This window comes from Notolepis coatsorum (assembly GCF_963971535.1).
Source record: "Notolepis coatsorum genome assembly, chromosome: 4".
Lineage (NCBI taxonomy): Eukaryota > Metazoa > Chordata > Actinopteri > Aulopiformes > Paralepididae > Notolepis > Notolepis coatsorum.
The window spans coordinates 123,274,208-123,406,622 of NC_140168.1; the positions used below are offsets into that span (position 1 = coordinate 123,274,208).

Below are 132,415 nucleotides of genomic sequence, written 5' to 3' on the forward strand. Positions count from 1 at the left end.
CCGACCACGCGGACCTCATTCTCCCAATTGAGGCGGCCCACGTCGGACCCAAAGGATGCCCAGTCGCGGTTCAGACCCGACTGGGATGGACGCTCCAGGGCCCCCTCTACGGACTTGACAGTCAACCCACGTCTACACGCTGCCTACACACAGAGGCGAGCGACACCGGCCTCTCCCCCGTACAGCAGAGGCTATTGACATTAAGCGAGAGGCCCGTGAGAGAACCGTGGGTACCAGAGGGAGGTCGGAACTCCACCCCCCTCAGCTGCGCTCCAGACGTAGCTGACCTCGAACCCAGCACCCCAGGCGACTCCTTGACGGGGCGGCCGGGACCGGCCCCTCCTCAGATGGGGTACAGAGCAAACAAGAGAAACAGACGGAGGAGGAGAAAGCACAGCCAAGCACAGATCAAAGCAGTCTCAGGCCCGCTTCCTCCTAAGCCCCCCTTCATCCCGTCCAGTCGTCATGACCATAGACCAGTCACTACCCCGAGCTGCGTGGCCGGCCGGCCGCGTAAGCAAAGTGACCACTGGTGCCGACGGAAAGGTCAGAGTGGCAGAAGTGCTCGGCCAAGGGCGGACCTACAACCGACCCGTGGCGAGGCTGATAGAGTCGCCAAGGCTCCCCGACTCGCTTAATGACGACCATGACCCATGACTTTGTGAACTGCCTACCCTCACAACGGACATTGAGTAGTGGACAGTGCAGTTAATCTGTCTCTGCTTAGCTAATTAGGTGGGACTAATTAGGGGGCGGCTGTTACAAAGGGTCAGATTAAACCGAATATATGTATTTATTGATTGATATATATTGCATAATATTTGTATATCGTTTGATATCCCTTGTATATTCCTTGTACATATACACGGAATGTCCCTTTAGTCCAGCCCATGATATTTCGTTCTCCTATTGGATGGCGTGCCACCAGCGCCAGTGACTTACCCCTAGAGCCGACTTGAAAGCTACAGACACGACTTGTCTCAACATGCCCGCTTCTGCCCAGGGCTACGAGACAGTGAGCAGGCTGGCACTTGATTATTCCCCGTACATATAAATATGGCGCGGCGAATACAGAACTTCCTTTTCAGTTTGCCCCTTTTCAGTTCGAGTTGAAGTTCAGTCTTGTTCAGTTACCCAAGTGACGTCTCACCCACTATGCAACGTGCGGTAGAGTAGGGCTCGTATTGCCTCAAATAGAGTCGTGTTATCCTACTACGTTTGTTCAACGTATCGTTCGCTATTTACTAGTAAGCCTTCATTACGAGTCAAAGACCACGTGAAGTGGGTAATTGTGTGTCTACATAGAGCACTTATTGCCGCGTGCTAATAGGATAGTAACGTCAAGTTCAACCGTGGACCACCGCGCACCGGAGGATCTCCCCGGCGCCAGTAGAGCCACTTTCCGGCAGGATTACTATTATTATTCTTCATTGCTTTGACTGTGGCTGCTGGAGCAGAGAACCGTCTACCCCGCTGCTGTGTGGGATCTACCGCGAGGACATCATTCGAGCCCGTCTCAAGGAGAGACTCCACGGCTTCACCTGTGCGGCGCGCACACTGGGAGTACAGCTGCCTTTCCCCGCTGAGCCAGGGAGCAATATACCGTCTCCAGGTGCCTATTGAAGCTCCCTGTGGAACCATTGACTTTGTATAGAGCATTGCCTCCCCCTGCTGGCTTACAACCGGTAGTAACTCCCCTACCATTATTCCCTAGATAATTCCTAATATTCAGTATTGACTTGCCTACGCACATTCTTTGCCTTATAAGCGCATCTAATTAATGTAATATAGTATTCTTTGCTGTAATAAATATTCTAAACGAGTATTTGTGTGGAAACCGTTTCATTGTGGAAGTGTTCTCATCTGATATACTTGTGTACGGTATGGCCAGTAATGTACATAAGACGGTAGTGGTTTAATGATACCAATACTTGATTAATACAGTCAGGGAATTGTACCCCTCAGTTACACTATCGTTATATACTCGTACTGGCATCGCGTCCCGCTCTTAAGCCATACCGAGATATGGGGTAGAGCGGACGTGAGGCCCGACAAATGCACCCCCTGAGGACCCGTAAGCCCACATCAGGGGGGAGGGGAGTCCCGTCACCCCACTCTTCCTAATGAAGAGGGGGCGGCAGTCAACTACACCCGAGTGCGAACAAGAGGGAACTAGAACCTCTTGAACGCACAGCACAGGCGGAACCACGTGTGACACAACACATTGTGGCCCACACCCACACACTCCTGCTACCCCACCAAAGGACAGGAAGCAGGAGAGGCCACAGACCTCAGAACCGCCTGGGAGACAGAACCCCCGGTCATGTCCATGAGGTAAAACCTTACGAAGGGACCCGGTGCGGACCATGAAGCCGCAGCACAGATGTCCTCCACCGAGGCCCCACCCAGTAGAGCGGCAGAGGCCGCCACCCCACGAGTGGAGTGCGCCCTGACGCCCCCAGGGGGAGCCAGCCTGGCCAACGTGTAGCAAAGGGCAATGCCCTCGCACAACCAATGGGACAGGCGCTGTTTCGACAGTGCCTTACCAGCACGAGAGCCACCGTAACAGACAAAGAGCTGATCGGTAGCCCTGAGGCCCTGAGTATGGCTGAGGTAAACCCCCAAAGCCCGGACCGGACATGACAGGTGAAGGCCCGCCTCCAACTCACTAGCGTGAGGAGGCGGATGAAACGCCTGAACCATAATATCCCTGGAGCGGAAAGAACTCCGGATATTTTTAGGCACGAAGGCAGGATTAGGCCGCAGAGTGGCACCGCAATCGGAACGAAAAGACAGGCACTCTGGCCGTACCGAGAGAGCACAAAGCTCACCCACGCGTTTAGCGGAGGTGACGGCCAGCAAGAACGCGGTTTTGAACGACAGCTGTTCCAACGGCGCTTGCTCAAGAGGCTCAAACGGGGCCAAGGACAACCGACCGAGGACCAATTGAAGATCCCAGCTCGGAGCCAAAGAGCGTTTTACCGGCTTAACACGTCGAGCGCCAAGCAGGACAAAACAACACCCTCAAATCCCTCATGATAAGAGGATATAGTCGGTGCATATACCCTCACCGTCGAGGCCGACAGTCTATCAAGGAGAGACTGAAGGTAAATAAGGACAGCATCCAGGGGGCAGGACACCGGGTCCCTGCCCCCCACCTTACACCACTCTTGGAACATACGCCACCTACCCGCGTAAAGCGTGACAGTGGAGGGAGCATGCGCATTCCGGATGGTGTCAACCACAGAAGGGTCCATGCTCTCCAGACTTACCCTCTCACCAGCCAAACCATCAGGGGTTGGCATATCACCGGGGGCTGAACAGCGACCCGTGTGCTTGAGAGAGGGCCCCCGCCGACCAAGGAATAGGCCACGGCAGGGCTACCAGTAGCTGGATCAGGACCGGGAACCACACCGCTGTGCCCCGGTCCGGCGCGACCAGGATCACAGTCCTGCGCTCCCTCCGTATCCGCTCCAACAACTGACTCAACAGATGTATAGGGGGAAAGGCGTACAGAAGGCCGGGCGGCCATGGAAACATTGAGAAGGCATCCACCCCCAAGGGGGGATGATCTTCCCGACTGACCGAGAACCACAAGGGGCACTTGTGAGATTGTCTGCTCGCAAACAGATCCACTGAAGCTTCCCCGAAGCGATCCCAGATCTGCCTGACTAGATCGTGGCGCAGTTCCCACTCGCCGGCACGAGGACCGCCCCGAGACATCATATCCGCGCCCACATTCTCCTTGCCATGGATGTGGAGCGCCCTCAGACTGCGCAGCCTGTTTAGAGATGCCCATAGCCAGAGTTCGACCGCCGCCCGATGCAGGCGGATGGATCCTGCACCCTGCCTGTTGATATACGCCGCTGCCGTCATACTGTCCGTTCTGACCAGAACGTGCTCGCCTACCACCAGGTGGGCGAACCGTCTGAGGACCAGGAGGACCGCCCTCAATTCCAACACATTGATGTGCAGGGTAGACCGGGCAGCATGGATCGTCCAGCTGCCCCCCACTGCGTTGGTCCGACACGTCCCTCCCCAACCCGTGAGGGAAGCGTCGGTGAAGACCGTGACGTGTGAGCGCCTGCTGCCCATGGGGACCCCATTGGTGAGGATACCAGGCCTCCTCCAATGGGCGAGATCCCCCCATATCGACAAAGGAACCGTCAACCGTTTCCGTTTGTCCCTCACCAAGTCTATTCTCATACTGGAGAACCACCTCTGTATCCTCCTCATGAAGAGGAGGCCAAGAGGGACCACCGCGTGAGCAGATGCCATCATACCGAGCAGGCGCATCACTTGCAGCGCCGCAACCGTCTTCCCAGGACGGAAACCCCAGAGCGCGTGGAGGATAGACACCCTCCGTTGCTCCGAGAGGGTTACAATCATGGGCCTCGACCTCAATGTCAAGCCCAAGTACTCCACCTGTTGACTGGGAAGAGGCGTACTCTTCTTCCAGTTCACAGCAAAACCCAGCTTGGTGAGGAATTCCACCACCAGCCTGGTATGAGACCTGGCGACCTCCTCCGACCGGCTGAGGAGCAGAATGTCGTCGAGATAGAATAGAATTCGTATTCCCTGACGACGTAGAGGCTCCAGCGCAGTCTCTACGCACTTGGTGAATGTGCGGGGAGCCAGAGAATAGCCGAACGGCAACCTCTGGTATTCGTACGCTACGCCCTGAAACAGGAACCGTAGGAACTTCCTGTGAGGAGGGAAAATCGGGATGTGAAAATACGCATCCTTCAGGTCTATGGAGGTGAACCAGTCGCCCAGTAGCAGATGTTTGACGGTCAACATTCTGAATGGTCTCGCCACAATCAGACGATTGAACGCGGACAGATCCAGTATAGGTCTGACCCCCCCCCCCCGTTTTTTTGGGCACCAGAAAATAACAGGAGTAGATGCCTGACATCGCGTCCTCTCTCGGGACCACGACTACGGCCTGCTTCGCCAACAGAGATTGGATCTCTTCGGCCAGAGCTGTCACTGCTGCTCACCCTGATAATAGGGTCTGCACCAAACCTGAGAACGGAGGGTGGGGTTGTGCGAACTGCAAAACAAGCCCCAGCCTCAACGTTCTCTCCATCCACCCCACCAAACGGCATTCTTGTCGCCATATGTGATAATAATCCCAGAGCGCACCCGCCGTCAACTGACGCTGGGCCGCAAGGAACAGTAGATAGGTAGCCCGGTCCCTCCCGCTGTGCGTAGCCTCTGAACCCGCCAAAGCGGACAGGGCGGTCGCACCCAAGGGGGGACCCCGACAGAAAGGGCCGGTTTGATACGGGAGAAGCTGCCATCAAACTGGTTGACACACGCTCCCCCCCTGAACACCCCTCTAGCGCATGTTGAGGAGTTGTTCTACAGCTAGACATGCAAGGTGTGAGGACCCCATGGGTTCCTACACACTGTAGCCCTGCAGTGATATTGCTACCACCCAAATCACGCGCGCCTCTTCTTTGCAGACCACTGCCGATCTCGCGGGAGTGGGAGGCATCAACGTGATACCCCGCCTGGCGAAGGCGAGGTCGGGGTAACCCGTGCTGAGCATTCAAACGAAGAGGCCTCGAGTCCCCCTGCTGACCACTGTAAATAGTGGCAGCCGTAACACCAGGCTCACCAATCACACAACGTGTGGCGCGGGAGCCACATGACAGCACAACATTCTCACGGACAGACCCAGGCTCAGCCATCTACTGGGTGTCAGCCCCTGTGCCCATGAGAAGCGAAACGTGGGGCCGCATGCGCTTCAAAGAAGGTTCGCGGCCCGCAGCCAAAGGAAAACGATCAGAGCCCCTCTTCCGTTGGTGACGGGGAGATGAGTGATCGGGGAGTGGGCTGTTCGCGGCAGAATGACGACGGCGTGTATCTTCCAAGCCGAGTACATCCAACATGGCCGATCCCTCGGCTGCCAAGGCTGTCGGCCTTGTGGATCCCTGTTGACTCTCCGCCCAGGGTACCACTGGCGGGGGAAATATGGCCGCCTGTCGAGGGCCTCGCCACAGTCGCTGACGAGGCCATGCTCCAACCTCTGGCTGCATAGCGTGAGGCGGTGTGGGACCCAGATCAACAACCGCCTGTGTCTCCGCAGACCGACCAAAGAGTCCCTCTGTGGAAAAAGAAGCTGTGAGGAAAGAAAACCCCAAGAGGAGATTGCTCCAACCAGAAATGCCTATTAACAAGCGTTGATAGCATCCTAATCCTCCCCGCAGTTATAGCTTGCGACTGAGTCAAGATCTCTATAACACCAAAAACATGCAAAATGTTTTCAGCGTCGGCTGGTCCTGTAGCCCCACTACCCGACGCTAATGTGGACAGAAAAACAGTCAGCTGAGCCACAACACTGGCCGCCGCTAAATTCCATCCTGCAGCAGTATAGCTCTCATCAGTCCATACTGCCACCCGCCGGGCCGACTCGCTCTCAAGCATCGGCTTCCGGGTGGGACACCGTCCAACCCCGCCGGGGCACAGGATCGATGCTACCTGGCTACTTAGCCATGGCACACCCGCCCTGCACCCTGTTGTCAACCCATTTACCCGTAAAAAGGGTAAATAGGACTCAGCAAAACCCCCCACATTAGCTACCGACTGACCTTCATCAATGAACCGGTTAAGAGGAGGGAAAAGCGGCAACATCCCACGGCTGGGAACATTAGAACAGTGATCCAGCATTTCAGCATTAGCATTAGCGTTAGCATTAGTGTTAGCAGCGCACTCCAGGATCGCTTGGAAACCGTCCACTTCAGGGGAACGTTCACCAAAACATCCCGCCCCTGGCGCCGACACACAACTCGGTTGTGTAACAAAACAACCAGCATTACTAACACTAGCATCAATGCCTGATGACACAGGGCCTACCTGTGTACGAGCCGGCTCGATAGCCAAACCTCGCACGCTGTCCCTCGATCTGCTGCCACAAGATGAGGAAACATCAGAATAGACCAGACGTGTCGTTGGAACATGCCCCGAAGATTCCAGGGGTAAGCAAATCTCCGGTAAGCACTCAATATTACGCAATTTCTCTAAACTTTTCATGTCAACTAGTTGCATAGGGTGCACGCATCCGCTATGATGGAAACGAAAATAGAGGAAGGGTGAGTGGTGACCACGCCTAGTACTATATAGTATGTCACTAGGGCGGGGCCTGGCAGGTGCTGGGTGTATTTGTTTTTTATTCGTTGATGGAGTACACTAGGTACATGAGATGAGGTATATCTCGATATGGCTTAAGAGCGGGACGCAATGCCAGTACGAGTATATAACCATTGTTTGTAAAGTCACATGTTATGAAATTATGTTAATGTTAATGTTAATTGTTGTGAAGGATCAGATTAAACCGAATATATATATTTATTTATGGATATATATTTAATAGTATTTGTATATCGTTTGATATCCCTTGTATATTATTTGTACATATACACTGAATATCCCTTTAGTCTACTACAGCCCATAATAGTTCATTCTCTCATTGGACAAGAACCTGGCGCCAGCAGACAAGCCCCTTGAGTCAAGTTCAATAGTGCCGACGAACATGTCCCAACTAGCCCCGGTTCCGCGTAGGAATACGGCTACCGAAATACGAATGGTACTATTTGTTCACCGTGCATATAAATATGGCGCAAGTAAAGTAGAACTTTCTTTTAGTCCATTAGTCCTTTACCCTCCAACCTAGTAACAGACGTGAAGCCTCACCCACGACCCACGTGTGGTGCAGTATGGCCTATTTGGCCCCAGAATAGGCATTGAGACCTCGTGTAAATTCATAGCTGAATTGTCATAGTTTGGCACTGTACCGTCGAGTGGGACGTATTTCTATTAAGTTAATAATAGTCTATTATGTATGGTGCATCGTTCGGTTAGAGTTCTAAAGTGAGCAGCACCCCCCTCGTTTCCTCGCGTTATCTAGAGTCTTAACCAGGCTGGGCAGACCACGCGTGGTGCTTTCATCCGAGGAGTTCTGGGCGAGGACGAGTGGACCTGCACATTGGATTACCTACCCGGACGACTGCTGAGCCTATACGGCATGGAATATCTATTTGCTTTGGGTGCTTTGATTTGTGGAGCGGATAACAGCCAACGCCGGTGAGTGTTGGAATTACCCCCGAGAGGAGCCCAGGTGAGACGGCGCTCAACCCAGACCGAGGCCGCCTCGCTTCTCCTTCGTTGTGGACCTACAGCCTACAGCTACCGTCTACAAGAGGGCCCAAGTGTATTCATCTGTGGATCAAGATCCTGCGGGCACTGTGTTCTGTACCTGAATTCTCCCCAGGAATCGTTGGCCAGATGGGATGCAGCTGACGGCTCTCCAAACCCCCCTCCCCCTACTGACTTACAACCAGCAGGACCCCTTTAGTATCCCGCTATAATCCTTAAGTACCATCGCTATAGTTCCCTAAAGAACCAGGTTGTATACTTGCTTCCTGCGTAACCAGAGATTGGACATTCAGTGTTGATTTGCCTACGAATACTCATTTGCCTTACAAGTGCATTCAAATCATAAATGTAATTAAGTGAATGTTGTATATACCTTTTGCTATATTAAACCTTCGACTGTTATATTTGTGTGGACCTGATTTCATATGTGGGAAAGTGTTCATCATACTTAGATATCGTGTACTGTATGGCCAGAAGTTAAAGTACATCAAGCGGTAGTGGTTTAATGATACCATACTTATCAATACAGTCAGGGAATTGTACCCCTCAGTTACATTAATAGTGATTTGGTTTATTATAAAATTATGCAAATAATGTACAGAGCTAAAGCAAAGTTACTCCAGGACGGTGTGCAAAGTTTTTTTTTTCAATACATGGAAGAAAATATGATTTGAGAGACATTTGTAAATGTACTGTTCAAAATGCTAAGAAAGGGATTAAAAGGAGGTGTATTTCTATTATTGGGGTTAACTTGTGGAACAATGCTGATATACATTTAAGAATGAGTAATTCGCTTTTGGTTTTTAAGAAAATGGTTTGTATAGCTATTTTTGAAGATTACAAATGTGAATACTTTTTTTGTTATTTTCTTTTAGAATACTGTTGTTGGGGAAAATGTGTATATGAGGTGAACTAGTTTAATATGGGTCAACTAAGCAGTACTGAAAGACGGTCTGGCTGATGTTCTTAAAACAACTTGGAGATAGGCAGATGGACATTTCAGTACATCATATCGTGTGCTCTAATCTTGTGTACATCATATCTTGTTCTTTTCTCTCTTTCATACATACACACACACACACACACACAGTCACACACACACACACACAGTCAGCACAGACACACACAGACGGACACACACACACACACACACACACACAGACACACACACACACACACACACACACCGACACACACACATACACAGCACACACACACAGTCACACACACACACACACACACACACACACAGTCACAAACAGACGCACACACACACACACACACACAGACACACACACACACACACCGACATACACACATACACACACACACACACACACACACAGACACACACACACACACACCGACATACACACATACACACACACACACACACACACACACACAGACACACACACACACACACCGACATACACACATACACACACACACACACACACACACACACACACACAGTCACACACACATACACACACAGTCACACACAGACACAAACAGACGCACACACACACAGTCACACACAGACACACACACCGCATTGTAGAACCAGGTTAACTGTGTCCTGGCTGTAGTAGTAGAACCAGGTTAACTGTGTCCTGGCTGTAGTAGTAGAACCAGGTTAACTGTGTCCTGGCTGTAGAACCAGGTTAACCGTGTCCTGGCTGTAGTACAACCACACACACACACACACAACACAATAAACACACACACACACTAAACAACGATGCATACAGCAGAAGACATACTGTTAGATCGGAACCCGCTCCTAAAAAATATAATTCTCAAGGTAGGTGTCCGTTGGCAGAGGCGTACAAAGGCCGGGGACACAAAATGGCCTTCCGGAGGTACTTTTGATCTCGACGTATGCGAAGAGATGAATGTAATGATTCGTAACCACAAGCCAGGCGACAACAGCAAAAAGAGGTTGAAAAAGAGGACAGAAGAGTTGGGGGTAATGAAGCTCTACGCCCAGAAGGGGAGAGCATACAGGCAGGAAGCTTTAGCGCTAAATCAGAGAGAGACGGATATAGGGAAACCAACATCCCCACCTTATGTCACGCAATTGCCGGTGGGCACTGTGACAATAAGAGGAGAATATGAGGAGACGGAATTAGGGACCCCCGCTAGGTCAGAAACCTCCGCTAGATCAGAGACCTCCCTTAGGCGAGATACCCCCCCCAAACTGACCCCGCAGGATCTCTATCCGAAAGCCCTGGCGGCATATGGCGAGACAGTACGTCGGAAGTTGTATACTGCAGAGGAAGAGGAGGTAGAGAACCTGGGCAGGCAGAGGGTGGGAGTCGGGAGGAAGATAGAGGAAGAGCCCCGTCAGAGTGTGGCACAGCAGACATCAGAGAAACACGGAGCGTGTGGCCACACTAAACTGTTGACTGAGGAGGAAGATGAGAATGACACGAAACCAGGACAGGAGAAAGGAAACATTACAGGAACCCTGACTTTCGCCCCTACATTCGTGGGAAGTGTGACAAGCACAGGCCAGTTTCCCCTGCTAATAAAGGGGAACGATATCTTTCACATGCCATGGTCACCTCTAGACATCGATGGTTTAATAGTAAGACTACCGGACCTTTCAGAAGGAGCCTCCAGGTGGATCACGCAGTTTGAGGAAAATACGTCATCTTTTCTGCTAGCAGTGGGTGACGTCAAATCCCTGTTGACGCGTTTGCTAGGAGTTGGTGCCTGCCGGGACATCATGGGTGATACATCGATGCGAGTGGCATGCGACACGCAGGCCCATGATGGAGACATATTCAACGCGCATAGAGCGGCGTTGTGGTACAAACTCAGGAATCAATATCCATCACGTATTAATCCGGCAAAACTGGCAGGCAACCCCATAATGGAGACGGAAGGGCCTGGCGCCTATGTGAACAAAGTACTGAAGGAGTGGAGAGGTGAGCTAGGACACAACCCAGAAATTGACCCGTTGCAGAGAGCGATGTTTAGAGAAAGTGTGATGAGAGGGCTTCCAGAGGTGGTTAAGAATAGACTGGAAGACGTGGTGGGGTTAATGGACATGACTTATCCTTTGTTCTGTGCACATGTAACACATAGTGTGGAGAAGCAAAGGGCTCAGGAGCAGAAAGTCAGGGATCAGGATAGAAATGACGCAAGGAAGTTAACTCAGCAACAACTGCAGCCCCAAAGGAGGCTGCAGGCAGTAATGGTGTCATCTGCTACCTCTCCACCCATGCAGGACCAGGGACCCCCGCCTGCACCTCAGGTAGTGAGAAGCTATGGCTATAGTTCACAGAACCAGGCGTCCAGGCGGCAGGCAGGGAATGGGCAATCAGGCCCACGGTTTACACAGGGACCGGGGAACGAACAACAGTTTCCCCGTTTCCACTGTTGGAACTGCGGCATGCAGGGACACAGGGAAATGAGATGTAGGCAACCATACCGTCCCGGCTCGGAGTATGGAAGACCCGTGCGCCAGGGGGAGTCACAAGGGCCCCACAACCAGGGGGAGACAGGAGGGCCCCGAAACCAGGGGGGTAATCACTAGGGGTGCCCAGAGAATGCGACGGGGGGAAATCAAATGATTGTGGTTTCCAAGGGAGCTGAGCAAGAACCTATTCTGCAGGTCCTAGTGGAGGGCAAATTAACAGAGATGATGGCAGACACTGGAGCAGGTTTTTCCTGCATAAAGCAAAAATACGCCGCTCACTTACCCCAGTCTGGACAGTATGTTCGGACGGTCGGATTCTCGGGAAAAACACAATTAATACCCACATCAGATCCAATCTCTATGACGTATAACAACAAGACCATAACAATACCTGTATTAATTTCGGACAGCACCCCGCGCAATCTCTTGGGACGAGATGCAATGTGTAAACTAGGCTGTAAAATCCTATGTACGCCTGAGGGGATTCAAATTGAACAAGACGTGTACCAAATGATGCTACAAGGGACGGGGGAGAAAGAGGCCACTGTGTTCTGGCTGGGCAACATAGATGCAGAGCTGCAAAGGGTCTGTGACCCCTGGGAGCCATTTCTGAAAACCCAACTGCCTCAGTCTAGACAAACAAACATGGAGGCACATTGCACACTACAGTATTTGACGAATAGTGACCTAGTTAGGAACAAGGCATGGTTGCAGGGACAGCCCGAGCAGGTGCAGATTAACTCATCTACGATAATTGTAGGGAGACAGGGCGCGGCGTTGAGGGTTAACACGAGTAAGTATCTACGGGAACAACATAGACTAAGAGACGCCGCCCCACACATCACTCTGAGAATAAATCCTGGTTACGAATCCGAACATCTAGGTTCAATGATACAGGAATCCGAGACTCAAAGGTGGGTCTCCACGGAATCTCCGCTAATTTGGAACAGCGCAGATGGGAGTTTCATAAAAATAATGATTTCCTTTTCAGTTTTGGCAAAACCGCAAGTAATCAGATTACCAGGAGACCCTTGCGTTATTCCAGAGGCGGATGCTTTGCTGGAACAGGACATGTTGGCGCGCACCCCAGAACGGTTGTGGTCAAAACACGACACAGATGTGGGTCTAATATTGTCGGCACAGCCAGTGAAGGTCAGGTTAAAGAAGGGTTGTAGACCACCCTTTATCAGACAGTATACAATGAAGCCAGAGTCGGAGGAAGCTATATCACATCAGATTGAGGGACTGTTAAAGGGGGGAGTGCTCGTCCCTTTCAAATCCAGATGTAATACACCTATCCACCCAGTGCTAAAGGCGGACAGGGCTAGGTACAGACTGGTACACGATTTGAGGGCGGTGAACGACGTGGTGTCTGGACCAGAGGCGGAAGTCGCTAATCCACACACCCTCCTGACAAACATCCCGAGTAGCTCGCAGTACTATACGGTCATTGATCTCACGCAGGCATTCTTCAGTGTTCCATTGGAAAAAGAGTCTCAGTATCTGTTTGCTTTTACCCACAGGGGGAAACAATACTCTTACACCCGGTTGCCACAAGGGTTCGCGCACTCGCCGCATTACTTCTCGAAGGCGCTCAAGGAAGACTTGCAAGGAGTGTGCGACACACTACTCAGCACGGTTTTACTGTATGCAGATGACATTCTAATCTGCTCGGATACACGTCAGCAGTGCCATGAGGACTCCATCAAAGTTTTGAGTGGATTGGCCGTGGGAGGCCACAAGGCATCCCGTTCAAAACTGCAGTACTGCCAGCCAAAAGTTGAGTACTTGTCTCGCGTCATTCAAAAGGGCATAAAAAACATCTCACCCACGCAACTCGAAGCTGTATCCAAGGCACCTAGGTCATTGACGGTCCGACAGATGATGACGTTTTTAGGGATGACTGGGTACAGCTCTGAGTGGGTGGAGGACTATACGATAGCGACAGCGCCGTTGAGGATGATGATAAAAGAGGCGGGTACAGACAAGCTTCGCGCTCCCTTGACATGGACCGAGGAGGGGGAGGACGCGTTCATAAACATTAAGCGTCTGTTGTTACAGGCCCCTGCCCTGGCGCTGCCGGATTATGAGAAGTGTTTCCACCTATTCGTCTCAGATAGAGCGCAGCATGCGACAGCTGTCCTGACTCAAACACAGGGGGGGAGTGGGAAAAAACAACCGATAGCATATTACTCTAGAGCTCTTTCGCCGGTAGAGCAGGGTCTGCCACCTTGTTATCAGGCCCTGGCCGCAGCACATTTGATGTATGAGAAAGCAACGGCCGTGACAATGGGATATGACATTTGCATTTGGACACATCACAAATTGGCAAACTTGATTGAAAGAGGCAAATTTGTTCTGACCAGCCAACGGCAACAGGCTTACATGAGGCTCCTGCAGTACTCGGACGTTACGATAAAAACATGCCACGGCAGTAACCCGGCGGATCTGGTACCACTCCCGAGCGAGGGTCAACCGCATGAGTGCGAGGTGGAGGTACAGGCTTTCGTGAAACTCCGTCCTGATTTGGGAGTCGACCCGCTCGCGATAGCAGAACTCTCACTTTTTGTGGATGGGTCCTGCTATCGGGAGGGGGAAAATTTAAGGTCAGGATACGCCGTCGTACAGTGCAAACCTAACGGAGAAACACTAACAAGAAAGGCCGGACAATGCATGCAACCATGTTCGGCCCAGCTTGCAGAACTAATAGCACTAACAGAAGCATGCATAATAGCTAAAGATCGCACGGTTAACATCTTTACAGACTCTGCTTATGCGCATGGCGTATGCCACCTATTCGCGGCCATTTGGAAGGCAAGAGGCTTTAAGAAATCGGACGGCTCACCGATCCTTCACCACAAGCAGGTTGTGGCGCTTATTCAGGCTGTAAAGTTGCCCAAAAGCATTGCTATCGTAAAGTGCCAGGCACACAGAAAAGACCTGTCTTTTGTGACGACGGGAAACAACGCGGCGGACGAGGCCGCGAAGGCGGCGGCTGCGGTGCCGTCCACGGCTGTTCTGATGTTTGCGGCCGAACTGACGACTGAGGTAACTGAGGATAATTTGAGTGATCTTCAGGACTCAGCCACGCAGGCCGAGAAACAGTCGTGGACGGAGAGGGGGGCTGTATGGGGGGCAGATGGTCTGTGGAGGAGTCATAACGGTTTGATAGTCGCCTCCATCGATCTTCTGTCCTTGGTGATACCTGAGGCTCATGGTGTTGATCACTGTGGAAGAGCAGAGACCCTGAAACGAATCACGAAAATGGGATTTTGGTCCCCAAAGCTTCAGGCACAAATTGACGTTACACTAGCCAGGTGTTTAACATGCTTACAGGGCAATGTGCGCAAAGGAGTACCGACAGTGGCGGCTTACACACCCCTCCCTGAGGGACCATTCAGACATCTGATTATAGACTACACGGATATGATAACGCCAGTGCAGGGCAAACGATACCTCCTGGTAGTAGAGGACTGCTTTAGTCGCTGGATTGAGGCCATTCCATCTAAACACAAGAACGCGGACACAGTGATCAAGTTCCTGTGTCGCGAGGTCATTCCGAGATTTGGAATTCCCACGATATTACAAAGCGATAATGGCCGCGAGTTCATCGACAAGGTGGTTAAAGGGCTGATGCAGAAATTAGGTATAAGACAGCGCCTTTCCTGTGTCTATAGTCCCGGGTCGCAGGGAAAGGTGGAAAGGGCCAATCTGGTCATTAAAAACAAACTGTTGAAAATCTGTATGCAAACTAAGCTTAACTGGATTGATGCTTTGCCACTTGCTCTGATGGCTATTAGAAGCAGCGTAAACCGCCAAACACAGCTAACACCGCATGAAATGCTTACAGGCCGCAGCATGCCAGCACCGCCATTTAGACACCTGGCTAGGGGCCCGGCATTAGATATTTTTGAGCAAGATCTGGAAAAATATCTTCAGCAAGTGACTAAAATACATGAAGCTGTGTTTCGACAGGAGCAGAGAAAGGAGAAAAAGGGGGTGAAGGAGGCGGAGAAGGAAGCCACCAAACCGAGGCTGATCCCTGGGGACCTGGTCTTCGTAAAGGTCCACAAGAGAAAGTGGTCATCACCCCGGAGAGAGGGCCCGTACGAGGTGATCCGATCGACTGGAACGGCAGTCCAAGTCAAAGGATCAACGACCTGGTTCCACTTCAATCACTGCATAAAGGCCAGCGGCGATCTCTTGGGGGATACAATCGATCGCGGTTATGCAGAACCCGACATGGAGGGCCCGAGACGGCAACTGGAAGGTGCAGTGCCTGCTGATGCTCCCGCAGATGTTGGCAGCAGTGTGCGGACGGTCGGCCGGGCGCAACGACGTCATTGAGAACCGTCACGGTCGACCCGTCCTTGAGGATGACGGGTTTGAGTGGGTAGGAGTCCCACGGGGTCCCGCTCAGGCTCAAGTACCGGCAGGCTTTCATGACCAGGCTCAGAATCAGGCGCCCCCTCTGCCCTCCATCGAGGAAGGGGGGGAGAAGATAAGACTACAACCAAAAGGGGTGTTTCCCGGAGGACCGCAAGGGCATGTTTTTGATTTTGACCATTCCCCCGTTACAGGCGGGGATACTTACCATTATACTAACGAGGATCGGGTTGCGGGGGTAGATAGGAGGGTTGAGCCTGTCCCGAACCAAGCACAGGGGACAGGGGTGAGGGGAAAAAGGGAGGTCAAGGACGCTGAGTCGGAAGAGGTGGGGGGACAGGATATGTTCCAGAGGACAGCCGGAACGTTGAGGGACTCAGTGGGCTCACTCTGGGCCAGGTTGAGGGGTTTGCTTCCTTCCGGGGAACAAGATGGGGGCGACTATGACTATGACGAGGAAGACCCGGAGGCTGACCCGATGTATAGGGCGGCTTTAGGGAATGAGTGGTTTAAGTGGGTCCAGTACACGAGCGCGCAGAATCAGATAGAGGATTGTTATGTCTGCTCCAAGGCACGTCCGGATAGGCTGCTGGTGAAGGGCACGAAGTTCAGTTGGGCTCAGTGTGACAGGGACGCAGAGGCATGGGAGGGGCCCCATAATAGTCGCCCTTGGTGCGAGGCAGAGTGTTTGGGGTTTCTCGGCTCTAGTCGTTTTAAGGCGGCAGGAAACGTCACGGATTTCAAGGATGTCACTATGCGGGAACGTTGTAGGAAATTGGATGTACGTGTGCAGGGGGTAGCGACGGGGTTGCCAATACCCAGAGGTGTCAAACTATGGCTGACCAAGGATTTCGAGTGCTTGCAAAAGGAGGGGACCCGGGACGTAGGGGAGGTGGCAGAGGGGCGGTGCACTACTATTTGGAGCATCACGACTAACTGCACGAAAGAAGGAAAGTGTGGACACGGGGTCGTGTTAAAGGGAGTGGATACCAACCCACGGCCTGTAGCTTGCCCTTTTCATGTCCAGGATATAGCACTGGCGGACCAATACTGGCTCTGCGGCGGTAGGAGGTTGAGGAATACACTTCCTTTAGATTGGTCAGGTAGATGTGCCCGGGTTCAGGCGATCATGCCAATGGTGGTCCTACCATTATCAGTGACGGAAGGACCTTCTGAGTCTCCTATCTCTCGAACAAAGCGTAGCTACAAGGCAGACCCAAGGGTGTATCTGGACAGCATAGGACAGCCAAGGGGCATTCCAGCCGAGTTCATGGCTAAGAATGAGATTGCGGCAGGGTTTGAGTCTATTCTGCCATGGATATCGGTCAATAAGAACACCGGGTGGATCAACTATTTGTTTTACAATCAGCAGCGGTATCTCAACTACACCGAGGAGGCGTTGGATGCAATGGGGGACCAGATGCACGCGACCAGTACGGTGGCGTGGCAGAATAGACAGGCTCTGAACTGGTTAATGGCGGAGAAGGGTGGAGTCTGTTCCATGTTTGGACAGTACTGCTGCACATTCATTCCGACGAATGTGGGGCCAGGGGGAAAGTTCTCCGAGGCCATGGCTAAGCTGAAGGATTTGAGGGAGGAGTTGAGGGGGAATTCTGGCCGGAATGAAGAATGGTGGGGGAGTGGGGTGTTGGAAAGATTGGGACAGTGGGGAAGCATAGTGATGCAGACGGGGATATCCATTGGTGTGGCAGGGTTGATATTGGTTCTCCTTTTCTGTTGTGGTATGCCTCTCTTGGGTAGGCTGGTAACTTCACACGTAACGAGCCGAATGCTGATGGTGGGACAGAAAGAGATTGAGCCACAAATCGGGCCATGCCCTCAGCTTTATGCTGCCTTAGAGGGAGACGAGGGGATAGAGGATTAGGGGTATGGTGAGGTAGGGACATTTTCTTTCTGTTTGGTTCAGTTTTGTTTGTTTTATTCCTTTAACTAGGCGTATGGTGAGGAAGGGACATTTTCTTTCTGTTTGGTTCAGTTTTGTTTGTTTTATTCCTTTAACTAGGCGTATGGTGAGGAAGGGACATTTTCTTTCTGTTTGGTTCAGTTTTGTTTGTTTTATTCCTTTTAGAGTGACGGGGGATGGTCTGAGTGATGGTTTATTTTTTATTATTTTTGTTTATTTTACTCATGGTCCTGGTCAAACCGGAATGGAAGAGGCATCGGTATGGAATGGTACGGAGTGTCGGTTCTGAGCCTGAGGAAGCATTGAGAAGAAGTGTTCTGGGGATCGGTTCTGGGGACTGAAGGGACAAAGGGGGGGGCTAACGCAGTGGGCAAGATGGGCACCTCCCGTCGAAGATGGGGGGACACGTGGTGAGGTCGGGACCAGCGCCTCCCGTCCAGGCATGGGGACATGCTTCTATGGGGACTGGAGGTGTGGCGTGGTGGTTGCTGTATTGGCAAAATGTGACTTTTGGCAATACGGTGAGGAGACTATGGCGTGGGCATGGAAGGGGGGCTGAGCGATGGACACTAGGATTCAATGTTATGGAAGATACAATGTCATTTTTTTTTGGGGGAGGGATGTTCTATGTTTAGTTCTGACGGTCAACTTCTCCTTTCCCTGATGAGAGTCGCGGTTTCCGGCCGGAACTGTGGCTCATTTGGTAAGCGGTGGAGGTTGGGGGGATTTGTCTGTCAGGTTAGGATTATAAATTGGGGTATTTTTTTTTTTATGTTTTGTTATTACTCTTGTTTTGAGCGGTTTTGTGTTTATTGTGAGAACGGTAGTCAGCCTTTGTTGGTCCGTTAGGGGTCCAGTGAATGAAGTGAGCGTTCTTGTTTATTTAGACATTTAAAATGTATTAGGTTTCTTGTTTAGATTAGGCATTTAAACTTTATTATGTAAATATGGTTTCTCGTTTAGTTAGACGTTCACATTTTCTTGGTTATATGATTTGGGTGGGACTAGGGATAGCCCCAAATGGGGGAATGTTGGGGAAAATGTGTATATGAGGTGAACTAGTTTAATATGGGTCAACTAAGCAGTACTGAAAGACGGTCTGGCTGATGTTCTTAAAACAACTTGGAGATAGGCAGATGGACATTTCAGTACATCATATCGTGTGCTCTAATCTTGTGTACATCATATCTTGTTCTTTTCTCTCTTTCATACATACACATATACACACACACATTTAATCTTTTCTCTCTTTAATCTTTTCTCTCTTTTACACACATACATATACACACACACATTTAATCTTTTCTCTCTTTAATCTTTTCTCTCTTTTACACACATACATATACACACACACATCTAATCTTTTCTCTCTTTAATCTTTTCTCTCTTTCATACATACACATATACACACACACATCTCACTAATCTTGCATCTCTCTTCGATGTTAAATCTATGTTCTTCTTAATGTCTTTATCTCTCTTCGATGTTCTTAATGTTTTTATCTCTCTTCGATGTTAAATCTATGTTCTTCTTAATGTCTTTATCTCTCTTCGATGTTCTTAATGTTTTTATCTCTCTTCGATGTTAAATCTACGTGTCATCTTAATGTACGTCATGTCATATCTGATATGATATGACACGTCATCATATCTGTCATGTGGGGGCAGGACTGAGAGGGGATTTATGGGACAAGCAGAGGGATTGAGAAGTTAGAGTGTTTTTCTTCAACTGTGGCGACCGTCTGATGATCCATAGCTTCTGCTGTTAAAACTTTCTTTCATTAAACAAATTGCCTGTTGAAATTGGAAATATCGTCTCCTGCTGTGTTAAACAACCATCAGCCACAACACTGTCTTAATTTTGTTAAGAATATAGGACAGGCATATATAAGCATTATTGTTAGGGAACGTGTTGAGATAGGACCCAATTGCAGAACAGGACAAGGAGAGAGCAGGCAGGACACAAAGGGTGGAGGTCAAAAATAGAGCTTTACTTAACAAGGCAAAAAAAGGGCACAGCAAAGCTGGCAGAGAGCAAGTACAAAAATATGAACGAAAACCTCAGCAGAGCTGACAGGGAAAAAGGAACAAAACTAACTACAAACAAACACTATCCAAAAACGAACTGTAAACACAAAAACAAAGATGGTAACAAACAAAAACACTAAACACTAGAAAACACTTACTGACAAGAGGCACAGGATCACGGGAGAGTGTCATGACAGTTGGAACAATGTGAACAGTGGCCTTCTGCTGCCCTCTGGTGGGCACCGTCAGATAGTGCAGCTCTTGTCCCTATTCATCAATTTGTTCTATGTGATTCTTACCAATTTGTTGTCTGTGCATTTGATGTCTGTCTTGTCTGTGATGTTCCACTCCCTGGCCTAATGCCTCCCCTGTCTGTGTTGGTTTTGTGATCTGGTTTAGTGTTGTTATCTTGTGTGTATTATATTTCAACCATGTAATGTTTCTTTGTCACTCTGTTCTTCCCAGCTGTGTTTAATGACCAATTACCCTCCTGTGTTAATCAGTGTCTGTATATATGCCTGTGTGTTCCCTGACTTCCTTGTGGCGTCATTGTCTCCGTTCTACCCCGGTATCCTGTCGTGTCTCTGTTATCATTGTGAAGCTCCCTGTCTGCCGTTTACCCTGTATTTACCCGTGAGTTCGTTCCTGTCTATTCCAGTCCTGTTTTCCAGCTCTGCTGAGGTTTGTTTTTCCGTGTTTTACAGTTCGCTTTTGTTTGTTCTTTTGTACATGCTTTTGTGTTCAGTAAACACCCTTCACTATATCCAACTCCTTCGTCTCTGCCTCCTCTCTCTCGTTATCATTGTTCCGCATATTGGGTTCTCCTCACCTTCCCTCGCCAGCCCTCGTAACAGAATGACGCCACCAACCAAGAACTCAGCGGACAGAGTGCATGAGACATTGGGCATCGCGGTTGGCATGGTGCATGGGGATCTTGCAACCTACACCCCTGCTAAATGGGTCTTCCTGCTGAAGCTGATCCAGTCTGTCGCGGATGAGAGTCCGGACGAGGAGCCGTGGATGAGGGTTTTGGCCAGCCAGGTCGCAGTCCTCATGGAGAGGTTTTTTCCTGCTCCACCCTCAACTACTAGTAAGGCTCTTATTGCTAGTACTGTTCCTATGGCTAGCATAGCAGGTACAGCTAGCAAGCCTCAGAAGGCTAGCAAGTCTAAAAAAGCTATTATAACCGGAGCTGCTAGCTTATCCCTGACAGCTAGCTTAGCCTCTGCAGCTAACCAGGACCCTACCACCAGCGTAGCTCCAGCAGTTATCTCCCTAGCTTCCCCTACTGCTGGTTCAGGTCCTATAGCCAGCGTAGCACTTGCGGCTAGCAGGTCACACAAGGCTAGCAAGTCTAGGAAGACTGGCACAACTCAGACAGCTAGCGTAGCTCCTACTGCTAGTGTGGCTCCTGCCACTAGTGAAGCCCCGGTAGCTACTCCCTTAGCTCCGGCTAGCATAGCCTCTGCAGCTAGCAGAGATTCAATTAGCATGGGCCCCGCAGCTAGCACAACCCAGACAGCTAGCGTCGCCTTTACAGCTGAGCTAGTTTGGCCCCTGCCACTAGTGTAGCCCCGGTAGCTACTCCCTTAGCTCTGGCTAGCATAGCCTCTGCAGCTAGCAGAGATTCAATTAACATGGGCCCCGCAGCTAGCACAACCCAGACAGCTAGCGTCGCCCCTACAGCTAGTTTGGCCCCTGCCACTAGTGTAGCCCCGGTAGCTACTCCCTTAGCCCCGGCTAGCGTAGCTCTTGCAGTTAGCACAGTTCCGGCACCTAGCACTGCACAGGCAGCTAACCTAGCCTTCACTGCCAGCCTGGTTCCTGCTAGTGTAGCCCCGGCTGTCACTGTTCCTTCTCCGGCTCTTACGCCACGTCTCGCCGCTAAGTCCGGTCCGGTCTCCACGTCCAGCCCAGCCTCTACGCCTGGTCCGGCTGCAACGCCCAGTCCTGGCTTCTCGACTGGTCCTGGCTCCTCGACTGGTCCTGGCTCCCCGTCTGGTCCTGGCTCCTCGACTGGTCCTGGCTCCTCGACTGGTCCTGGCTCCTCGACTGGTCCTGGCTCCCCGTCTGGTCCTGGCTCCTCGACTGGTCCTGCCTCCCTGTCTGGTCCTGGCTCCTCGACTGGTCCTGGCTCCCCGTCTGGTCCAGCCCTACGCCGTGGCCTGCGCCGTGGTATACGCCGTGGTCTGCGCCGCGGTATACGTCGGGGTCCGCATCGAGGTCTACGCCGGAAGAAACCCCCGTCCGGGGTCCTGCGCCTGGTTCCGAGGTCTGCACCTGGAGTGATCCCCATTCGGGGTTCTACTCCGGGGTCGTCGCCTTCGCACCTCCGTTCCGGCTCCCCGTGTCCAGCCCCCCTCACCGGGCCTCTGCCTCCGTCTTCGGGCCCCCTGGCTCTGTGCCTCGTTCACCTTTCTCCGGGCCACCCTTGTGTGGTCCAGTTCCCCGGTCTCCCTGCTGCTATGCCCCTCCTGGGTTCTTTTCTCGGGCTCCCGGCCCCAGTCCTCCGGGTCCTCGCCCTCAGTTCGTTCCGGGGTCTCGGCCTCCCGCCTCGCCCGTTCCCGGATGATATTATCGGGCGTCTGGAAGCCGCCCATTCGGGGGAGGATACTGTCATGATCCCAGACAGAGTCCTGTCTGGGACAGTTGGAACAATGTGAACAGTGGCCTTCTGCTGCCCTCTGGCAGGCACCGTCAGATAGTGCAGCTCTTGTTCCTATTCATCAATTTGTTCTATGTGATTCTTACCAATTTGTTGTCTGTGCATTTGATGTCTGTCTTGTCTGTGATGTTCCACTCCCTGGCCTAATGCCTCCCCTGTCTGTGTTGGTTTTGTGATCTGGTTTAGTGTTGTTATCTTGTGTGTATTATATTTCAACCATGTAATGTTTATTTGTCACTCACAATTAGACAGTTTATCACTGGACACCTCACTGTTAACCAATAGCTCCACCTCGCAGGTAGAGTAAGCCCTCTCCTTACAGCTCTCCAAAAGACCAATATCTATTTTCTATAGTACGCTAAATCTCAATTCATCTTTATCCTCCCTTGTCACCAAACAGTCTTGGGAGAAAGATTTAGACACACAGATTACGGACGAGGACTGGCAGGAAACGTGGACTTATGCAAAGAAAATTTCGGTTTGCAACGGCACCAAGTCTATTCAATTCAGAATCTTACACCGCATACATATAACCCCTGCCCTCAAAAGTAAAATGGATGCTAATGCGTCCCCACTCTGCTTTAAATGCAAGATAGAGATTGGAAACCATATCCACTGCTTTTGGTCCTGTGTAAAGCTTCAGAGCTATTGGTTTGACATTGTTGATGAACTTTCTGACATATTCCATATCCCCATCGAACTGGATCCCCTATGCCTTTTACTCGGTCTCCCAGATATCCATATTGCTAACTTCAAGCACAGGAGATTGTTCAACTTGCTGACATTTGCTGCTAGAAAAAACATTATTTTATTCTGTATCAAGGACGAGGTCCCATCAATGAGATAATGGCACAATATTATTATGGACTGTATTCCTTGTGAATACATCATGTGTATGCTGCACTCCAAGTTGGACACTTTTTATGAAATATGGGACCCATATCTATCTCATATTGGACCTGCGCTATCCGCCACTGTACTCGGTGGGTTTCCCCATTACTCTTAGCCTCCCTAGAGATCACTAATGTCTTGTATGAAGGTGCTTTGTGTCGTTGCAGAAGGTATCATGTATGTAAAAGTACATGCCTGTTCATACACACACATCCACACACACACACACACAACACACACAACACACACATACGAAACACACAAGCACCCACACATATAAAACATGCACACATAGGCGGCCGGGTGGCGCAGTGGGCAAGGCGCTCACCACCAATGCAGGAGATACTGGTATCGAGCCCAGCTCTTGGCGTTGCTTCCGGCTTGGCCGGCCGTCGTACTAACACAATTGGCAGTGTTAGAGGGTGGGAAAGCCGGTGGGTGGGTCCTGGTCGTTGTAAACAGCGACTCCTACAGTTCGGTCCGGGCGCCTGCTCAGCGAAGAAAGGATCTAAGGGGGGTAGTGTGATCCTTCCACACGTTACACCCTCTCAGTGAGAGTCCGCGCTGCCAGGTGAAAAGAAGGGGTTGATTGGCTACACATGTGTCGGAGGAAGCATGTGATAGCCTCCACTCTCCCAGACCGACTGTAGGGGGTAGGTGCGCAGCGACCAGGAAGGGGATTGGGAATTGGCATAACGACTAACATTGGGATGGGAGAAAAACTGAGGAAAAAGGAGGGAGGAAAAGATAAAAAAAAAAACACGCACACATAAAACACACATTCATACTAAACGCACACACATAAAACACACACACACACATATAAAACACATATACAAAACAAACGTACACACTCCACACACACACACACACACACACACACACACACACACACACACTCACACACACACACACACACACACACACACACACACACACACACACACACACACACACACACACACACACACACACACACACACACACACACACACACACACACACACACACACACACAGTCTGTATAAGTCCACTGGGTGCTATCATTGGCCTAATCGCCACTATTGCTATATATACATTGTATAGCATGTGAAGCCATTTGAGCCATGTTTTTGTTGTTTGTCTTTTGTCATGTCTGTTAATGTTGACAGAATCTGGGGCGACAATAATGTGGTCACATGTTAAACAGCAGTTCTAGAGTTCTCCTCTCACTGATAGGCTGGTGGAAAAGAGGTAGATGGGGAGGAGACTCTTTATATACTCGCCACCTGGTGGTATCATGAGTGGCTCTGCCTAGAGCGCCCTCTAATGGAAACAGTTATATATGCAGTTAGACAGTTACTAGCAATCCTACATAGAACCTCTAACTTTAACAGTTAATATACTGTTATAGTTTATATTATGTCTTTATTATGCTTACTGTCATTATTGTTGTTATTTTTGTTAGTGCTATTGTTGTTAGTGTCTCTGTTATTAAGTCTACTGTATTGTGATGTCTTGTTCTATGTATGTTCTGAAAAAAGAAAATAAAAACATTTATAAAAGAATATATATATATATTAACACATGGGACACAGGAGGGCTAATAAAAAACGAGGCACACATGGGGAGAAAAACACACTGACAGGATACTGACACAAGAAAAGGCCAAACACACTGGCAGTGGGAACAACACTAAAAGACCAGAATAACACTAGGACATACAAAACACAAGGAATAGGAACATGACACTAGCAGGAGGGCATGGAGGGCCAGAGACACACAGGGAGACAAAGTAACAGGGGAAGAACAGAGATGTATACAGATAGGAAACCCAGACAGAAGTGCAGGAGGAGTAATGGTAGTAACTGTCCAGAGAGGGAGGTAGAAGTTTGTGCAAAGGTGGGGGTGAGTGAGGAGCAGGGAGAGGAATCAGGGCAGGGAACGGTGGACCGTAACAATTATGCTTCAGTCTGTACCCTTTCAGTCACTGCCTGAATCAAAGATTGTTAAATGATTGTGTATATTGTATTGTGTGATGACTGAATAAACTACTACTACTACTACTATTACACAATAGCCAAAAAAATTCACTAGCCATCAATATCTTATGCCAAATGATTAGGGCCTATTACACCCAATTTCATAAGTCACACATGTTACTCCTATAGTTTAAGAGAGTAAAGACAAGTAATTGGGAGAGATGGTGAAGGTGACATTGAGTACACCCAGGGGAACGTTCTGAGTATATGGGTACATCTTCTGTCTCAGAACTGAGAAGACTACTATAGAATAGTACTGATAGATGCCAACTTATTTTCGTTGTACTGTACTTGTGTTGTATAATGACAATACATTTGAATCTAATCTAATCTAATCTAATCTAATCTAATCTAATAATATATATAATATAATATAATATAATATAATATAATATAATAGATCATTTGGGTTCTGTGGGTCCACATTTCCCCATTCACTGTCAATGGAGTAGCTCCAGAATGAATACCTGATGACATCACAAGTTAGAGTCTTACTTCTTTGGTTTCTGGCTTTATGAGAGAGTACCTCATGTTCCAAAATATTGATTGAATTTCCGTGGGCCTATGGAAATAACATAATGGAATTCTTCATTTGTGACAATGTGTTTTCCTTTCTCTCTCTTCACTGATGATCAGAAGATCAGATGTTGGCACTTGGCCTGCTGGGTGCAAATGCTGATCAAACAGAAGTGGGCATGTGGTGGTGTGCTTGTGACATCACGTCACGGGCCAGGGACCGCTCTACTGTATGGAGGGAGGGAGGGAGGGAGGGGTCGAGGGGGTGGGGAGGCTTGTGTTGGTGGGTGGGAGGGTTGTTTTTGTGAATGAGTGGATTTCCCGGACTTGAGGATGTTCTTTCTTTTTTTTTCTTTTTCCCAGCATCTGCGTATATGTGTTTGGTGCAGCAATACTTGTAAGTGTGTGTGTGTGTGTGTGTGTGTGTGTGTGTGTGTGTGTGTGTGTGTGTGTGTGTGTGTGTGTGTGTGTGTGTGTGTGTGTGTGTGTGTGTGTGTGTGTGTGTGTGTGTGTGTGTGTGTGTGTGTGTGTGTGTGTGTGTGTGTGTGTGTGTGTGTGTGTGTGTGTGTGTGTGTGTGTGTGTGTGTGTGTGTGTGTGTGTGTGTGTGTGTGTGTGTGTGTCAAATGAGCACACACATACTGTATATTTATGTAAGCGAAAGGTCTCTGAATATCTGAGTGAATGCATTGATTATGTCCCCTGTATGTTTGATAATACATGCATATAAATACTATAGATCATGCAAATGTGTGTGTGAGTGTGTTTGTGTATAATGTACACATATATAGCTATACCTGTGAGGACCAATTATTGATGGCTTACCTGAGAACTTGTTGGGTTGTGAAGATTCGTTTAGGCTTAGGCATAGTTCTGTTCCATTAGGGGCTCTGCTTGGCATCACTCTGCACTATCTCGCGTACGTGCACGCGCACTGAATAAATTCCACAAATGTACCTTTAATACCAGTATTAGTCTGACCACACCCCTCATCAGCTTACCTTCATAAGCAGGTGTGTGGTCACCTGCTCTCCTCCTTCTCGCTTTCACCACAAGGAAGTGCCTGGTAGTACCCCACTTGACGTGTTGTTAGTTGAAAAGAGTTGTGACGAGTTTACATTGTGCTTAATTTTTTCTTCTCTCACATCTGTCTCACCGAAGAGCCGAGGAGTCGGTGCCGTCGCTCCGGCGATGGCCTGATCTCGACTCTGGTTCCTCTGGTTCCGGGGAATCGCCCGTTGGTGAACGGGGGGTTGTCTTGGAGCCAGAGGATTTGCGACGCAAACTTTTCGCGTCTGCCCGTTCACGTCGCAAGATGGTAGCGTGCAGGCGCGAACGGTCTGGGTTTGGGGAACTGCTGGAGACCAGCGAAGATGCGTCCGGCTCTGGATTTCCAATGGAGACTGAGGACTTCATGGACGAGGCGGACGGGTTTTTGTATGATGGCCCCGTGGAGGAGAGTATCCCTCCTCAGGAGACCCCGGAGGGGGGGGAAATGGCTCCATGGGGCGCCCAGTTCGAGGATGTCGAGGAACCACCTTGGCCTCATCAGCAGGATGCCCTACTGTCGGCCACATCAGACTGTGGCTCCTTGACCAGTCGCAGCCTGCTGCATGTGAGGGATGCGGGGTCGGTGGAGGAAGGTTCGCAGGGGGAACTGCGGGCCTTGTTTCCCGAGCTCATGGCGGTAGCCGCCGCCGCAAACGGCGTGCCGCTGCCATTGCCTGCACCTGTCCCTGATGACCTCATAGGCCATCCCTGGCAGCGTCCCCCAGTGAGAGGGGTGGATGTTGTCTACCCATTTTTCCCATCGATGGGGGCCTATGTTCGTCGGGGTCAGGCGGTGTCCAACATCATGGGACTAACTCCCGCCTACGTACCAGTTACGCGGGTGTCGGGGTTAGTCAAAGGTATGGGGGAGGGCGTGCCTCGGCTTGACAGTCCGATGGCCGCGCTCCTCTGTCCGGATATGGTGTGGGAACCCCTATGCAAGCCGGTCCTCCAGGGGAAATCGGCTAGGCGATTGGCTTATTGGGGTGACCAGTCATTCATCGCTGGTACACAATCGCTGGCTGCGGCGTCTAACATCGCCCACCTGGCTAGATTTGTATCGGGGATAATGACGGGCGGCACGGATCTGAACGAGGTGAAATGCGATCAGATCACCCAGGCTGCGGGAGCTGTCCTGCACCTTTCCCAGGTGCTGGCCATAGCCATGGGGAAAGTGCGCGCCCTGGCCACCCTGGGCCAGCGTCACCTTTGGCTGGAGCAGGCCCGTGTGCCAGAGAAGAAGAGAGCTCCTCTTCTGACGGCCGCCCTCTCCGACGCTGGCCTATTCGGGAAGGCCCTGCGGTTGATGACCTCAACATGCAGAGAGATGGCAGAGGAGAGGTCCATTCTCCAACCCCATTTTCCGCCTCCCGTCCTTGCCGGTGGAGTCAGAAGGCTTCCGCGACGTCGAGCTGTCTCCGTCGCCGCTACCACTGCCTCCGCCGCCGCTGCTGGCCCTGCCAAGAGGGCCAGGGGACGAAACGGCGCTTCTGCCACCGCCGGCCCATCCACGACCGGAGGAGACGGTAGGGAACGTCGTGTCCAGCAGACAGTAACCTACCGTCCCTCCGGGGCTCCTCGGGGTGGCAAGACTCGAGCGGCGCGAGGTGGCAGACGCCGTTGAGTGACTTTTCCCCTCTGTGTCCCCTCTCCTCTACACCCTCCCCGGCCCCTCTATGATTTTGTGCCTTAGAACACTTTATATAGTTTAATAAAAAAGTTCCCCGATGTGAGGGGGACTGTGTTTTGGCCGAACAAACTGTGTGTTTCTTCAAACAATTCATATGGTGGGGTTGTGTATATATGAATCTGCCCTTTTACGTTGTGTGATGAGTCGTGTTGTGTTACGAGGTTAAGCAAGGTCTGCAACGTACACTCAGTAATAGGTTCTATTAGCTTGATGCTCCACATGCAGGTAGAAACTGGTGTTATTCCATTGCTTGAACTAAGTATATGTGTCTCACAATGCTGTGTTGTTTAGTTGCAGTAATACTCGTACACACACATTTCACGGCCTAGCCGTTTACTCTCGATCAGCGTTTTTTTCCTATGTACGACATAGTCAACGGGTGTAGGATTCACACACAGGCGACTTGTGTTTTGTTGTAAAACCTGTTCACATTTTTGTGGGTAGCGGGCATTGTATTAGCTTATGCTATGCATTGCTTTCTACCGGAGGTTTTCAAGATGGCTACGGTTGTTTTTCTGTGTGTAGGGATGAAGGGTGTTTTTTCGGGAGGGGGTGTCGAATAAACCCCTCCTTTTCCCACTTGATTGGTTTAGGGGATTTTTGATCTCTTCTGCTGAGCCAGTCAGGGCCAAGCCGGTGGGACGTCTTGGCGGGGGGGGGGGGGGGGGGGGGGGGGGAGGGTTATTCTACCGACTCCTATTACATGACAGGAGCCGGCAGGTTTCCCCGCCCGTTGTAGCGGTGTTGCTATGGCGACGCCTTCCATGAGTTGAGGTGTCTTAAAGGTGTCGAGTTAGGGCGTAGGGCTCACAGTTCTGCTGCGCCCGATTTATGTGTAAACTTGAGTCGGTTGGTCACGTGACTCACAGTTGGCATATCTTTTTCATGGCTATGAACTCATGTGGGAAGGTGTTTCTGGGAGGGTCTGGTCTTACACTCTGATTAAAAAGAGTGACTGGATTAAAATCATGTGAAAACAGGTTTTTTACTCCCAGCTGTGCAGTTGGGTCATACGGGTGATGCTTTTTCTTTATTATTATAAAGAGTTGGATGTGTCTATGTGGATTGGAAATGAGGGTCCCTGATGGAAACAAGACTAACGTCTTTCTCAGGTCTGCCTCCCCTTAACCAATTGTGTGTATTGCCGTACTGGGTTGTACCCTTTCTGCAGTCTGTTGGGTAAAGTTTTTCATTCATTCATTCATGGAGTTGATTGCATCTCGCCCCTCTTGTCGTTCCCCTGGGCGTCTTGGGGATTCAATAAGGTGGTCTAAACAGCCTATTGTTGATGTGGGTATGTCAAACCGCACACATAGTGCTAGCTCAGGATGTTCTTTTGGGCATTGGCTGACTGGCGCGCCTTGATTGCTTGGGGTTGAAACAGCGTTTTTATGAAGCAATTGGGATGGGGGTTTTTCCTCTTCCGACACCCTGTGTGGTTGTCGATGGGTTCCCGTTCATGTCAGGGGATGATAACAGAATGGGTCTGGACATATGGGGAAGGGTCTCACGCCCTAGGGGTGGGCCACCGGGCGCGGTTCGTACCGAAACGTCTGGGTGGCGCCTTCTTTTTATGTTTTAGGATCAACACGCATATCTGCCCCTTCTCCTGGGGTTGGCAGGTCGGCGTGGTTAGGGCACAGGACTGGTTCTGGTCGCGCTGGTCCAGATCAGTTACACCCGTTGTCCGCCGGGGATGCAGATCTGCTGTTCTGGTACCCTGAGGGACTTGGGTTTTTTTCAGGGGGAAAAAATGCTAGGTCGGTCCGGGTGTCACAGGGTTGAGCGTTATGGAACCCTTGTTGGGTGCGTTGTATTCTGCACTGTCGTAATGGCTTACGGCCGTGCCAACCTGTACGCGCCCGATCTCGTCGGATCTCGGCCGCTGTGCAGGTTGGTCTTGGTTGGTACTTGGTTGGGTGACCTCCTGGGAATACCGAGTGCGGGGTGCTGGGGCTGGTCTTCCATTTTTTACGCTCTTCTCTTGTGCTTGGCGCAGAGGGGCCTGTTGGGGTGGTTTTAGCCTCCTCGGGGGACCCTGTGCTCCCCGTATCACCGGGCCCGGTCCGGGGTAATGTTTTGTTGACCCGTAGGCCCGGGATAGCCCTGTTGGAAACCAGAACGCGGGCTGCGGCAGTGCCGCAGGTGTGTTTTTGGGGTTTCTTTCCTGAGGGGTTATGGGACCAACCATTGCATAGGGTAATGCCTGGGTGGTTGGTTCTCTGGTGTGTTGCTGCAGTGTCAACTCCCGGTTTCACCGGTTGAGGGTGCCCCTGCACGTTCATGACGTCTGCCGGTCGTGTCAGCCTTCTCTGTGGAGGCTTGGTTGTGCGACAACGCCAGCATACGCCCCTTCCGCCGGGGCGGCTGTGTTCAGCTGTCCTTTCTGGCGCCTGTCTCGTCCGCAGTCTCCAGGCTCGGGTTGACAGCCTGTTGCCTGGTCTTTTTTCCCGGTGCGCTGCCTGCTTCCGTTGGTTAACTCTTGTGTGTTACGACCATGCTGTCTGCCTGTTGCGGGGCCAGTGTGCCAGGCGGTGTACTGTTGGGGAGGACAGGGCCCGCTCGGCTGAGGGGCCTTTGTCCGAATACGCTGGCGATGTGGGGGGCGGGGTCACTAAGTGCCCACCTGGTGGGGTCTTGATGCTGGCATCATGGACTTCTCCGGGCCCCCATTCCAGGGAGTCCAGTCCTTTTGGTGGGTCTGGGTCTTCCTTCGCGCTCCGCTGCTACGGCCTTGCCACGGGGTTGGGTTTGCCCTTGATCCCGTGATTCTGGGGGCAGTAACGAGGTTGTTCCCTACGTTCGTTCCCGGGTGGCATGCGGGTTGTGCGTGGGTGTAGTCGTGGGGTCAAGCCACGGTCTGCTCACCCTGTGCGTTGAGTTGCTTGAGTGCCTCTTCGCGCGGTCGGGTCCGTCGCCCTCTCGGTTAACCTCTAATAGGGAGGGTGCCCTCCATTAGGGGGGGTCGGGGGGGCTCGGCCCTCCCTGTTCTGTTGGTTGTGGGGGGCCTTCAGCGGGGTATATTTGTCGGCCAGTGGCTCCGCTTGGCCTCCCTTTGTGCAGAGTGATGCCAAGCAGAGCCCCTAATGGAACAGAACGTTAGGTTATAGCTATAACCAAGTTCTGTTAATTAGGGGTGACGCTTGGCATCCGACGGCCGCTGCAGCCCTTGACCTCACCTTGTGGTGAAAGCTTGGGAAGGAGGAGAGCAGGTGACCACACACCTGCTTATGAAGGTAAGCTGATGAGGGGTGTGGTCAGACTAATACTGGTATTAAAGGTACATTTGTGGAATTTATTCAGTGCGCGTGCACGTACGCGAGATAGTGCAGAGTGATGCCAAGCGTCACCCCTAATTAACAGAACTTGGTTATAGCTATAACCTAACGTTAAAGGGGCACTTCACCCAAAAAAAAACAATGCTGATTTATTTCGCACGTAATCTCACACACATCCAAAACCATAAGGACAGTTATTGAGAGTAAATTAGTTTGAATGTGGTCACCACTGATGTCATCTGGGACATTGAATCCTTGTGTTGTGTTAATTACCAAAGGACCTAACATGTCCTATATGCTCTGTAAATAACTATGTACAGATACCGAGATGTCCCACTATATTACCTGTATATTACCTGTCTATTGCACAATGTTGTTTTTATTGGATTCTATTATATGTTGTACTACTGTATTGCACATCGTTGCGGGCAAGACCACCCGCATTTCATTGTATACTTGTATGCCGTGACAAATAAAACTCTTGACTTGACTCTTGACTTGACTTGATTACAGATAATAAATAAATAAATAAGGTAGCAGTGCAGTCCCTATAAGACAAGGTATTGCTATTTTTTCATCTACATAATTTCATGGAGCTGTAATTAACGATTCAATGTCCCCAATGACATAACTGGTAAGATGAGTGTATGCGAGAGTTTATGTGTGCATGTGTGTACTTAGTGTGTGTTACTAAGAAGTACATTAGCCACTGCCGTTGACCTTTAGGCTGTGTTCAGATGAGTGGGGAGATTATTAACATTATTGCTAATCCGCTTTGTTTAAAAAAGTGTGACCCCTCACTCACACACGCACTATGATGTATACACATATTTTGTCTGTCACTCACACACACACACACACACACACACACACACACACACACACACACACACACACACACACACACACACACACACACACACACACACACATACATACATACGCACGCACGCACGCACGCACACACACACACACACACACACACACACACACACACACACACACACACACACACACACACACACACACACATACATACATACATACATACGCATGCACACACACACACTTTCTCTCTCTCTCTCTGAGAAAAGCCAAAGAACCGTATGCGTACATTAAACTGCTTTAATCCCATAATCTTTTTACTCAACATGGTTCAAAATGGCAGCAGTCAGAAGATAAACAAGAAACATTAAACAAATCACTATTCACATTTTTATTAAATTGATTCAGTGACTTAGTTGGGATCAATTGATCTTGCCTAGCACAGTTGAAGGTTTACATTGTTTTTATGTGGGGGGGGGGGGGGGGGGGTGTACCTGAGATTCATCAGTCAATATTTAAATAATTCAAATTATTTATTGATTATTATTATTTATTTAACTTTCTTATTATTGTATTATTTTTTTTTAATTTAATTTACATTAAGCAAATGACAATAACCTTAAACAGTATTCAAATGTTTTTTTTGTTTTAAGATGCAAAGCACCTCTGACAGGCAAGGTCACATAAACTCACTCATTCATTCATCGTTTGGCCACTCTGCCCCTAGTGGCAGTTTACAGTTAATGCACTTTGTGTAAAGACCCGTTTTGATTGATTAATTGAAAAGTTTATTAACAGATTGCAGAATGGGTACAGTACAGTACAGCTCAATACATACAATTGTTAAGGGGATGCAGACCAGAGAAAGACTTTCGTCTTGTTTACAATGGGGAACCCTGATGTAAACAAGACAAACGTCTTTCTCAGGTCTGCATCCCCTTAACAATTGTGTGTATTGAGCCGTACTGTATTGTACCCATTCTGCAATCTGTTAAATAAAGTTTTCATTCATTCATTCATTCACATCAGGGTCCCCCATTTTCAATTCATCATAACATATATGACATACATGACATACAGATAGACAGTACTGCTACATCTATACATTTATGACATATCAGATTTGCAAATACAGTACTGTTTGTGATACAAAAAGTGTCCAGAAAAAGAGTGTATATACATTTGACGTAGAAACTGTACATTGGAGGAGGTTGGGTGGGTGGGGTGGGGTTGGGTGGGTCGGTGGGGGCTGTACATTGGAGGTGGGGGGGGGGGGGGGGGGTAGGGGGGGGACACTGTACATTGGAATACTGACAAAGCCATACATGGTCATTTACTGTACAACTGGGTTAGGACATTTGTAGGGGCCAGTTTCGAATTGCAGTCTCCCGTAGGTGTTCTTTGAGAGTGTTTTTGAAAGTGGGTAGTGATTCACATTCCTTTACAGCTTTGGGTAGGGCGTTCCACATTGATGTGGCATAATTGCGAAACGTGTTTAGTCCCTTGTTTGAGCCGAATCTGGGTTTAACATGATTTGTGGAGCTCCCTCTGGTGTTGTGATTGTGATATTCACTGACCTTTGGGAAGTATTTTGACATGTACATGGGTACCTTGGTCGCGTAGTGTATCTTGTAGACCAGGCCCATTGCAAGTTGCTGTACTCTGTCGTCTACTCTAAGCCATCCTAGGTTGTCAAAGTGGGCAGGGGTGAGGTGGGTTCTAGGAGTCAGGTCAAGCAGTAGTCTGACTAGCTTGTTTTGAGATGTTTGTAATTTGTTTTTTAGCGCCTTTGAGGTGCTTTGGTACCATGAGGTGCAAGCATAGTCGTAGTACCCTTGAATGAGTGCTCCTGCCAGAGTCTTCAGGGTATTCTTGTTTACCAGAGAGGAGATCCGGTACAAGAATCAAGTTCGTTGGTTGACTTTTTTTTATTACATTGGATGCAATTTTGTCACAGGAAAGATTAGCCTCTAGGATGGAACCCAGGTAGGTAATTTCATCTTTCCTTGTGACAATATTGTCACCCACTGTAACCGAGAAGCCGTCGGTCTTGCTGAGTTTGTTATTTGAACCGAAGAGAATGGACTCTGTTTTGCCCATGTGTAATGATAGTTTGTTGTCGGCGAGCCATATGCAGATTTTGCCTAGTTCCGAGCTGAGGGCTTTCAGCTTCACATCTCGTTCAGCTTCACATCTCGGCTACGACACTGTGTTATCCTTGTTGTTTTGTCCAAATGGTGAATATCTTCAATTTAGAATGGAGCTCTTCAACAGAACTGACACAAAAGTTCTAACTTATGACCAGTGCACAGAGGGACCAGAATTACATTTAAAAAAAAAATATTTTCTTTTTAAGTCATTGCTATCCAAACATCACAGAAACAGGACAGAAAGGAAACGCACAAATGACGCTGTGCATTAAACTTGTAAGCAAGAAACAACCAGGGGAGGGGTGTTGGAAAGGCTGATCTCAAGTCAGCTCACTAAGGATATTTTACCCCCACACAACCTTTTTAGCATGGAAAGACCTTGACCCCGATCCGTCTTGCAAACCCAAACAGAAACGTTGTATAGCAAAACAGTCAAAGTGATTGAAAAAAGGATTTCAATGAATAATTTACAACCTACCTGGTAAAGAAATTAGTTATGGATTATACTAATAAATTAATAGGAATGTAAATGTGTAACTGTGTGTGTGTGTGACCAGCACATATGTGTATTACACAAGCGTCCAATCGTGATACTTTTGAGCAGAGCTCAGCAGCCACCAGCCAAACGTTGGGATATTTTGGTTGCCACCAGTAACTCTTTCAATTCTACTCGGTACGTTTGAAGATATAGCCGACATGTGTGTGTCATCAGTCTATTCGCTTCCAAAAATCCACATTGGCTGCAAAATCATTTAAATTGTTGGGTGAAATATTGAATCCACTCATCTCTCTGTGGCTAAAGGGGCACTTTACCAGAAAACATTTCAGTGTTGCACACGTTCATTTAGTTTGACAGTTATTGAGAGCAAATTATTTTTAATATGGCCAGTGATGGCATGAATCCATGTGTTGTGTTAATTACCATGATATTATGTAGAAAAACTATTTCATTGAGCTGTAATTAACACAACACAAGGATTCAATGTCCCCGATGACATCACTGGTGGCCATATTAAAAAAAAATTATTCGTTGTTTTATTTTTCAACTGTCAAACTTTCTTTCAACTGTCAAACTAAATGAATGTGTGCAAAACTCTCAAAGAGTTTTTGGATGTGTGTGACATGTGCAAAATAAAGCAGCATTTATTTTTATTTTTGCTGAAGTACCCCTAATGAAAAATGTTTATTACAGTATACACTAGTTATAGGCCATGGCACATAAATCCCAATTGACCTATCTCAAACCCTGCCCCCTTTTCTTGATCATCAAGGAAGCAACATTTAACGGAATAAGGGGCTTAAAGGTTATGGTGCTGACCATAAAATGCAACAACACCACTCATAACATCACCACGGTGAGATGCCCAAATGGCTGCCAATGCAAACTGCAATGGCAAAACTCTTTTTTCTTTTGATGGTTCTTGGTGTAGTAGCATTTGAGCCATCTTGTTATTGAAGACCTAAGTGAGTACATTTAGTCTCACCCTGGAAGTCAGTCTTTGTTCAATTATACCGCTGTCATGCGTGTGGAGCCAGCAGAAACAGGCCTGTGATCCATTTTGGGCTCTTGACACATAATGTAAGAAATAAATCTAGTCAGGATGTGCTTTCTTGGCTTCCACATTCAGACTTCTACAGCCATTGCAACGTTGTGACCAAATGTTTACAGGCTTCACTCAACAAGGTACATGAATTAAGAAACATCGCTTTCCACATATATTTTATTTTTGCAGTCCATCATTCCACAGCAGCCACAATCTCTCCTCTTAATCACGTCAGTATTCATTATTCTACATAAATAGTTCGACCTGTGGGTTGGGATACTAAATAATAGAGTCATAAAAATAATCTTGTAGTAGGGGCGGTCATGGGCTAATCTATAGAATGTGAAATAAAAGGTTACACATGTTATGCTTATATTTTGCGATACATATTTTTCATTTTCTTTTACAATAACAATTATTACCAGCATATAGGCTTTCTCCAATTATTAATCAGTTAGCATACAAAGGCAAAACTAAAGTCATCCTTTGGGGTCAAAGTTCACATGCCCGAAACGGGAGGGATAGGGTTACAAATCAAAAGGTTTTTAGGGGTCGCTGCTCTACATCACGATTTATTAAAGGAACATGCCAACATTATGGGTAATGCGCTTACTGTCGTCTCCAGAGTCAGACAAGAAGATAGATACCAGTTTCCTCTCTGTGCGTTCAAGTAGAAAGCCATCCATTTACTAGTCATTCAACTGACGCTTTTATCCAAAGCGACTTACAAATTGTGTACAACAAGTCAGCAGGAGCGGCATTGCTCAGTTCCCAGGACCTCTGGTGGCTAAGGGTATAGTGGTATTGTTTGTCAAATAGTGTCGAACTTGAGTGCTACACTCTGAGTGCATAGTAGTATAGACATATTTGCACATTATGTAGTAGTATAGGCATGGTAGCATAGTACATGTAGTAGTATAGATATAGTAGCAAAGTACATAATAGTAAAAGACAGTAAGAAGGTTCATTTTTTCTATCCAGCTGCAAGATAGCCTAGCTTAGCGGAGCGGATACGGACCACTAACCTAGCTTAGCGGAGCGGATACGGACCACTAGCCTAGCTTAAAACTCCGGGAGAGGTGTTTATGGCCAACAGCTTGGCTGGCAGGTCCGTATCCGCTTCCAGTCATTTGTGCTAAGCTAGGCTAGCTTGCAGCCGGATAGCTTTCTACTGAGAGGAAATTGGTATCTATCTTCTTGTCTGACTTAAGAGAAGATGGTAAGTGCATGTTCCCATAATGTTGGTGTGTTCCTTTAACATGTGTGATAGGAAAATGTTATCTATGTTCATCTGTGTTAAATCGCCTACAGCTTTGACTAGTTAATATGATCAACTAGTATACAGCTCAGACACTAGGACGACAGTCTTAACAGTGTTCTTAACAACGACCAAGGTTAGGAGATATGACATTTGGCATATTCTCCAGTTTCTCCAGTTCTAGTGTGAAGACATAACAAAGTCCCTAGACCCGTCTTTTGTTTTCATTCTTCTCATCTTTATTATTAAGTTGGTATCTTATGTACGTCATGTCGATTATGTATTTAATGTATGTCTGACCAAGAGCTCTTTGTCACTTTCTGGTCAGACACTCGTGTGTCTCTGATGATAAACTGATCACTTTTTCTATGGCCATGGAAACAGATTAATAAACTATATTCTATATTTTTATACAAATGGACTCATTCTGAATTCCTACAGCTTCACTGTTTGGCTCATTTGAATATTCCACAACACATGTTGGGGGACCCTGATGGAAACAAGACAAACGTCTTTCTCAGGTCTGCATCCCCTTAACAATTGTATGTATTGAGCCGTACTGTATTGTACCCATTCTGCAATCTGTTAAATAAAGTTTTCATTCATTCATTCATTCATTCATGTTTTCAGGTGGCTATTCTTCAGGGGTCTGAGCCCATGCTGGGCATCAATTTAGCCCTTCAGACCAGTCAGCGACTCCAGGCTCAGGAACCTCTACACACTGCGACGCTTGTGATAAATACAGCCCAAAGGGTTAGTGAAGCAGACCAGACTGGTCACCAGTTTAAATCCACCCGACAGGCCAGGAAAAAATGCCATCAAAGTTCCCTTGAAAGTCCCACTGGGGTGCCCTTGAGCAAGTCCCCAACTGCTTCGCTGGTCCGTGGCCAACGGTAGAACTGACCGCAGCTGCTCCCAGGTGTGAATGAGTGTTGAAGCAGGGTGTTGCTGAGAAAGAGGATGCACGCTCAGCATATTGTACATTCCGCAGGGTTGAAAAAAGAAAATGGACCTTGCTCAACAAGGCATATTAAAATAAATTACTTTAGCCACAGTTCAGTCTGGGTATCCAAGTTGCACCTGTTATTTGCGGTTCCTCGATAATTGTACAAAATATGGTCCCTGGCAGGGCCAAAAGTTCATTAATAATCTATCAATTCCCTCAAAGCCACTGCAGGAATTCTGGCACAATATGGAACTGAGCATATAAGACAAAAGAAAGCCCTTTTTTGGGCCCTTCTCCAACTTGGGGGCCACTTGAACCATTACCACCACTTTCCACAGAGTGTTTGCCATGTCCCTGCACATGGCTAGCCAACCTTTTAATTCATTTAATGAATAGAAACATTCCCTCCTCAGTGTATCTGCCTTCATTAATTCATCATGAAACCAGAATTCATTCCACTGTATATGTGACTTTAGGCAGTGCCCTCTGTATGTACACCGGAGTCCTTGCCATTTCTTTATTCCCCTTATCATTCATCCCTCCGTCCACCCCTCCTTCCTCCTCTTCCCCCGCTTTCCCCATCATCCTTAGCGGCAAGAGCAGCCCGCCCTGTTGCGGGCCGTTGTTCTCCGCTGCCTGGCAACAGTGTGCTCCGCCCTTCTCTTTAGTCAGGAAGTAGAGGAGCGCGTTGAGCCAAGCGTTGAATGACGCCAAGGGCCTGGTGATCTTGTAGCACATGGAGAACATGGTCATGGTGTGGCAGGGTACTCCCTTGGTCACCTTGAGGACGAGGAAGATGGTTCTGGTGACGTGGAAGGGGAAGAAGCAGAGGGCGAAGAGGAGGGTTATGGTGATGATGGTCTTGATGGATTTCCGCCGGCGGTTGGCGTATGGGGAGTGGGCACCGAGGAATATTGACATCCCCTCCTGGCCCCGTCTCCCGGCCACCCCTCCTCTCCCTTCTTTTAGTCTAGGACTTCCTCCTCTTCCTCCTCCAACGATCTCAGCTCCGCCGCCTCTCCCTCGTCCTCGCTCGTCTCGTCCGTGCCCCGCCTCCCTCCGTCCCACCTGCGACGGCGGCCGGGAGTGCAGCGTCCTGAAGATGGTGAGCACCACGTGCGAGTAGCACCAGGCGATGACGGTGAACGGCACGAAGAACCCCAGCAGGTGGAGTATGATCCCGTAGGGGACGTAGTCGGAGAACTCCTTGTCTATGGCATCGTCCCAACAGTTCTGGTACTCCTCCACCACCACCGCCCCCGAGTTACTGTAGCTGCCGTTGCCATCGCCCAGCCTGTGGCCGGTCTGGGCGAAGCGGAAGATGGGGCACGTCAGGGCGAACACCACAACCCAGACGAGCACACACGTGCCCTTCACCGCCCGCTTGGTCTCCAGTGTGATGGTCCTCATCGGGTGGCAGATACCCAGGTAGCGGTGCACGGAGATGCAGGTGAGGAAGAAGATGGAGCAGTAGAGGTTGAAGTAGAAGAGGAAGCGGACGAGGCGGCACATGAAGTCCCCGAACACCCAGCGGTCGCGCATGACGTAGCTGGCGACGAGGAAGGGCAGCGAGAGGCCGTACATGAAGTCGGTGGAGGCCAGGTTGACCATGTAGATGAGGGAGGCGTTCCAGCGTTTCGTCCGCCTGAAGGAGCGGTAGAGGACGATGGCGTTGAGGGAGATGCTGAAGACGAAGGTGAACGAGTAGCAGATGGGCAGGAAGATGTACTTGTAGGATTCGTCGATGCTGCAGGACGGCGATGTGGGGACGGAGGAAGGAGGGACGGAGGGAGGAGAGGAGGAGTTGAGGAGAGAGCGGAGGAGGTCGTTGAGGTTGTCGAGGTCGGGATTTGCCTCGCTGCCCATCATTAGGGATTCTGCGTTTTTCATGGTTGACGGTTCCGGGGTTCAGCGGGTAGAGTAATGAGAGATTCTCTCTCTCATGTTCCCATCGCTCAGTTCCCGGGAACTATGAGCATAGTTCCCGAATCTAGGTCCTTACTTCCGCGTTTGCTAAGCGGTTGATGTTGGGTGGCCAGATACCGCGATGTGTGTTGTTGATCTGGAGAGAGATAGAGAGAAGGGGAGAGGGAAAGGGAAAGAGAAAGATAGAGTTAGTCATTCATTCACAATCGCTCATTAATTCAGTAGATTTCATCATATTCATTAGAAATACATGTACTTCACATTCTTTGCCAAATCCTTCAGTTCAGTTCTCAAAATCCTATCTTACATGTAAGATTGTACACCTGAAAGGGTTTAATCAAATATATTTACCAAATTAACACAATTTTTTTTTATATTATTTTATATTAATATTAGCAAAAGACAGTAAGAAGGTTAGTTTTTTCTATCCAGCTGCAAGCTAGCCTAGCTTAGCACAAATTAATCGAAGTGGATACGGACTGCTAGCCTAGCAGCTTAACAGCTAGGCTAGCAGGTCCGTATCCGCTTCCAGTCATTTGTTCTAAGCTATAGGCTAGCTTGCAGCCGGATAGTTTTCTATTTAGTTATATTAGTGTATAGACCCTACTTTCAGTTCAGTTCAGTTCAGTTATTTTTTATTTCGGGCTTTGGACACATAACAACGGTCATTCCATAAATCGCCAAAGTTTTACCAGCTGCTATTGCAGCATTGTCCAATTGTCCGAAAAGGGCTAGGGAGAAGCACTAGGCTTGTCGGGCCCTACCGCTGAAGACTTATGTTTTATTTTTATTTATTTTTAATTGTATTTACATACATACATAGTACATACATATAGTACACATTACAGTACACACATATAGTACACATTACAGTACACATTACAGTTTAGTATACCTGCAGTAATAGCATATATAATGGTATATAGTACATAACAGTGTATACAGCATATATAATGTGATATGAGATATATAGTACATGATATATACTATAATATAGTACCATAATATAATAGTATACTGCAAATATAGTTCAATATAATATACAAATTAATTATAATATGATTATATAATGTATGATATAACGTACAATACAGATCATATGTATTTTTTTTTTATATATGCAATTAACGCTCTTCTTCCCTTCTGTACAGTACCTATCAAAAATTGATTTTTTTAGTCTAGATTTGAATTGATTTATGTTTTCACAATATTTCTGTTCATCCTCTAGTCTAGCCCAATCCACAGGGTGGCTCCGTAAGAGGAGATACACATTATTTTCAGGTTGGTTTTCATCACAGGTTTTTTGAAGTTCAATGGTCCTCTGAGGTTGTATCCCCCTCTTTATCCAGAAATTTGCTTCTTACATTTACCAGTAATTGATTATTTCTTGCTTTGTACATAACTTGCAGAGTTGTAAAGTTTACCATATCAATTAACTTCAAAATGTGTGATTGTAGAAACAGTGTGTGTGTGTGGTCCCGATATCCTGCATTGTTTATTACTCTTATTGCTCTTTTTTGTAGGATAGTCAATTTATGGTTGTTTTGTATGTGTTACCCCGTACCTCTGTGCAGTAATGCAGGTAAGGCAAGATCACTGCACAGTACAGAGTGTGCAATGGGTTGGGATTGAGTACATGTCTCACCTTACTAATAATTGAGATGCTTTTTGCCATCTTAGCCCTCACATATTCTATATGGGGTTTCCAGCAGAGTTTATGGTCTAAAATCACTCCCAGGAATTTATTTTCATATACTCTTTCTATTCTATTATTATCAACTGAATGTCTGTTTTTATCTGGCGTTTTCCAAACACCATACATTTTGTTTTATTTAGATTTAAAGATAATTTATTTATATCAAACCAGAGTTTGTATTTATTCATTTCTATTGTTAAGACCGTCATAAGCTGCTGGATGTCCTCCCCTGTACAGAACATGTTAGTATCATCAGCAAATAGTACACACTTCAATACATTTGACACCGAGCACAAATCATTAATATATAGATTAAACTGTTTGGGTCCCAGAACCGAGCCTTGAGGGACTCCACACATTATTTTCATACATCTAGATTTGCAATCTCCAAGTTGTACAAGTTGTTCTCTGTTTTTTATGTAGCTTTCAAGCCAATCTGACACAACCCCTCTGAAGCCATATTTGACCATTTTCCTTATAAGGATTTTGTGATCTATTGTGTCAAAGGCCTTCTTTAAGTCTACAAAGACTCCAACTGTGTACAACTTTGTATCTATGTTTGTTATTATTTCTTCAGTTAATTCAATTAATGCCATTGAGGGCAATCTGTTGGCTCTAAAACCGTATTGGTTCTCAGTTAGTAAGTTATTATTTTCTACAAAGTGATCCAACCTGTCCACAAATAATTTCTCCAGTACTTTTGAGAACTGTGAGAGGCTGAGCAAGGAAATTGGTCTGTAGTTTGTGAAGTGTTGTTTATTGCATGCTTTGTAGACTGGGATGACCTTTGCCTTTTTCATTTTATTTGGGAATACACCATTTCTGAATGACAAGTTGCATTATGAAGGTAAACGGTTTTACTATGGTATCCAAGTGACATGCTTAGGTCATTACAGTCAGTAGATGTCTTGTTTTTGCATTTGCTAACAGTTTCCATAACTTCCTGTTCCTCCACAGCTCTCAAGAACATAGAGTTTGGGTTACAGAAACCCCACTCATCGGCTGGCACATTTTCCTCTGTATCTGCTGTTATAATTTCATTTGCCAGTGTGGGTCCTATATTAACAAAGAAGTAATAGAAATTACATTTAGATTGGTTATTGTTTTGCCGTTGTCAATGAAGCATTGCGGGTAATCTGTGGACAATGATAATTCTTTTTATAATTCTGTTCAAAATGCTCCATAATCCCTTTATATTCTTTTTATGGTTTTCTAATAAGTTATTATAATAATCTTTTTTACTAGCTCTAATCATGTGAATTAATTTGTTTTTATATCTTTAATATTTACTTTCAGTTCTATGTCTTAGGTATTCCTTATAGTGTGTTCTTTTTGTTACAGGAATTTTTTTTAATTTATGCGTAATCCACGGTTTCTTTGTCTCAGTTTTCTTTTCTTTACATCTCTGAATACATAGGGCAGTTTTTGTCATATAGTTCCCCAAATATACTAATAAATCTATTATATGCTATATTAGTATCTTCTTCATTGTATATGTTCCAGTTTTGAGCCAACAGATCCTGCCTTAGGGATACAGTGGTCTCCTCTGTTATTAGTCGTTTGTATCTAGGTATAGCTGCTATCTTTTTATTCACACGTATATATTGCAAATATTGGCAGATGATCTGCAATATCTGTCACTAATACCCCCCTCTCTATGTTATTTCCAAATTCATTTGTATATATGTTATCAATTAGAGTTGCTGAGTTTGTAGTGATTCTAGTAGGTCTGGTTATTAGAGGATATCGATTAAAGCTATACATATAATCAATAAATGTATCTATAGATTTATGCTTGTATGGGTTGAATAAATTTAAATTATAGTCGCCACAAACAAAAATTACTTTCTGTTGGGATTTGGAGAACAAATGTGTCAATATCAGTCCCAGGAGCTCTGTAGATGCATCTGACAATTATAATTTTATGGTTTTCTCTACATATCTCAACAGTAATACATTCTAGCACATTATCAATAACAATAGACTATTTTCTACCACCTTATATTTGAGGTTGTTGTCCACGTACAGGGCAACTCCTCCCCCTGTTTTCTTTCCCCTGCTCCTATAATTTAGCTCATATCCTTGACAAGGAAAGTTGATGCCCCTGTCAGGGTCAAACCATGTCTCAGAAACAGCAACAATGTTGGAGGGTTTTTTATGTTTCTTTAGATAATCCCTGATTTTCCCGTAATTAGTATAGTATACAGTATACTTCTACTGTTGAAGTGTATTATTGATATATCATTTCCAGGTGGTTTTATGTTTAGTTGTTCCTCAGTATAATAGTTGCAACCCTAGACCCTATTCATATAACATAATCATTTTTACTGCTATACCAGTGGTGGTGAAGGAGGCAATTTCCACCCTACATTGTGGGGAGCACTTTGAGTGTCTAGAAAAGCGCTATATAAATATAATTAATTATTATAATAATAAAAAGTATTATTATTATTATTATTATTATTATTATTATTATTATTATTATTATTATTATTATTATTATTATTATTATTATTATTATTATTATTATTATTATTATTATTATTATTATTATTATTATTATTATTATTATTATTATTATTATTATTATTATTATTATTATTATTATTATTATAATAATAATAATAATAATAATAATTATTATTATTATTATTATTATTATTATTATTATTATTATTATTATTATTATTATTATTATTATTATTATTATTATTATTATTATTATTATTATTATTATAATGTAGGTAGACGATTTACATAATACATATTTCTGTCGGCTGAAAAAGGCGGCGCAAACCAGATTTTACAAACAAAATAAGCGGATGACCTGACCTCAGGTGGGTTTTGCGTATCATTCCCCTTTTCTTTCTTTCTCTCTATCTCTCTCCCTCTCTCCCTCCCTCCTTCCCTCCATCCATCCGTCCGTCCGTCCATCCGTCCTCCCCCTCCCCCCTCCCCCCTCCTGGCCGGTGGCGGGGGCCTCCCTTGCACAACCTCCCCGTGGTTGTTTGCCCTCCCGTGTACGCTGCTGATTCAGAGTCTCTTCTCACCCCATTAACTCAGCAATAAGTAACCACACTTCCCCCAGATCTCCCAATCTATCTCTCCCATTCCGCCTCACCGTATCTCTCACATCCTCCGCCCCCTCCCCCTCCAGCGATAGACCATCTCAGCATTGACCTCCACGACTCCTCGCTGCCCCGTTTACATTCTGTATGACTGCCCCCCCCTCCCCCCTCCCCCCGTTTTGTCTTTAAAGACTTTCAGATGTGGAAACAGCCTCATTATTGTCTAATTCAATCTAATTATAGTGAATCTGAAGTGTAGTGTTCTGATCAACGGTCATCACGGTGGCCTGTGATGTTTCGTGCAGGTCAGTTATTCGGTTACACCAAACTGTCTACAATCGTGCAGCTTTTTGAAGCAACGGAAATTTGTGATATTGCTCTAGTTTTGTTTCATGGGATGTTCAGATGGTTCATTGGTTCTCTAGTACAGGGGTTCTCAAACCTTTTCATGTCAAGGACTCCCGAATCTACACATAATAGGCCATTGACCCCCATTTTAAGGACCCTCATCTGGGAAGATATCTGTTGTGGACATATGCAATCCAGAATGACATAACTGTCTATACTGTGTAGGTAGAGAAAATAAGATAGGAGAATGAAACCTATGACCAGAATAGTCTCTCATGTACAGAATAGTCTTTCACTAACCTCTTGGTGAAGAAAATATTATTGAAATTAAACTTCCCTCAAGGACCATTGGGGGTCCCCGGAACCCACTTTGAGAACCACTGCTCTAGTAATCGCTACACAAATATTAGCAAAATAACCACCTCTAATGTTAAAGGAACACGCCAACATTTGGGGAAGTTAGCTTACCGTGTTCTCCAGAGAGAGACAAGAAGATAGATACTAGTTTCCTCTCTGTGTGTTCAGTAGAAAGATATCTGGGTTAGCACAATGAATGGAAGCGGACAGTGCCGGTTAGCGTAGGCATTGTCCAACTAACACCTCTCCCGAAGGCTAACCGGCACTGTCCGCTTCCATTCATTGTGCTAAGCTAGGCTAACGTGCAGCCAGATATCTTTCTACTGAACACACACAGACACATCAAGATCAACAACAACAACAACAACAACAACAACAACAACAACAACAACAACAACAACAACAACAACAACAACAACAACAACAACAACAACAACAACAACAAGTCTTCCACCTAGCAGCTACACTCTCATGATGGAAAAACTTTGACAAAGAAACATTTCTCCCCCAATGCTATTTTTGGAAGTTGCATTTTGGGCTTAGCACAACCCCAGACAATTGGTACAAATGTACTGCATTTATAATAGCGTTTCTATCCAAAGCGCTTTACAACTTATGCCCTCACATTCACCTATTAATTCACACACTCACACACCGACGGCGGAGGCAACCATGCAAAGCGCCGACCTTGCTCAAGGACACGCTGCTGGGAGGAGCCGTAATCAAACCGGGAACCTTCAGATTACCAGACAACCGCTCTACCTCCTGATCCACTATTACCCCCCATGGCAGTTTGTGATTGGTCTCTCCTGCGCTGGCACAGCGCTAACATAGTGTGGAGAGAGGTCTGGCTAAATGAAACTAGGGTAGTCATGACAATGTACACAATGCTTACCTATACTTGCATAAAATCAAATCAGCAACACTGATTTAGGCTAAATCAAGATGATTCTACAGAAAGTTTGAAGCATGTCCTGATTGTCCCTTTGACTAGGATTACCATTTACATTCTTAAAATGTGTGGCGTTCCCCTTTAAGGAACAATTCTCAATTTCAGGAATTCACATATGTTAGTCTTACAATCTAAAAACAAACAAGCAAAAACTGTTCAAACATGTGAGCATTAGCAATTCACCCCAAAGCTGTAAATTAGACAGCCGTCCGGAAGTCTAATCTGTGATGTCACACATCAGTATGACATCACAGAACTGGTCTGAGTTTGTGAACACAGAGAATGTTTGTCTTAACTTTAAAGGAGCAGGATATGCTGCACCCTTGTTTCTAGTTGTTATGGGTGAGTGACAGTGGTGAGTGTTCACTGATGCAGACCACACTGTCCCAAAAATTCAAAATAAAAACATATTCCTAAAATTACATTCAGTCGTCTCGTGATTAATCTATCCATTTGGAACGAGTCCAAGTCAACATTCCTATTCAGTTCTAGGATCCTAAAATTAACATTTCATTAGTTGGTGTCATCCCTTTAATGACATGCTTTGCGGAGTATAATAATAATAATAACTTTATTTGTATAGCACTTTTCATACAGAGGTTGCAGTTCAAAGTGCTTCACAACAGTAAAAATACAGGCATAAGCGAGCATAAAAAGATAGACAGGTAGTATGTACTATGTTGAGTATGTACTATGTTGTTTCACTTACTACCCGTTATTTACTTTAACGCTCTATATAGGATGTGTGAAGTGATGGAGACCCCCACTGATAGCTCACTGAACTTAGACATACACACACACACACACACACACACACACACACACACACACACACACACACACACACACACACACACACACACACACACACACACACACACACACACACACACGCCATTGCACCTGCCAGTGTTCTGTATGGAAGGCATGAGGGGAGGAGCAGGGAGCAGGTGACTCAACACGTGCGAGGCACTGGACCAAAGGATGATGCACGGCCTGAATTATTAGTTTATTAGAAGAGGATTTGAGTTTAGTTTTCCTTAAAGGGATAGTTCACCTTATCTTAATTTTTTTTTAAGAAGCTTGTCTGAGGGAGTTATTTCGGTACATCTTATAAATACTTGTACTGCACAGTGTTTTAGTTTTTGAGATATCAGAAGCAGAAATTGTCAGCATTTAGTGTTTATACTGAACGATGTTGTCGAACAGTGTGGAGGGGGCGATTTTTTTCTTCCAGTGACACGCTATGGGACCCCATTGCTAAGAAATGCAATGCACGAGAAACAGTTCTACTGCTCTACACCAACAGTGGCTGCACGACAGGCACCAGGACAGTGCCGTTAGTGTTTGTACACACATGTATGTAAAGTTTTATTGTAAAATCCGGGGCTGCTCTATAGAATGACTTTATGGAGCCATAAATGTTTACGTGAGCTCTTACTCCCGAATGACGTTTTAGTTCTGGTTCAGACCTGTTGGCAATATTAGAATTACAAGCCATGCGTGTGAAAACTCAAAATAATAATCTCAAATCTTTTTCATATACAAATAAATGTCACTTTTGGTATTGTCTATCGCCCATTGATATAACACGATAGTGATTACACCTATACCCGGTTCATGAATGCTTTCGCGTTTGCTGCTCTAAACACCTGGTAGGATGTTATCGGGGGGAAACCAGCTGAAGTAGCAGGAAGTGATGCGCTTTACATCACCAGTGGCAACGGTGGTTTGTCAGGAATAAATAGTAGATTAACTCAGTACTAAAAAAAGAATTGAACAGAATACCACAAAGTCAGTGTCTTATTCATTATCTACAGAGCATCCCTGGGGACACGTGTATAACATATCTGCATTCTTAAAATGGGTGGCTGTGCAGTGCCCTTTAAGTATATTTACTCCAGATACAGCAGCAGATGGGGGAACAAACGGGGCGGTTGGAGAACAGGAAAGTATGAAACTGGGGTAGATTTCTTGTTGGATAAAAGGTTCTCTCTCTGGACAAAGATCAAGTGGAGGATCTCAAGAGGGATGCTTTCCAAGAGCCACTAACTACTTCTGAGAAAGCAGCTTGGTACACTGCTACAATCTTGTTATGAGAGTGCATTTATCACCATCACCATATCTCGGTGTGTATCTGTGTCTACAAGCTTCAGATATACTCAGAGAGCAAATGTCCACTGAGATTCTTGTAGTTATTATTATAATTTTTTTCCCCCACTGTCCTCATATTCAACCCAATGACAATTAATTAAGGATACATTTCCCCATTCTATAAATTCCACTTTATTTTCAGAGTTGAACCCCAATAACTTTCACTTTCAATCTCAGGAATAACAATGAGCCTGGTGAATGCCTTGGTTAACAGCCCCATTCTCTTTGACTTACTTATAAACCACAATAGCAATGGCATTTATTTTACTTTATAAAAAATAATAATAAAAAAAAAAATTGAACCAAAATGGTTTCCTCTGGGCTCGTCGAGATGTCGAAATGCTGTGGTTTATTGCGTCAATAAACGTGCCTCCATCTACTGTATAAACAAAACACATAAATGCCTGCATCGCTGAGCTCTGGTGGTGCTTACCTGTTGAAACGACAAGCTTCTTCTGCAGATGGCCTCTCCTCCTCTCTTAACCGTCCCCCAATCCGAGAGAAAAAGTACAACCGAATACAAAGAAAAAAAGGCTACAGTTCTACAAAAAAAGATTGGATGAAAATAAACAAAAAAAATTATCAAGAAATAAAAAAATAATCATTCATGTTTAATCAGTGAAGATCCTGTCCCTGGAAAAGTATCTCTCTCAGTCAAGGTTCCCCCCTGATCCGTGACCTTGACAGTTTTACCTTTTCAGCGACTACCTTTCCCTGCTCTCTTCACGAAGCATCCAACCAAAGGCCTATAGTTTCTATGGTAATTCAGCTATCCTTCCCTCCGCCCCTCTATCTGTGTGTGTGTCATCCAGTTCTACCCCCTCGCCGCGCCTCTCCGGGGTGTGTGTGTGTGTGAGAGCGTGTACTGTGTGTGTGAGAGAGTGTACTGTGTGTGTGTGAGAGAGTGTACTGTGTGTGTGAGAGAGTGTACTGTGTGTGTGTGAGAGAGTGTACTGTGTGTGTGAGAGTGTACTGTGTGTGTGAGAGAGTGTACTGTGTGTGTGTGAGAGAGTGTACTGTGTGTGTGAGAGAGTGTACTGTGTGTGTGTGAGAGAGTGTACTGTGTGTGTGTGAGAGCGTGTACTGTGTGTGTGAGAGAGTGTACTGTGTGTGTGTGAGAGAGTGTACTGTGTGTGTGAGAGAGTGTACTGTGTGTGTGTGTGAGAGAGTGTACTGTGTGTGTGTGTGTGTGAGAGTGTACTGTGTGTGTGTGTGAGAGAGTGTACTGTCTGTGTGCATCCACATTCCCTCCCTCCAACCCTCTTTTAGTGCTGAGCTGGAGGTTTGGTGACAGAGACACTGACCAACCTGAGTCACACACACACACACACACACACACACACACACACACACACACACACACACATAGATAACATAAATACATACACACACATAGATGATAACATAAATATACATACACACACACATAGATAACATAAATGCATACACACACACATGATAACATAAATACACACACATAGATGATAACATAAATACATACATACTGTAGATGGTAACATAAATACACACATAGATGATAACATAAATACATACACACACACACAGATGATAACATAAATACATACACACACAAAAGTATGTAATGAGCATGGTCACCCTCATACAGAAATACATAAACACACACAAACAAGCAAGCAAGCGTGCATGCATAACATATACACACACAAACACAATGACATAAGAACCAGCTAAGGGGTACTGTATATAAAAGCTCCAAACAACATCTAAAGTATCACTGACACGGGTCCCCTGTTTATTCATTGACCCATTCCGATCAATGACGTCAGGCTGTGGCAGCTCCATGAAATGACTGTGAAGCATCCAGTCGCTCACACGCCGTAAATATGTTTTCTCTTCTTCTTCCTCTCCAAGAGTTTTACTTGTACACGGAAGCCAGAGTCTGTCTAAAGAGAAGCGGGTTCACTTTGCCACCATCTTGATAGCGAGGACTAACGAGACCTGACCCCTATTGTTGTGAAGGGCCAGATTAAAGCTGAGAATCTACATTTATTGTTTTATATACCTTGTATATTATTTATATATACACGTTATATCCCTTTAAGCCTGCGTTTGAATCCTAGTAATATTCGTTTCCTTATTGGATAACGCTATCGGCGCCAGACCGCAAGCCCCCAAAGTCAGGTTCAAAGGCGAGTCCGGGCGCAACATGCCCGGAGACAGCGCATTGATTCGAGGCGAGAACTGAGGTTCGGCACTAGATAGCCACTTAAGTATATATACGGCGGCAGGTGCGAACAGTAGCTGTTCAACGTTCATCAAGTTCGTTCATCCAGTAATGTAGTGAGAAGCAGTTCGTCTAACAGAGCGTTGAGAACCACGTGCGAAGTGAATAGTAAAAGTGTCAGATTTAATGCAGTAACGTCAAGTTCGACTTAGCTTAATGTGAAGTAAAGAGTCGTTAATTATTGTGTATCGTGCCAACAGCAGTTCGTTCGTGTGCAGTATTACCCAGCAGTTCGTTCGTGTTAGCTAGTGGACCTTAGCCAGTGCGCGTGGACTAAATACATTGGTGCCAGCACACGAGGAGGCCTAGTCGGAGAACCTACTGGACATGTGCACATGAGAACCGACGGCGGCGATTGCAGAACCAGTATTGGTTGGATTATATTGATTGTGGAACGTACTACCTGGAGAAGAGCATCGTTAATCTCCACTGTCGTTTGGATTTAACCACCTTGAGGATCTACATTCGGGCTGGCCTCATGGACCGAGGCTAGCTGGCTATCATCATTGCTATCGTGCAATTGGATTACAGTTATTGCTTTTGATGCTGAGCTTTGGATTACAAGGACTGGCTTCTGTACGTGAATCCTCTTCTTCTTCAATTGATCAGACTGAGTATCCGAACATTCCTCTCTCCTCCAGAGCTTACAACTCTGGGAGGAACCCATTGTCTCCAGCGGTACCAGCGTTGCCCCCTATAATTGCCATCCTACGCCAGGCGGCGTGTAGCTTTATGCCAAGCAAGCAGTGCAAAAATTTACCGTAGTGGCATGCAGTAATGCGCCTTTCATTTTCGCGGAAATAGGCTGTCTATTGCCATTCTCTTTGACAAACTCTAACCTTAACCAGCTCCTTAACAACGCCTAAACTTAACCGTTCTAACCTTAACCAACTCCGAAACAATGCCTAACCTTAACCTTAACCTTAACCATGCCTAACCTTAACCATAGAAATTATATTGCCATTCTCTTTGACAAACTCTAACCTTAACCAGCTCCTTAACAGCGCCTAAACTTAACCGTTCTAACCTTAACCAACTCCGAAACAATGCCTAACCTTAATCGGCGAAAGAATACACGTTAAAAAAAAATCACGTTAAAAAATATTTTCGATGGGATTCGAACTCGCCAGCAAACAAGCCATAGGATCCACAGCCATGTGTCCTTGCCAATTGAGCTATTTGTTGGATACTGAATAAGGGGCGGTGACTTATATATATTGAGCTCCGCTCGTGTCGCATGCGCGGGCACCTCGCGCGAGCACGCCGGCGCACGCACGCACCTGAGCGAGCACGCCGCCGCCGGTGCACGCACGGTAGCATTTGTCTGAAAAGAAGGGCGCTTTACCGCACTAGCGTGCGGTGACGAATGCGGAAGCATTTTTGCACTGCTTGCTTGGCATTAACGTACAGGCCGCCAGGCGGCGTCTAGTCTAGTACCCCATCGTAGGAATTATTCTATTCCCACTGACTTCTGCTACTGACTGACTTATGCATATTCTTCGCCATACAAGCGCGACCCTAATTCTCATATCTGTACATTTACTGCATAATAATAAATACCCTCAAATGATATTTCTTTGTCAGTGCCGTGTTATTATGAGTGTCTGCCATATTTAGATGTACTGTCTGGCCAGTAATACTAAGTACATAACTAGCAGTGGTTTAATCTATCACAATCTTTAATACAGTCAGGGTTTTGTAACCCCTCAGTTACACCTATAATCTTTTTATGGGGAGTCCGTATCCAAGAACCGTACAAATCGTACATTTCATTGTTTTTCTATCATATTTGACATTACTGGTAAATTGCCTACAACATAGAATGGTTAATTTGGTCAAAAAGGACCATTTTGTGATAGAAAAATACCTTTTTCCCCCTACTTTGACCTGCTTCTATGTATGCGCCACCTGCCATGGAGCCCTTAGTTACCATGGCAACCGCTCACTATGTGATTCCCAGCCTTTTAGCAGAGACCGTGATTAATTTGCAACATCTTTAATTAAGTCACATTCAACCTCAAGATTAAGTCGATTATAGTTTTACTCAACATAAAATCACAACACGTTAAATTATTAATTAATAGTTTGTTTTGTAGCAAGTAGTTTCTTTGTTAAATGGTGCATTTATAGTGCTTTTATTCAATTTTGTTCCTCACATTCACCCATTCACGCACACACCCACAGCGGAGGCAACCATGCAAGGTGCCAACCTGCTCATCGGAAGCAATTAGGGGCTAAGTGCTCAAGGACAATTCGACACGCTACCTGGGAGGTACGGCAATCTAACCGGGAACCTCTGGATTACCAGACGACTGCTCTACCTCCCGAGCCACTGTCGCCCCATCTGTTGCCACAATCTTTATTATTATGGATTTCATCATTAAGAACTGCCACAGTGCTCTTATCTGGCTGCTCAACATGACCGGGTCCTTCTTCAGTTGGGTCACTCATGCTGTACGTCATCACACTGTACACGGCTTTGTGGCAAATAGGTACATATTCTTCACAGAGATAGCGCCAGTCTTATGTACAATGTGTACGTATTACAAATAGGTCAATATATTACATATTCAAACAATGTAAACTATTTATGCTTTCAGCTCCAACATAAGGCTGTCGTTTGATATTTCATTTTCTAAAAACACTGAAAATGTAAATAGTTCACATTGTCTGAATATGTAATATATGTATTCTTAATTTTGTTAAGAATATAGGACAGGCATGTATAAGCATTATGCTTCAGCCTGTACCGTTTCAGTCACTGCCAAATCAAAGATTGTTGAATGCTTGTGCATATTGTATTGTGTGTGATGACTGAATAAACTACTACTACTATTTGTTTGTAATACATACATACGTACATAAGACTTGGGCTGTCATGAGATATACAATTTTCTGTGTGAGCTGAAAACGTAAATAGTTTTAATATATGTACCTATTTGTAATACATACACATTGCACATAATTGACGCTATTGCCGTATATGTAATATATGTACCTATTTGTAATATGTACCTACACATTGTACATAATTTACACTATTGCCTTGAAGACATGTAGTGTCATGACATACAGCGTGAGCGATCCAACTGAAAAAAGGACAGACTTTCCCCCAAGCCTGAAAAGAGAGAAATAAGATTCAAATGTGTGACGTAATCAGGTATAAAATCTGGCGCTGCTCCCTGCATGAATGGAAGACAAATGTACCCATATACACAGAACACCGCTGGGTGCTCTCAGCGCCCGTCTTTCTCAATACATTGAGCAGCTCCAGACTTATAAAACTGATGACATCACGAGTTGTAGCACCGTTTTTTGGGTTTGACATAGAGGTGTTCGTGGTCACTAATATTTGAGGCCGTCTTAGACCATAGTAATAACATGTATGAATTATTACTTAGAATTCTCCCCTTTAATCGTTTTGACAAGATCTGTTTGTTTACATAATGGATTACAGATAAACAACAGATTGTGGTCCAAAAGAGGTTATGAGCTTATTTCTGCTGCGTCCATCACATGAAAAGACAGAGTAGAGTGAATTAGGGCAGTCCCGAATAGCATATTTTGGCTTTCGAAGCTTCAACAGTATTCATCAGCGAATAATCAAAGCTTCATTCTTCCCATGCGCCCTGACCGACCTGTAGGAGTCGCTGTTTACAACGACCAGAATACCACCCCACCGGCTTCCCTCCCGCTGACTCTGCCAGTATGACGGCCGGCCAAGCCGGAGGCAACGCTGACAGACGGATTCAATACCAGTGTCTCTCGCGTTGGTGACGAGCGCTTAGTCCAATTTCGTATGCTGATGTAAGCAAACAAATATAAATAAAATAACAAAAGAACGAAGCATTTGAATCTTGATTTTGAGCGATTGAAGCTTCGAAGCATTCAGGTCGGCCCTAGTGTGAATTATGATTTCATCGGCCAGGGTACCATGACAACCGTTAAAATCACTAATTTGGCTACTGGGACGGACAGCTTGATAATGTGAAACTTTCCTGACTCCAACAGACTTCTGTTTGTAATCACTGGACACTACATTTTCATAACTTTCAACAGTTTCATACCGTGTCATAGCTTGGATATAAAGTAAGTCAAGATGGTTTAATTTGATCATTCTAAAGCAAATGTTTTGAGTAGGGATGTCCGATATTATCGGCCGACCGATATTATCGGCCGATATCGGCAGTAAAATGTGATATCGGAAAATATCGGTATCGGTTTAAAAAAAGAAAAAAACAATAACAATATTTGTTATATATATATCCAGTGAAATGATTAGTTACCTGAAATTATTCCGTTTTTTGGGGTGGGAAACCCTGCATATATCGGTATCGGTTGATATCGGTATCGGAAATTAAGAGTTGGACAATATCGGAATATCGGTATCGGTAAAAAAGCCAATATCGAGCATCCCTAGTTTTGAGCGTATTATGCCTTACTTGGGGCAAAACAGAGTCCATTCTCTTCGGTTCAAATAACAAACTCAGCAAGACCGACGGCTTCTCGGTTACAGTGGGTGACAATATTGTCACAAGGAAAGATGAAATTACCTACCTGGGCTCCATCCTAGAGGCTAATCTTTCCTGTGACAAAATGGCATCCAATGTAATAAAAAAAGTCAACCAACGAACTCGATTCTTGTACCGGATCTCCTCTCTGGTAAACAAGAATACCCTGAAGACTCTAGCAGGAGCACTCATTCAAGGGTACTACGACTATGCTTGCACCTCATGGTACCAAAGCATCTCAAAGGCACTAAAAAACAAATTACAAACATCTCAAAACAAGCTAGTCAGACTACTGCTTGACCTGACTCCTAGAACCCACCTCACCCCTGCCCACTTTGACAACCTAGGATGGCTTAGAGTAGACGACAGAGTACAGCAACTTGCAATGGGCCTGGTCTACAACAAGGGACTAAATACGTTTCGCAATTATGCCACATCAATGTGGAACACCCTACCCAAAGCTGTAAAGGAATGTGAATCACTACCCACTAAAAACACCTACGTGAGACTGCAATTCGAAACTGGCCCCTACAAATGTCCTAACCTAGTTGTACAGTAAATGACCAAGTAAGGCTTTGTCAGTATTCCAATGTACAGTGTAAAATGTGTGTGTCCCCCCCCCCCCTCCAATGTACAGCCCCCACCCACCCAACCCCACCTCCTCCAATGTACAGTTTCTACGTCAAATGTATATACACTCTTTTTCTGGACACTTTTGTATCACAAACAGTACTGTATTTGCAAATCTGATATGTCATAAATGTATAGATGTAGCAGTACTGTCTATCTGTATGTCATGTATGTCTTATATGTTATGATGAATTGAAAATGGGGGACCCTGATGTAAACAAGACGAAAGTCTTTCTCTGGTCTGCTCTGCATCCCCTTAACAAATGTATTGAGCTGTACTGTACCCATTCTGCAATCTGTTAATAAACCTTTCAATCAATCAATCAATCACGCTCAGCCAGCGATTAGGACAAAACTAATACGGGAAATAATTTGGAAAATAGGAATCAATTGAATAGTGTTGTGTGTCCCAAAATAAAATGCTTCAAATGCCACATTATCACACAAGACAAGCTAAATCACTATTTATTCCCCCTCTCAAGTATTTGAAACATATTCAACACCAGTTTTGTTCAGGTCCGATGAGTACCTTCTCGCCACTAGCCTGTCTTTAGAACCTGGTCAAACCCCTCTTGAGACGGACACCGTACACAGCCTGGCTGGGACTGTTGGTATCATCATGGTTTAGCTTGTATAACACAGTTGGTGGTGTGAATTTTGAAAGGTTGCCTAACAACCAGAGTTGTCAAGAAACACAATGGAGACACAAACCCAAACATACCATGCTATATAGACCATGGCTAGCCCCAGCCAGGCTGAACATAGCTAATGGAGACAAGGCGTTTAAGGAACACACCAACATTTTGGGAAATTAGCTTACCGTCTTCTCCAGAGAGAGACGATAAGATAGATACCAGTTTGCTCTCTGTGCGTTCAGTGGAAAGCTATCTGGCTGCATGTTAGCCTAGCTTAGCACAATGAATGGAAGCGGACATGACGGGTTAGCCTAGGCATTGTCCAACTAACACCTCTCCCGAAGGCTAACCGGTCATGTCCGCTTCCATTCATTGTGCTAAGCTAGGCTAACATGCAGCCAGATAGCTTTCTACTGAACAAGCAAACTGGTATCTATCTTGTCTCTCTCTGGAGAAGACGGTAAGCTAATTTCCCAATATGTCGGCGTGTTCCTTTAAGAGCTCTGTGTGTATAATGCCCAGGCATGTACAACGTCCCACTGGTCCCATCAAATCACTGTTTAATGACAACAAGACCCGCTCAAGCGAGCCAGCGAGTGTAAACTAGAACCTCTACAGTGTGGGTCCAGGCGCTGTTTTCACTATAACACTGTACTATGCGGGTTGACCCCCCATTCTTGGAAATATAAATTATGTAAGTGTTACAGTGTTACAACCCACAAGTCCGGTGGCTTTCAGCATGACAAAATGTCCGTCAGGGCTGTATATGTTATGTTAAAAACATCCAATTGTGATTATTCTGACAGCTGTTATGCAAAGTTCTTCCAAGTCTAGTTTGACCTTTTAAGTCTAGACTTCCTTTTGATGTGGTACAAAAAAATAATAACAATAAAAGCTAAACCCAATGGGATCCTCACTGCGCTGTCCTACATGCAATATACTTTTATCTATTTCAATCACTGATTGTTATTGTGTCCAATTTTGCCGCCATCGCAAATGTAGATGTTGTGTCGTTTCATACAGTCTGTGATCAACGTGATTTCGATAAATGGTTCATCGTGAGGTATTTCTACTAGTGTGTGAGCTACAGTAACAACTCTACGTGAATAACTTGGCATGGTAAAAAAAAAAAAAAAAAACTGCTCGGAGTGGAAGAAAAGCCCACTCACTCCTTAAGTATAAATAACCACAATTGGCTCAAAATAATTGGTACCTTTCATATAATAACACGAGGTGAAAGGATTAATATGATGGTCGACAATGACAAGTGGTCAAAGGTAAAGGGGCTTATCGGTAGTTTCTGGATACGGCTGATGTATTTGCTGACTTACAATAAGGTCCCAAACATTATGCCAAGTCCACACGGCGCACGACAAAGACGACTGAACCCTTGTTCCCTTATATATACATTCTGTATGAAATGCACCCGGCGAAGAAATGACATGGTCGTCGATCGTCCATAAACAAAGACAAGGTCTTCAGTTCTTCTCTCTCCCGATCCCCCTCCGACAACGATTGGCTGGACGATCACAGGCTACATGAAATTCGCAGGAATTGAAGATATTTCCCGACGAGATATTACACTTGAAAGGCAGTGGATGACGAGAGAGAGAGTGAGATTGTTCAGTTGGCAGCTTTTAGCAGCTTGTTAATCATAATAATCCCTTTGTAGGCCAGTTTTACCCCTGGAAGAAAAACAGCTACATTAATCAGTACATACATAAACAAAGTCCCTCACAAAAATACAAAACAGGTAATAATAACATTAAAAAGCGCTGTGCAATTGAATCAGTTAGTATTTTTTTCTTTTTCTCTTTTTTTCTCGTTAGAGGGAGTGATGCAGTATCTTCACAGTGATTTGCAGTGTCCGGCGTCTCATTGTGACATCACTGATTACTGATTGCGATATCACGCAAATCGATTGTGACGGCATCCATTTGGGATTGATTGTGATAAAAAAAAATTATAATAATCGGGATTCATCTGTGACACCGTTGACACCGACGACGCTGGCGTTTTATTCCCCTCCCCTCCCCCGCAGCTGCTTGGCTTGGCTCGAGGAAACAGCGAGTTCCGATTCCCCTCGACGACTGTGACGTCACACATCAAAGCGATGTCAGATCCTGCACCTCGAGCAGCATGGCGTCCTGTTCCGTCCTCAGTTGGTCCCGGGCCTGGAGACGACCCACCAGCTCCGAACTAAGATCTGTGGTGTGGGAAGAGAGGGAGATCGATAAAAAATAAATAAAAAAAATAAATAAAAAAAAAACTTTCCTACTCTCTCAGTGTTTGACACAACGTGATGTTTGAAGGAACATGCCAACATTATGGTAAACCAGTCGTTTGTGCTAAGCTAGGCTAGTGGTCTGTATCCGCTTCCATTCATATTCATTTGTGCTAAGTAGTGCTGTCAATCGATAAAAATATTGGATCTGATTACCGGTAATCGCATGATTGTTCATAGTTAACTCGCGATTAATCGCAAATTAATTGCATTTTTTTTTGCATAAATTTTCTACCTTAAAACAGATCTTTTTCAAGTTCCAAGTTTTAATACTCTTATCAACATGAGAGTCAACAAATGCTTGCTTTATGCAGCCATTTAACACAAAAGGATGACCCTCATGCATTGCAAATTTGCATCAAATTCAAAACAGAGTGATGCACAAAATAACTTAAAAGAAAATAATAATTTAAAACAATGAAATAAGTGTGCATGAAATAATAGGGGAAAGAAAACGTTAGGAACTTGTTACATTCACCCACACAAGGGCTGAGTACTCACACCCCCCCTCTCTCACACACTCTCCCAGCTCTCTTTCTCTCTTGCCCCTTCCTCATCTCTCACCCCCCCCCCCTCAATCTCACTCACACACACACACACACACACACACACACACACACACACACACACACACACTTTGAGTCAGAAACAAACAATGAGAGTATCAATAATACACCTGAGTGATTTTTTTTTATTAAAGTAAACAAATTTATATAATAACTTTGACAGCCTTAGTGCTAAGCTAGGCTAGCTTGCAGCCAGATAGCTTTCTACTGAACGCAGAGAAAAAATTGGTATCTATCTTCTTGTCTGACTCTGGAGAAGATGGTAAGCACATTTCCCATAATGTTGGTGTGTTCCTTTAACACTTTCAGTGCCAGCCATTATCTCCATCCTTGTAGTCAATGGGCCACGCTTTAAAATATAGGCATTTTCACTGTGCGTCACGATGTTTGCAGAGCTATATCTATATTATATATTATAGCTATGGAGACAATACTATGGCTCATTTGACAGTCACTATCTCTCGTCCAACATGTAAAAAAGAGTTAATTCTTTCATGTTCGCGTGTTATCCCGTGGTGAATATTGTATAGTTTCAGAGTGATCCTGGCTAATTCCTGGAAGCTGAGTTATGGAGCGCTATGTGCATTTTGCGAAAGTCGTTTGCGTTGTTCAGCTGGACACGATATTATTTCCAAATCAAAAGGTATATAATAGGTATTATGTTTCATCATGAAGGCATCAAAGGGGGGGGGTCGTTTTGTGATACTCTGATCGTCAGCAACAGCATACGTTTTGAATACTACATACGTTGATTGTTGCGATCGATGTGAAATCATTGTAGGATAAAAGTAGGATTGATGTCATATAGTCCTTACCTTTGATAGGAGGCATTGCAAAAAGAATATTCCAATTGTCTGATCGCAATTTCCAGTATTGCTGTCCATCGGGTCCCTGACATGAAATGGGACAAACTATGCATCACGTGTGCTGGACGTGTTCCAAAGGGCTCGAATGAAGCCTTTCACTTGCCCGGGTACCATTTCTCCGCCCGGACTATATATAATGTAACACACAGTGTGAAATAAGGTTTCAAAGGGTGGGCAATACTGCCACCTAGCAGGATTCGGCCGGCATTGCAATCTCTGCGTCTCAGAATGAGTCCCAATGATACACCGAGGTCTGTGAGACTGTATAGAACAGGGGTCTCAAACTCAATTTACCTGGGGGCCGCTGGAGGTAGAGTCTGGGTGAGGCTGGGCCGCATCAAATATTCCACATAAAAAGGGTTTCAAGTATTTATTTTTATGGAAATGTATGGTTGAAACATGCAAACGTTCAAACGCACACACACTAATAAGCATTGGAGGCTTTTAACCAGGGCCAGACTGGGGAAATCATTCAGGCCTCGCATTCATTTTAATGCCTCGCTGGAGCTGTGTCACGTCCAGGGAACAAAATAAGCACCCGCCAAGCGCCAATGGCGTGTAGATTTAATTTTTTTTATCCACTTTTTCTTTCATTTTCTATATTTTTCTCCCATCCCAATTTTTGTATCATCCAATTCAACCCTCCCCTGTCACGAACGCTGTTTCTTGCCGCCCACAAGCCGGCTGCAATGTGGACTAAGTCATACATAGCACAAGTCCCCTCCGGTACTTGAGGTAACAGCAGTCGCATCTTTTCACCTGCTCAGCTCGATCTCTCAGTGGCGAGGAGTAACGCGTGGGAGGCTCACGCTGCCCCCGACACTTCCTGATTCTACTGCGCAGGCGCACCAACCGACCTGTAGGAGTCGCTGTCCACAACGCCCGATCCCCACCCATCAGTTTCCCACCCCCTAATACGGCCAATGTGTATTAGTATGAACGACCAGCTAAACTGAAAGCAATGTGGAGCGCTGGGCTCGAACAGGCAAGCCCAGCGTCTCCGCATTCGTGGCGAGCGCCTTGCCCACTACGCCACGTAGCCGCCCTCAATGACGTGTAGATTTAAGGTTTGGCGAGTAAAAATAAGAGGTCTGTCCGCCACCTGGCGTGTAGTTCATATCGATACTCTTATTTTGAAAATCCTGTGCGGGTCTCATTTCCGCCCCAAGCGCAGCTCCAGTCATAATATCTATGGCTCCGGCAGCTAGCAAAGTTCGGTTCATATGATACTCTTATTTTGAAAAACCCTGTAGCAACTCCGCGAGTCATATCCACCCAGTCCGTGCTTCTGAAAGCAGAGCAGCGCTACACAGCAGTGCGCCTACACGCACCGAAATAGGTCTGTGGTGTTTTTTTTCTTCTCACAACGGGTCAAATGCATCTACATGCTTTGCACCGTCGCCATTCCTTTATGCCCACATCGCCCGAAATGAACGTTTATGTACCATTACAATCACTACAACGTTAGCGTAAGCTAACAAGCTAATCCTGATCAGAGGCAGAGGCGCAGAGCCATAGAGAACAGCAGACAGTGTGGACTGGGGAAAGGGAAATGGGGGGGCACTCTCCCCTTCCCTGTGTGTGTGCGTGCGTGCGTTTGGAAAGACGATGAAGTCACTAGTCAGGACTCAGGACAGGAGTATATTATAGTAAACTGAGGATTACTGAGGATGGACAGATAATGTTGATATTCAAATATAAAAAAGTTTCGAGAGGAGTGGAAGTTTGAAGACTGACTACAATATGATGCGGGGGTGGTGAGTTGAAACAGTGTGTGTGTGTGTCCCGACCCCACTTCTATGTTTCAATAAAAAATTTGCATTTAAAACTATTAACGCTGACTCATTCCTTCAGTCCACTCAAAATTATGCTAATATTCCTTATGTTGTTTATGATATTAATTGAAAATAGCATATGAGAGTATTATAGTAATAATAACACATGGCGATATACTAAAAAGCTATTTATAATTTTTGGCTGGTAAAAAATCTGCCTGGCTGGTAGTTTTAAAAAATAGCTGGTAAGTCAAAAAGTTAAGTTTGTTCCCTGGTCACGTCCCAGCATGCTTCAAGGCCTCAACCATCATCCCCGTCCCCAAGAAGGCCAAGGTCACGGGACTTAATGACTACAGACCTGTCGCCCTGACCTCTGTGGTCATGAAGGTCCTGGAGCGCTTTGTCCTGGCCCACCTGAAGCTCATTACTGATCCTGTGCTGGACCCGCTGCAGTTCGCGTACAGAGCCAACAGATCCACAGAGGATGCTGTGAACATGGCTCTGCACTACACGCTGGAACATCTGGACTGCGCGGGCAACTATGTCAGGATTTTGTATGTGGACTTCAGCTCGGCCTTCAACACCATCCTTCCACCCATCCTGGAGCACCAGCTATCCCTGCTGCAGGTGCCGGCCTCCACTCGCAGGTGGATTACAGACTTCCTGTCCAACAGGTCTCAGCGGGTGAGGCTGGGGAAGAGCATTTCCAGCTCTAGGTCCACCAGCACCGGTTCCTCGCAGGGCTGCGTCCTGTCCCCACCACTGTTCTCCCTGTACACCAACAGCTGTGCCTCTCTCCACCCCTCGGTCAAACTCCTGAAATTCGCTGACGACACCACCCTGGTGGGTCTCATCTCCAGGGGGGACGAGTCGGCCTACAGGAGGGAGATCGAGAGGCTGCAGAGCTGGTGCAGCTGCAACAACCTGGAGCTCAATGCTCTAAAGACAGTGGAGATGGTAGTGGACTTCAGGAGGAAAGCAGCCCTGCCCCCTCCCATCATACTGGGAGGCACTCAGGTGGCCTCCGTGGAGTCATGTCGATTCCTTGGCATGACCATCTCCCGGGACTTGAAGTGGGAGCTCAACATCACGGGCCTGCTCAAGAAGGCCCAGGGGAGGATGTTCTTCAAACTGCAATACAAATACAAACTGCAGAGGACCATGATGGCCCAATTCTACACGGCCATCATTGAGTCCATCCTCACCCACTCCATCATCTCCTGGTTCCCCGCTGCAGCGGCAAAAGATCTCGCCAAGCTGCAGCGGGTGATTCGCTCCGCGGAGAGGGTGATCGGCTGTGCCCTGCCCTCCCTCAGGTCCCTGCACGACTCCAGGGCGCTGAAGAGGGCGAGGAAGATCATGGCCGACCCCTCCCACCCCGGTCACAGCCTCTTCACCCTGCTCCCCTCTGGGAGAAGGCTGAGGATCCCAAAGGCTGTGAAAGCTCGACACAGACTGAGCTTCTTCCCCTCAGCCGCCAGGCTGATCAATGACTCAGGTCCCCCCCCCCCTCTGCCCCTAAGTGACACTGGCACAATGACACTGACTGCACTGCACTAGTCCTTACTGGAACTCTGCACTTTACACTTTATATATATATATAATATATATATTTAAATGATTAATCCTCCACTGCACTGTTTTTTGTGTCTGTGTTGGTGTTTGTCGTTACTGTGAAAAAAGAAATGAAAAATGCATACACTGTAATGCTGCAACAATTACCAATGTGTTTTTACACAAATGGCTTAATAAAGGAATCTGAATCTGAATCAGGCCAGGAAATATAGTGCGAAATATAGCCCCAGTCAGGCCACTTTTTAAGCGGGGGGTCCCCCACCAGGAGATTTTGTGTTACAAAGACTTCATTTCCTGCATTCTGGTGCAGGAATTGTTTTATTTGTACCCTTTAAATGCCAGTGTTTGTGATGACATAACTGCAAAAAAATATATATATATCTTTTTTTGGGCATTTTTATTTTATATTTTTTTGGAAATCATCTGGGGGGCCGCAAAATATCATCCAGCGGGCCGCAATTGGCCCGCGGGCCGCGAGTTTGAGAGAGACCCCTGGTATAGAATAAAAAATAAATCTAGATAAAAAATAAAAACAAGGGCGGCTGGGTGGTGCAGCGGTCTAAGTGCTTGTCACCAACGCGAGAGACACCGGTATCGAATCCGGCTGTCAGCGTTGCCTCCGGCTTGGACCGGCCGGCATACTGACTCAATTGGCAGAGTCAGCGGGAGGGAAGTTGATGGGTGGTAATCTGATCGCTGTAAACAGCGACTCCTACAGGCCGGTCAGGGCGCCTGCACAGCAAGGACAGGAGATGGCGAGGGTAGTGTGAGCCTCCCACACGTTACACCTCGCCAATGAGAGTCAGCGCTGGCAGGTGAAAAGATGTGGCTGGCTGACTCTGCATGTATCGGAGGGGATATGCGATAGATTCTTCAACCCTCCCTATGACCGACCAGTGGGGGGCACATGCAAGCAACGATCAAGACAGGGGAGGGGGGAATTGGCATGACTAAATTGGGATGGGAGAAAAACACAGAAAAAGGAGAAAAAGTGGACAAAAAAAGAATTAAAAAAACCGGATAAAAGAAAAAACTATGAAAACGATCGAAAACCCGACTATACTCGGGTTCTGGCGCTCAACGGTTGGCGAGATAACCCGTCTATAGTCATGGTTTGGCCGTGAATGAGTTAAAGCTGTGTGGTGTAACTGATCAAGGCGCTCCCATAGTCCAGCAGACTGTACACAGAGCAGACCCCGCGGAGGTCCGCGCGGACTCTTTGAGCCTTCATAGTCAAGCGGACCTCCGCGGACCAATTTCCTACATGTCACGCGGCAGTTTACACAATTGTCCCCACGCTGTTCAACTTCTGTCATGTCGTCGTCATCCGATGTCAAAATAAAGAGTATGTTATCTCCGTTTCCAATATTTCGATAATAAAACGGGCAGTTTTACGCACTTGAATAACAGGTATATTATAGGCAGCCAGATGCAATGTACCGTATAGGCTTGAGGTGGACAGCGCGTGGTGCTGAAAAGACACGCATTGCATGAAATAAAAGCACCAGTTTTATTTCAAAATATTGGAAACGGAGATAACATTCTATGTTATCTCCGTTTCCAATATTTCGAAATAAAACTGGCAATTTTACACACTTCATTTAGAAAAGCCATTCAAACATCTCTCTTGGCACAGAGCGAGTGTTCAGAGTAAAATGCAGATCGGCGTCACATTAAATGCAGTTCGATGTCAACCAAAACGCCGAGCAGCGTTTTGTGTGACACCAAGTCAGCGGCGCGGATGTCCGCGCATCAGAAAATAGGCGCTTCGCACCTGTGGGTCTGCTGTCCGCTGAGATCAAAGCTCAAGAGTCCGCGCGGACGTCCGCGGAGTCTGCTCTGTGTACAGTCTGCTGGACTATGGGAGCGCCTTCAGAGGACAAGACGGTGCCCTCCGTACCATGACTCGCATTCAAGTGCGCTGGTTGGAGATATTGGGTAATCATAGCGACGGACATAGACGCTGTTTACTGTTCTACTTATTGTGCCATAACCCTTTCACTGCCACACTACCAAATGGTTAACCCTTTCACTGCAACACGACAACCCTTTCACAACCACACTATAGAAGGTTAACCCTTTCACTACCACACTGGACAGTGCCGGTTAGCCTTCGGGAGAGGTGTTAGTTGGACAATGCCTAGGCTAACCGGAGAAGACGGTAAGCTAATTTCCCAAAATGTTGGCGTGTTCCTTTAAAGTGCACATTGGCAATATCATATTTACGTACCAGCACACGGACAGCCCCTGGAAGTCACAATTAAGAGGGCAGGGTTTGCGATCAGGTCAATTGGGAAATAATGATGGTACTCGAGTTATGACGTTTCATGACGGGGAAATAAAATAATAATATTATATATCATATAATAGTTTTATTTGAGTTATATAGGACTAATTCATGTTATGTTTAGTATAGTTAACATTACTGATGCTTCCCCCACAGCTGCACACGTTGCAAATAGGGAGGTGTAGTGGTTACGTCATTGCTGTTTTTCCGCGGTCCACTCTCGGTCCAACACAATGTATTTCCCCATTGCCCATTTCTAAATCGTCTCGTTTAAAACAAATAAAGCATGAACATTTACATTGTGTACCTTTCTGTGCATATTCATCCACTATCTATAGCTCAACATGAAAATATTCGCAATTAATCGTAAAGGTAGCAAAATAACAACGTTTATGTTTTCGTTCGCTGGGAAACTACACTGCCATTTGACGCTGCTGACTGACGTCACCACAGCGTAGACTCCTGGCTTTAGTCGCAGACCTAGGATCAGATTTCCCTTACATTCCATAAGCTTAACAATTCGTACAATGGGAAAATAACTGACCCTGAATCTGTGGCTAGTTAGTATCTGTTTCACCCAACACTAGTTTTTCTCTAAAGCCAACCACCATTTTTTAAATATTTGTATTTATCATTTAAATCGTATAACGTTATTTTGCATATTAAATCACTGTAAATACTAATTTAAATCATTGTTTCGTTGTACATATTGTGTATAGTTTATAAAGTTAGTTTTTTACGTAACGTTAGTAGCTAGCTTAGCTTGCTAGCCGGCCGGCATGGTGCGTGCAGTGGTTTGCCCCAGAGTGTAACCACAGGTCTGAGAAGGTCCGAAACTCCTCTACATGCCCCGATTTAAAATGGTTCACAACAGTAGACATTGCTAACGTCTAGTAGGTTTAGCTAGCTAGCTTGGTATCAGCTGGCCGTGACGTGGATTAGGCGACAGCACTGAACGATAGGCGTTCTACTGCATGTACTGGTAAGTGTAGTTCTTTTTTAACGACAAATTAAAAACCTTATAACTACCTTTATTTCAACCAAAAATGCTTAAACAATAATGTTAGTGGTAGAAGGGAACTCATTTTGTGCAAAAATGGAAAGCTTGCCAATGTTCATGAGGCAGAATTGTTACAATAGCCGATAATCCATTTTCCCAATGATAAATCCCTATACGGGTGGACCGACCGCACGGTCCAAAGTGACATCAGACTACACCTCCCTATAGGAACTTCCCAGATGCACACGTGACAGCACCATAACTGTATGAATAAAACAAAACAAACTGTGGATATAATAACAACATATTATTTTGTTACTATTAACACTTTGAGCGCCACGCCGGGTTTTCCTTTTTACCCCATTGATGCCACAGTCCACGGCCAATGTTAACGTTAATATCGCCTAATCTATGTTTTAAATTATGGCTATGTTATTGCTTCATTTCCTTTTTATAGCATTTTGAAAACCACTCGGTTTCGAAGAAAAAACAACACATTCTATGATAATCGCCTTTTACTGGAATATTCCAGAACTTTATCATTTGTCGGTCTATTTATGAATCGTTTTCAATTATACAACGGCATGCAAATTTCTCGATTCTGATTGGCTGAAACAGTCCATTTACACGTATGTATTGCGATCAGTCCACGCTTGCTGGCCCAGGACCCGCCCACAACCGAATCACATCACATCAATCCGCCGGATCACAAGAAGGTGGACAATAATCTTTACAAATGGATATGTTGATAGCGACTAAACGACTAAATATCAAGCGATTCTGTCACAGCGACCCCCCCCCCCACACACACACACACACACACTCTGCCTGCAACGCGGGGGATAATCAGACTGAGAGAGAGCTGGGTGCTGCGCTGTTCTAAGTGAGCATGGCCTATTGAGTTGATTGATTGCTAATTTTATTACTGTACGCTTGGTTTCCAACTGGTTAAGTTTAGGCCCTCTACAGTAGGTTTAAAAAAATAAATAAAAGAATAGGGCGAAGAAAACGTTTTTTTCCTATAGGGCAAAGAAAACGTTTTAATTTGTTTTACCTACTTTCTATAGAAGCATCTAAGAATGAAGTTCTATGGAAAGTAGGTCTGCATTCCCTTAACAATTGTGTGTATTGAGCCGTACTGTATTGTACCCATTCTGCATCTGGTAATAAAATTTTCAATCAATCATTCCAATAATACACAGTTGGATGTGTTAGTTGGTTGGATGCACTTCAAGCTGCTTCCACATGAGGCAACTTCTCTCAATCATTCCAATAATACACAGTTGGATGTGTTAGTTGGTTGGATGCACTTCCGATCTGCTTCCACATGGAGGCAAATTGTCTTTTTTGTAGTTGTGGGAACAACTTTTTCTGGCGGATGGTTTTTTCAATAAATCTTCGATTAATGTGTGTTTATTGTATAGAAATAAGGTTGGATGAATGTGGCAGTTGTATAAAAGCTTTACACCACTTGCAGTCGTGATTTGTGAACAATAAACCATACCTAGGGGGGTCTAACGACCCTCGGCTGCGCCTCGGGCCTAACGACCACCCCTAGGCATGGTTTATTGTTCACAAACCACTCCTGCGCGTGATGTAATGCTTAAATAAACGCTAGATGATCGATAGTATATGTGTGCGCACGCACGCTCGTGCCGTGCGCTGATAATCGCTGATATTATTTCCTCATGGCTTTTACAGTGAAACAGCTATATCACATATAGTGGAAACGCTTATATCTCCATGAAAACGAGTCTGATTATCTTAACACTGATAACATAGATTCCTTACCTGACATCAGATGGTATCCAAATGGTATATTCCAATTCCTGATCACCATTCGAAAAAATCGATAAGTGTATTGATCCAACGTAGGGCTGGGCGATATAACGATAAATATCGCGATATATTTTAATAATCGATATCGAATATCGAAATTAAAAAAAAATCGAAAAATCGTTTTTTTTTCTTTTTTCTTTTTGTTTTGTGACCTGCAACAGGGCAGTTTTATAACCAGAGACAGTGGACAGACTTGTCTTTCTTGCCTGCAACTTAAAGTAATGGCTTTGCTTGTCCAAATGACAATACTGACCAAATTGAGATTTATTTTTCTCTTGTCCATTTATTTTGTTTGCTTTCTAATTTAAAATACAGTTTGAAACAGTCTGTACACAGTAGGCTATGTGTGCTAGCAGAACTAGACTCCAGTCACGAGTCACGGTGCACATGTGCGGTGGTTTGTCCACCAAAAAAGCGCCAAAATATCGAAAATAAACTAGCAGAGCCAGAACTGTTCAACTCCCCTGGAGCCACAGCCAGCAGAGAAGCCGGTTTACTTTCGCTTTTAAACCAGCTGCAGCCTGAGAACTGGAGTGTGAGGGGATGTAACACTAAAGAAGGCGGCAATGACAAAGAATTGCTGCAAAATAAACATACATCTGTTGTTAAATTTAAAAAAAAAAAAAATTAACAATTCGATAATTAACTTATAACAATTCAATAATTATCGATATCGAGAAATATGATAACATTATCATATCGTTATCGCGATATGATTTTTTTCCATATCGCCCAGCCCTAATCCAACGTGTGTACAGTATAACACATGATTCCCCGCGGCTCAGAGGCTCCAGAATGAACTCTGGTAACCCCGGCTGCATCAGTGAGAAGTAAAATGTGGAGTCAGAAATCCGTTCTCCCATTCACTTTCATTGAGTCCATTCCAAAAGGGTGATTTACCATCTGGGAGACGATAGGGGGCGCTTTTTTCACATCTGATCGCCGGCGGCCCCTGGATCTCCAACGGTAGGCTCGCGTGATGCAATATGATTTCAGATCGCTAATAAAAAAATTATAATAATCACCCAAGAATAGCCGTGACGTGGCATTCAACGGTCGGGGCGTAAACCCGAATAAAGCCGTGAGTGGCGCTCTAAGTGTTAACTGCCACGCTCTCCGCCATTTTCGCCTCCGTGAAAAGTCACAACTCGGAAACATCATCGCTCTTTTCCAATTTCTCACTTGCAATTATGGCGTCCAGTAAATATATTTCCGACATGCACTTGAAGGCACTTTAATGTCTTGTAGTGCAATAGGAAACAAATTATGATCTCCATCAAGTATATTTCAGTGTGTGTGTCTGTGTGTGTCAGTGAGCTCCTTGCAGGATAGAAAGTTAGAAACATAAAATAAAGATGTCATATCACATTGTAATTTGTACTGGAAAATTATACCGTCAAATACAGTTGTACTGTCAAAACTAAGAAAGATAGTGTGATATTTTGGCCATAATGCCCAGTTCTACTGTAGCTATGTATCTATAAGCATGTTGTAACTATTAAGTGCACTACTACTACTACTACTACTACTATTAGTACTACTATGATGACTACTATTACTACTACTAGTACTAATATGACTACTATGACTATTACTACTACTACTATTAGTACTACTACGACTATGACTACTACTACTATGACTATTACTACTATGACTACTACTACTACTACTACTACTACTACTACTACTACTACTACTACTACGACTACTACTACTGCTATGACTGCTACTACTGCTATGACTACTACTACTACGACTACTACTACTACTACTACTGCTACCACTACTACTACTACGACTACTACTACTACTACTACTACTACTACTGCTACCACTACTACCACTACGACTACTACTACTGCTACCACTACTACCACTATGACTACTACTACTACTATCATTGCTACTACTATAAGCGTCTTTGAGCATTTCGGAAAAGCACTATATAAAACCAATGTATTATTATTATTATCATCATTATATATATAATCTGTGAGTGTTAGTATCTATATTTGTGTGAGTGAATATGTGTGTGTGTATATACCTTGTATGGACTGGCTAAGGGAGGTGCGCAGGGCGGTGAGCTCCTTGACACTGAAGGCCTGTAAATCACTTCTCTCTAACCTCCTCTTCTTGGCTGGAGGATCACAGGCTGGGCTCTGGGACAGGAGAGGGGAGAGGGGGGGAGAGGGGAGAAGAGGGGAGGAGAGGGGAGAACAGAGAAGAGGGGAGAAGAGGGGATAAGACGGGAGGAGAGGGGAGAGCAGAGGAGAGGGGAGAAGAGAGCAGAGGAGACGGGAGAGCAGAGGAGAGGGGGGAAGAGCAGAGCAGAGGAGAGGGGAGAGCAGAGGAGGAGAGGGGAGAAGAGGAGAGCGGAGGAGAGGGGAGAGCCGAGGAGACGGGTGAAGAGCAGAGCAGAGGAGAGAGCAGAGGAGGAGAGGGGAGAAGAGGAGAGCGGAGGAGAGGGGAGAGCAGAGGAGGAGAGGGGAGAAGAGCAGAGCAGAGGAGAGGGGAGAGCAGAGGAGGAGAGGGGAGAAGAGGAGAGCAGAGGAGAGGGGAGAGCCGAGGAGACGGGAGAAGAGGAGAGGAGAGGAGAGGGGAGAGCAGAGGAGAGGGGAGAAGAGGAGAGCGGAGGAGAGGGGAGAAGAGGAGAGCAGAGGAGAGGGGAGAAGAGGAGAGCGGAGGAGAGGGGAGAGCCGAGGAGACGGGAGAAGAGGAGAGGAGAGGAGAGGGGAGAGCAGAGGAGAGAAGAGGAGAGCCGAGGAGACGGGTGAAGAGGGGAGATCAGAGGAGAGCAGAGAAGAGGAGAGCAGAGGAGAGGGGAGAAGAGGAGAGCAGAGGAGAGGGGAGAAGAGGAGAGCGGAGGAGAGAGGAGAGCGGAGGAGGAGAGGGGAGAAGAGGAGAGCAGAGGAGAGGGGAGAAGAGGAGAGCGGAGGAGAGGGGAGAGCAGAGGAGGAGAGGGGAGAAGAGGAGAGGAGAGGAGGGGAGAGCAGAGGAGACGGGTGAAGAGGGGAGATCAGAGGAGAGCAGAGAAGAGGGGAGAAGAGGAGAGCAGAGGAGAGGGGAGAAGAGGGGAGAGCAGAGAAGAGTGGAGAGCAGAGAAGAGGGGAGAGCAGAGGAGAGAGGAGAGAAGAGGAGAAGAGAGAGGAGAGAGCAGAGGAGAGCAGAGAAGAGGGGAGAGCAGAGGAGAGGGGAGAGGAGAGAAGAAGGGAGAGCAGAGAGCAGAGAAGAGGGGAGGAGAGGGGAGAGCAGAGAAGAGAGGAGGAGAGCAGAGAAGAGGGGAGGAGAGGGGAGAGCAGAGGAGAGAGGAGAGAAGAGGGGAGAGCAGAGGAGAGCAGAGAAGAGGGGAGGAGAGGAGAGGGGGGAGGAGAGAAGAGAAGAGAGAGGAGATTAGAGCAGAGAAGAGGGGAGGAGAGAAGAGAAGAGAGGAGAGAAGAGGGGAGGAGAGAAGAGAGAAGAGGGGAGGAGAGGAGAGAGGAGATGAGAGCAGAGAAGAGGGGGGAGAGAAGAGAAGAGGAGAGCAGAGAAGAGGAGATGAGTGCAGAGAAGAGAAGAGGGGAGGAGGGCACAGAAGAGGGGAGGAGAGGGGAGAGCAGAGCAGAGAAGAAACAATAGAGAGTCAAACTAGTTGCAACATGGTTAAGCAACAGATTGTGATTTTTTTTTTTATAGGTTTATAGTTAGTAGGTAGGGTAAAAACAGTTGTTTTAAACATATGCAGGGTTTGAATTAACATTTTGGGCACTAGCCTGACAGGACTATTTCCCTGCCATCTTTATACCACTTCCGTTAGACCCCATTCTGATTCTGTCTAGAGAGCATTTTCCACTAGTGTGGTCTGAAAATCACAAGCCAGAGTATAGCAGGCTAATAAAAAAACACAGGGGATATATATGCAATACAGCAATAAATCGCAATATTTTGTATTAATTAATTAATTAATTGTTTTTTGTTTTGTTTAACTTGACAATCCCATTTTAGTGCAATAAAATGATGAGGTGAACAGACTGAAAAAACATTATCTTATTAGACAAAACACATGATGTTAACGAGGTTTTCCGTTTGGGGACATAATTTGCTGTTGAAAAAAAGGTAATAAATCGCAATATAGTGACTCTAGCACTCTGGTGACCCCCCGTGCCCCCCCCCCCCCAATACGAGTAGGGCTCTGTTTAAAGATCTCTTATCCTTTAACCCCACACACAGTGAACTGAGTGAGTTAACCTTAACCTGTGACTCAGGCACGTCGGTGCTTGACGAGCGTCACTGAGGGGTTAAGATTAGGACACAGCACAGGGCAGCACTGTGAAGACAAGATAAAGATAGCACAGCATGTGCCCCTTCTAACAAAAGTGAAGCACGTGACTAGACTCGGCCATATGGTTTTGTCCCAACATTACCATATGTAAGGCGCTATATAAAATAAATGTATTATTATTATAGCCACCACGCCGGAAGTAGCAATGACTTTACACGTCCAAAGTTGATTAGAAAAGCCAGCACCTGGACCCGAGTCGAAATCAAATCAAATCACTTCCCCACGTGTGTTTGTTCTACGTCAAATCAAATGAAAACAAACGTCTCTCTCTCTCTCTTCCCCCTCTCCCTTTCTCTCTCTCTCTCTCTCACTCTTCTTTTGTTCCTCTGTGTTTGTTGTTGTCGTCGTCATTGTCACAACATGCTCCCGTTTGGTAAGATGGAGTTGCTTATCTTCTCAGAATCAGAATCAGAATCAGAAAGGTCTTTATTGCCAAGTAGTTTTCACATCACTGAGAAGGTGATTGACTGCAATCTGCCATCCCTCCAGGACCTGTACGCCTCCAGGACCCTGAAGCGTGCAGGTAAGATGGTGGCCGACCCCTACCACCCCGGGCACGACCTGTTTGAGTCACTCCCCTCTGGCAGGAGGCTGCGTCCATCAGGGCCAAAGAACAGTTTCTTCTTCTTCTTCTTCTTCTTCTTCTTCTTCTTCTTCTTCTTCTTCTTCTTCTTCTTCTTCTTCTTCTTCTTCTTCTTCTTCCCCTCTGCAGTGAGCCTCATCAACAAGGCTCGGGACCCTCACTGACCCCCCCCCCCCCCACTGTGTTACATTAACCCACCCTACTAGACTACCGTAAATCCTCTAATAGTGACCTGTATTAAATTAAAAACCGACTCTCTATTAATGACCGGGTGCGCTGTTGAAATAAGCAATTATAAGCCGACCTCCTAATACAAGCCGGGTTACTAATATACGCGTGAGCGAACCTCCCCTTACTTCCGTATATATGGCACACGGGTCGCGCGCAGCACGTAACACAACAACAACAGAGCAAGCATGGCTACCGGTACTAAACAGAGACGAAAGTTTGACGTTAAGTTTAAAGAGGACGTTTTGAGGTATGCGGCGGAGCATTCGGGAGAGAAAGCCGCAAAGCACTTTAACGTTGATTCCAGACAAATCCGATATTGGAAAAAAAACAAAGGAATGAGCTGAAAGGGAAAAAGTGAGCTAGGAGATGGAGACACTACTTTCCGAGTGGATTTATGCATCGTGCGACAAACACAACCGTGTGTCGTAGGGCTGGGCGATATAACGATAACTATAAATATTGCGATATATTTTAATAATCGATATCGAATATCGAAATAAAAAAGAAATCGTTTTTTTGTTTTTGTTTTGTGACCTGCAACAGGGCAGTTTTAAAACCAGAGACAGTGGACAGACTTGTCTTTCTTGCCTGCAACTTAAAGTAATGGCTTTGCTTGTCCAAATGACAATACTGACCAAATTGAGATTTATTTTTCTCTTGTCCATTTATTTTGTTTGCTTTCAAATTTAAAATACAGTTTGAAACCGTCTGTACACAGTAGGCTATGTATGCTAGCAGAACTAGACTCCAGTCACGAGTCACAGTGCACATGTGCGGTGGTTTGTCCACCAAAAAAGCGCCAAAAGATCGAAAATAAACTAGCAGAGCCAGAACTGTTCAACTCCCCTGGAGCCACAGCCAGCAGAGAAGCCGGTTTACTTTCGCTTTTAAACCAGCTGTAGCCTGAGAACTGGTGTGAGGGGATGTAACACTAAAGATGGCGGCAATGACAAAGAATTGCTGCAAAATAAACATACATCTGTTGTTAAATGTTTAATTTTTTTTATGCTCGATATCGATATAAAGAAATATGATAACATTATCATATCGTTATCGCAATATGTTTTTTTTCCATATCGCCCAGCCCTAGTGTGTCGCGCAAAATGATACAAAGAAAAGCAATGGAAATCTACCCAACAGTGAGTGATGGAGGCAAGGCGTTTGTGGCCGGTGAAGGTTGGTGTTAATGTTTACCAAGAGAGTAAGCCTACCTCAGAATTGTTTGTACCAGTATTGTGATTGCACTATTTTACTCAGGTAAAGTTACTCGATTTCACTTTGAAAACGTTTAAATGACCAGTGACCACCTGTAATTGCACTGTTTACTATTTCATACAGTACTTGGTTTCAATAAATGAACCCAGTACTGGGTTCAAACTGACACAAAATGTTGATTTATTCATTATGATCTGTTTGAAAATTTGAAATATAGGCCTCTCTCTTATACATGCCTCCTTTCAATAAAAGCCTGGTACCCGCTACAGTTAAAACAAATACAAGCCCGGGTCACTATTAGAGGAATTAGTATATACTTGCCCACTGTATTGTTACTTCATTCTAATTAGTGTATATAATTGTATAATTTACCACATCTGCCCAGTTGCACAGCCCTGGCCTATTCCTACTTTATTTTTACTTAAAATTGTACTATATCTATCTATTGAGCTATATTTAACTTAGTTTATATCACACATAATTGTATCCAACCTCATACAGTCGTACAGCCCTGGCCTATATTTTATTTCATAAATATATTATTCTATTGTGCTTAACTTAGCTCATATTTCATTTTACTTTACTCCACCACTTTATTGTATTATCTGTCTGTTAATGTCCGTCCGCTAATGTCGCACCAGTAACGTCCAAAGCAAATTCTTGTATGTGTAAAGTATACTTGGCAATAAAGACCTTTCTGATTCTGACATACAAGGAATTTGCTTTGGACGTTATCGGTGCGACATTAGCGGACAGACATTAACACAATGGCGCCCGACCACGGAGATCTCCGTGTTTCGATTCCCCCCGTTGTGGACAGAAGCACGGATATATCCGTGGCAAGTTGTTATTGCTTTTATTCCATTTTAATAACCTATTCAAGGTCGCCGAGCGGCACTGCAGATTTACCCTACTCTTTGAATTCGCCAACGTGCAATACCGGCCAGATCCTCTTAGGGACGCTATCGCGATAATTAGGGATGGGTACCGAATTCGGTACTTTTGAGGTACCGAACCAAAACACGTCGGTACTACCGAGTATCGAATCAAGTGAGAAAAAAAAAGAAAAAAAAAAAAAAATTATAATTTTTTTGTTTACTTTTTTCTTTTCATGTCAACGTTCACACGCACAATATATGCTTACCTAGGATTTGACTTGATTCAACAACAAAGCAGTCGGAGCAATGACGAGCCGAAAACTGTTGAAATTGTAGTTATTTGAAGTTTGGATTTTTTTTTTAAGACTGAGGTAGGTAAATAAAATTTCTTGAGACTAAAGTACCGAAAAAAGGTACCGTTGGGTACCGGTATCGATTCACAGGTACCGGTACCGGTATCGGTTCAAATGTGAAAGGTACCCATCCCTAGCGATAATAGAGTGTTCCCTGTGGCAGAAGTTGTCTTTTTTTTTGGATCTCTAATGTAGTTTTCTACTCATCTGAAGTGATAGCTACTGTCTGTTGCACGGGATACGTTTTGAATTGCGGATTTCACTATGCAATAAGGGGATTTATCATCAGCCAATGGACATATCGATCTACCAGATGGCGATCGATTACGGAGGAAAAGCTCGGGGGGATCCAACCGGCTCATGGTAAGATCTTTTTTACGTAAAGTACAACCCGATCAGGCATTGTTTTGATCGGCCTATGTGGCTAGTTAGACGAACACGGTTATTGGTAATCAATAATAAGAAACGACGTCCCCCGCCCCCCCCCCCTTTCATGCATACATGCTTGAGGATCGTGCCGATCATATGCAGTTTGAGTTTTAACTGTAGCATCTGTATAATGGAAATGCCATTGGATATAACGTTAGCAGCTATTAGCCCTTTATCTAGCTGTTACAAAGGGTCAGATTAAACCGAATATATATATTTATTACTTGAGATATATTGTATAATATTTGTATATCGTCTGATATCCCTTGTATATTCTTTGTACATATACACGGAATATCCCTTTACCTAGGTACAGGCCAGACCATAATATTCGTTCTCCTATTGGACAGCGATCCCCTAGGCGCCAACGGCCATACCCCCAATGTCTAGTTCAAAGTCACCGCTAAGACATGTCTCAACATGCCCAGGTTTGCGCAGTAATACGAGACAGAAATGAGGTCGGCACTAGATTATTCACCTTACGTATAAATACGTTGCAGGTGGATACAGCAGTTATGTTAACCCAACAAGTTGAAGCCTTCACCACGATACAACGTGCTGTGAAGTGGGCCCTTTTTGCCCCTAAATAGAGCCTTGAGACCGCGTGCAAATTGATAGCTAAAGTGTCAGAGTTTAACGCTGTATCGTCGAGTTCGACTTATTCTATTATAAAGTAATAGTCTATTATGTATAGTGTATCGTGCGGCTACCGTTCTACAGTGACCAGCATTACCACCGTTTCATCGTACCGAGCTAGTGTGCTTATCCAGGCTGGGCGGCCTAACCTTGTGCCGCCATCCGAGGAGTCCTAGACGAGAACCGTGTGGATATGTACACTGGATAACCTACACCGACGAATGCAGAGCCCTTTTCGGCTGGATTATATTGCTTTGGTACTGTGCTGCTGGAGCAGAGAACCGTCTACCCCACTACCGTGTGGGATCTACCCTGTGAGGAGCCCAGTCGAGCCCGCCTCTAGGACCCAGAGGCTGGCTAGCTTTCATCCATGCTGCAATGCATACCGGAGTATAGCTGTTGCTTTGTCTAAGGACCAAGGGATTATTGCACCGTCTCCTGTACCTGGAGTCTCTTTATTCCTCGTTGATCCAGACTTTTGCTCCCGACAATTCCTCTCCCCTGCTGGCTTACAACCGGAGGGAACCCCCTTAGTATCTCCAGCTGACCTACGAGTGTGCCTTATATAATTCTTATGCTACAGGTGGTATTAATTATCCCCATCGTAATATGCTCATATACTGTAATCTACTATTGCTGCTCTTCTAATAAATATTCTAAACAGGACTTTCTTTGTTAAGCCGTGTTATTGTGTGGGTGTTCATCATATATACCGTGTACTGTATGGCCAGTAATTAAAGTACATAACTCAGTAGTGGTTTAATGATACCATACTCTCAATACAGTCAGGGAATTGTACCCCTCAGTTACAATTGGTCCTTCGAGCCGGATGAATATCAGTGTAATATCTAAATATAATATTGATATTAACCATGGCCAGCGGTGAACACTCCACAAACGGCTCTCCTAAGCTAGAACGCCCGCCGCGCAGACGGCAGCCACCTCCTTACTTAGAGGACTACGCTGCCAGTCTACTACCTAGCTTTATACAGACGTTAAATGCGGATAGTAAAAGCATGTCAAACCCTACCGACCAGGCGACCTTGCTAGTAGAGACCCTAGTGGGTTCTAACGTAACTGACCAAGCTCACAGGGGGGACCAGGAGGGACATGACATGACTATACCCCCCGACAACGTCAACGGGACGGTCCCCGGAGAGCTCCAGGATAAAGAAGAGAAGCGCACCCAGGAGATAGACCTCCTCGGAGCGCGCCAGGAGAACGGATCTCCAACGAGCACTGTCAGAAGCCGATCACCTCCATCAGTGTCTTCCCCCAGCGAGGCGGACAAGATGCTGGCGCAGGCATTTATCGCCACCCTGGCAGCCTCCACTGAACGCGATCGACTCCAAGCACAGACGCTTAGCGAGCGCGAACATTCTTCCATGGAACAAGAGCGCCTCCGGGCGCAAGCCCTTAGTGAACGCGAACACTCTGCGACCCAGCGAGAGCGCTTCCAGGCGCAGCAAAGGAGTGAAGACGACCGCATACGCCTGGAGACCAGACGCCTCCAGACGGAAGAGAATATTGAAAGAGACTGCGCCGATGCCCAGCGCGCAGCCGCCGATGCACAGCGCGACGGCGCCAATGCACAGCGCGACGCAGCCCAAGCCCAGCGCGAAGCAGAGCGCGACCTCGCTCACATCAAGCGCGAAGCCGAGCGCGACCGACTACAAGCGCAGATAATGGAGCAATTGATTGCCAGGGCGACACCCCCTCCCTCCGCACAGAGCTCCAGGGCATCGTCAAGACAAGGGTCTAGGGCACCTTCCCCTACCCGAGCAAGCAACCCGGAGCCCGGCCAACAGAAAGAGCCTATACACGTCTCCGAACCCCCTCCCCGACCGGTCCATGCGAGACCCAGCAACCGGGAAGAACCGGCCTACGCCGCTGAGAGACTGAATAGACGATTGCAAGATCTAGAAGACCTAGCAGAGGAAGAGGAAGAGGAGGAAAGTCAAGCCCACCAGCAGCATCGTACTCCACAGGACCAGGAGGTCCAGTACAGCCCAGACTTTACCCCCGAGGCCCTGCGTTACAGACCCCCGACTCAACTCAAGGGTGAGTTTGACGCACCGCCAGCCCCGAGGAACAGCACCTGGGTACCCGGGCTTTGGTACCCACCAAGTACCAGCCCACAACGACACGTACGGGGAGACTCGCCCAGGAGGCCTCTCCCCCAACGCTCACCGATGTGCCAGCCATCCATGGCATCGTACCTTGGCACACCGACGTTCCCGGATTTCACACACAAGGACAGAGCACAGTACACGGAACTACGGATGTGCTTAGAGACTATGATGTCCGATGTCCCCGATGAGACGTACAAATATGCTATCCTCCTCAAGCACCTGAAGGTGCCCAGAGTGCATAATATAGCGCTGGCATATTCCAACTCAAGTACCCCATACACCGTGGCTCTAGTAGCCCTCGACCAACGTTATGGACGCATATGGGACTACGTGATACAAGATATAAGGAATATTGACCGTCTCCCCCCAGCCACAGACAATCGCTCATTGGATGACCTCTCTATCAAGGTACAATCCCTGGTAGGGATGCTGGGGGCACAAAAGGAAAAGGGTAGGCACGAACTGTACGCTAACTCTAATGTGGAAAGGATATTAGAGAAGCTTCCTCCCGCCCGACAAGAGCGCTTCAGGCGGCAAAGAGACCACCGTGATCCCAACGGTCCCGAGCCATCCCTCCTAGACCTGGCCGACTTCCTCGCGAGAGAAGTCAGCAGCCTACGACTGGATACGTTCGTGCGGAGTGGACCAAGCCCCAGAGAGGGACCTCGGAGATCCAACGATAACCGCAGGCTGGTGACCGTCATGCACCAAGCCGAATCAGTACCGCGTAACAAGAACCACAGCACCCCCTCGACGAAAGAGAAGTGGAAGATTGTATGCCAGTACTGCGAGAAAGAACATTGGCTGTCACACTGTGACACGTTCAAGAAGATGACCGCCGACGAGGTGAGTCAATGGATAAAGTCCAACCGCCGCTGTTACCGCTGTGCGCGCAGCCATATGGCAGCCGAGTGCCGCTTGAAGAAGAGGTGTAGTCGGTGTGACGGAGCCCACTTGGACGTCTTGCATGACAGCAACAGGAAGAAACCCGCACCCTCAAGCAGCACCAGAGTAAGCGTCATGTATATTGACCCCGCCAGCAGCGGGGGCTCCCGGGTGCTCTTGAAGGCCCTCCTACTCAAGCTCCGCGCCTCCCTGATCAAAGGCGGCTTTGATCTCCGGCAGTGGGCCAGCAGCGACCCTCAAGTACTGCGCAGCCTCTCCCCAGAGGACAAGGCAGCAAGCAGCGAGACCTGGATGGCGACCATCCCTGGTGAAGTCCAAGAAATGACATTAGGACTAGTCTGGCGCTTCAAAACAGACTCGCTCCATTATAGACACACACCCCTGACCAAGGAGCAGGGAAGGTCGATTTCACTACCGACCACAAGACGGAGTGTATACAGAACACTCGCCAGACAATATGACCCGTTGGGATGTATTCTACCTTACACCACCAGGGCAAAGATGATTGTACGAGAGCTGTGGGACAAGGACCAGGGCTGGGACGACCCCATACCCGACCACCTTGCTTCCACATGGAGAGAGTGGGAAACAGAACTCAGCTCGCTCCCAGGTGTCAACATACGCCGCAGCTACTTCCCACCCACAGTGCGGCTGGAGACGTGTCAGATGGACCTGCACGTCTTCAGCGACGCCTCCGAAGTAGCCTACGGTTCGGTGGCCTACTTGCGGGCCCGAGAGGAGGGAGGAGAAATACATACCGCCTTCATCCTGGCTCGTTCAAGAATAGCCCCCCGCAAGCAACAATCGATCCCGCGTCTAGAGCTCTGCGCAGCCCTAGTAGGAGCGCAACTCGCCACGTTAATCCAACGTGAACTCACCATCCCGGTGCAAAGAACAATCCTGTGGTCAGACTCCATGACCGTACTCACATGGATCCAGTCCGATTCGTGTAGATACAAGGTCTTCGTGAGAGTCAGAATCACAGAGATCCAAGATTTAACAGAATCAGCATGCTGGAGGTACGTGGACACAAAACAGAACCCAGCAGATGTCATCACACGGGGAATGTCCCTGGATGACCTCACACGTCACAATCTCTATAGTGACGGTCCCGAGTTCCTCAAGCTCCCGGAAGAAGAGTGGCCTACACCCACCCCACGGGAGGCTAGTCAAGAGGAGGCAGAGATGAAGAAATCTATGTTCTGTGGGTTGACGCACACACCAGTCCCCACAGATCCCAACATAGACGACTGCCCTACCCTTGAGAGTGCGCAGTTAAAGACATTCCTGTGGCACCACCCCGAGGTTCCCTCCACTACTGACATTAATGCAGCTAATTACGAAGAAGCAGAACTCCTTCTGCTACAGCGAGCCCAAAGAGACTCGTTCCCCGACGAGCTAGACTGTCTGCAGGGATCAAAGCCAGTCCCGTCAGACAGCAGACTGCTCCACTTGGCCCCTGAGAGCGACGCCCATAATCTCATCAGAGTGGGTGGTCGTCTGAGAAGGGCCCCAGACTTAACGGATGACGTCAAGTTCCCGATAGTTCTCAACAGCCGACACAAGGTCACAGAGCTCATCATAAAGAAATACGACGAGGACGTGCACCACGCCGGGGCAGAGAGAGTCTTCGCTGAGATCAGACATCGCTATTGGATACTGCAAGGAAGAGAAGCAGTACGACGCTTCCAGCGGACCTGTCTAGACTGTCGCAAGTGGCGAGCACAGCCCAGTATACCCAGGATGGCTGACCTACCCCCCTGTCGCCTCCGACTCGGCGACAAGCCCTTTCACTCCACCGGTATGGACTGCTTCGGCCCGCTGTATGTGAAGAAAGGAAGAGAGACGGAGAAGCGGTGGGGTATTGTATTCAAATGCATGACCACCCGAGCGATACACATAGAACTCCTTCCAACCATGAGTACGGACTCATTCCTTATGGCCTTCCGGAGATTCACAGCGCGGAAAGGAAAACCGTCTATATTATTGTCTGATCACGGGACAAACTTCAAAGGCGGAGAAAGAGAGCTGAGAGAGAGCTTCCAAGCTATGGGCCCAGAACTTAAGACCCACCTCGCTCCCTCTCAGATTGATTTCCAGTTTAACCCCCCGAACGCCACCCACTTCGGGGGAACTTGGGAACGAGAAGTACGTTCAATAAAGACAGCCCTGTACGCCGTGCTTGGGGCCCAGACCGTGGCGGAAGAAGTCCTCACGACAGTCCTCACGGAGATCGAGGGAGTATTGAACTCAAAGCCCCTCGGTTACGTCTCGGGTGATGTGGCAGATGTCGACCCAGTCACCCCCAACACTCTCTTGATGGGGCGGCTGGACCCCGCGCTCCCACAGACAGTGTACAGACCTGAGGAAGCGAACGGCCGAAGAATGTGGAGGTACAGTCAAGTATTGGCTGACAAGTTTTGGAACAGTTTCCTCCTCCACTATCTACCGTCTCTACAGACCCGCCAGAAATGGGTAAAAGAAAGAGACAATTTGACGGAGGGCACAGTCGTCATGATTATAGACCAGTCACTACCCCGAGCTATGTGGCCGGCCGGCCGCGTAAGCAAAGTGATCACTGGTGCCGACGGAAAGGTCAGAGCGGCAGAAGTGCTCGTCCAGGGACGGACATACACCCGACCCGTGGCGAGGCTGATAGAGTTGCCAAGGCTCCCTGACTCTCTTAATGACGACCATGACCCACTGACTTTGTGAATTGCCCTACTCCTCACAACGGACATTGAGTAGTGGACAAGACGGTTAATCTGTCTCTGCTTATCTAATTAGGTGTGGACTAATTAGGAGGCGGCTGTTACAAAGGGTCAGATTAAACCGAATATATATATTTATTACTTGAGATATATTGTATAATATTTGTATATCGTCTGATATCCCTTGTATATTCTTTGTACATATACACGGAATATCCCTTTACCTAGGTACAGGCCAGACCATAATATTCGTTCTCCTATTGGACAGCGATCCCCTAGGCGCCAACGGCCATACCCCCAATGTCTAGTTCAAAGTCACCGCTAAGACATGTCTCAACATGCCCAGGTTTGCGCAGTAATACGAGACAGAAATGAGGTCGGCACTAGATTATTCACCTTACGTATAAATACGTTGCAGGTGGATACAGCAGTTATGTTAACCCAACAAGTTGAAGCCTTCACCACGATACAACGTGCTGTGAAGTGGGCCCTTTTTGCCCCTAAATAGAGCCTTGAGACCGCGTGCAAATTGATAGCTAAAGTGTCAGAGTTTAACGCTGTATCGTCGAGTTCGACTTATTCTATTATAAAGTAATAGTCTATTATGTATAGTGTATCGTGCGGCTACCGTTCTACAGTGACCAGCATTACCACCGTTTCATCGTACCGAGCTAGTGTGCTTATCCAGGCTGGGCGGCCTAACCTTGTGCCGCCATCCGAGGAGTCCTAGACGAGAACCGTGTGGATATGTACACTGGATAACCTACACCGACGAATGCAGAGCCCTTTTCGGCTGGATTATATTGCTTTGGTACTGTGGCTGCTGGAGCAGAGAACCGTCTACCCCACTACCGTGTGGGATCTACCCTGTGATGAGCCCCGTCGAGCCCGCCTCTAGGACCCAGAGGCTGGCTAGCTTTCATCCATGCTGCAATGCATACCGGAGTATAGCTGTTGCTTTGTCTAAGGACCAAGGGATTATTGCACCGTCTCCTGTACCTGGAGTCTCTTTATTCCTCGTTGATCCAGACTTTTGCTCCCGACAATTCCTCTCCCCTGCTGGCTTACAACCGGAGGGAACCCCCTTAGTATCTCCAGCTGACCTACGAGTGTGCCTTATATAATTCTTATGCTACAGGTGGTATTAATTATCCCCATCGTAATATGCTCATGGACTTACGCTCTTGACCTATTTATGCACATTCTTCGCCATACAAGCGCGACCCTAATTCTCAATACTGTAATCTACTATTGCTGCTCTTCTAATAAATATTCTAAACAGGACTTTCTTTGTTAAGCCGTGTTATTGTGTGGGTGTTCATCATATATACCGTGTACTGTATGGCCAGTAATTAAAGTACATAACTCAGTAGTGGTTTAATGATACCATACTCTCAATACAGTCAGGGAATTGTACCCCTCAGTTACACTAGCCTTCCAGAAAATATACTAGACCAAATCCTGTATAACGCTTATATTCACAGCGCTATAAAATGAGAACGTATTAACACTTTAATCGCCGGAAACGCCGAAACTCGTCATTGCCCGCCATGCTCATTCTGCCGAAGACGCCGTAACACGTCTTTGATATCAATATTTCAAAAATCTGTGATCGAAATCATATTTCTCCTCCGGGGACCTGAGATATACTGCTGAGCTCCACTCAACTCTCTAACGGTTCAAGAGCGCCATCTGGTGGCCGATCGGCAGATCGCCCAACAGGAAGTCATGTGGATGAAGTGGTGCTCACCCATATTTCGTCCGGGCACTCGCTATCATTAGCAGGACTCCATCTTGACACAGTGAACACCGATCGGTGCAAATAACTCGACAAACAACATGATTTGGACGTATATACTATTATACAACCTGGAAATGGATCGGGTATTTATACATCCCATAATAGGAATATCTCTGCTCCACGCTCATCGCCCAACGGCGCGAGGAAGATACGGTAAGATCCAGCGTTATTTTCCAACGTGTTCTTTACTAACTGCTCTGATGATCATATCACCTACACTAGATGAATGATATAACGTTGCCCACGGAATTATAAACGACCCCCCGCCCATCCGGTCAACATCAGATCATACGTAGTAACTCCTAGAACCACGCCCAGTTGACATTTTTTTATCTCGCACAGATTCCTACCAAACTGTATTTGATCATCAATATAATGCATTTGGGGCTATAAATCAAGTTCTGGAGAAAGCTGCAGAAAACGATAAAAACATACTTATACTTTAGAGTTTAGACTAGACGTATTTTAGTATGAATATGTGAATGAAAAAGTATAACGTTGATACACCCTGAACAATAGATATAGGACTTTGAATGGGCCATGGTAATGTCAATTGAGCAATACAATTTAAAAAGTTATAGCCCTGCAAAGAAGGGGAACTTCTCCATAGACAAATAGAGATGGCGAGGGATGGTAAATTATGAATTTAACCATGGCGATCAAAGTGTTAATGAAATTTTCTTTTCTTTAAGCCATTTTTTTTTATTATATCTTTCTTCCCCTCCTTTTTCCCGATTTTTCTCCCATCCCACCCTTCCTGGTTGTTGCGTACTTTCCACTACTGTTGGTCCGGGAGACCGGAGACTGTCACATGCTTTCCTCCGACACATGTGCAGCCTGGGGCAGGCCAACCTGGCCGCGCAGGTTCTCACCGGGGAGAGTGTAGCGTGTGGGAGGCCACACTATCTCTCCTTGTTCCAACCTTTCCTGAGCAGGCGCCCCGACCGAACTGTAGGGGTCGCTGTCCACAACGCCCAGGACCCACCCTTCAGCTTTCCCACCCCCTGATACAGCCAATTGTATCAGTGTGAGAGGCCAGCCAAGCTGATAGCAACGCCGGGAGCTGGATTCGAACAGGCGAATCCTAGTGTCTCCCGGTGTTGGTGACGAACGTAATCTCCGTGCGCCACCTGCCCCCCCCAAGACATTTTGAAGGGACGGTTTATGGACTCAATTGACAATGAGAATGGACAGATAGCAATACTATAAAGTATAGATTTAGCTCTACAAACAGCCCCACGTCTGTTTACATTTGTCGGTCCTCTAGAGATTTATTAGACGCATCCCAATGGCCCCGAATGTGTTAACAGACAGATAATAATAAAGAGGTGGACTTCCGGTTTTGAGATGGGTGGATAGGAGACCATTGAAAGAGCTCCCGGTTAAATAATATCGAGAAAGGGAAGTAAAACCGTCTAAAACTAAATAAAATGTGACAATTCAAAGATATAAGAGAAAAGGAAAGATGTCCACAAGAAAAAGTGAGAGAAATAAGACCCCAGAAGACGTACAAACACCGGAGGAAAGATCTAGACACGAGGAAATGACGGAAGAAATAGCTCAGGCGAGCGTGACGCAGGTAGGCAGGGACGGAGACCCCGTGGAGCCCGCCTGGTTAGCGGGGTTCCAAGCGATCATACTGGCCAGCATACATGCTGCCAAGGCTAGCCAGGAGCTACAAGCTAAGGCTAACCAAGAGCTACTAGCTAATGTGCAAGCTAGCGCAAAAGCTATCCAAGCTGTACGAGATAGCATACAAGCTAGCACACAGGCTAACATGAGGAACATACAAGCTGGCGCAATGGCTAACCAGGCGAGCACACAGAATATTCAAGACAGCATTGATGGATTAAGGGCCGGCATCCAAGCTGAAATGCAGAGCGCGTTGGCTAGCCAACAGGCTAGCGCAGTAGCTAACCAGGAGCTACAAGCTAGCAAACAGGCTAACGCAATGGATATCCAAGCTAACACGCGGAACATCCAGGGCAACAGCGATGGACTCGGAGAGGAGTTGGAGAAGGGTCGGGAATACAAGCTAACGTGGCGTTGGACCGCAGCGAGGCCTGGCCGGAGAAGGAGCTGCAAGCTAACATGGAAGTTATCACGGTGAAAATGAAGCAGCAAGAGATACAAGCTAACGGGACGTGGGGCCGCAGCAAGGCCTGGTGGGCGAGGGAGCTACAAGCTAACATGGCCAACACGCGGACTGGACTCGATGCAAGGTGGGGTGTTCGGAGGAGCATGGAGGCTGGTTCGGGAGAGGCGAAACGGACGGCCCCCGGGGGAGGGACAGGGAGACGCTGGATACAAACGGACCAACCGGGACTCGGGCACCGAGGTCGGCCGGACCAATCGCACACGAGATGCAGGCGCGGAGGTTGCCCGGGCCGGCCAAGATGCAAACACGGAGGCCACACACACCAACCGGGACGCTTGTATCACTTCCGCAACGGATTTGATTTCCGGGGTTGGCCTGATTGGCCACTAAGCCCACGTGACCCTACGCTAGCACGCCCCCCTTACCCCGCTTACGCCTGAGTCACACACAGCTAGCGGCAGCCAGAGAGCCTTGCTACTACTAGCCGAGTGATGAATGAAGCTCTATCTGTTTCACCTAACAGCACTATTGCTCCGTGATCATAGCCATCCATCTCTAAAGCTAACCACTATTTGTAAAAGCCACAACCACGTTACCATATGTAATAGTGTAAATCATTGTGTCGTTGTACATATTGTGTACACCGTTAGAAGCTAACGCAGCTTAGCCTGGTAGCTATTGTTGTGCTAACAACATCCCGACACCCAGCTTGTTAGCCAGCATGAATGCCCGATGTAGAAGGCATAGACGCAGGTCGCTTGTTGGCCGGCATGAGTGCCCGATTTGGGGTGGTTCTCTCCTCTTTGTGTGCCTTTGTCCTTGCGGGTGTTCTGCCGGGGGAGCTTGTGGACGCGACAATAGTGGTGGTTGTAGGGTGTTTGAGCTTGTAGCCTAGTTAGCTCGCAGCTATCGTTAGCTTCTAACGCAACAGTGTATACACAATATGTACAACGACACAATGATCAAACACCTTATAAATACTATTGTCATGTCCATAAGTTCCCTGGCAGAATACTTGTGAGGACAAGGGTATACAAGGAGAGAACCATTTTAAATCGGGTATTCATGCTGGGTAGCTATGAGCTAACTAGCGCTACAAGCTCAAACACCCTACAACCACCACTATTGTCGCGTCCACAAGCTCCCCCGGCAAAACACCCGCAAGGACAAAGGCACACAAAGAGGAGAGAACCACCCCAAATCGGGCACTCATGCCGGCCAACAAGCGACCTGCGTCTATGCCTTCTACATCGGGCATTCATGCTGGCTAACAAGCTGGGTGTCGGGATGTTGTTAGCACAACAATAGCTACCAAGCTAAGCTACGTTAGCTTCTAACGGTGTACACAATATGTACAACGACACAATGATTTACATTATTACATATGGTAACGTGGTTGTGGCTTTTACAAATAGTGGTTAGCTTTAGAGATGGATGGCTATGATCACGGAGCAATAGTGCTGTTAGGTGAAACAGATAGAGCTTCATTCATCACTCGGCTAGTAGTAGCAAGGCTCTCTGGCTGCCGCTAGCTGTGTGTGACTCAGGCGTAAGCGGGGTAAGGGGGGGCGTGCTAGCGTAGGGTCACATGGGCTTAGTGGCCAATCAGGCCAACCCCGGAAATCAAATCCGTTGCGGAAGTGATACACGCAACCGGGACCCGAGCACCGAGATCAACCGGACCAGCCAGAACTCGAATAACGAAGTCTCACACACCAAGCAGGGCTCGAGCACTGAGGTCATACACACCAACCAAGATTCAATACCATATTATGCATATAATTAGATAGTGAATGGAGGCAATGATTCAAGACATACTGCAGACAACACACAGACCACTGGGAATACAGACAAGGTGAACACATTAGTTGGGGAAATGGAGACTTGACTCGGGACATATAATACAAATAATACGTACTTGACTAAACTATAGACACTAACACACAGGACACACAGCTAAGAGGACGGGGAACATGGGGAATCACATTCAGAGACCTGATCGGGAGCTCTGGGAATGTACTATCATATGAAAGATAAAGATTCAAATAAAATGTTGGACAATAATAGGGACATTGGAGAACCCCCACAGGGGACATCTCCGTCGTTATAGGAGGGGCCCTCTCCAGGAGAGCCTTACCCCTCCAACCCGCCAACAGGGGTCAAACAGGGTTAAAAGGAATTACCTGGGAAGTGCCAATTGTCTTTAGTCTTCTTTTATATAATTTTTTCAGTTATGTTAGAATAGCAGTTGCTTTAAATGTGAACATGGACAAATATGAAGGACAAGAATTCAAAATGTTGGACATGAAGAGAGGCTTGGAGAGCCTCCTTCGGTGGGTATCTTCATCTCTGGGGGGGGGCTTCTCCAGTGGGAGGGCTGATCCCCCTCCAAACCGCCAACCGGGGAAAGAGTGCAAACCATATAACCATTTATATACATGTAATTTTTTCTTATTGTGTGGTTAGTTTTAATTTCATGTTGTATGCGGTGATGTCGGTGACATGGGAGGTACAGTGGGTTCAGTGGGGTCAAGGGGAGGGGCCATCGTTCCGGCGATTCGACCCGGGGGAGGGGGGGCCTTGCGTGTTGTGGGATTGGTGTGGGGGGGGGCGGGGTTTCCTGGGGTCCTCGACCGTCGTGGCCGGGCGGTCTGGTCTCCGGGCCGCTTATAGCTTATCCGCAACAGTAAGTTACTTCCGGGGTAGGCCTGATTGGCCCCGACAGGCACGTGACGCGCAACTTTCTCTGCCGCGCGGCACGCTCCGCGGAGCCGAGCGGCAGAGCTTGCGGAATTACGTAACCGTCCAAATACGCCATGACTTTCATTCGCCGCTTTAGCTCACCTGGCAGAGCAGCGGTCCTGCGATCCTGCGGTCCGTTGTTGGTGAGTTCGAATCCCATCAAATCTTTTTTTTTTAACGTGATTTTTTTTTTAACGTGTATTCTTTCGCCGGTTAAGGTTAGGCATTGTTTCGGAGTTGGTTAAGGTTAGAACGGTTAAGTTTAGGCGCTGTTAAGGAGCTGGTTAAGGTTAGAGTTTGTCTTAGAGAATGGCAATATTCTTTCTATGGTTAAGGTTAGGCATGGTTAAGGTTAAGGTTAAGGTTAGGCATTGTTTCGGAGTTGGTTAAGGTTAGAACGGTTAAGTTTAGGCGCTGTTAAGGAGCTGGTTAAGGTTAGAGTTTGTGTTAGAGAATGGCAATAGACAGCCTATTTCCGCGCGACAGCTCTCAGCAGCCTCGTTGCGCGTCCTGAGTTTGCCGCGTCACGTGCCTGTCGGGGCCAATCAGGCCTACCCCGGAAGTCACTTACTGTTGCGGAACAGTTACACGCCTCCGGGCCGGGGGGGCACCGGGCTTGGGGTCGCGGGCCATTGAGGCGTGGTGCTTGGACCTTCTGCGGACCTGGGCTTGGGGCTCTCGTGGGCCGGGAGCCTGGCGGTCGGGCGGGGGCTCGGCTCCGTGCATGGTGGACCAGGATATGGGTGTGTTCTATCTCTCGGGGAGGAGGGCGGGAGGGAGGGGTTTCTCTCAGGGGGATCCGGGAGAGTGGGATCTCGTGGGTTGTGGGTTCGTTGTGCGTGGGGTGGGGGGCTTGGTGACATGGGAGGTAGCGGACTTGGCTCGGTGGGGGGGAGTATCACCCCTCGCCCCTCTACTAGGTCTGGCCCAATCAAATTCAAGGTACCCGTGTCGCTGAGTGCTGGGTGTTACGACCCTGGCTCAAAGGCACGCAACCTATGTGCAAACCGACACCAAAACCCGTGTTTAACCCAAAAGACTACTTTAACAATGAATTACTGGTACAAACTAAAGAACAAAGAAGGGGAGAACGTGACAAGTCTTGGTTAGAACACACTCCTCTAGCCACAGTCAGAGTGCATGCGTGTCTCAGAGACTGGTTTTAACCTGCCAGCAGGTATCCAATCAGCAGTAATTAGCAGCCCTCACCTGCATGCCCAGTGACACAGGAGTGATCAAGCTCATGGTGCATAACACCTCCCCCACCAAAATGGTTGCCCAAGAGGCAACCATCACACATCAAACCCATAAACAAAAAATATTGTGACCCATTAGTTGTCAGGGCCACTACCACAACAGCGATAACGGGCCGGCCCGTCGAACACGACCACCAACCGTGTCGCATGCTCCCCACTGTGGAACATTTGCCAATGCTGTGTAAAACAAAAAACAACCCTGTCCCGACTCTCGGGCAAGCTAGACCTCACAAAAGGTTCCGCCACTGCGGTATATGGCTGGAGTGGGGCAGGCGCCTCCTCCCCTGAGGCGTAAGACTTAGGACTCCATCGACAAACCAAGACCTTATCATATATGAGCTCCATTTCAACAGGCCCCTCCACCGATACCGACCTGTCAAAAATAGACTGCAAACCAAAATCAATTTGAGAGCTAAGCTCACTGCGCTCAACAGGACAGAACACAGAAAAACAAAAACCATAGATCTCTGATACCACCACAGCGCCCATATCCATCCCACCTGGCACTGGCAGTTCAGGATACTGCAAACCGTGAACATCCAGAGTAGGATGTACCGCCTCAGGTACAGCCCCACCGTCCCTGGAACATGGCAATACATCAGTCACAAAAGCATCTGGAACACCATCTAAAATGGCGTCACACAAAATAACATTGTCCTGATCAAAATGGCTGCCACTCATCAGACCAGGTCGCGAAGGCGGCTCCTGCTCCACAGGACACAGGTAACTAGGTTGACTATCACACCTAGTGCATGGCAGAGAGTCAGTGTGGACACGTGAATCAATGTCAGAATCATCAACTGACATACTGGGACCATCCCTGCCCACAAGTGAAACATCAGGGACAATAGAGCTACTGTGGGAAGGCTGGCAGCCTAAGTCAGGCCTTGTAGCCTCTTCAACTAGAACAGTGTCACATGAATCAACAGCATCTCTCATAGCATCCTTCCCACACTCATCCTCCAATTAGTTCGTGGCCTCAGCCACCGTACAGGCTGGGAAGACCTTGAGACACTGCGCTGCCAGATCATCTCCTGCTACATGCCTATCCGGCACGCATGTCAACTCTGGTTTCACCACCGGGTCTGACACAAAGGCACAATCAAGAGAATCATTATGCAGAGCAGGGCTGTACGTTAACTTTTTTTGCACATAGCACTGGTGCTACAGAGGTTGATCGTTTTGTAGCACAGGCCAAAATCTTGTAGCACAAGTATAAAACGTGTTATATTTGTAACAGTCACAAATGTGCCTATTGTATTTGTGTTATTTAGTTGCAGTGCCATGTTTGGCTGTCATTTAGTATATCGCCATGTGTTATTATTACTATAATACTCTCATATGCTATTTTCAATTAATATTAGGGATGCACCGAAAATTCGGCTACCGAAAATTATCGGACGAAAATGGTTAAAAAGGCTCTTTCGGCCGAAAGGGTTTTAGCACCGAAAATATATGACCGAAAGTCAAATAACGTGTTGTTGTGATGACGTCATCAAAACGCGACTACAGACATACCGGTAGCATCATAGATATCTATGGTAGCATGTGCAACATGTAACGTGAGCAGCTTGGCAGCTCTTCCTGCATTCTACAGCCTGTGACAACTAACTCCTCTTGGGAGTAGGGATGCCCCCCGAAACCCGGTTCTAAACTAAATTAGAAAAAACCGGAGTATTGATCAGCTCCGACGTTAACGGTACTGCTATCAGTAGTCTAGGAGCGGATTAGCTACGGAGCTAACAGTGTACCATCCACCTGCGACGCAACAGTGGCAGCAACAGTGGACACTTAGTAATGTTAACGTTATGACGAGTTCATACTACACTACACGTATGAACTCGACATAACGTTAACGTTACTCCGTTTAAATGAAGTGTTTAATTAGCAGCAATCCGTTGTTGAAAATGTATCGTTAAACCGAAAATGGAAATGCGAGGACAGGAAGTCGTCATCAATCGTTGTAGTCTTTTAGTCTTAACAGTCTGGAATTAATGTATGCATTCAAAAGAGCTGAATAAATGTTTTATGGGCCCATCGTGATTATTAATATTATTTAAGTTAAGTTTAGCCATAATCGTGTCTTTTGCCATAATCAGGTAGCAAAAAAAAAAAAAAAAACATATATATATATATATATATATATATATATTTATATTAATCATTTTCGGCCTTTCGGCATTCGGTTTTCGGCCAACTGTTTCCTATTTTCGGTATCGGTTTCGGCCAAGAATTTCCCATTCGGTGCATCCCTAATTAATATCATAAACAACATAAGGAATATTAGCATAATTTTGAGTGGACTGAAGGAATGAGTCAGCGTTAATAGTTTTAAATGCAAATAATTTATTGAAACATAGAAGTGGGGTCGGTTGGGACACACACACACACACACAATGGGGGACCCTGATGTAAACAAGACAAACGTCTTTCTCTGGTCTGCATCCCCTTAACAATTGTGTGTATTGAGCCGTACTGTACTGTACCCATTCTGCAATCTGTTAAATAAAGTTTTCATTCATTCACACACACTGTTTCAACTCACCACCCCTGCATCATATTGTAGTCTAGTCAGTCTTCAAACTTCCACTCCTCTCGAAACTTTTTTATATTTGAATATCAACATTATCTGTCCATCCTCAGTAATCCTCAGTTTACTATAATATACTCCTGTCCTGAGTCCTGACTAGTGACTTCATCGTCTTTCCAAACGCACGCACACACACAGGGAAGGGGAGAGAGTGCCCCCCCATTTCCCTTTCCCCAGTCCACACTGTGTCTGCTGGCTCTGCGCCTCTGCCTCTGATCAGGATTAGCTTGTTAGCTTGCTAACGTTGTAGTGATTGTAATGGTACATAAACGGTAATTTCGGGCGATGTGCGCATAAAGGAATGGCGACGGTGCAAAGCATGTAGATGCATTTGACCCGTTGCGAAAGAAAAAAAACACCACAGACTTATTTCGGGACGTGTAGGCGCACTGCTGTGTTAACGCAGCAGTGCGCACCAACCGACCAACGCGCTGCTCTGCTTGCAGAAGCACGGATAGGGCGGATATGACTCGTCGAGTTGTCACAGAGTTTTTTCAAAATAAGAGTATCATATGCACCTGAACGTTGCTAGCTGTCGGAGCCTAGTTATTATAGCTGGAGCTGCGCGTGGGCAGAAATGAGACCCGCTACAGGATTTTCAAAATAAGAGTATCTATATGACCCGAATCCCTATCGCACCAGTGCTACTGAAGTAAATCCATTCATCGCACAGACAGCTGTTGCTGTAGCACGTGCGATATATATGTCGCACTGTACAGCCCTGATGCAGAGGTACATCCACAGTGTGCTTTCCAAAATTCTCAACAGGTACACTTTTCAATTCAACAAAGAATGTGTCACTAAGTGTAATGTCACAAGTCAAAGTATCAACAACATCACTTTTGTCTTTTGACATTGCCCGTGTCACAGCACACACAGGGAACACTCCTGGATGTTTCTGTGCCAGCTCATTAGGGACCTTAGAAACCACAGGAATAGGAGTTACAACTGGAGTAGCCAACACTTTGTCACCAGCCAAATCATTCCCTAGAATGAAGGACACCCCTCTTATGGGAATGTGAGAACATACCCCCACAACAACATTGCCTGATACTAAGGGAGAATTGAGTGTGACCTCATGCAAAGGTGCATCCACAAATCCACCTCCAAAGCCACGAACAACGACACCGGAATGCAAAGAAGACTTTTCTGAAAACGGCAAAATCCCCTCCAGAATGAGGGACTGAAAAGCTCCGGTATCTCTCCAAATTGTTATAGCCTGTTTGGACTCTAGTGCATTAGTCAGGGAAACAAATCCATCCATCATAAATCTTGAGGAACCCTCGAGCTCTTTGTCCAGACGTTTGATACTTTCCCCATCACCCTCTAACATTGGCATAGGTGTTCTGCATATGGTTTCTACCAGAGCCACCGTTCTGAAATTTTTCTGTTCAAGCACCGGGCACCCAGCAACGATATGACCAGGCTCTTTACAGTAGAAACATATAATCCCTTCTGGGAATGCACTAGCAGAACCACCCCGCCTAGGAGGTGAAGTTAACTGACCAGCAGACACAGGTTTTGGGAAACGGCCCCCCTGAACAGGACGCCTATCCCTGGACTCAACACGGTAGTCCTCCACAAAAACGGACTTGTGTGTCAACACAAACTCATCAGCGAAGACAGCAGCGATACCCTACGCTCGTTTAGATGAGTGGAAACGGTATCAGGAACACATCTTTTAAATTCCTCTAGGAGAATCAACTGTCTAAGCTGCTCTCTTGACTCTGCTTTCTGAGAGGTGCACCACCTGTCAAACAGGTTCTCCTTCTCTCTTCCAAATTCAACATACGACTGTCCCTCCGACCTGCGATAACCTCTAAAACGCTGACGATAGGCCTCGGGGACTAACTCATAAGCCCTCAATATGGAAGCTTTAACAAGCTCATAGTCAGCACTTTGTTCAAGGGACAGAGCAGTATAGGCTTCTTGCGCCTTACAAACAAGAACACACTGCAGCAGCTAGGCCTGCCGCGATAAGCAATAAATCGATTAATTGCCGCGATAATTAAAATTAATGCAATGATTTTGACGGGCGCGATTAATTGCTATTTGCGCGTTTGTTTTAATGAGGCGGAACCAGTGCCCCTTGTCAGTCACTGTCCGTGTTGGGAGGCGGGCCGCTGGCTTTACTACAGAGCAGAGAGCACAGCACAGGAGCTCCGTGGGGCAACACCACATAGCTTAACTACATTTCTCAATAGTGTTGCTCCTTTTAACCAAGTAGCGTTATTTGTAGTGTAACGTTAGCGTTTTAACGTTAGTAGCTAACGTTAAAACTAACTTAAAGTTAGTTGTTCACCAACAATCTCAACATTTGTTTTATCATTAGCTCATGTCGATCTACTAGTAGCATCAGCAAGCTAACGTTAGCTGGCCCCAGTCCACTAGCAGCATGTCGATCTACCAGCAGCATCAGCAAGCTAACGTTAGCTGGCCCCAGCCCATTAGCAGCATGTTGAAGTAGTAGTAGCATCAGCAAGCTAACGTTAGCTGGCCCCAGTCCACCAGCAGCATCAGCAAGCTAGGATAATAACAACAATACTTCCGGTCCGGTCGGTGGGCTTCAAAATAAAAGTCTAAAACACCGGAAAAGACGGAGCGGTGGGCTTCAAAATAAAAGTTTTGGGAAATAAATTTCTCAAAAAAAAATTCTCTAACCGGTCGCAATAATATCGCTTATCGCGATATTTTCGGGGGCAATTAATCGCCCAGCAAAATGTGTTATCGTGGCAGGCCTAACAAAATCCTTTATGGAAGCCATCCCTACTGCACCAGCGCCACAACCTGCTCACTTTAGAGTCACCAAAAACACCCTAGCATACACACAATCTACCTGAGAACCACTGAAGAACCACAAAGAACCACTGAAGAACCACTAAAGAGCCACTAAAGAACCACTAAAGAACCACTAAAGAACCACTGAAGAACCACCAAAGAACCACTGAAGAACCACGAAGAACCACTGAAGAACCACTAAAGAGCCACTGAAGAAACACTACAGAACCACTGAAGAACCACTGAAGAACCATAAAGAATGCTAATGCCAATACTAATAACCATAAGGAGACGCGTGGAAATGTGTGCTCTACTGAGCGCACCTTTCTAGTTTGGAAAAAATTTTAATAAAAAAAAACAACCACCCTGAAATAAATAGATGTGTCATACGCACAGGAGGTCAGGTGCTAACAGGTAGGCTATCCAAACACTCAAAACAAACAAAATAAATACAACAAACAAATTCAAACAGGTTCCCCTTATAACCTGATATGACTACTTAAAGCTTCTACATCTAAACTGCAGTCAAAACGGCCCACCACATGTCTACCCTAAAAAAACTACATCAGCCCTACCACACTACCTGTGTTTTCTGGCCCCCTATCCTACCTACCCTTAAGCTAATGCCCTGTAGACCTAACCCTCTTCAACCACACCTGCTACCAGCCAAAGATCATATTGACCATCCACCCGTCAAGTATATGGTATGGTACAAGTAGGGATGCACCGATATGAAAATTTGCCACCGATACCGATTGTTCAACTAACACAATCGGCCGATACCGATTCAGATATTTGTGGCAATTCTTTTTTTAACACTTTAATCGCCGGAAACGGCGTAACTCGTCATTGCCCGCCATGCTCATTCTGCCGAAGACGCCGTAACACGTCTTTGATATCAATATTTCAAAAATCTGTGATCGAAATCATATTTCTCCTCCGGGGACCTGAGATATACTGCTGATCTCCACTCAACTCTCTAACGGTTCAAGAGCGCCATCTGGTGGCAGATCGGCCAACAGGAAGTGACGCGCCAAACAGGAAGTGCTCATCCATATTTCATCCGGGCACTCGCGATCGTTAGCCGGACTCCATCTCGACACACTGGATAATCAATCGCTCGCCCTAACTCAATAAACAACGTTATTTGGACGTATATAGTATTATACAACCTGGAAATGGTTCATCTAGATCAACATCCCATAATCGAAAACTGTCTACTCCAAGCTGATCGTCCAACGGCGCGAGAAAGATACGGTAAGATCCAGCGTTATTTTCTAACGTGTTCCATATAAACTGCTCTGATGATCATATGACCCACACTAGGTGAATGATATAACGTTGCCCACGGAATTATAAACGACCCCCTGCCCATCCGGTCAACATCAGATGATACGTAGTAACTTCTAGAAGTACCTCCAGTTGAATTTTTTTATCTGGCACCGATCGCTACCAAACTGTATTTGATCATCAATATAATGCATTTGGGGCTATAAATCAAGTTCTGGAGAAAGCTGCAGAAAACGATAAAAACATACTTATACTTTAGACCATATTTTAGTATGAATATGTAAATGAAAAAGTATAACGTTGCTACACCCTGAACAATGGATATAGGACATTGAATGGGCCATAATAATGTCAATTTAGCAATAGAATTAAAAAAGTTATAGCCGTGCAAAGAAGGGGAACTTCTCCATAGACAAATAGAGCTGGCTAGGGATGGTAAATTATGAATTTAACCATGGCGATCAAAGTGTTAATATAATTTTTTTTTGTAATATTTATTTTGTTTGTAATATATATATATATATTTTTATGGAACTACTGTATATTTGTGTTACAAATTGTGCTCACCGATATGAACATAGGCCTCTTTACTTACTTAAAAAAAGGAAACATCAAGAAATAGCACTATCTCTCTCCCAGTATGTTCTGCTGGGCTGCAGCTAGATACTATTGTCTCAACCAATGAAATTTTGATTGACAGTCGATTCTGCCAATTACGTCACACACCGCTTGCACCCGCCTCTGCTGTTACCACCAATCGGCAAGCGCGTATACATTTTTTACTTCGGCTTTTGTCCGCCATTGATTTTGAGTTGACGAGAGCTTTTCTCCGCAGGATGACTTAAATGAGGCATAATGATTTTACTGCAACTAATGTTATAATAAAACAAAGCCTTTCTATACATGTGTCTGATTGAAAACGTTATTAACAGATTGCAGAATGGGTAAAACTCAGGGCTCTGTGAGCAACGGAAGGAACTGAGCTAGTATGAACGCTTGCTACGTTCGGGTAAATAATATGCTGATGTTATTGAACGTGTAACACTTACTATATAACGTTAATGCCACAAAACGAATGCCTTGTTAATCATAAGTAGTAACTTTGATGCAGTAGCTTGTGTGTGTGTGTGGGGGGGGGACTGGGGACGGCGTTGTGCAGGTCGCAAGTGAACTTTTTTTGTCTTGACGCTACACAAATTGATTGATATTTATCGGCTACTGCCATCGGCACATTCAAGCTTATCGGGCCGATTGCAGTCAACAAGGCACTTATCGGCCGATACCGATACCCGACCGATACATCGGTGCACCCCTAGGTACAAGACAAGTAGATGGTGCTAATCACTTCTCTGACTGCCCCAGGAGTATGTGGTGCACAGGAAGCTAACAAACAACCAGAAAATAATGTCCCTACCTACATGTGATGTCCACTAAACTATATATTTTAACAGCAATAAGTAGTCACATCAAATTACAAACAAATAAGGGCATACTCACCTGTTTGATGATCGGCTCAAGCCCCCACGTTACACAACATGTAACGAACACCACCCACACTATAGCACCACGACACACCATGCAAAAAAAATAAAAACACCAAACAAATTCTAGGGGTATTTGTTTCCAAATTCACTCCCGGACGAGCGCCCAACTGTTACGACCCTGGCTCAAAGGCACGCAACCTATGTGCAAACCGACACCAAAACCTGTGTTTAACCCAAAAGACTACTTTAACAATGAATTACTGGTACAAACTAAAGAACAAAGAAGGGGAGAATGTGACAAGTCTCGGTTAGAACACACTCCTCTAGCCACAGTCAGAGTGCATGTGTGTCTCAGAGACTGGTTTTAACCTGCCAGCAGGTATCCAATCAGCAGTAATTAGCTAATTAGCAGCCCTCACCTGCATGCCCAGTGACACAGGAGTGATCAAGCTCATGGTACATAACACTGGGCCCCGCGTGGGACGGACCTGGGATGCGGGGGAGCCCGGATCTGTATGTTGTTATGTTATGGATGTCACTGTAAATGTTGTGTTGTATGTCTATAAATGTTAAATAAAAATTTAAGTTTAAAAAATAAAAAATAAAGAGGTGGAGTAAAATAAAAATAAATATGAGTTAAGCACAATAGAATAATATAATTATGAAATAAATTATAGGCCAGGGCTGTACAACTGTAAATAAGAGGTTGAATAAAATGATATGGGATATAAACTCAATTAAATATAGCACAATAGAATATAGTACAATTATAAGTAAAAATAAAAGACCTAGAAGCACCCTGGATAAATCTCGCCCTGTGTTGATCTATAAAACACTCGTCTCGTCTCACCTTCTCCGTCCTCAGCTTGTCTCGCAGGGACCTCAGGGCGCTCTTGATGCCCCGGGACGGTTTGCTCTTCTCTGCGGCAGGAGCTTGGGGCTGCTGGGGCACCTGGACGGTCCCTCTCTTAACTGCCACCTGGGGGAGGGAGGGAGGGAGGGTCAGAGAATGGAGTTAAGGCTGATTTATGCTATAGCATAGCCCCTTTCGTGACTGTGATGCACGCCAATATGCTTTGAATACACAGCCACTTGCTCTTCATTACTACTAACCCAGGGAATGTTCACCATGAAGCACTGGTTTTGGACGAACGGTTCATTATACAAATATCACAGAGAAATTTCAAAGGTACTCACAGTTGCACGAGGGTTTCACACAAAAAAGCGCGACGGTTTGAAAGCTCGATGTTGCTAATAAACATTTTAAATAGTTTTTATAAACGTGTAAAGATCACCGAGAGCAGCGTTGCATGAAAATGTATATTTGTCTCTTCTTCCACCAGACATGTCACAATGCAGAAGAAGAGACGAATCCATTTTATTTTCATGCAACGCTGCTCTGTGATCTTTACACATTTATATATTTAAAAAAAAAAGATTTAGCAACTCCGAGCTTTCAAACCATCCTGCTTTTTTATGTGAAACCCTTGTGCAACTGTGAGTACCTTTGAAATTTCTCTGTGATATTTGTATAATGAACCGTTCGTCCAAAACCAGTGCTTCATGGTGAACATTCCCTGGGTTAGTAGTAATGAAGAGCAAGTGGCTGTGTATTCAAAGCATATTGGCGTGCATCACAGTCACGAAAGGGGCTATGCTTTGCTATAGGGTGCTCGAAACTTTTGACAACTGACTTCTTGGTGCGAAAGAAGGTACTGCTTGACGTTTAGCATTTAGTGAAGGTTTCTGTCATCTCTATGGTAACAAAACACGCCAAAAGCTCCTTTGTTTATTTGCTCTGCTAGTAGTGATGCACCGATGTGAAAATTGTGGCCGATACGATAACCGATATTAATATTGCTGTTCTGGCCGATACCGATATTTACCGATGTCGATATCTCTGTATAGAAAACACTTTTTTATGATAATCAAATAAAGAGCTATTTTCCAAAACAAGTTTTTTTTTTTTTTTTTGTAACTTATTTTCAGAAATTACTGATATTTTGAAACTATTTAAGGCCAAAACATGTAAAAAGAAAAAAAGAAGATTAAAAAAAAATAATAATAATTTTTTTTTTTTTTTTTTCTTTTTTTTATATCGGCCCTATCTTGATATCGGACGTGTAAATGTGATATGTGTAGATGTGTAAAAAAAAACAGCCATATCGGCCGATATTATATCAGCGGACGATATATCGTGCATCACTATCTGCTAGTCTTTCCTCTGTCCCCTCAGAGGAAAGACTGCTAACAGATCAAGCTAGCAAGACTGCTAACCAGATCAAGCAGAAGGTGTCACATCACTCCAATCCTAGCCTCCTTGCACTGGCTTCCTATACATCTCAGAATTAATTTCACGGTCCTGGTGCTCACTTTCAGAGCTCTGCACGGCCAGGCACCAGAATATTTAACCGACCTGCTGGAACCATATGTGCCCAGCAGGACCCTGAGGACAGCTGACCAGGATCTGTTGGTCATTCCGCGCACCAGGCTGATCACCAAAGGTGACAGAGCCTTTCAATCTGTAGCGCCTAGACTCTGGAAGGCCCTTCCTCGTGGCCTAAGAGCTGTAGCGTCTGTTGATTTTTTTTTTTAAATCAGCTAAAAACATTACTGTTTAAACAGGCCTTTGGGTAACGTTTGAGCTTCTCCTCCAGGTATAAAATATGTCTTTTGTTTTGTTTTGTTTCTCTGTGATGCATTGTGTTTTGTTCTGTCTCTTATCTCTTGAATGGTTCTTGCTTTTTATTTTTATTTTATTTTATTTCTGCTGTATGTAAAGCACTTTGTGATTTGTCACTGTGAAAAGTGCTATATAAATAAACTTTACTTACTTACTACCAGGGGTGTAAAGTACTTGAGTAATTGTACTTCATTACAATACTTAAGTACTGTTTTGGGGGATTTGTACTTTACTCAAGTATTATTAGGTTTGTATACTTTGTACTAGGGATGCACCGATATGAAAATTGGCCACCGATACCGATAGTTCAACTAACACTATCGGCCGATACCGATACCGATATTTGTATATAAGTATTTGTATTTTTTTTTATTTTTTTTTAATGAAACTACTGTATATTTGTATGTGTATGTTTGTATTTGTAGGCCTCTTTACTTACTTAAAAAAAGGAAACATCAAGAAATATGTTTATGGTATCTACTATCTCTCTCCCAGTATCGTCTGGCGGCCTGCAGAGGGATACTATTTTCTCAACCAGAGCTTTCAACCAATGCAATGGAACCATTCTGGCGGCCTGCAGCGAGATACTATTCTCTCAACCAGAGCTTTCAACCAATGCAATGGAACCATTTTGATTGACAGTCGATTCGGCCAATTACGCCACACCGCTAGCACCCACCTCCTGCTGTTCTTACCACCAATCGGCAAGCGTTTATTCATTTTCTACTTTCAGGCATGCCGCCATTGATCTGCTTGCGACTCACTCGAGAGCACAACAAACTTAACGTAGCTAATACCTTAGCTGCCCGGCCCGCCGACCAGCGCTCCACAGCATGACCAAATGACATAATGATTTTACTGCAACAAATGTTATAATAAAACAAAGCCTTTCTATACATTTGTCTGGTTGAAAACTTTATTAACAGATAGCAGAATGGATAGTTTGGTACGGAATGAGCAACGGAATGGAACTGAGCTATGAACGGAATAATGCCTTGCTTACTTGCTGTGTTCGGGTAAATAATATGCTGATGTTATATTGAACGTGTAACACTAACTATATAACGTTATTAACTAACTAGCTACCGTACCGGGAGCTCACGTTGATGCCTGGATGGTGCTAACTAACTAGCTACCGTACCGGGAGCTCACGTTGATGCCTGGATGGTGCTAACTAACTAGCTACCGTACCGGGAGCTCACGTTGATGCCTGGATGGTGCTAACTAACTAGTAGTGGGTAGTTGGGTACGGAATGAGCAACGGAATGGAACTGAGCTATGAACGGACTCGGAGTAATGCCTTGCTGCTATGGGTAATAATAATATGCTGATGTTATTGTCCGTGTAACACTAACTATATAACGTTAATGCCACAAAACGAATGCCTTGTTAATCATAAGTAGTTACTTTGATGCAGTAGTGTGTGTGGGGGACGGCGGGCGTTGTGCAGGTAGGTCGCGAGTGAACTTTTTTTTTTTTGCCTTTTGACGCTACACATTGATGGTTATTTATCGGCGACTGCTATCGGCACATTTGAGCTTATCGGCCGATAGCAGTCAACAAGGCACTTATCGGCCGATACCGATACCCGACGGATATATCGGTGCACCCCTACTTTGTACTTTTACTCCATTACATTTCAGAGAAAAAAAACATACTTTTTACTCCTTACATTTAAAATGCAGACCTACAAAGTACAAATCTCACAGGTCCAACCATTTTATTTAGTATATTTTAATTGTTTATCTGGCCGAACTAACGTTAACGTTATTAATCCTGCGACCGCAGGTAAACAGCCAATCAAATCCCCATCAATGGAACATGAACCCGCCCATACCCATGCTGATTGGTCGTTGTGCAACACTAGAAAGCGGGGATCTTTGATTAAACACCTGCTATCAAAAGAATAGACAATCAGATCCGCAATATGCTGTGGTTAATATTGTGATATTATTCAGGGTACTCCAGTATTATGTCTTTAATATTGTGATATTATTCAAGGTACTCCAGTATTCTGTCTTTAATATTGTGATATTATTCAGGGTACTCCAGTATTCTGCCTTTAATATTGTGATATTATTCAAGATAATCCAGTATGCTGTGGTTAATATTGTGATATTATTCAGGATACACCATTCTGTTTTTAATATTGTGATATTATCCATGCTGTAATGTGAATGCCGTCCATGTTAGTTTACCTTCAATGGAGAAGTGCATTAAATAATTTTTTTTTTTTTTTTTTATCTTTCTTCCCCTCCTTTTTCCCGATTTTTCTCCCATCCCACCCTTCCTGGTTGTTGCGTACTTTCCCCTACTGTTGGTCCGGGAGACCGGAGACTGTCACATGCTTTCCTCCGACGCATGTGCAGCCTGGGGCAGGCCAACCTGGCCGCGCAGGTTCTCACCGGGGAGAGTGTAGCGTGTGGGAGGCCACACTATCTCTCCTCAGTTCCAACCCTCGCTGAGCAGGCGCCCCGACCGAACTGTAGGGGTCGCTGTCCACAACGCCCAGGACCCACCCTTCAGCTTTCCCACCCCCTGATACAGCCAATTGTATCAGTGTGAGAGGTCAGCCAAGCTGATAGCAACGCCGGGAGCTGGATTCGAACAGGCGAATCCTAGTGTCTCCCGGTGTTGGTGACGAACGTAATCTCCGTGCGCCACCTGCCCCCCGCATTAAATAATTTTAACCTGTTCCACCCGATGGGGTCGGTACCGACCCAAAAATGGCATATATAAAATAAATCTATATTTTTCAGTGTTGCATATTTTTTGCGATTTTTTAATCAAACGTTTTCAAGTATTAACATCACTAACATGTCACAAAAGCATGTAGAATGTATATTATCATCAATACATTCGTTTAGCAATAGGTTAAAAGTGCCATTAGATTTGCTGAAGTCTATTACAAGACGGCGACCATTTTGGAAAATTTGAATTATGGGAGTTTGTAGTTTTTTGTGGCCATTTTGTCGAGGGGATGCATAGCTGTGGATCAGGGTTGGAATTATTCCGAACTACACTACCTGTCAGATACTGTGGGGGTTCAAAGTTCAGCGTTCTGAATGAATTATTTCAATAACCGCTATTATTCGGGATAATAAGCCACAAAAGGTAACGTTTTTGACAAATATTGAAACGCAGTTAGTTTCTCCTCCATATTGTTAGCATGTAGCAACAATTAGATCGGAAATTTGTTTCAAAATGGTTGCACTGTGGTGAAAATAAAAAGGTACAGTAAATTACAGTAGATATCATTATCTGTTCTTATGCACGCCTGGTGATACTAAATCCAAATTGAACTCGGGCATTTGAAAGATAATATATGTATATATATATAAATGTGCGAATTGGCTATAATAAGGTAATTTATAAGCATCATATTCTATATTCTATAATAATATTTCAAATTGCATTGGTCCGGATGGGAGAATTCAGTACTGTATCTACAGAACCTTCTGTTTAATCATCTTCCCTTTATTAATTTCCTTAGACATTTTTTTACACATGATCTCAAGAAGGTACTGAACAAGATCAGTGGCAGTTCTTTAAGTTTGGTCATTATTACCATGGTGTTATTCACGGTCAAAGATTCAAAGAAAAATCATAATTCATATTCTCCTTTGTTTCATCACAATTTAAGCAAGCCTAGTAATAGACACAATATTTCTGACACTGTGAATACATTCCCTGAGGTCCATAGATGTACCTAGATACCAAGAATATGCAAATGGACCTTGTAGAAGTGGAGAAATATTCCATTTACCTAGGTATATATTTTAGGTGAAAATATTCCACGGGTGGAACAGGTGCAAAAAAAGTGTCCTCTGTTCTTTCATTTCAGCATTGTCTATCGCAGAACACATTCCATTGTGGGACGAGTGTATGCTTGGTTTCATTCCAGCCTTGCCTAAACACCAGCTGATGATTTCACTAATTGGCTCACCTCTTCAACTAACTCACCTGGTGCAATGTATAGTTAAAATGAAAACTTGGCCCACGATGGAATGAGTTTGAGACCCCTGGTCTATCCCTTTAAAAAAAAATACTTTTACTTTTTAGTACTTAAGTACATTTAAAAGTAGGACTTTTTTTACTTTTACTCAAGTGTGTTTTTAGCCAGATACTTTGACTTTTACTTGAGTCAGATTTTGAGACAGTACCCATACTTTCACTTAAGTATAATTTCTGGGTACTTTTTACACCCCTGCTTACTACCCTCCATGTAAGGAAGACAGAGGTAAAACAATCTACCAATATTTCAGGATGTTTACTAAATTACTACAAATAGAAATGATAAGAATGCATCTGCATTAAAGGGGCGTGAAAAAAGTGCTCCTCTGGCTCAACTTGCCCCAACACATGTGGCTCAACTTACCCCACTCTCCCCTAGCTACAGCTAAAACCAAAGGGAAACCACCAAGTATATCCGTGGCAAGGTTTTCATCCAGTCACACTGTACGACAGTATGACCGTGTCCGTGACTATGCTTGGGGAGTATCAGAATACAGCAAAGGGTTTTCAGGATAATGGGTAATCAGGATACAACCAAATATAACTCTATTTTGAAACAGTTACAGAAATAAAGGACGTAATCTGATTACTGATAAAAAAAAATTAAACGGGGGTTATTTTTCAGAATCTTTGAAGTAATAAAATGTTTCTATATTTCTATTTTATTATATCAACATCCCCTCCCTCTCCTCTGTCCTCTCCCCCTTTGAACAAACTACAAATTGATCTCAGAGCGTGCGCTCTACACCTGTGTGTCAGAGGCTCTGTGCTCTGCATCTTGTTAGTGGAAAGCTAAGTTAACGTGAAGCCAAAATGCCAGAAAATATTTATAATAAATATATAGTATATATATGGACTTTAGGCTACTAGATTTATTTTGGACTTTACTACCGTATATCTGTACTAATGGGCTGTTTATAGGCTACTACAGGGACACGTGACACGTGAATTACCAAGGCAAACCATTAATGACAATAATACAGTGCTCGTGATTTTGTCATATGTATTAAATAGTTAAGGTTGTCATGGTAATGTTTCAGTATGTAATGTAACATGTCAGTAGCCTACTGGTACAGCACACAGTAGGCCCTACAGCCTACAATTGATCATGCTTTTTCCTAGCTTGTCATTCACCTATTAAGCCTGGTGTTGGTTTGGTTGAGGAACGGGGGGGTGTTTTGTGGCTCTTTCAGAAATATTACTTGTCATTGTGGCTCCTGAGTTGTACCACTGGCCTGGAGTATGCCTAGTCATTCATTATGCTTAGCCTATAAGTGGTGGTATTAAGGGCTGGTGTGTGTATGTGTTTCGATGGGGCTGGGGGGGTTTGGGGGGAGGGGTGGAGGGATATCCACAGGCTGGTTCTGGTGGGAGTGGTCTGGGTCAAAAGTCCCAGGGCCTTTTTTTTGTCGCAGTCCGTCCCTTTTGCACTCAAGTAAAAGTCATGTTATTGATATCTTTTCTTTTGTCTTCTTCCATATTTGGCATTGAGGTAATCCAAAGGTATCCAGGTTACATTACTTTAATTTTGTGATACTTAATAGTAAGTTACTCAAAAAAATATTCAACAGGTAACTTGTAACTGAACATTATACATTTATAAAGTAACCCTCCCAACCCTGTCCACAATATTAACAAATTTTTGGAGTGCACGACATGAAAGAAAAATTTCAAGCGACACTTGTTTTCTGTAAAAAATTCATAATTTCTGTTGAGCGACAAACTTGTCATTTTGGGCCCTTTGCTATTTTCGATTTACATGCTACCCCTCGGCAATATCATACGCAAATTTGGCATAAACTTTCATTTTTACGCTGATGACACCCAATTATATATACCTATTAAGCCAAATGATTCCTCCCAACTACAAAATCTTGAGGCCTGCTTGCTTGCCGTCAAAAAGTGGATGTCGCAAAACGTTCTACTCCTTAATGCTAGGGATGCCCCGATCGATCGGCCACCGATCGTTATCGGCCGATATTCAGTATAAATATGCGATCGGGGAATTCCGATAATGAGTCATATTCGCCGATCGCGGAAACTGATCAAGTGGATATCTCACTCGCTTGTCTCAGACGCACAGGACCTGCAAACTGCTCCTCCTCCCTAGCCCCGCCCGCACCCGTGTAGAGTTTGTAAACACAGAGGAGGCGGCTCCTCTGCTGAGTCTAGATAGTGCATTCGACCTGAGCTAACGTTAGCTACCTAGCTATCGTTACTGTTTTATTTTCGCCGATCGTCAAAACAGATCTCACTCGCTGAGTTCTGTCTCAGACACCGGGAGCTGCACACAGTGCTGCGCGTCTTCTGCTCCTCCTCCAGCTCCTCCCGCACGCATGTAAACACGGGTCTAGTCTAGTCTAGTGGGACGGGACCTCCATGAGCTAACGTTAGCTACCGCTACAAAATGACCCAGTCAACTATTCACTTTTAGTTTAATACATGATGAGGCATTGTCTAACTGAACGGTATCTAGCCGGCTAGCTACTGATAGCTCCTGATATCAACAAATGCTCCAGCAATAGTCTAGTTATCTAGTACTAGTGTATGTTACCTCTGTTAGCTCACGTTAGCTTAGCTCACTGTTCAAAACGAAATGTCCCATTCAACTAAATAGTTCACTGAGGCGTTGTCTTAACGTTATATTTCCGGCTAGCAGTAGCTACAGACAGCTCCTGATATCAATGTCTTATAACACTCATTCGATGCATATTCGAAGCCCGGCTTGCGTCGCAGTCATTAACGGGGATAGCTGAGGGAGTAGGGTATATCTGCAGAGCCTAGGGTAAATCTGCAGAGCCGAATGTGATTTGATCAAAACAGAGTATGTACACACAGACAGTGGAGATAGCGAGCATTTTGACTTGTTGCGTGGTGGCGATGTCTCGCAGATAATACAAGTACAAGTCTAATTATATAATATATATATTTTATAAAAAAAAAAAAAAAAAAAACTTTTTATATAAAATAATTTTTAATTTCTTTTTAATCAAAAACGATCGGTATCGGATCGGTATCGGCCGATATGGCTCACGACGATCGGTGATCGGTATCGGTGGCAAAAAACGTGATCGGGGCATCCCTACTTAATGCAGATAAAACTGAGATGTTCATTGTTGGCCCCCCAAACCACAGAGGCCTGTTTCAGGACATCTCCCTCAACTTTGATACTTGTCATGTATCTCAGAGCTCCACCATAAAAAACCTCAGAGTCATTTTTTATTCCTCCCTCTCATTTAATGCACATATAAAAAAATGTCACCAAAATTGCATTCTTCCATCTTCATAATATCGCAAAAATTCGCCCCATTTTAACTCTGGCTGATGCTGAAACCCTGATTCATGCTTTTGTCTCATCACGTTTGGACTACTGTAATGCACTTTTTTCAGGCCTACCTAATTCAAGCATCAAAAATCTTCAACTTGTGCAAAATGCGGTTGCACGGATACTAACTAGAACTAGAAAATTTGATCACATCACACCAGTTTTGTCGGCCCTACACTGGCTTCCTATTCAAGCCCGATCGGACTTTAAAGTGCTACTCCTCACCTACAAAATTTTAAATGGGCTTGCATCGCTCTATCTATCCGATCTCATCTCCCGATACTCGCCCGCTCGTGCTCTGCGCTCACAAAATGCGGGGCTTCTATCGATTCCTAGGGTTAAAAAGAAATCCGCCGGCCACAGAGCCTTTGTCTACCGCGCTCCCTACCTGTGGAACAAATTACCTGCTGTCATCAGGGGCGCCTGCTCTGTCGAAGCTTTTAAATCCCTGCTTAAGACCCATCTTTTCTCTCTCTCCTTCAACCTACCCTGATCTCACCTGGTCGGGGACTGACCTTTAGATTAATCTGTCTAGTTTAGTTAGGATGTCTATTTTCCCCCATGTCTGCTTTTTTGCAGCACCACAAACATGGGAACTCTCTAACTCCCCCCCCCCCCCCCCCCCCTCCCTCCCCCATCTCTCTGAGTGCCTGTCTCCTAGTGCTGACTAAGGTGATGGATGCCTCTGGGTCTTGGCCAAGATTGCAGTGACTGCTCTACATGCACCACCGAGGCCATGGATCAGCTACTTACCGTCGTCTGTCCGTGGTCTTGTCAACTGGCCTGTCAACGCGGTTTCATTGCTGGGTTAAGTACTTCTATTCTATTCACATAATATGCTTACTTCATATATCTACTCTATTCACATATATGCTTACCACTTGTATCTATTGTTATGTCCGCCCACTACAATCACGCGAGCTGTCTAACGCCTGTCCCGTCTCCCTGTGAGTTGCTGTCCTGGAGTGCTGACCGGAGTGTCGGACGTCCCGTGATGAAGGCCGGGAGGATGCGACCCTCTCTGCGTGCCCTCCTGTCTCCGGCGGTCTCGTAGTGGTGACCAGAGTGCTCGACGTCCCGCGATGATGTCGGGGAGGTTGCGACCCTCTCTGCGCCGCCCCCTATCTCCCTGTCTCGGAGCAATGACCGGAGTGTTGCATGTCCCGTGATTAAGACGGGGAGGACGCGACCCTCTTTGCGCCGCCCATGTGCCGCAAATAAATTCGCTATCAGCTCTATCTTTAATCTTTCAAAATGTTCAGTTGCTATCGCTATCAGCTCTATCTTTAATCTTTCAAAATGTTCAGTTGCTATTGCATGCACTCATCTGTGTTTCACTACACACTTGAGTGCATGCTTACCAACTGTTAGTCTGCAACACTACTAGACATCTAAGAAGGGAGATCCCCCCTTGAATGGCCCTTCTAAGGTTTCTCTCCTCCACACTGCCTGTTGAGCATTTTTCCCTATTGTTAGGTTTTAGTGAGTTTTTCCTTACCTTCGCGTGGGGTATGTCTGGGAGTGCTTGCATTCTTTCATTTATTTGCATTTATTTTAAATTTGTTGGACCTTATGGTGTTCTTGTTCTGTTCTTGACTTATTGTTATGTTTCTTCTTGACTTGTTTAAAGAAGACGTGTACGGCCCATGGGGACATTAACGTGTGTTGTCGGGCCTTACAAATAAATTTGATTTGAATTTGATTTGTCAAGTGCTATAGCATTAATCAGCCTTTAGAAGTGGATGTTGATCCAAGTGTTCTTTCAATTGCTTGCACTCAAATTAAGTAGAGCCGTCTTCGAGTTGCCTTCGCAAAATGCCAAATTATAAAAATATGAGTTAATTTCAGTTGTTGTGATAGATGATGAAAACCTCTTTTGATTGATTGACCACACAGCCAGTGTGATTAGCTAAAAACAGCTAAATCCAAATCCCCGTTCATTTTGACAAGCCTGTCCACCAGACATTTTGTTTACATAACAACCGAATGGCGATACAAAAGATCCGGACGGCATTTTGGAAGGAGGGTGAGGCAGCCGGAAAAAGGATCTCGGATGCCAGGGGGTCAGCGTTAAAGATGCGAGGAGAGATGGAATTAGAACAACATATTATATTAATAAGTGTTTTACTGTATTCCATTTCATTTTCTCATGATCTGAGGGGAACTGAAAGAGGAGAGTGTGAACATGTGAAGAAGAGAGAGAGAGAGAGAGAGAGAAGAGAATACAGATAACGATTAATGAACACTTACCTTCTTTTTACTTTCTTCCTCCTTCTCCTCCTCATCCTCGCTCTCACTGTTGTTGATGAAGCAGAGCTGTAGGTTCATCTGAGTCTGGAGACTGAACACCACACAACACTATTAACATGGAGGTTCATCACAGACTGAACACACAACACTATTAACATGGAGGTTCATCACAGACTGAACACACAACACTATTAACATGGAGGTTCATCACAGACTGAACACACAACACTATTAACATGGAGGTTCATCACAGACTGAACACACAACACTATTAACATGGAGGTTCATCACAGACTGAACACACAACACTATTAACATGGAGGTTCATCACAGACTGAACACACAACACTATTAACATGGAGGTTCATCACAGACTGAACACACAACACTATTAACATGGAGGTTCATCACAGACTGAACACACAACACTATTAACATGGAGGTTCATCTGAGACTGAACACACAACACTATTAACATGGAGGTTCATCAGACTGAACACCACACAACACTAATAAAATGTGCTGCAAGTGGTATTTTTTGTTAAAATAATAACTCTGACTGACAGCCATCACTGATATAGAGTTTTTCCTAGGTCCTAGGTCGTACATTAAAACAGCGTTCCACCTTGGTAAATAGGTGGTCGGACCTACCTGTTCTATAAATTAGAATAATACGTCATTCGTTTGCGTTGCCAAGCTGGTTGATACTATAGCCTACTCCATTTGAAGTTCCATAGCAACGATACATCTTTAACTATATTTCTATGCCAAGTTCACTGAAATCAATATAAAAGACCCTAGAATTGTCTGTATTCATCCTATATTTTTCCCGACGGTGCAACTTGCTGTATAAAAGCAATAATACACTCGAACCAGTGGAATATCAGGAATATTGCAACTCTGTGATGTCTACGCCACTCGAGCTTCGCTCTCGTGGCTGCGGGCGCATCACAGCCATGGCAATATTCCTGATATTCCACTGGTTCGAGTGTATTATTGCTTAAATATTGTCCTTTTAGGTTCCTAGTAGTTGGATGTCTGGCAGCAGTCCCTGCCCACTGTTGTGGAGCCTGATGGCCGCTGGTATGAAAGACTGGCCGAGGTGGTTAGTTGAGTGTCGGGGGGGTATGAGTCTGTGACTGAACGTGCTTCTCAAATTACAGCACCTTAAACATGGAGGTTCATCTCGAGTCCAGAGACTGAACACCACAACACACTATTAACCCATTCCGTGCCAATCACGAGTATAGTCGGGTTTTAATCGCTATTTCTTTTATTAGCGATATCCATTTATTTTCATCCATCCAACCTGGGGTTATCGTTGGGAATGGGTCTGAGCTCGCAAAAGGGCAAATACCGCCGCCTATTGTCTCCCGGATGGTATTGCACATCATTGGATTGGATTGGCTGGGTATGTGCATCAGAAAAGAAACTCCGGTCCGGGTTTCTCTTCTCGGGCATGCAGCTGGATACTATTGCAGCTTGGTCGAGTCAGGGGGGCAGCTTGGATTATGTGTTTTGGACTATAACGTTGGATCAATGGACGCGATCGATATTTGGAATGGCGATCAGGAATTGGATTAATCTTTTTGCATGACATCAGATGTGAGGTAAGGCCTTTATGTTACGAATCTTGGGGTAATCAGATGTTCCTTTCTCCGCCATCGGAGCGTGTGTGTGTGTGAGGTTCGCGCCGACCAAAGTACGGAGAAGCGATTTTTCAGACCCCGCTTCTCTTCGTGCATGAGGACACATATACTATCGATAATCTAGCGTTTATTTGAAAACGATTCATAAATCAAGCGACAAATGGCACGCTTTCTAAGGAAATACATTTAAGCTCGATTTGCTGGAGTTTATTGAGATGAGACAGAACACCCTAGAAATATATTGATATTCATCACGGTATAAAATGGAAATGTATGTATGAAAAAATTATCTGTTTTGAGCATGTTGACTGGAAGCAACTCATTGACGATCACTGTGTTATTTAGATCTATTGCTATTATATTTGATATGTTTTATGCACTCGCAGATAAGTCCTATTCTCCATTGGATATAGCCTTGGCACGGAAGGGCCATCAGCAGAGGGCGCTGTTGGCCCGGAATGAGTTAACATGGGTTTTGTAGACAGTCTCAATACAACAACACAACAGACGTGACACACACCATGCCATCACTCTGTTCTAGTGTGACCGACTTCCTCTATTTTGGAAGTGTCAAAAGGTAGGCCATGTACCATGTATCTTTTTTATGTAATAATAACTGATTTAATTAAAATCTCAATCATGTAAACAGAACTGGCTAGGACAAGAGCCTAAAGGCAGATATCAAAATCATTCTGCAGGAGCAGCCTAGACCAGTTGCCCAGGTATTTAATTTAATGAAAATAACTTTGTTTATCTTTAACGGTTGGTTTACTTGGTTACATAGGCTACATAACACCAAAGCTGCTCTCATGGTGCCCAAGGGAAGAAGAAAAAAAACCCAAAACAATAGTATCGTGTATCACAATGTCCCCACATGAATCGCAATGTCCCTTTAACAGATGGAAAAACAGAGGGTATACGAACTAAAAACAAGGCCCTGGAATACTCCCCGTGTATAAGCCGAGCCGGACATAAAGTTAAAGGAACACGCCAACATTTGGGGAAATTAGCTTATCGTTTTCTCCAGAGAGACAAGAAGAGATACCAGTTTTCTCTCTGTGCGTTCAGTAGAAATCTGGCTGCACGTTAGCCTAGCTTAGCACAATGAATGGAAGCGGACATGGCCAGTTAGTCTTCGTGAGAGGCGTTAGTTGGACAATGCCTGGGCTAACCGGCCATGTCCGCTTCCATTCATTGTGCTAAGCTAGGCTAACGTGCAGCCAGATTTCTACTGAACGCACAGCGAGAAAACTGGTAATGATAAGCTAATTTCCCAAAATGTTGGCGTGTTCCTTTAAAGTGTTTTCTATTCAAATAAAGACACACTCCGCCACACTGCCGTACCGCGAGGTGAGCGCCATGACACGGCTGTTGCAGTCGTCCTCTCCGTCCTCCCAGCTCTCTGTCCTCCCTCGCTCCCTGTCATCCATCCAGTTGACGGGGGCTCTCGCCCGCTCCAGGGGGCTGGCGCTCTGCGGGAGGAGGGATGACAGTGAGGGAGGTGGATGTTTCATTAAAGGTTAAAACATGACCAGGCAAATGAGTTTTGGAGTAAGCCAAAAACTGCCTATTTATTGTGAGATTAAAGTGGATTGTATTGTGCTGCTCAGATTAGAGTGGGACATATTGTGCTCAGATTCGAGTAGCCATTCACCACATTATAATGAGATGGACAGGTGTGATACTTTGGAAGGAGAATGTTGGGTAGAGGTTGAGTACTTTATGGTAAGGTAGAGTGTTGTGTTCATTCATTATTAAAGACAGTAGAGGTTGAGTACTTTATTATCTAAAGATGGTAAGTTAGAGTGTTGTGTTCACTCATAGTTAAAGACAGTAGAGGTTGAGTACTTTATTATCTAAAGATGGTAAGTTAGAGTGTTGTGTTCACTCATAGTTAAAGACAGTCGAGGTTGAGTAGTTTCTTGTGATATATCACATTCACACTCAAAGTGATTTAATCATTTAATAATTATGGTCTGATTCTATTTAGAAAAGCAAATGGCATACACAAACTGTTAACAGAAAAAGTATTAATAATGATATATGCTTTCAATCAACACAGAAGAGTATTGAAAAGAGTGTCATTACTTTCGCTAAATAAATATCAGTATAAAGAATGTCCAGCAATACATAGTCCATCAAATGCTGTATCCATTACTATTAAAGGTATATTACCGATACTAGGGCTGGGTTAAAAAAAATATTTCCCAATGAATCGATCTTCATTTGAATGAGCGATTAATTTATAAATTCATAATCCAGAGATCGATATTATTATTACCCCCCCCCCAATTGAGTCGTTATGCCAATTCCCCTCCTGGTCGTCTCGTGTCCAGATCTCGCGCAACGTGTTTGAATCTTAAAAACATGGATCAAGTGAAAGCATCACTCAAGTCACCGCCAGGTGCAAAGGCAGATGTCTAGTTGCATTTTGGATTTAAAAAACATGACGACAGAGAAGTGCTGGACAAAAACAAAGCCATATGTACGCTGTGCAAAGTGGAGGTGAAATATATTGTGGAAATACAACAAATCTATGAAACCACTTACTGAGACATCACCTAGACGTGATATAATTATGCAAAAGCCAATGTTCCAATAAAAAGTACATTCATGTAACTGCTTGAGAGTCAATTATTAATGTAAACATTGATCTTTTTAACACTTTGATCGCCGGGGTTAAATTCATAATTTACCATCCCTCGCCAGCCCTATTTAACATGGAGAAGTTCCCCTTCTTTGCAGGGCTATAACTTTTTAAATTGTATTGCTCAATTGACATTACTATGGCCCATTCAACGTCCTATATATATTGTTCAGGGTGTAGCAACGTTATACTTTTTCATTCACATATTCATACTAAAATACGGTACTCTAAAGTATAAGTATGTTTTTATCGTTTTCTGCAGCTTTCTCCAGAACTTGATTTATAGCCCTAAATGCATTATATTGATGATCAAATACAGTTTGGTATAGGGATGCCCCGATCGATCGGCCACCGATCGTTATCGGCCGATATTCAGTATAAATATGCGATCGGTGATAATGTTTTATTTTCACCGATCGTCAAACCCGATCACTCGCTGTCGCTGAGTTCTGTCTCAGACAGGTGGTGCGGCGTCTGCTCTCGAGTCCAGCCCCTCCCGCATGCATGTAAACACGGGTCTAGTCTAGTGAGACACGGGAGGACGGCGTGTCGTGTCGGCGTCTCCCTGAGCTAACGTTAGCTTAGCTACCTTTACAAAATGACCCAGTCAACTATTCACTTTTAGTTTAATACATGATGAGGCATTGTCTAACCGAACGGTATCTAGCCGGCCAGCTACCGATAGCTCCTGACATCAACAAACGCTCTAGCAAGTATAGTAGGTAGGTATGATACCTGTTAGCTGTTAGCTCACGTTAGCGCAAGTTAGTTCACCGTTAAAAACGAAATGTCCCATTGAACTAAATAATTCACTGAGGCGTTGTATTAACGTTATATATCCGGCTAGCAGTAGCTACAGATAGCTCCTGATATCAATGTCTTATAACACTGATTCGATGCGTATTCGAGCTGAGGGCTTGCTGAGCACAGTTAAGTAACGTTATACCAATAGGGTCCAGGTGCAGCGCCGGAGAATCCTGGCCGTAGCTCGAGGCTACTCGAGTATAGGTCCAGCTGCAGCTCCGGAGAATCCTGGCTGTAGCTGGAGGCTACTAGAGTACACACAGACAGTGGAGCTTGTGGTGGTAAGTTTTATATAAAATAAATTTTAATTTCTTTTAATCAAAAACGATCGGTATCGGATCGGTATCGGCCGATATGGCTCACGACGATCGGTGACAAAAAACGTGATCGGGGCATCCCTTTTGGTAGGAATCTGTGCGAGATAAAAAATGTCAACTGGACGAGGAGTTACTACGTATGATCTGATGTTGACCGGATGGGCGGGGGGTCGTTTATAATTCCGTGGGCAACGTTATATCATTCATCTAGTGTGGGTGATATGATCATCAGAGCAGTTAGTATCGAAGACATTAAAAAATAACGCTGAAACTCACCGTAGCTTCCTCTCGCCGTTGGGAGATGAGCGTGGAACAGAATTTTTTCTATTATGGGATGTTGAAATATCCGATCCATTTCCAGGTTGTATAATAGTATATACGTCCAAATCATGTTGTTTATCGAGTTATTGGTAACGGATCACTATCCGTTGTGATCAGCTCGAGTCCTGGGACTATTAGCGAGTGATCGGACCGAATTGGAATGAGCACCAGCTTCCACTTCCTGTTTCTCCCCTGCGCGATCCGCCGATCGGCCACCAGATGGCGCTCTTGAACCGTTGTAGAGTTGAGAGGGACTCAACAGTACATCTCATGTCTCCGGGGGAGAAATATGATTTCGATCACAGATTTTTGAAATATTGATATCAAAGACGCTGTCCAGCGTCTTCGGCAGAATGAGCATGGCGGGGAAAGACGTGTTTCAGCGTCAACGGCGATTAAAGTGTTAATTAACAATGCAACGTGTTGGGTTCCTTGAACAATTTTTTTTTAAGATAATTTTTTTTGCATTTTACTGATTTATTTCGGACAGGCCTGACAGAGAGGAAGGTTGGGAGAAGACATGCGGCAAAGGTCTCCGGGTCCGGGAGTCAAACCCGGGACGTCTGCATTGCCCTGCAGCGCAGCTACATGGTGCGCCACCCTGGTGCCCCGTCCTTGAACCATTTGTAGCATTGAATTGAATCAAATCTAATCGAATCCAGACCTTGTGAATCGGAATCGTTTAGGGAAATCAGTAGTCAAAATCCAGCACTAACCAATCCGATACTATTAGTACTGATGCTATTAATACCCAAACTACTAATGGTGTCTTTCCCACATGTCAACCAACAATGATGCTAAAGTGGGACCCTGCTGGTCATCTTCCCTACAGACACCTGTCCCATTCAGTCAATGACAAGACAGCCTTCACCTTTTGGCCTCTCATTTCCCACATCAATACTGACAGCAATTCTACCAGGGAACTAATGGTATTTAAAACATGCCAACTGACACCTGTCGGTATCAATCCACAAGCGTCTTGTCTTCAACTCTGACCCCTTCGATGGCAGTATAGCCCTCGCTCGCGATTGGCTATTATCCTGACTATCTGATGTCATGAATCTGTGCTGTTTTTTTTTTTTTTATTATTATTATTATTATTTTTTTTTTTTTTACATCCCTTCATTCGTTCAATTGCTCTTCTATTGTGGCTTTAGGCACGTCTGTCTGCCATCAACAGACAGCCATTTCCCCCATAATGCCATATTTTCACCTACAGCAATGAATAGTGACCAAAAGAGATTCCATTCAGTGCACAGTAGGGAGTACAGTATGTATGCATGATATATATATATATCAGCGATCATGTCGGAATCTGTCTGATAAGCAGAACTGGGCAGAAAACCGATGATTATTTCTGTCTTGCATGTGCACAACAACATTGAAATAGACAGCAGAAACAGAAATAAAGACCATTTCACATGTTCATGTCTTATGACTTATTGTTCAATATGATCAAATTTGGATCATCATAGGAACTTTTTCCTGTACCACATCGTGTTGATATCGCTCCAATCGGGTTATGCTATCAGTTATCGGTTATCCGTCAAAATGTTCACATCGGCGATCACAGCAATCAGGGAGGAGTGAGGAGGGGTGGAAAGTATGTTCGCTTGCAAACCTCCACTCCGAGAAGTCGACTGTCGCTGCTCGTTGTTGCCGTGACCTGCTTAGGTATGTTTTGAAAACAAACAGCAAAGTGACCCACAAACGAAGACATTGCCTACAGCGGCACGTAGCTAAGAACAGCAACAGTCAACGGCAGCAACCGTCAACGACCGACACCGCTGGCCATCGCTATTGCTGAAAACCATGGGTATGGACAATAGTAAAGTAAAGTATACAATTTCCCTTGACCGCTGACGAGAGGTCAGCTTCACTTCACCCTGGACTCCTGGAGCATGTATGGAAATGGTAATACTGACCCCAGATTGGAATCTAGGAACAACCTCGCCCTACTCCCCTTGCCCTCTGTAACCCCCTAAGGCGAGAGATAATAACCCCTTACCTTTGCCTTCTCCTTCCGCTCCTCTTCCTGCTTCTCCAGCTCCGCGATGCGCAGGCTCAGCGCCTCCCAATGCATGATGGGAAGGCCCAGTTCATCCTCGCCGTAGCCCTCCTGCCAGACCAGCGCCGCTCCTTCCGTGTCCTCCTCTTCCTCATCCTCCTCTTCTTCCTCATACTCTGCCTCGTCGCTGTCCCTCTCCTCCTCCTCTGCCTCGTCGCTCTCCTTCTCCTCTCCCCGCTCCCTCTCTCGCTCCTTCTCTCCCTCCATCTCTCTCCAGTGAAGGGAGGCCGTCAAGTCACTCTGGAGTCTCTCAGGTCTTTTCTGTGTTGTTGGGTCAGAACGGCATATTTTCAACAAATATAAATCAATCAATCTATATATTGGTAATGAGCAGAGTTTTATGAATTCATCCAATGTTACATTTCTAAATCACCATGCTCACATTAGGCATAGCTAGATCCACTGGTTGCCAACGTGGGGTCTGGGGACCCCCAGGTTTCAAAGGAGAAATCCAGGCCCCCCCCCCCCCCCAGCTATTAAGGAATTGTTTAAGTTCAATGTTTTTTTTTATTATATTGTATAGAAGCTAGCCCAATGTGTGTATAGCAATGACTAATACTAGCAATGACTACAGTAAAGACAGTTATATTACATTAGACAAAATCCTATATCAACAGAAATCTTCAGATCATGGGGGTCCCTGGGCCAGTATCCGGGTTCAGGGCTGTGAACTCCTCGGCTAAGTAGTGTCACCATAAGATATGATAGCATCATCTTTATCTGACGATTCCAACAGTCAGAGGAGTAGTTGTTCTTCTCTCTCTCTCGCAAATTCAATTTAGTAAACGAGCAAACAAGATGCACCACGTTGCCTATAATAATATACACTGACAGTAGGCCATATGCCTCTACAAAGTCGCGTAATGGAAGGATCTTCCCTGGACGTTGCAACTGTTTTCATCGTCTGCAACGTAAGCACCGTATTATGCTTGGGGAGTAATTGTGAGATTCTGTTTTAAAAGAACAATATCACAGATCCAGGCCTCCTATACAGGCAGCCTGACTTCAAATGAAAGACAAAACAATAATATGATAGTTAATTGTACTCGGAAGAAGAAAAAACGCAGGGCCACACAGTCGATCGATACAGAAACGCATTGTGTGTTACATTCGGTTGTGATGAAATCCATAATCAAACGACTTACCAATTCCTTTGATTTTTTTTTTTAGAAAAGCCGCCGCAGATCAATAACGTCTTGCGTTGTTGTCAAAAGAAGCAGGGCAGAGATTATTGCCACATAACTTTCCCTTCCTTGAGCAACTCCTCTTCCTCCTAGTTTGTCCCCCTTTTATTCTCCTTCCTTCTCTCTTTCTTTCCAGTTTCCACCCCCTTTTTCCTCTTGAGATCGCCCGTCCCTTGTTGATCCAAACTTTCTATACTAATAATTCTATATTCTGGGAGGAGGACAGTTGGGTTTTTAAAACGCTGGGTTTAAAAAAGCGTCATTAGTTCCCGTCTTTAGTTGCGGCTTCTTCTTGGCGGCTTCGTCTGCTGTGATCGTGTGTACACGCACCGTTCCTTCTCGAGCCGAACAAACGAACAAAAGCCTTAAAAACCTGAGGAATTTCACGGCTTTTCGGTGGACGAGAGGAGGGCTGGAGAAGAGAGAAGGAGTGGAGACACAGTGTGGAGGACTTCACCCCCAGGTGTCCCGTTTCACTGTTTCTCACTGCTCTGCTGCTGCTGGGTTTCAAATGGCCGAGGAGGATAACTTGTGGATTGGATGAGGTTCCACTTCCACATATGATGAATTGAAAATGAGGGACCCTGATGGAAACAAGACGAAAGTCTTTCTCTGGTCTGCATCCTCTTAACAATTGTATGTATTGAGCTGTACTGTACTGTACCCATTCTGCAATCTGTTAATAAACTTTTCAATCAATCAATCAATCAATCCCCCCCCAAGTTGATTGAATGATTACAAAAATACAACAGTCGGTTTTATAGCAACTTAAATAAACATTAGTAAAAACAGAGGGAGTTCCCGCTTTTTGTTTTTGCTTTGTGTGTTCTCCTTTCCTAAAGTATTTGTGCAAGAAGTCGCATATACCGACAAGCCCTTACAGGCAGGTGATCTATGACTGTGGCATTACACTGTCACAAAACACACACACACACGTGCGCACAGTCAAACACACACATTTACATTTAGTCATTTAGCAGCTGACGCTTTTATCCAAAGCGACTTACAAGTTCTGTACGACAGGTCATCAGGAAGGGCACAACTCTATCAGCTGAGTAACAACGTTCATCAAAGTGTTGCGTGTTACAGTGTAGGTTAGTTTATTAGGACATGTGCATGATGACAGTAAGGTTAGTTAGGGTTAGACACACACACACAAAACAAACTAGTCAGACTACTGCTTGACCTGACTCCTAGAACCCACCTCACCCCTGCCCACTTTGACAACCTAGGATGGCTTAGAGTAGACGACAGAGTACAGCAACTTGCAATGGGCCTGGTCTACAAGATACACTACACGACCAAGGTAACCATGTAGGCTACATGTCAAAATACTTCCCAAAGGTCAGTGAATACCACGATCACAACACCAGAGGGAGCTCCACAAATCATGTTAAACCCAGATTCGGCTCAAACAAGGGACTAAACACGTTTCGCAATTATGCCACATCAATGTGGAACGCCCTACCCAAAGCTGTAAAGGAATGTGAATCACTACCCACTTTCAAAAACACTCTCAAAGAACACCTACGGGAGACTGCAATTCGAAACTGGCCCCTACAAATGTCCTAACCTAGTTGTACAGTAAATGACCAAGTATGGCTTTGTCAGTATTCCAATGTACAGTGTCACAAACAGTACTGTATTTGCAAATCTGGTATGTCATAAATGTATAGATGTAGCAGTACTGTCTATCTGTATGTCGTGTGTGTCATATATGTTATGATGAATTGAAAATGGGGGACCCTGATGTAAACAAGACAAAAGTCTTTCTCTGGTCTGTATCCCCTTAACAATTGTATGTGTAACTGAGGGGTACAATTCCCTGACTGTATTAATCAAGTATTGGTATCATTAAACCACTACCGTATTATGTACATTACTGGCCAATACCGTACACAGGTATATGATGAGAACTTCTCCACAATAACACGGTTTCCACACAAATACTCGTTTAGAATATTTATTACAGATAAGAATATTATTACATAATATACTTTACTTAGATTGCGCTTATAAGGCAAAGAATGTGCAGGCAAATCAATAATGAATATTAAGAATTATCTCTGGTACTCTGGGATGGGGGTGTACTACCGGTTGTAAGCCAGCAGAGGGAGGCAATGCTCTATACAAAGTCAATGGTTCCACGGAGGCGATCTTACTCCCTGGAACAGAGGATGAAAACGGCAGCTGTGATCCCAGGGTGCGCGCCGCATAGGTGAAGCCGTGGAGTCTCTGCTTCGACAGAGACGGGCTCGAGTGATGTCCTCACGGGCATGTGTAGATCCCCCAGCAGTGGGTGTTGACGGTTCTCTGCTCCAGCAGCTTGGTGAAGAATGAAGAATAATAATAGTAATCCTGCCGGAAAGTGGCTCTGCAATCACCGGTGTAGGTATCCTCCGTGGTGCGCGGTGGTCCACGGTTGAACTTGACGTTACTATCCTATTAGCACGCGGCAATAAGTGCTCTATGTAGACACACAATTACCCACTTCACGTGGTCTTTGACTCGTAATGAAGGCTTTTACTAGTAAGGAGCGAACGATACGTTAAACAAACGTAGTAGGATAAACACGACTCTATTTGGGGCAATACGAGCCCTACTCTGCCCACGTTGCGTAATGGGGAGAGACGTCACTTGGATAACTGGAACTGAACGAGACTGAACGGGACAAGGGACTAAGAGGAATTCTACATTTCTTGCGCCCTATTTATATGTACCGTGGACAAATAGTGCCGCTCTGCTTTCGGTAGCCGTATTCCTGCGCGGAGCTGAGGCTAGTAAGGGCATGTCTCGTCGGTAGCTTTCAAGTCGGCTCTAGGGGGTAAGTCACTGGCGCCTGGTGGCACGCCATCCAATAGGAGAATGAAATATTATGGGCTATAGTAACTACTAGGTTAAAGGGACATTCCGTGTATATGTACAAAGAATATACAAGGGATATCAAACGACATACAAATACTATTCAATATATATCCATAAATAAATATATATATTCGGTTTAATCTGACCCTTTGTAACAGCCGCCCCCTAATTAGTCCCACCTAATTAGCCAAGCAGGGACAGATTAACCGCACTGTCCACCACTCAATGTCCGTCGTGAGGGGTCGGTCAGTTCACAAAGTCATGGGTCATGGTCATCATTAAGCGAGTCGGGGAGCCTTGGCGACTCTATCAGCCTCGCCACGGGTCGGTTGTAGGTCCGCCCTTGGCCGAGCACTTCTGCCACTCTGACCTTTCCGTCGGCACCAGTGGTCACTTTGCTTACGCGGCCGGCCGGCCACGCAGCTCGGGGTAGTGACTGGTCTATGGTCATGACGACTAGACGGGATGAAGGGGGGCTTAGGAGGAAGCGGGCCTGAGACTGCTTTGATCTGTGCTTGGCTGTGCCTCCTCCGTCTGTTTCTCTTGTTTGCTCTGTACCCCATCTGAGGAGGGGCCGGTCCCGGCCGCCCCGTCAAGGAGTCGCTTGGGGTGCTGGGTTCGAGGTCAGCCACGTCTGGAGCGCAGCTGAGGAGGGTGGAGTTCCGAACTCCCTCTGGTGCCCACGGTTCTCTCACGGGCCTCTCGCTTAATGTCAATAGCCTCTGCTGTACGGGGGAGAGGCCGGTGTCGCTCGCCTCTGTGTGTAGGCAGCGTGTAAACGTGGGTTGACTGTCAAGTCCGTAGAGGGGGCCCTGGAGCGTCCATCCCAGTCGGGTCTGAACCGCGACTGGGCATCCTTTGGGTCCGACGTGGGCCGCCTCAATTGGGAGAATGAGGTCCGCGTGGTCGGAGCCGATGAGCAGGGTCGGTGTGGCGCCGTCGATAAGCGGTATAGGTAGTTGACGTAGGTGCACATACTTAGCCATCAGCTGTGGGATGGGGTAGGTGTACTGAGACAGGCCTATGTCGTGGCTGGTGAAGACGTTAGTTATATTATACTGCTTCTCGGGCTGGTCCACCGCTGCTATCTTGAAGGAGACCTTTTCACCCTTTATGGTCTTCTGGTCCCTTCTGATGGTGCGTATGGTCATTGTATCTTTGACACCTCGCAGGCCCAACTGGGCTGCTGCGGAAGCGAGGAGGAGGGTCTTTTCGGACCCATCGTCCAGGACGGCGTAAGTGTCCAGGACCTTGTCCTCGTAGCTCAGGAGCACTCTGACCACTTTGCGGAGCACACGGGGGGTCCCGCTATGCTGGTCAATGTGGAGCACTCCTGTTGGTTGGTTGCCTTGGACCTTCTGGTGGGCTCCGCACCGTGCTGCGCGGTAAGCGGCGCCCGCCTGGGCCGCCCCTGCGTGGCAAGCGGCGCCCGCCTGGGCCGCCTCACGCCACTGGTTAACTTGGACGGGGTTCAGTGTCTTATATTCGGCGCACTGTGCCAGCCAGTGTCCGCCGTCGCAGTAGGTACAGTAGGGAGCGGTCTGGTGGCTCTTCGGTACTGGTGCCACCGCCTCGGCATGGTACATCACCGCGACGGGCCCACTCTGTTGTCCTGGCTGACGCCTGTTTTTTTTTTTTATCCACTTTTTCTCCCATTTTTCTATATTTTCTCCCATCCCAATTTCGTATCATCCAATTCAACCCTCCCCTGTCACGAACGCTGTTTCTTGCCTCCCACAAGCCGGCTGCAATGTGGACTAAGTCATACATAGCACAAGTCCCCTCCGGTACTTGAGGTAACAGCAGTCGCATCTTTTCACCTGCGCAGCTCGATCTCTCAGTGTCGAGGAGTAACGCGTGGGAGGCTCACGCTGCCCCCGACACTTCCTGATTCTACTGCGCAGGCGCACCAACCGACTTGTAGGAGTCGCTTGTTCACAACGTTCGATCCCCACCCTTCAGTTTCCCTCCCCGTAATACGGCCAATGTGTATTACTGCGGACGACCAGCTAAACTGAAAACAATGTGGAGAGCTGGATTCGAACACGCGAATCCTAGCGTCTCCACACTGGTGGCGAGTGCCTTGCCCACTACACCACCTAGCCGCCCTTCCTGGCTGACGCCTGTTGATGTCATGCAGGACCTCCAAGTGGGTGCCACCGCACCTGCTGCACTTCTTCTTCAAGCGGCACTCAGCTGCTAGGTGGCTGCGCGCGCAGCGGAAGCAGCGGCGGTGGTCCTTGACCCACTGACTCACATCATCCGTGGTCAGCTTCTTGAAATCTTCGCACTGATACAGCCGATGTTCTCCCTCACAGTACTGGCACTCAATCTTCCACTGGTCCTCTTTCGTCGAGGGGGTGTTGTGGTTCTTGTGTGGTATTGATTCGGCTTGGTGCATAACGGTCACCAACCGGCGGTTATCCGTTTGTCCCCGAGGTCCGAGTCTTGGGCTTGGTCCACTCCATACGAACGTGTCGAGTCGTAGGCTACTGACCTCCCTGGCGAGGAACTCAGATAGGTCTAGGAGGGATGCCTCTGGACCGTTGGGGTCGCGGTAGTCTCTCTGCCGCCTGAAGCGCTCTTGTCGGGCGGGAGGGAGCTTCTCTAATATCCTCTCTACGTTAGAGTTAGCGTACAGTTCGTAGATACCCTTTTCCTTTTGGGACCCCAGCATCCCTACCAGGGACTGTACCTTGATAGACAGGTCATCTAGCGCTCTGTTGTCTCTGGCTGGGGGGAGACGGTCAATGTCTCTTATCTCCTGTATCACGTAGTCCCATACGCGTCCATACCGTTGGTCGAGTGCTGCTAGAGCCGCTGTGTATGGGGTAGTAGAGTTGGCATAGGCCAGCGCTATATTGTGCGCTCGGGGCACCTTGAGGTGCTTCAATAGGGTAGCATACTTGTGGCGTTCATCAGCTACATCAACCATCATTGTCTCTAAGCACATCCGTAGCTCCGTGTACTGTGCTCGGTTCTCATGGGTGAAGTCTGGAAACGTCGGTGCGCCAAGGTACGATGCCATGGATGACTGGCACATCGGTGAGCGTTGGGGAAGAGGACTCCTAGGCGAGTCTCCTCTTGCGTGTCGTCTTGGGCTGGTACTTGGTGGGTACCGAAGGTCGGGTACCCAGGTGCTGTCCCTCGGGGCTGGCGGTGCGTCAAACTCACCCGTGAGTTGAGTCGGGGGTTTGTAGCGCAGGGCCTCGGGGCTGACTTCTGGGCTGTACTGGACCTCCTGGTCCAGAGTACGTTGCTGCTGGTCGGGGCTGTACTGGGCCTCCTGGGCCAGAGTACGTTGCTGCTGGTCGGCTTGACATTCCTCCTCTTCCTCCTCCTCTTCCTCTGCTAGGACCTGGAGTCTTCTGTTCAGTCTCTCGGCGTGGTCCGATTCTTCCCGGTTGCTGGGTCTCGTATGGACCGGCCGGGAAGGGGGTTCGGAGACGTGGGCAGGATCCTCCTGTTGGCGGAGTCCCGGGTCGCTTCGTCGGGTAGGGGAATGTGTCCTAGACCCATGTCTTGACGATCTCTGAGAGCTCCGTGCGGAGTGAGGGGGTGTCGCCATGGCAACCAGTTTGTCCATCAGCTCCGCCTGCAGCCGGTCGCGCTCTGCCTCGCGCTGGGCATGGGCTGCGTCGCGCGCTGCTTCGTGCTGGGCATTGGCGGCGTCGCGCTGCGCATTGGCGCTGGCCTGGGCGGCGTCGCGCTGTGCGTTGGCGGCGTCGCGCTGGGCATTGGCGCTGGCATGGGCGGCGTGGAGCTGTGCATTTGCGACGTCGCGCTGTGCATTGGCGGCGGCGTGCTGTGCATCGGCGCGGCTTCTCTCAATGTTCTCTTCTGTCTGGAGGCGTCTGGTCTCCAGTCTTATGCGGTCGTCTTCACTCCTTTGTTGCGCCTGGAAGCGCTCTCGCTCGCCTGCAAACTGTTCGCGCTCGCGCGTCTGTTGCGCTTGAAGTCGATCGCGTTCGGTGGAGGCTGCCAGGGTGGCGATGAGTGCTTGCGCCAGCATCTTGTCCGCCGCGCTGGGGGAAGACGCCGTTCGGGGCGACCGGCTCCCGGCAGTACTTGTTGGAGATCCGTTCTCCTGTTGCGTACCGCGGAGATCCATCTCCTGGGTGCGCGTCTCTTCTTGTGGTGGGTCGGGTTCCATCCCGGGAGGGCTTTCTTTATCCTGGAGCTCTCCGGGGACTACCTTGTCGACGTTGTCGGGGGATAAAGTCGTGTCAGTTCCCTCTTGGTCCCCACCGTGAGCTTGGTCAGTTACATTAGAACCCACTAGGGCCTCTGTTGGCGGGGTAGCCTGGTTGGTAGGGTCGGACATAATTTTACTATCCGCTTTAGTTATTTTATCCGTATCTAATTTCCCTTTAAAGCTAGGTATTGGACTGACAGCGTATGCCTCTAGATAGGGAGGTGGCTGCCGTCTGCGCTGCGGGCGATCTAGCTTAGGAGAACCGTTTGTGGAGTGTTCGTCATCGGCCATGTCAATATTAATATTATATTAATATTACGCTAATTATTATCCGGCTCGAAGGACCAATTGTAACTGAGGGGTACAATTCCCTGACTGTATTAATCAAGTATTGGTATCATTAAACCACTACCGTATTATGTACATTACTGGCCAATACCGTACACAGGTATATGATGAGAACTTCTCCACAATAACACGGTTTCCACACAAATACTTGTTTAGAATATTTATTACAGATAAGAATATTATTACACACAATAATGAATATTAAGAATTATCTTTGGTACTCTGGGATGGGGGTGTACTACCGGTTGTAAGCCAGCAGAGGGAGGCAATGCTCTATACAAAGTCAATGGTTCCACGGAGGCGATCTTACTCCCTGGAACAGAGGATGAAAACGGCAGCTGTGATCCCAGGGTGCGCGCCGCATAGGTGAAGCCGTGGAGTCTCTGCTTCGACAGAGACGGGCTCGAGTGATGTCCTCACGGGCATGTGTAGATCCCCCAGCAGTGGGTGTTGACGGTTCTCTGCTCCAGCAGCTTGGTGAAGAATGAAGAATAATAATAGTAATCCTGCCGGAAAGTGGCTCTGCAATCACCGGTGTAGGTATCCTCCGTGGTGCGCGGTGGTCCACGGTTGAACTTGACGTTACTATCCTATTAGCACGCGGCAATAAGTGCTCTATGTAGACACACAATTACCCACTTCACGTGGTCTTTGACTCGTAATGAAGGCTTTTACTAGTAAGGAGCGAACGATACGTTAAACAAACGTAGTAGGATAAACACGACTCTATTTGGGGCAATACGAGCCCTACTCTGCCCACGTTGCGTAATGGGGAGAGACGTCACTTGGATAACTGGAACTGAACGAGACTGAACGGGACAAGGGACTAAGAGGAATTCTACATTTCTATTCCCTATTTATATGTACCGTGGACAAATAGTGCCGCTCTGCTTTCGGTAGCCGTATTCCTGCGCGGAGCTGAGGCTAGTAAGGGCATGTCTCGTCGGTAGCTTTCAAGTCGGCTCTAGGGGGTAAGTCACTGGCGCCTGGTGGCACGCCATCCAATAGGAGAATGAAATATTATGGGCTATAGTAACTACTAGGTTAAAGGGACATTCCGTGTATATGTACAAAGAATATACAAGGGATATCAAACGACATACAAATACTATTCAATATATATCCATAAATAAATATATATATTCGGTTTAATCTGACCCTTTGTAACAGTATGTATTGAACTGTACTGTACTGTACCCATTCCGCAATCTGTTAATAAACTTTTCAATCAATCACACACACACACACACACACACACACACACACACACACACACACACACACACACACACACACACACAGAGGCTAAATTAGGTCTCCTGTGTTTACAACCTTTTATAGAATATATGCCCCAAATATAATCCCCCCCCCCCCCAAAATGCACAGACGGGGATCTCAAATTATGTGCACATAGATCGATCAATATATATATTTTTTCTCATTGCATTTGGTGAGGGACTCCTACACAATATGACTAATAGAAAGTAGCCCATGTTCCCTTGCTATTAAATAGCTAATTAATTTATTCTGTATATTTGACGCAGAAACTGTACATTGGTGGGGGGGGGGGGGCTGTACATTGGATTATCGACGAAACCTTACTTGGTTCCAACAAGAGGGTCTCGTGTATTACTGGGTTAGGACATTTACTGTACATTGGAAGGGGTTGGATTAGGACATTTACAGGGGCCAGTTTCGAATTGCAGTCTCCCGTAGGTGCTCCTTGAGAGTGGTTTTAAAAGTGGGTAGTAAGGGCGGTCAGGTGGCGTAGCGGAGATTGCGCTCGTCACCAACGCAGGAGATGCTGGGTTCGAGCCCAGCTCTCGGCGTTGCCACCAGCTTGGCTGGCCGTTCATACTAATACAATTGGCAGTATTAGGGGGTTGGGAAGCTGGCGGGTGGGAATCTGGCATTGTGGACAGCGACGCCTACAGGTCAGGTCTTGGCGCTTGCTCAGCGGGGCAGGACTTGGTGGAGATAGCGTGCCCTCCCACGCGTTACACTTCACCAATGAGAGTCCTCGCTGCCAAGTGAAAAGATGTCACTGGCTGTCGGCGCATGTCTCGGAGGAAGCGTGCAATCGACTCGGGACGCCCTTGTACCGACTCGTAGGAGAACATGCATACAGCAGCCAGGTAGGGGAGGGGGGTAATTGGCACAACGACTAATTGGGACGGGGAGAAAATCACAAAAAAAAAAGAAAAAAAAGTGGGTAGTGATTCACATTCCTTTACAGCTGTGGGTAGGGCGTTCCACATTGATGTGGCATAATTGCGAAACGTGTTTAGTCCCTTGTTTGAGCCGAATCTGGGTTTAACATGATTTGTGGAGCTCCCTCTGGTGTTGTGGTCGTGGTATTCACTGACCTTTGGGAAGTATTTTGACATGTACATGGGTACCTTAGTCGTGTAGTGTATCTTGTAGACCAGGCCCATTGCAAGTTGCTGTACTCTGTCGTCTACTCTAAGCCATCCTAGGTTGTCAAAATGGGCAGGGGTGAGGTGGGTTCTAGGAGTAAGGTCAAGCAGTAGTCTGACCAGTTTGTTTTGTGATGTTTGTAATTTAGTTTTTAGCGCCTTTGAGGTGCTTTGGTACCATGACGCCCCCGGCACACCAGACGCGATTCAACACGGACAGACGGACGGGCGACTGCCGCCTCACTTCCGCTCCCATGTTAACGGGCGGAGCTGTGCACACTGGCCGCAAGCGGGCGCACGCCTCGCGGGCGGCAAGCTATCTTTTTTTTGCTTTGGTTTGATTCGAGGCGGCGCGGGAGGCATTCTCACAGAAATACACTCAATTTCTTTCTTTCTTTCTTTCTTTCTTTCTTTCTTTCTTTCTTTCTTTCTTTCTTTCTTTCTTTCTTTCTTTCTTTCTTTCTTTCTTTCTTTCTTTCTTTCTTTCTTTCTTTCTTTCTCTCTTTCTCTATCTTTCTCTCCCTCTCTTTCTTTCTTTCTCTCTTTTTCTCTCTCTTTATTCTCCCTGCCTTTCTTTCTCTCTTTCTCTCTCTCCAGTCTAGAGGCTGCGGTTACACCTTTCGTTTCATTTTCGTTTCATTGTCATATGCGTTTCGCCGCGACGTCCTGCGCCTCGAGTCACACTTTCGTTTTTTTTTGTTTTTGTCACCTGAGCACACTGATGTAGTACACTGCCAAAGCAGTAGGTGGCAGTAGGTGGCGAACGAAGGCAATTTCAACCAATCAGAACTTGAATGTGCCAATACACTTCCTGGTAGCTCCAGCAAAGAAAATGTCAACAAGGCAGACGCCTATGGGCGCCACCATCTTGCCTATTTACTCAATGCAGCAATTCTTTTTCAGCAAAGCCTAATAAAAGTGCAATAAACAAAACGGATACATTCACTGTGTGTTCTGCCTGTCATTTGTTGATGAAACAAAACTAACATCAACACAAGTGACCACCAAGAGCGGATAGTTTAGTCTAAAAAAAGATCGGTAGCATTGTTAGCTGCATGCTAACGTCAATGGAGTATGCCATTATAACAGTATAGCATTGTGGCTAGAAGCTAACGTTAGCTCACGCTATTTAGCCAGCACCAAACTGATGATATCGAGAGCTATCAGTAGTTAGATAACATTAGAGACAACGCTGTGTGTATTAAACAAAGGTGAATAGATGACTGGGCCATTTTGTTTAATGCTTGTTAAGTTGAAAGAGGAGCTTTGAGCTAACATGATCTGATAGCTCACGTTAGCCAGCTGCTCATGCAATCGGTAATGCTAGCAGAATGAATGGATGTAAACTTTATTTAACATATTGCATATGGGTACAATACAATACGGCTCAATACAAACA

The 132,415-nt window shown here is 46.0% G+C and overlaps 2 protein-coding genes across 2 annotated transcripts; both read right to left on the reverse strand.

Annotated features, from left to right (window-relative positions):
- Window positions 1-33,795: 33,795 nt before the first annotated feature.
- Window positions 33,796-49,956, reverse strand: LOC311227395 (P2Y purinoceptor 3-like). The gene is made up of 2 exons (XM_084313020.1): window positions 49,695-49,956; window positions 33,796-40,822 (listed from the first exon to the last, which is right to left on the reverse strand). Exon 2 carries the CDS (start codon window positions 40,648-40,650, stop codon window positions 39,211-39,213), a length of 1,440 nt encoding a protein of 479 aa, XP_084169146.1. The 5' UTR covers window positions 40,651-40,822; window positions 49,695-49,956; the 3' UTR covers window positions 33,796-39,210.
- A 7,790-nt stretch (window positions 49,957-57,746) lies between these two features.
- Window positions 57,747-121,693, reverse strand: LOC311227751 (schwannomin-interacting protein 1). The gene is made up of 7 exons (XM_084313535.1): window positions 121,153-121,693; window positions 119,948-120,268; window positions 115,195-115,322; window positions 112,202-112,292; window positions 100,780-100,908; window positions 71,543-71,657; window positions 57,747-59,509 (listed from the first exon to the last, which is right to left on the reverse strand). Exons 2-7 carry the CDS (start codon window positions 120,212-120,214, stop codon window positions 59,409-59,411), a joined length of 831 nt encoding a protein of 276 aa, XP_084169661.1. The 5' UTR covers window positions 120,215-120,268; window positions 121,153-121,693; the 3' UTR covers window positions 57,747-59,408.
- Window positions 121,694-132,415: the final 10,722 nt, after the last annotated feature.

What these genes read in the sequence shown, in the direction of transcription:
- LOC311227395 (XM_084313020.1), bottom strand. Translation starts at nt 40,650, where the DNA reads ATGAAAAACGCAGAATCCCTAATGATGGGCAGCGAGGCAAATCCCGAC.
- LOC311227751 (XM_084313535.1), bottom strand. Translation starts at nt 120,214, where the DNA reads ATGGAGGGAGAGAAGGAGCGAGAGAGGGAGCGGGGAGAGGAGAAGGAG. An exon ending in AGGAAGAAAGTAAAAAGAAG is followed by an intron (nt 100,909 to 112,201) that starts GTAAGTGTTCAT and finishes TCCCTCCCCCAG; the next exon opens with GTGGCAGTTAAGAGAGGGAC. An exon ending in ACAAGCTGAGGACGGAGAAG is followed by an intron (nt 71,658 to 100,779) that starts GTGAGACGAGAC and finishes CTCCTGTCCCAG; the next exon opens with AGCCCAGCCTGTGATCCTCC.